Below are 144,179 nucleotides of genomic sequence, written 5' to 3'. Positions count from 1 at the left end.
CAAGCATCAGAACCTAGAAGAATAAAGAACACATACTTAAAAAATTGAAAGGCAATAAATAAAATTATTTGTTTACATCAATCACTAAATAACATGCTTATGCATTTAGTTACAATATTAAAATTAAAAACAAATAAAAAAATATTAATCTGCCTATTGATAGGGTTGGTATTTGGTAAACCAATCATTAACAATATAAACTTGCCTACCAACATAAGTAATTAAGTTTCACCGATCATCCAATACAATCTAGGAGTCAAAGATGATCAACCAAAAAAATGTCTCAACAGATTAACAAAGAAAAAAAAAAAGAAAGTAAGCTAAAATGAAAAAAACTTGATTATAATCTATCTACCAATAATCAATAAGGTGGCAAGTTACTTGCCTATATCATCAGTTTCTAAAGATTCATTAACACAACTATTAAAAAAGAAAGAAAGAAAAAGAGCCCAATTTATATTTCTTGCCTCCCTACTAATAGTGATAATAATAATAACAATAATAATAATAATAATAAGAATAATAATAATAATAATAATAATAAATAAATAAGATTTGAGGAATTTATTGCTCGAAGTCAACCATCTCTACCATCCTTCTCTTTCGTCGTTCTTTTCTAAATTGTTACATTCAAGATCAACAATAACCAAATTAATTTTAGTTTTTAAGAAATTAAACGAAAGTATCAAGTTTCATTTCCATTTAAAGTAGCTTTCCATATAAAACAAAAAAAAATATTTTGAAAAACATTTCAAAAAAATTAACTAACCTACACCAACTATGAGAGGTGAGATAGGCAGCGGTGGGGCATGACAGGCGATGCCGGTTAGAGGTGCGAGAGAGGGAGATGCAGGAAGAGTGCATTGTTTGCAGGTGACAAAGGGAGGAAGATGAGGAAATTAAGGAACGAAGGGAAGTTATGGTTATTTGAGGAAGAAGGTTAATTTAATTAAAATGACAGAGTTTTGATTTAAAGTGTCTACAATTTGTAAAAGTTAGCGACAAAAATTACATGAAATTAGTGACGGTTTGAAAAATCATCGCTAATTCATGTAGAAAATTGTACAAATTTACATATTTAACAATAAAAATAGTCGGTAAATTAATTTTTTATAAGAATTTAGTAATGGTTTGACAATTTACTGATAATTTCATATAAAATAAATTGTAAGAATTTACATATTTAGCAACAAAAATAATATAGTCGGCAAATCAATTTCTTTTCCATGAAATTAGCAACGGTTTGCATTATCATCTGTAATCTCAAGTAAAAATATTATAAGTTATATATTTAGCAAAAAAATATAATAGTTGGTAAATCATTTTTTACATGAAATTAGTGAGAGTTTGAAAAATCATCACTAATTTTATTTAAGAAATTATAAGAATTTATTTATTTAGCTACAAAACTGAAAATAGTTAGTAAATTTTAGCAATTAGTTTAGCGACGGCTGATTATAGTCGGTAAATGTTCTTTCTATATCGCTGGTAATTGATTGCTAAATTATAGCACTAAGAGATGGTGACTTAATTATGGATGGTGCTATCATTGTTAATAAATATTTGTCATAAAATAGTCGGTAAATTCATCGATACGCAAATGAAAATTTTATTTGTGAAAACCATCGGTGAATAGTGGGTACTTTTACTAGTTTACCTACTAACTTGAGTCCATCGGTAACTTTTAGTCGGTAAACTGTAACTTTCTTGTAGTGTGTGCCTCTCTTTCTAATTTCTATCTAGTATGATAGTTTAATTTTATTTGGAGAGCATAAACATAAGTGTTGAGCGAATGCGCGTGGAAGCGTCAATCATAAGCAGCGATCCAATGCATGGACAAATGCGAAGAAAGAAAAGTAGTTGATCGAGTATTGATATCATCCTCCAAATGATCGCAAATAAATCTTTTGGAGAAAAGAGTGAACGATGAGAATTGAGGTACATCCAAATTTTCTTATTCATGATTTGCACCATTGGAATCTCCCTCATTCCTTGCTCCTCTAAGGATGAGGACTCCTGATGACATATAAGGATTGGCGTAAGGAATTATGGGAATGCAAATTCATAAGATTGACCGGTGACATTAGGGATTACCTTGATGATCAAGCAGGACGAGATGTAAATCTATGCATGTAAGGAAGAACTCATGTTATTTTCAATTAATCTAAGCATAATACTAGCCGTAATTCGAGCACATATAATGAAGTAATTTGGGTCGGAGTATTTTTAGATAGGTCTATGAGAATTTACCTTTGTTTTTGTGAAGCTGGCTCATAATATTTGAGACTAAGAAAGTTGTTGCCCAGTTAAGTTATGGGAATTTCAGATTTCTACCTTGTAGGATATCAAGTTATGGGTCCTTTTAAGTAAGACGAGACGCAAATCCACGCGTGAGCTTTGACTTTTGGGACACATATAATGAAGTAATTTCTACCGAAGTATTATTAGGTAGGCCCATGCAAATTTTCCCTTGTTTTCGTTAGGCTAGCTCATAAAATTTGGAATTACGAGTGTTGTTCACCAGTCAAATCCTCTCCGGTTCTTGATTTGACTTTAGTTTATTTATCTTTCTTCTTTATTTAATCATAATTAGCTTGTTCTTCTTATGGAATGAAGGTTTTCACACAATGAAAACAAATGCAACTGAATATTTGAGGCAAGTGAGCATATTATTTTAGTCTTCTACATTGCAAAAAATCAAGTTATGTGTTGTTTCAAGAACTTTGCAGACTTATAAAGGCTCGAGCTAGGGAACCTAGACTTATCTCCCACATCCTTTCTTTCTTTTGTGTTCTTTGTATATCATTGTCTTTAAATAATTTCAATGTGATACTTATGTTGGCTATATGGAAGAGAATAAAGAACTTGTGATTTCTTTCCTTATCAGATATGAAATCCTAGCTACGTTCTCATTTTGTTTGTTTCTTTTTTGTCTCTTTCGAGATGTAAATCCACACGTGTAAGGAGTAATCATGTTATTTTCGATTAATCCAAGCATAATACAAGTTGAAATGCAAGTGTTTTGATGTTTGGGACGCATATAATTAATTAATTTGGTGTTATTAGGTAAGCCCATGCAAATTCCCCCTTATGTTCATTAAGCTAGATCTTAAAATTTAGGACTACAAGAGTTGTTGACTAGTCAACTCATATCTAATCCTTGATATGACTTTAGTTTATTCATCTTTCTTTATTTTTTTTCATATTTAACTTCTAGTTTCTTCTTCTTATGGAATGAGTGCTTTCATGCTACAAAACTACATGCAACTGAATACTTGAGGCTAGTAAGCATATTATTTCAGTTGTCTACCTTATGGAAAATCAAGTTATGAATTCTTTCAAGAACTCTGTCGACTTATCAAGACTCATGCTTGCGAACATAAACTTATTGCTCAAGTCCTTCCTTTCTTTTGTATTCTTTATCTACCTTTGTGTTTATAAAAATTCTATTTGATCCTTACCCTTAGCCATATGGAAGAGAATAAAAAACTTGTGATTTCTTTCCTTATCGAATCCGAAGTCCTACATATGTTCTCAGTTTGTTCATTTCTTTTGTATCTCTTTATCTAGTATGATGGTTTGGTTTTATTTAGGGAGCATAAGCATGATTGTTCAGTGAAAGCGCATGGAAGAGGCAATCGTGGACACTAATCCAATGCTTAGAAGAATACGAAGAAACAAAATTAGTTGATCGAGTATTGATATCATTCTCTAAATGATCATCAACAAATCTTTAGGGGAAAGAAGGAAAGAAGAGAATCAAGGCACGAACAAATATTCTAATTCAGGATTTACACCATTAGGTTCTCCATCATTCCTTATTCCTCTAGGCATGAGGACACATGATGACACAAGGATTTGCATAAGAAATAATGGAAACACAATTGATAAGCTTGACCGATGGCATTAGGACTTTGCTTTAAGATTAAGCAGGATGACACGTAAATCCACACGCGTAAGGGAGAAATCATTATGTTATCAATTAATCCAAGCATAATATAATCAGGAATGTAAGCTTTTTGGTCTTTGGGATGCATATAATTAAACAATTTTGGTTTGCAGTAATATTAGGTAGCCCACATGAACTTCCCCTTGTTTTCATTAAGGTGGTTCACAAAATTTGGGATCTCCATCATTCATTATTCCTCAAGGCACGAGGACTCTTGATGACACAAGGATTACCATAAGGACCGGTTAACTACTCTCGTAGTCCCAAATTTTATGACCCAACTTAACAAAAATAAGGAAAAATTCACTTGAGCCTACCTAATGACACTTTGATCCAAACTACTTCATTATGTGTGTCCCAAACATCAAAACACTAGCATTCTCACTTGTATTATGCTTGGATTTAGTGAAAATAATATCTTCTTTATATACGTGGATTTATGTCTTGTCCTGCTTGATCATGATATTAATCCCCAATGCCACCAGTCAAGTTCTTTAATTGCATTCCCATGATTCCTTATGTCTATCCTTGTGTCATTAGTAGCCCTTATGCCTAGAGGAATAACGAATGATGGAGATTCTAATGGTGAAAATCATCAATCGAAATATTTGGGCATGTCTCGATTTCTCGGTGTTCCCTATTTCCTCTGAAAGATTCATCCGCGATCATTCGAAAAATGATATCGATACTCAATTAATTAATTTTCTTTCATCGTATTTTTCCAAGCATTAGATCAGTTTCTATGATTGTCACTTCCATGCACTTTAACTTAACACTCTTGTTTATGCTCGCCAAATAAAACTAAACCATTATACAAGACATAGATTAGAAACAAAAGAACAAAATAAAAGAATAAATGAGAACATAGGTAGGATTTCAGATTCAATGAGGAAAGAAATCACAAGTTCTTTTGATACGAACCAAACTAGCACAACGAATCCTACTCCAAGAAGGAATCCTAATCCAGCAAGGAGTCCTGATGATATTAGGAGTTCAAACAACAAAAGGAATCCTAATTCAACTAGAGTCTTAGTTCGATTCAAATTGCAAGTCAATGAGCTTATCCAACACATTTGGGCTAAGGACACATCAATGCTTGAATAATTAGATTTAAGTTCAAGGCTCATTAATCTAATTTAGTTTATTGGGTTTGAATGAATCTAATTGGGCATAAAAAGGGCAAAGAAGCTGAATTGGAGCATATGAAGACTTTGGGCCTAACTTGTGATACGAACCAAACTAGCATAACGAATCCTACTCCAACAAGGAGTCTTGATGATGCAAATCCTACAAGCTCAAGGAATCCTAATCCAACAAGGAATCTTGACTCAACTAGGAATCCCTATTCCAGCAAGGAGTCCTGATGATATTAGTAGTTCAAGCAACAAAACGAATCCTAATTCAACTAGGAATCCTAATTCAACTAGCCGATTCAAATTACAAGTCGATGAGCTTATCTAAGACATTTGGGCTAAGGACACATCAAGACTTGAAGAATTGGATTTAAGTTCAAGGCTCATTAATCTAATTCAATTTATTAGGCTTGAATGAATCTAATTAGGCTTAAAAAGACCAAAGAAGTAGAATTGGAGCATATAAAGACTTTGGGCCTAACTTGGCTTATGTTTTGAGGCCTATCTATATGACTTATGTAAATTGAGTTTTATGGCTTATTATGGGAGGCCACAAATGTATTTTAACCTAAATAGGACTTTGTTTTACTTATCTCTTTTTATTAGGAAGGTTATTCCTATCCTAGATAAAATATAAAACGTTATTAGTTAAGATTTAGGGTTTTCTAAGGCCTATATAAGGCTAATACGAATTTTGATGTAAAATTAAGTTGAATTTGAATGATAATTGGTATTTTTAGGTAGCTCACACGAATTTACCCTTATTTTTGTTAAGCTATCTCATAAAATTTAGGACTGCGAGAGTTGTTGCGCACTCAACTCCTCTTTAGTTCTTGATTTGACTTTAGTTTATTTATCTTGCATTATTTATTTATCCATATTTAGCTTCTAGTTTCTTCTTCTTATGAAATAAGGGCTTTTGCACTATGAAAATCGCATGCAACCGAACACTTGAACCTAATGAACATATTATTCCAGTTTTCTACCTTGCGGGAAATCAAGTTATGGGTTCTTTTAAGAACTTTGTGGACTTATCAGCACTCGTGCTAGCGAGCATAGACTTATCACTTACATCCTTCCTTTCTTCTGTGTTTTGAATCTACCCTTGTGTTAAAATCAACTCGATTTGATCCTTAAGCTTAGCCATATGGAAGAGACCAAAGAACTTGTGACTTCTTTGCTTATCGGATATGAGATCCAATTTATATTCTCATTTTATTTATTTCTTTTTTGTCTCTCTTTCTAATCTCTGTCTAGTATGATGGTTTGGTTTTACTTGGACAGCATAAGCAAAAGTGTTGAGTGAAAGTGTGTGGAAGCAACAATCATAGGCACCGATCAAGGCTTGAATAATTAGATCTAAGTTGGATTCAAACGCCATAAACAATGAATTACTTGATAAGTCCAAATTAGCTCTAAACAAGAACTAAGAATAGAGTATAAACTCACAAAATATATTAATCATCAATCAATCAACTTGAAAATTCATACTAGGCTTTTATAGACTTTAGAAAACCCTAATTTTAAGCTATTAAGAAATTACAACTCAAATAGGATAGAGATAAATATCCTAACTAGAATAGATAACTAAAAACAAAGTCCTAATACTCCCGAATTACTATATAGCAGCCCATTAGGAGTAAGAAACCCTTGTTTCTTTAAACACATGCATGGGCCATCTTTGGTGGAGCTAATTAGGCCCGAACTCCCTTATATGCTCCTTTACGCTCATTGAGCCCATATTAGATTTTTTCAAGCCCAATAAACTGAATCAGATTAATAAGCTTTGAATTTGAATCTAACTCTTCAAGCCTTGATGTGTCCTTAGCCCAAACATCTTGAATAAGCTCATTTAGAGCATCTTTTATCTTCTTAGCTTTGGACTTTGTAATTGGGCCTTTATGGATGTGAAGTGGATCTTGAATTCTAGTTGAAGTAGGATCCCTTGTTGGAGTAAGACTACTAGTGCCAATAGGATTTGCATCATTCACTCCTTCTTTAGCATGATTCGTCCTCGAATCATCACCTATGTCAAAATCAAAAAGAGAAACATCAGCAACATTAAAAGTAGCACTAATTCTATACTCATTGGGCAATTCAAATTTATATGCATTATTATTAATCCTTTCAAGAACTTGAGATGGACCATCTCCTCATGGAAGTAACTTGGAACCCCTTTGTGAAGGAAACCTTTCCTTGCGCATGTGCACCCAGACCTAATCACCGGGTTCAAAAACAACCTTCACACGCCCTTTGTTGGCTTGTTAAGCATAAAATTTATTCTTTCTTTCTATATTTGCACGCACCTTCTCATGCAAACTCCTCATAAAATCTGCCTTTTGCTTTCCATCTAGATTAACATGTTCACTTAAAGGTAAAGGAATCATATATAATAGAGATAAAGGAATAAAACCATAAACAACTTCAAAGGACATAATTGAGCAAATGAATGCACACTATGATTATATGCAAACTCTATATGTGGCAAACATTCTTCCCAAGATCTTAGGTTCTTTTTAACCATACTACGCAACAAAGTACCTAAAGTCCTATTAACTACTTCAATTTGACCATCAGTTTATGGATGACATATAGTAGAAAACAATAACTTAGTTCCCAACTTTCCCCACAAAGTCTTTCAAAAGTAACTTAAGAACTTTGCATCCTTATCACTAACAATAGTTCTAGGCATACCATGCAAACACATAATTTCTTTGAAGAACAAGTCAGAAATATATGTTGCATCATCAGTTTTATGACATGGAATGAAATGAGCCACCTTAGAGAATCTATCAAGAAAAATATATATGAAATCATTACCATAACTATACCTAGGTAAACCAAGCATAATATCCATAGAAATATCAATCTAAGGTGAACTAGGCACGGGCAATGGTGTATATAAGCCATGGAGTTTAGATTTAGGCTTTGCTTGTTTACAAACAATGCATCTATCACAAAATCTAGCGACATCTCGCTTCATATTAATTAGGCCAATAGAAAACATCATGCAAGACATCTAAAGTCTTAGCAATTCCAAAGTGTCCCATTAAACCACCCTCATGAGCTTTCCTAACTAATACCTCATGCATAGAAAATATGAGAATACACAAACTATTTTCTTTAAATAAAAATCCATCATGTCTATAAAACTTATCAAAAGCACCTTTTTCACAAGCATTAAACACATTGCCAAAATTAGAGTCATGCTCATAAATTTCTTTAATATGCTCAAAACCAAAGGAATTTGACATTCAGAGTAGAAAGAAGTGCATACCTTCGAGATAACGCATCTGCAACAACATTATCTTTAACTTGCTTATATTTGATCACATATGGAAAGGGCTGAATGAACTCACTCCATTTAGCATGGTGTTTGTTATGCTTATTTTTCCCTTTCAAATGCTTCAATGACTCATGATCTGTCTGAGTCATAAACTCTTTAGGCCAAAGATAGTATTGTCATGTCTCTAAAGCTCTCACTAATGCATACATCTCCTTATCATAAGTTGGGTAGTTCAAGGCTGCCCCATGGAGCTTTTCACCAAAATAAGCTATAGTTCGTCCTTCTTGCATAAGAACAGCTCTAATACCAATTTTGGAAGCATCACATTCAATCTCAAAAGTCATGTCAAAATTAGGTAAAGCAAGTAAAGGTGCACTAACTAACTTAGATTTAAGCAAGTTAAAAGCCTTTTCTTATTCCCCACCCTTTTAAATCCCACATTCTTTTTAATTACTTCTGTTAAAGGTGCGGCTATGCTAGAGAAATCCTTAACAAAACTCCTGAAAAAACTAGCTAGGCCATGGAACGATCTTACATCCCCAACACACTTAGGTTTCAGCCAAGATTCTATTGCCTTAAACTTTTCAATATGAACTTCTATTCCTTTAAGACTCACAACAAATTCAAAAACACAAGTTTATTAGTGCAAAAAGAACATTTAGCAAAATTGATATACAACTTCTCTTTGCGCAAAATATCAAGTACCATGCACACATGTTCAACATGCTCATCTAAAGACTTGCTATAAATCAAGATATCATCAAAATAGACAACCATAAATTTTCCAATAAAGCATGCAAAACATGGTTCATTAATCTTATAAAAGTGCTAGGTGCATTAGTCAAGCCAAAAGGCATGACTAACCATTCATACAAACCATACTTTGTTTTAAATATGGTTTTCCATTCATCACCCACCTTCATCCTAATTTGATGATAACTAGATCTTAGATCAATTTTAGAACAGATATTTGACCCATAAAGTTCATCTAACATATCATCCAAATGAGGAATGGGTGGTGATACTTTATAGTAATCTTGTTGATAGCACGACAATCAACACACATGCGCCATGTTCTGTCCTTTTTTGGTACAAGTAAGACGGGCACCGCACATGGGCTCATAATTTCTCTAATCAACCCTTTGGCCATTAAATTTTCTATTTATCATTGCAACTACTTTGTCTCCTCAGGATTACTTCGATATGCTGGTCTATTTGGAATTGAAGCGTTGGCTATATTGATGCTCGATTCCCCTTATTGGTGGTAGTCCTTTAGGCATCTCTTCGGGGTACAAAAGATTGAAATACACTAGGCAAACTAGTGCTTTCTTGGTTAGTGCTGAAATAGGCGCCCTTGTACAAAAATAGAATCATAGGTTGCCTTGACAGAAAAGCTCTCTTCACCTTACCCATTTTTGCATAGAAATCGCCTTTTTTCTCAGAACTCACAATCACACTCTCTCCTTTTGCATGCGCCTCTCTCTCTTTTCTTCTTTTCACATCACCCTTTTTCTCTCCCTTTTCCTCTCTAGGTTCACATCTCTCATGGCTTTTCACACAACTCCCCTTTTCTTGCACTTTTAGCTCTTTTTCCCTCTCAAGCGCTTTCTCTCTCTCTTTTAGCATTTTCTGATCCTCATAAACTTGCTTAGGAGATAATGGTATAAGTATAATAAGTTTGTTCTTCATTATAAAAGAATATCAATTTGAATATCCATTATGCATAAGTCGCCTATCATATTGCCATGGACGTCCTAATAATATATGACTTGCATGCATAGGAATGATATCACATAAAACTTCATCATGATAACTTCCAATATAGAATGATATCAATGCTTGCCTATTAACCCTTATTTCCCCACAATCATTCAACCATAACAATTTATAGGGTTTTGGATGTTTAGTAGTAGGTAAATGCAACCTATCAACTAAACTAGCACTAGCAATATTAGTACAACTTCCCCCATCTATAATCAAACTACATACCTTATCTTGGACTTGGAATCTAGCATGAAAGATGTTCTCTCTTTGGACTTTATTCTCTTCCTTTGTTTGCATATTACGAGCACATCTTATGACAAATAACTCACCATTAGGCCTAATTTGCTCATCTATGTCACTTGCATCCTCAAGCTCGGGCATGCGTTCTTCATCATCATCACTATCACTCTCAATATCACCATTTTATATAGCCACCATTGCACGCCTATTTGGAGATTGTGATGCAATATGTCCTTACCCTAAACATTTAAAACACTTAATATCTCGACATCTAGTGTTAGAAGTTTTAGGTTCACCTTTCATTTTAGTGTTGCCCAAATCTTTCCCATTCTTGCTAATATCTACTTTGGGCATGGAAAAGCTCTTATCACTATCTTTCCAATTTGGTTTCCATGTGGAAGTTGTATTTCCTGAATTATACCTAGTCGTATTACTCTTTAATTGCTTTTCAATCTTGATGGCTTTATGTAGCATGTCCTCGATCTCAACATATTCTTGCAACTCTAACACATTAGCAATGTTCTTGTTCAATCCACTCAAGAACCGTGCCATAGTTGCCTCTCTTTCCTCCTCTATGTTGCCTCTTACCATTACAATTTTCATCTCCTGATAGTACTCCTCCACACTTTTAGATCCTTGTACCAATCTCTAATCTCTATAGTAATGTTGGGGTACAAATCTCTTCTTCATGACGGTTTTCATCTCTTGCCAACTAATAATATGTGCTTCTCCGTTTCTCCTCCTACTAAAAAAAAATTGATCCTACCAAATTATAGCATCATCTGTGAATTCAACAACTATGAGTTTTACCTTTTTCTCTTTGGAGTAGTTATGATAATCAAAGATGAAATCTACTTTCTTTCCCCATTCCAAGTATGCTTCAGGATCAGCTTTCCCTTGGAACTTAGGAATTTTCATCTTTATATTTCCAAAGTTGTTATCTTGCCTTCTACGCCCTTGTTCATTATCATCAACGGGATCATGATCATCATGCCATTTCCCTTTACGAATTTGTCTAAGCGCGTGTTGGTTTATGTGGTTGGCATTGTTGTTGGGGCCATTTTGATTTGTTTCCACCCTCTCCACTCAATCACCAAACTCCAAATGCTACATAAGTTGTGACATGGCTGGCTCCAACGGATCAGCCTTCATAATACGAACATGGCTAACTTATGCCAAACCTGCATTCAATGTTGATCTCTTCACCAAGGATTGTTCACCTAATCAAGCAAAAAAACTCTAACTCCCAACAAAACCCTTAAATAACTTATACTTAAGAACCTTAGTTATAAAGAATTAAAGGTTGTTTAACATAAACAAAAGTTTAGATTAAACTAAATTTGTGAAATATGAAGCTTTCACTTGATGAATTCACCAAGTTCATAAAGAACAAAAGAAGAGAATTAACTCCAGAATAATTAATATTCAACAACTCCCTTTATGTAGAAATTTGTACTAGCTTATATAGGCCTTAAAAAAACCCAATTCTATAATGATAAGGAAGCAAATAACAAAAAGACTAGGAATAGAACTCCTAAACTAAAAAGATAACTTAAAACAAGACTCCTAACTATTAAAAGACTTCTTTGAATTAGCCAATACTCCTAAAATTCATCCAACCCTATTCCATATAATAAACATGACATTTGGGCTTAGGTAACATGTAATAAGGGCACATTCTTAAGTATTGGACTCCAATTAGCATGACTTGTTCATGTCTCTATAGATTGAATTAAGTTGATAAGAGTATCTTGAGGCCCATTGTCTGGATTAAACCAAATCTCACTTGGACTTTGGATCTCCAACCCAAGCTTCAACTCTTGCTTTATGAACACTCCTAAAGCATCCTTGAACTTCTTTATGCGAGCTCTAGTCATTGGTCCATCATATTTGAGTGGCTCATGTACAATCCTAGCTGGATTAAGATTCCTAGTTAGAGTAAGACTCCTAGCTTGAGTAGGATTCCTAGTCAGAGTAGGACTCCTAGCTAAATCAGGATTCCAGCTTCACTTGAACTTTTAATATCATTAGGGCTCCTTGTTGGATTAGGATTTTCAATTGAATTAGAATTCCTTGTTCAAGTAGGATTCACTGTGCTACATGGATTCTCATCATTCCCTCTTTCTTTGAAAAGATTCATCCTCGAATCTTGCCCTAATATTGTGAAAGAAACAAATAAATAATCTCAAAGAACAATACAAGCTCATTATCAACGTGTAAATCAATCACAAAAGTGATTAAAGGAACTTTAGAACAAATAATATTTTCAACGCTAATAAAATCAACATGCTCAAACGACTTCATTATATCAACCAACAAAATCTCACTCATCACTAACTCAACTTTTGCCTCATCTTCGACAATGATTTCTTCAATTTTAGACTCATTTAAAGGTGCCAAATTGTTGTCTTCCTCACTATCTTTAATAATCACATCTTCAAATTCTTCATTGACATCAATAGAGCAATTTACCTTCTCTACATCATCAATATTAGTTTCTAAAGATGACTTAGACTCGGCTTTATCTTCAAGATGCTTAACATAACGATGAACCAATCCCTTTAAAACTTCCAAAATATTTTTAAGTGAATCAAGGCTGCTCCTTAAAGATTTTATATCCTTTGAAAGTTCATCATTGGGATCTTGACATGATTGTCTTTCTATCTTCTTTGACTTAGGTTTAGGATTATAAGAATTTTGCCGACACTTTTCATAATAATCATCATTCTTTCATCCCCATAATATATCATAAGATTGATAAAGAAGATCTCGATGTCCTCTAGCAAACTCCTCTTGACAAAACATCTCACACACATAATCTCACATGTTCAACACTCAAATTAAAGATATTTACACTCTTGTTTCACTCAATTAGGCTTTTATCCAATAATGAGCTCACCACTTGCATTTTACCATTCAATATCTACTCTTTGGCACTTATAAAGGCTAAAATAATCAAATACCAAACATCCAAAGTTGTAACGACTCAATAACCAACGAATCAAATTTAGAATACACAAGAACATAAACTAAGAAAATGAAACTAGACTTAATAACTAAGATTAAGTCTAAACACAATAAAACACACAAGAATAAGATGAATGAACAAAGAACAAAGTTTGATGAACGAATTAAACGAAAAGGACAAATTTGATTTATGTAGAATAAAGAACGTATTTAACACTTAAAACAAAGGAAAAAAATGAATTGGACTCTAAAAGATAGCAAAAAATACGAATTAAATAAAAAAATTACTCTAGAGAAGAAAACGAATAACAAAGAATAAGAAAATAATGGATTGATAATTGTTTTTTGTTTTTTTGACACTAAAAAAAAATGAACCAACTAACAAAATAAAGGATACGTACTTGATTGATGAGTCAAAGCTCTAATACCAAATGATACGAACGTGGCTAACTTGTACCAAACCCGTATTCAATGTTGATGTCTTCACTAAGGATCATTCACCTAATCAAGCAAAGAAACTCTAACTCCCAACAAGACCTTTAAATAACTTGTACTTAAGAACCTTAATTGTAAAGAATTAAAGGTTGTTTAACATAAATATAATTTTAGATTAAACTAAGTTTGTAAAATACCAAGCATCTACTTGATAAATTCACCAAGTTCATAAAGAACAAAAGAAGAGAATTAACTCCAAAATAATCAACATTCAACAACTCCCTTTACATAGAAATTCGTACTAGCTTATGTAGGCCTTAAAAAAAACCTAATTCTATAATGATAAGGAAGCAAATAACAATAAGACTAGGAATAGAACTCCTAAACTGAAAAGATAACTTAAAACAAGACTCTTAACTATTAAAAGACTTCTTTAAATGAGCAAATTCATCCAGCCCTAGCCCATATAATAAACATGACATTTGAGCTTAAGTGACATGTATTAAGCGGCTCATTCTTAAGTATTGGACTCTAACTAGCTTGACTTGTTTATTTTTGGGCCTATTTTAACTTGTTCATGTCTCCATATATTGAATTAAGTTGATAAGAGTATCTTGTGGCCTATTGTCTTAATTAAACCAAATCTCACTTGGACTTTGGATCTCCAACCCAAGCTTTAACTCTTACTTCAAGAACAATCCTAAAGCATCCTTGAACTTCTTCATGTGAGCTCTAGTTAATGGTCCATCATATTTGAATGACTCATGTAAAATCCTAGTGAGATTAGGATTCCTAATTAGAGTAAGACTCCTAGCTAGAGTAGGATTCCTAATCGAAGTAGGACTCCTAGCTGAATCAAGATTCCCATCTTCACTTGAACTCCTAATGTCGTTAGGGCTCCTTGTTGGATTAGGATTCCTAGTTGAATTAGAATTCCTTGTTCAAGTAGGATTTGTTATGCTACATGGGTTCTCATCACTTGACAATCTACAATAACATAAAAAGGAACAAAGAAATCTAACAAATAATAGTCTCTCGCATGTTTACACTCAAAGGATATGACTCACTGATAGGAAATTATCATCTTAGCAACCATACACCCTAATAACTAATGAGTTATGATACATATGAAATGCAAGAAAATACCCTTCAATCAAGACGATCCCAAAACCCAAGGATCTCCTTAAGTGAAGTTATAGAAAACTAGTTCCAACAATGAAACTAGCACTTGAATTCAACTTCAAACGCCACAAACCAAGTATGATTTGATAAGTTAAGAATCAAACACAAGATTTTGATTAGAGAAAGCCACAAACTAAAAAATAGTTTGATAAGTTCAAAGTTCATGTAAGAACTTAAGCAAAAACTCACAAAAAGTAAATAAAGATTATCATTCATCAATTAATTATAACAAATGAATTTGGCTTTGATATTTATAGTCGAAACAAGATAAAGAACCTTAAATGGATGTCTTTTGAGCTCTCCCATGTTTCTTCCTTTAATCCCCATTAAAACTTATTAAAAGTGGTTGTTTTTACATTGATTGCACTCATTTTATAACTCCCAAATGATAACTAATCATGTGCATTTATTGTGTAACTCCAAATGACAACTAATCGCACTCTAACTTAAGAAAACCTAATAAAAATGAACATAAAAAGGCTTCAAATGAATTGTATTGAACCTTTGAGTTCAGCCCAAACTTATTAGACTAAATTGATAATTTTGGTCCCTTTTTGCAATCCTAAGCCTTAAGCTGAGCCTTGTCGTGTTTGAACACTCTAACTGTCTTTAATTAAGCCCAACAAAGCTTCTTACATCCTTTTGGACTTGGATCTTGTCATTGGACCTCCTTGAAAGCTTAAAGGATCATTATAGTTCTTGTCTTTGTTGCATCATTCCCTGTCTCCTTGTAAGGATTCGTCCTCAAATTAGTCTCATTATCAACTTCATCAACTACATTAAATAAAGATATATCAACAACATTAAAAGAAGCACTTACATTGCCATACTGACTTGGCAAATCTAGCTTGTAGGCATTGTCATTAATTCTTTCAAGGACTTGGAATGGCCCATCCACTCTTGGCATTAACTTAGACTTCCTTTCGCTTGGAAATCTTTCCTTCCTCAAATACACCCAATACCCGGCTCAAATACAACTTCCTTTCTCCCCTTATTGTGTTGTTTTTCATATTATTGATTCTTTTCTCTATTTGAGCATGCACCATCTCATGTAAGCTTTTTGCTTGCCTAAAAAATTAGCCTTATCAATGCGTAATGGCAGTAAATCTATAGGAGTTAATGGATTGAACCTATATATAATTTAAAAAGGCGAACAATTTATTGTAGTATGAATATTCCTATTGTATGCAAACTCAACATATGGAAAACATTCTTCCTAATTATTCAAATTTTTTTGAATTATTGCCCTTAATAGTTGTGAGAGAGTCCTATTAACCACCTTTGTTTGTCCATCAATTTGTGGATGCCAAGTTGTTGAGAATAGAAGCTTTGTTCCTAACTTGCTCCAAAGTGTTTTTCAAAAGTGGCTAAGGAACTTGACATCTCTATCACTAACTTGGAACTCCATGCAATCTCACAATTTCTTTATAGAACAGACTGCAATATGAGTTGCATCATCCGTTTCGTGGCATAGAATGAAATTTACCATTTTGCTAAACCTATCAATAACAGCAAAAATAGAATCTTTTCCTCCCCTTGAGCTAGATAATCCTAAAATAAAGTCCATAGAAATGTCTACCCAAGGTTCATTAGGTATGGGAAGTGGATTATACAACCCATGAGGCATCACTTTAAATTTAGCTTATTTTACAAGTGGTGCATCTCTCACATATTTTTTCAACATCTCTTTCCATTTGTTGTCAAAAGAAATGATTACTTAAAACACCTAAAGTCTTTCTCACACCAAAATGCCCCATCAAATCCCCACCATGTGCCTCCCTCCTAAGCAACTCCCTTAAAGAAGATTGAGGCATGCATAACTTGTTTGCTTTAAAAAGAAAATTAACATGTCTATAGAACTTGTTAAAACCCCCTCTCTCAAATGTCCCATATACATTAGCAAAATCATGGTCTAAATTATATAATTCCTCAATGAACTCAAAACCCAATAATTTTGCATCAAGTGTAAAAATTAGAGCATACCTTCTAGATAGAGCATCGGCAACGACATTGTCTTTACCTTATTTGTACTTGATGATGTATGGAAAGGATTCACTAAATTCCATCCATTTAGCATCCTACGGCTTAGCTTCCCTTGTCCTTTGAGATATTTCAAAGACTTATGGTCGGTGTCTATAATGAATTCCTTATACTAAAGATAGTACTGCCATGTCTCTAAAACTCTTATGAAAGCATAAAACTCTTTGTCATAAGTTGGGTAGTTTACACTTGCTCCACTTAGCTTCTCACTAAAGAACGCAATTGGTCTTCCTTCTTGCATCAAGACTCCACTAATACCTATTCCACTTGCATCACACTAAACCTTAAAGGTTTTAGTAAAGTCAGGCAAAGCAAGTAAAGGTGCTAAACTAAGTTTATCTTTTAGCAAGTTAAAAGCATCATCTTGTTATTTTCCGCACTTGAAACCCACATTCTTTTTAATGCATTCAGTTAAAGGTGCAACAATTGTAAAGAAATCCTTAATGAATTTCCTATAAAAGCTAGCAAGACTGTGAAAACTCCTAATATCATGCACACTAGTAAGTTTCGACCACTCTCTAATTACTTTTACTTTTTCTTCATCAACATGAATTCCCTTGTCATTAACAATATACCCAAGAAAAGTAAGTTCATTAGTACAAAAAGTGCATTTCTTAAGATTAACATATAATGTCTCTGCCTTAACACATCAAAAACAAGCTTTAAGTGTATTATATGCTCATCTAAAGATTTGCTATACATAAGAATATCATCAAAATAAACCACTACAAACTTTCCAATGAAAGTGCGCAAAACATGATTCATTAATCACATAAAAGTACTTGGAGCATTAGTTAAACCAAACAGCATGACTAACCACTTATATAATTCATGTTTTGTTTTGAAAGTAGTTTCCATTCATCACTCTCACGCATTCTTATTTGATGATATCCAGATTTTAAATCCACTTTAGAAAGCACACAAGCACCGTGCAATTCATCCAACATGTCATCTAGCCTAGGTATAGGATGATGATACTTTACTATTATTTTCATGACGACACGATAGTTAACACACATCCTCCATGAACCATCTTTTTTAGGCGCTAAAATTGTAGGAAGCGCACATGGACTCATGGTTTCTCTTACGTACCCTTTCTCTTCTAGGCTCGTTTTGAATCCCTGTTAAAAGTGGTTCTACCATTAAATGTTAAAAGTTGTTTAGAACAAAATAGGCAAGACACTTAAATTTGCTAAGCCTAAATTCTAAACAACCATTAAAACTCATTAAAAGTGGTTGTTTTTACATTGATTGCACTCATTTTGTAACTCTCGAATGACAACTAATCATGCGCATCTATTTTGTAACTCCAAATTATAACTAATCATGTGCATCCATTGTATAACTCTAAATGACAACTAATCATATCTTAACTTAAGAAAACCTAATAAAAATGAAAATAAAAAGGCTTCAAATGAATTATATTGGACCTTTGAGTTCAACCCAAACTTATTGCACTACATTGATGATTTTGGTCCCTTTTTGCAATCCTAAGCTGTAACACCCCAACTCAAACTTCCCATTGAAGAGCAATATATATATATATATAACTTTATAAACATAATTTACTACTTAGTTACAATATACATTCATACAATTTAAGTGGCATGACATACTTAATATATATAAGAAATATTTATATGATGGTTTAATTCACACAAGTTCCCAAAATGCCCCAATGCTTTAGATAACTCCTCCGGCCCACCCCGATAATATTGACTGATGCAAAAGAGCAATGCACAGCCTAAGGCTATCTACAACTGCACTAACCTGAAAAAAAAATTGCTAAGGAATGAGCTAGCGACTCAATAAGCATTTAATTTACTAAACTATAGTATATTAGGCTAGAATTATCAAATCTTTATCAATACAGGAAAATTATACCAACACTTAACTAACAATCACAAAATCAACCATTTCAGTTATTCTCATAAACATATAATTTCATCTCACGTAATGCAAATAATCTCAAACTCAACCAAGTCAAATAATTCAATTCCACATTATTTCTATCAAATTAGGATCAGATGACTCATCCTTACATTTCCTCACATTTTTAAATTTCAGTAACCACTTGACAAGACTATCCGCCCGGCTCAGTCTTGCCATCTCACATACTCGGGTAGCTATCCGCCCGGCTCAACTTTCCCGATCACACAATATCCATACAAAAGTCATCAATCCTTAATCACAATCATTTCACTTCACAACACATCACAATCAATTCACTTCACAACACATCACAATCAATTCACTTTATAACAAGCCAAAAACATAACTAATATCAACTCAGTCAACCAAGAAATTATCAAGTAATCAAACAGCAGTCCCTACTCAATATACACAAAGTTTAGTCTATTAAATACTTACCAAAAGTTATAGGATAACAAAGTAATCCTATTCTTTTTCTCTTACCACTTCCTTGCCTTTGGATGAATCTATCCACATATTCAATACAAATACAATTCAATCACAAGGCATAAATATATATATATATATTTACTATCAATAAAATATCACATTTCAACAAAATAACATATATTCTAGATATTAATATGATGCATGAGATGAATGACAACAAATCAACATATTTGTTGATGAAGGCAGCTTGTAGGTACTGACTTAGAAATTACACCAAAACTTATGTAAAATTAATAAAAATCTCATATTTTCCAGAATTATACTTCCATTTTTATAGAAACCATAGCAGAAAGAATCACCTCAAAATCATTGGTATAGAAATAGTTATGGCATTTTCTATACAGCTGCTCAAATTTCCATCTAAACAGAACAGAAAAAAGTTTCCTATTAAATGACCAATCAAACGAATGAATTTTCTGATGAAACTCTCCAGATATAAATTTAATATTCTAAAGTTTCTATAGACACTAATTTTACTCAATTTGGACTTTTCTAGCTCAAGTTGTGAAACACACAATTAGCAACAAATTTCTGAATCCTAAGCCCGATTTCTGCTTAAAACAGTTTCGGGCAGGCCATATTAAGTTCAACATATCTCACGTTATACTCAACCAAAAATTATGAAATGTTTCAGACATATACTACATATATAAATGAACAACTTTCATGTTTAACTCTCTGCTTGGTTCAGCCTCTAAATGCCTCAAAATGTCAGCACAAAAACCAGGTCACCTGCTGAACCAAAAACAGAGCAGCAGCAAAATCGAACCTCATAAGTTCCTACTCACTCAACAATCTGCAAAACCATTTTACAGAGATATTCTTGGGACATATACCTACAAATTTCATGTTTGAAAATTTTCGAGATAAAGGCTCTAAGGTCACGAAATCATAAGTGAAAAATCTGCCCAGAAATTTCAGCTTCAAGATCACAAGTAAAAGCATGTTTACTCTTGATTAAACAATTCCAAAACACATAATCATCAACAATTTCATATCATTAACCCTAATTTACAGCAAAATCAAGCAATTAAAATTACTCACCTTTGTTTTCCTTGGTTAAGAAAGCCCAAATCTTTCAAGCTTAAAAGAAGAATTTGATTTTCACTTACTAAAAGTTTTGTAGAGTTTGATTTGAAAAATCAAAGTTGAAGAAAGAAAGGAGAAAAATGAGAGAGACAAAGAAGAAAAGGAAATTGGAAAGCATACGTAGATAAGAACAAATGAAAGAGGTGGTATATTGGTGTGGAAATAGGCAAGTTACAATTTAATCCTCTTTCTTTCTAACTTTTCAATTTAGTCCAAAATCATTACTTTTCAATTAAATCAATATGTAACTAAATAATTTATTTATCTACCACATAATATAATAAAATAGATCATATATAATCATGATGCAAATGACATGTTTAATGACATGCTAATGAATATTAATTATTAATAAAAAGAAATAAATAAATTTGGTTGTGACAATTCCTACCCACTTAAAAAATTTCGTCCTCGAAATTAACTAATCGCCAACAGACATGCCAAATAAGCTCGGGTATTTATCCATCATATGCTTCTCTACTTCCCAAGTTGCTTCCTTAGATGAATGTTGACTCCATTTCACCTTTACCATAGGAATTTCCTTGTTTCTTAATTTTCTAACCTGTCGGTCTAATATCTGAATCGGTTCTTCAACATATGTGAGTTTCTCAGAAACTTCAATTTCTGGTATCTTGATGACATGGCTAGGATCAGATCGATATCGTCGAAGCATAGAAACATGGAAAACATTATGTACTTGAGCTAACTCTGGGGGTAATGCAAGTCTATAGGCTAAAGGACCAACCCGCTCTAAAATCTCATACGGCCCGATATATCGAGGGACTTAGTTTACCTTGTTTACCAAATCGAAGGATACCCTCCATGGTGATACTCTCAAGAAAACCTTATCCCCAACTTCATACTCAATTTCCCTTCCGTGTTTATCTGCATAGCTTTCACATCTATCTTGTGCGGCCTTGATACACTTTAGCCGCAACTTGTATCTTGTCTACTATTTCTTGAATAATTTCGGGACCTTCCAATTGTCTCAACCCTTCTACATCCCAACATATAGGGCTTCTACATTTTCTCCCATATAATGCCTTGTATGGTGGCATACCAATACTAGAATGAAAACTATTATTATAAGCAAATTCCATAAGTGGTACCTGTTCATCCCAATTTCCGCTATACTCTAATGCACAAGCCCGTAACATGTCTTCAAAAGTTTGAATAGTTCTCTCAGATTGCCCATCTGTTTGAGGATGAAAAGCAGTACTGAAATGCAATTTAGTTCCCATTGCCACTTGTAAGCTCTTCCAGAAATGAGATGTAAACCGAGGATCCTATGCGAAACAATGGAGATAGGTACACCATGCAACCTAACAATTTCTTTCACATACAAGTTGGCTAGCTTATCCAATGAATCATTCTGTTGAATAGGTAAAAAGTGCGCTGATTTTGTTAACCTATCAACTATTACCCAAATAGCATCATTTCTCCTAAAAGTGCGAGGCAAACTAACAACAAAGTCCATAGTAATTCTTTCCCATTTCCACTCAGGTATAATTAAAGATTGTAATTTACCTGCAGGTGATTGATGTTCTGCTTTCACTTGTTGACAAGTTAGGCATTTAGCTACATATTCTGCAACTTCCCTCTTCATGCCTGACCACCAATAATGTGGCTTCAAATTGTTATACATTTTTGTACTCCCTGGGTGCATTGAATAAGAAGAATTGTGAGCCTCCCAAAGAATCTTTTGTTTCAATGCGGCTACATTAGGTACATATACTCTGGTTTTCATAACCCATATTCCATCATCTCGCTCGATTAGTTCACTTGTCTTACCATCTTGCACCTTCTTCTGTAACTTCTTTAAGTATGCATCACTACCTTATGCATGTTTGATCTCATCTAGTATCTGGGGACTAGTCTTCATTGTAGTCAATAATACCCCATTCTTTATAGAAAAATGCATATCCATAGCTCTTAGCGAAATTAAGGAACTCATCCGATATGAAATCATACCGCAACCCTTTCCAAAGTCTTCCTACTAAGTGCATCTGCCACAACATTTGCTTTTCCTGGGTGATAATCAATGGTACAATCATAATCCTTCAATAATTCCATCCATCTTCGTTGCCTGAGGTTCAACTCTTTCTGTGTAGGTATGTACTTTAAGCTTTTGTGGTCGTTGAATATCCGAAATGTCTCTCCATAAAGATAATGTCTCCAAGTTTTCAAAGCATGTATAATTGCAGCCAATTCTAAATCATGTGTAGGATAATTTTGTTCATGAGGTTTAAGTTGTCTAGAAGCATAAGCAATAACCCTTCCATTCTGCATCAATACACAACCCAAACCATTAAGTGAAGCATCTGTATAGACTACATATTCCCCTCCTTGTATAGGTAATGTAAGTATAGGTGCTTTGTAATCAATCTATTTTCAACTCCTCAAAACTAGCTTGACATTTATCATTCCTTTGAAAAGTCACTTGTTTCTTTAATGATTAGTCAATGGCTTTGCTAAAATGGAGAAGTTCTTCACGAATCTTCTATAGTACCCAGCCAATCCCAGAAAACTACGAACTTCTGAAATATTTCTTGGTGATTCCCACTCCTAAATAGCCTTCACCTTAGATGGGTCCGGTTTAACACCTTGTGCAGATATAATATGCCCCAAAATGCAATGTTATTCATCCGAACTCACATTCTTGAACTTACCATATAACTGTTTTTCTCTCAAAGTTTGTAATACTGTTCTTAAATGATGTTCATGGTCTTCGAATTTCGGAGTATATCGGAATATCATCAATGAAGACTATCACAAATTGATCAAGATACGGTTGAAAATATTATTCATCAAAGACATGAATGCTGCGGTGCATTGGTCAAACCAAATGGCATAACAACAAACTCATAATGACCATATCGTGTCCGAAATGCCGTTTTAGGTATAGAAGTCTCTCTAACCTTTAATTGCCAATACCCGGATCTCAAATCAATTTTGGAGAATATGATTGCCCTCCGAGTTGATCAAGCAAATCATCAATGCGAGGTAAAGGATATTTGTTCTTGATAGTAACTTGGTTCAACTTCCTATAATCAATGCAAAGTCTCATACTTCCATCCTTTTCTTCGCCAAACAACACTGGAGCTCCCCACGGTGATATACTAGGTCGAATATAACCTTTCTCCAATAAATCCTCAAGTTGCTTTTCAATTCTGTAATTCACGGTGCCATTCACATGAGTGCTATAGAAATAGGAGCAACTCCGGAATAGTTTCAATTTTAAAATCCACTTCTCGTTGAGGTGGCAATCCAGGTAATTCTTCTAGAAATACATCCGGAATTCTTTGACTATTGGTACCTCTGAAACCCCTGGACTAACAATTCCAGTGTCTACCACATTCACAAGATAAGCATCACACCCAAATTTCATTAAATGAAAAGCGATAGCGTGAAATCAAACATGTAGGTACAATTTTCCACATCACCCGTGAACACTATTTTTATTTCCCCATCTATAACCATTTTACTTCCTTCGTTAAACAGTCAACTATGACATGATTTCTAGATAACCAATCCATTCCCAATATCACATCAAAATCTCGCAAATTGATCACAATTAGGTCTACTGACATATTTGTACCACAAATCATCACAGAACAAGCCCGAACTATGATATTCACCATTATTACTCCTCCGTGAGGCATCAAACACAAATATCATGTCCTAAAGATTCAATGGCATAATGCATTTTCAATGCAAAATCACATGAAATGAATGAACATGTAGATCCGGGGTCAACTAACACATATGCATCATGCCTACAAATAGGAATTATACCAGTTATTATCTCTGGAGAAGTAGTTGCTTCCCGCCTCGTAATAAAGATACACTCTTGCCTGCCGGTAAGGATTGGTTCGCATCTTCAATATGGACATACTTCTACCTCCCCTACCTCTACCATGACCAGTCGTTGTAGGTACTACATTATCCCCAACACTACTTTGTCCTCCTGTGTGGTAGGTACTCGATGCTCCTCTACCTACCACACACTCATTGGCATAATGCCTAGGTTTCCCACATCTATAACAAACCTGCACTCTCGGTCCCCAACACTCTCCTGAATGGGTCCTTCCACAAGTGCCACAAACGGGTCTATATCCTCTGCCCGGTAAACCCAGAATTACCTCGCATGTTCACTGATCCACCACTTCTACCCAAAGTTATACTACTTGGCCCTCTAAACTGATAACTACCCCTTCCTCTAAAACCTCCTGATCCTCCCCTAGGTGTAAATGAGGTACCTCTAGAGAAAGATGGAGTAAATGTCCCAATTATCTTCTTTTTCTTTGCTTCTAATATATTTCTTTCTAAGAATAATTCTTCCCGCTCTTGTTGCGACTTCCGAATAAAGCAATAAAGGTAGGTGGTTGCACCGCCAACTTTTCACGAATCTCCAATCTTAAACCCCTCTCAAATCTATTTCTCTTGATTTCATCGATTTGCCACTTCCTCCGGTGCATACCTAGATAACCTTGTACATTGTAATTCATAGTCGGCAGACATCTCATTTTGTTTCAATTCAAGGAATTCAAGTTTTTTCCTCTCTTGATATATTGGTGGCATATACTTCATCTTGAACTCCTTTAAGAATTCTTCCCATGTCATTGTCAATGGTTGTGTTTGGCTACCGTCTCCCACTAGTTTCTAGCATCCTTAAGAAATAATGAGGTTGCATACCTCACTTTCATTTGGGTTGTCGGTTGGGTATTAAATTGTGTAAACACACCTTTAACAGACTTTAGCCATTCCTCTGCTACAATTGGATCAGTTGTCCCCTCAAACTCTTTCCCGCCATGCTTTCTTAACTTTCCAAAGTTTGCATCCAATGCGAATGCACGTTTAGTGGAGGTGGTGGCCGTTGTTGAGCTAATCTTCTTAACTCTTGACTATTTCTTTGAGCATACCCTTCGACTTTTCCTTGTATTTGTTCATTTTCATGCATCTGTTCTTGTTCAATATGATGTGCATGAGCGTGAATGTGAACCCTCTTGGGCGGTGGAGTGCTCATCCATGCCTATATCATTAACAAACTTCACAACAATAAATGGTTGTACATAATTACTATATGCTTGCATGTTATGCTCTTAATCCCCTCTATTCCCATCAATTCAATCACACAAGCATTTAACATATTGGAACATATTAAAAATTCCAACTCACTTTAACATAGCACAACACATACACACCTTCATATAACATAACATAAACACAAATATAAGTACTCAAACTTATGTCCCAATGGTCTAATCCCGCTCGATACCAAAAACTGTAACACCCCAACTCAAACTTCCCATTGAATAGCAATATATATATATATATAACTTTATAAACATAATTTACTACTTAGTTACAATATACATTCATACAATTTAAGTGGCATGACATACTTAATATATATAAGAAATATTTATACGGTAGTTTAATTCACACAAGTTTCCAAAATGCCCCAATGCTTTAGATAACTCCTCCTTTTGATAATATTGACTGATGCAAAAGAGCAATGCATTTAAGGCTATCTACAACTGCACTAACCTGAAAAAAAAAATTGCTAAGGAATGAGCTAGCGACTCAATAAGCATTTAATTTACTAAACTATAGTATATTAGGCTAGAATTATCAAATCTTTATCAATACGGAAAATTATACCAACACTTAACTAACAATCACAAAATCAACCATTTCAGTTATTCTCATAAACATATAATTTCATCTCACGTAATGCAAATAATCTCAAACTCAACCAAGTCAAATAATTCAATTCCACATTATTTCTATCAAATTAGGATCGGATGACTCATCCTTACATTTCCTCACATTTTTAAATTTCGGTAACCACTTGACAAGACTATCCGGCTCGGTCTTGCCATCTCACATACTCGGGTAGCTATCATGGCTCGACTTTCCGATCACACAATATCCATACAAAAGTCATCAATCCTTAATCACAATCATTTCACTTCACAACACATCACAATCAATTCACTTCACAATACATCACAATCAATTCACTTTATAACAAGCCAAAAACATAACTAATATCAACTCAGTCAACCAAGAAATTATCAAGTAATCAAACAGCAGTCCCTACTCAATATACACAAAGTTTAGTCTATTAAATACTTACCAAAAGTTATAGGATAACAAAGTAATCCTATTCTTTTTCTCTTACCACTTCCTTGCCTTTGGATGAACCTATTCACATATTCAATACAAATACAATTCAATCACAAGGCATAAATATATATATACATATTTACTATCAATAAAATATCACATTTCAACAAAATAACATATATTCTAGATATTAATATGATGCATGAGATGAATGACAACAAATCAACATATTTATTGATGAAGGCAGCTTGTAGGTACTGACTTAGAAATTACACCAAAACTTATGTACAATTAATAAAAATCTCATATTTTCCAGAATTACACTTCCATTTTTATAGAAACCATAGCAGAAAGAATCACCTCAAAATCATTGGTATAGAAATAGTTATGGCATTTTCTATACAGCTGCTCAAATTTCCATCTAAACATAATAGAAAAAAGTTTCCTATTAAATGACCAATCAAACGAATGAATTTTCTGATGAAACTCTCCAGATATAAAGTTAACATTCTAAAGTTTCTATAGACACTAATTTTACTCAATTTGGAATCTTCTAGCTCAAGTTGTGAAACACAAAATTAGCAACAAAAATTATGAAATTTTTCAGATATATACTACATATATAAATGAACAACTTTCATGTTTAACTCTCTGCTTGGTTCAGCCTCTAAATGCCTCAAAGTGTCGTACAAAACCAGTCACTGCTGAACCAAAAGCAGGCAGCAAAATCGAACCTCATAAGTTCCTACTCACTCAACAATCTGCAAAACCATTTTACAGAGATATTCTTGAGACATATACCTACAAATTTCATGTTTGAAAATTTTCGAGATAAAGCCTCTAAGGTCACGAAATCATAAGTGAAAAATCTGCCCAGAAATTTCAGCTTCAAGATCACAAGTAAAAGCATGTTTACTCTTGATTAAACAATTCCAAAACACATAATCATCAACAATTTCATATCATTAACCCTAATTTACAGCAAAATCAAGCAATTAAAATTACTCACCTTTGTTTTCCTTGATTAAGAAAGCCCAAATCTTTCAAGCTTAAAAGAAGAATTTGATTTTCACTTACTAAAAGTTTTGTAGAGTTTGATTTGGAAAATCAAAGTTGAAGAAGGAAAGGAGAAAAATGAGAGAGACAAAGAAGAAAAGGAAATTGGAAAGCATACGTAGATAAGAACAAATGAAAGAGGTGGTATATTGGTGTGGAAATAGGCAAGTTACAATTTAATCCTCTTTCTTTCTAACTTTTCAATTTCGTCCAAAATCATTACTTTTCAATTAAATCAATATGTAACTAAATAATTTATTTATCTACCACATAATATAATAAAATAGATCATATATAATCATGATACAAATGACATGTTTAATGACATGCTAATGAATATTAATTATTAATAAAAAGAAATAAATAAATTTGGTTGTGACATAAGCCTTGGGGTAACCCTTGTTATGGTTGAGCACTCCAAATATCTTTAATTAAGCCCAACAAAGCTTTTTGCATACTTTTGGACTTGGATTTTGTCATTGGACCTCCTTGAAAGCTTAAAGGACCATTTGTAGTTCTTGTCTTTGTTGCATCACTCATGCTCATGTTTTGCTTAAATAGGCTTTTACCCTCTAGTGAACTCGCCACTCGTCGTTTACCACTCAATCTCTACTCTTTGGTACTTATAAAGGCTAAAGCAATCAATTATCAAACAATCAAAATTGTAACTATTCAATAACCAACAAATTAGATTTAAAATACACACATGAAAACCAAAATAAGAAGACTAAACTAGACTTAATGAACAAGATTAAGCCTATATGCAATGAATGACACAAGAACAAAGGTAATAAAAGACTAACTAAGCTTAACAAAATGAAGAAAATAAAAGGCATAATTTTTTTTAGAACTGGTCGTAGAATCGGTCGTAGAGCCGGTTGACAACAATTTTTTTTTTCTTTTTTCGTTTGATTTTTTTCTTGGCTCTTTCTCCTTTTCTTCTTCTTTTTTTCGAAGGCACTTGACCAAAGAATTTGGAACAAGTAAAGATGTGATTAGAACAATTAATCACAAACAATCATAAAATAAATCTAAATAAGATCACAAGAATGAAACTGACTTATTTTTAATTTGAAAAGAAAATTGGACAGAGAAGAATGACAAAAGAAGATAACAAAAAGAATATGGAAAATTAAAGATACATAACCTAATTTAGAAGCCAAAGCTCTGATACCAAATGATACGAACCTAACCTATATCGAAGGATTAAACCCTAGGCAAGTTTGATTTCATTGCCCAAGATCTATCTAGAACCAGATCAATGGAAACCTTAGACCCTTCAAGTATATTAAACTATCAAATCTAAGGTATTAAAGGTAGAAGACGCCACAATTTATTATGGATTCTAAATTGATAAGTCGGATTTGAATGCCATAAACAATGAATTGCTTGATAAGTTCGAATTAGCTCTAAACAAGAAGTAAGAAGAGAGTATAATCTCACAAAATATATTAATCATCAATCAACCAACTTGAAAATTCGTACTAGGCTTTTATAGCCTTTAGCAAATCCTAATTCTAAGTTATTAAGGAATTACAACTCAAATAAGATAGAGATAAACATCCAACTAAAATAGATAGCTAAAAAAAAAGTCCCAATACTCCCAAAATACTGTTTAGCCGCCCATTAGGAGTAAGAAACCCTAGTTTCTTTAAGCCACACGTATGGGTCTTCATTAGTGGAGCTAATTAGGCCCAAACTCTCTTATGTGCTCTTTTATGCTCATTAAGCCCATATTAGATTTATTCAAACCTAATAAACTAAATTAAATTAATGAGCCTTGAATTTGAATCCAACTCTTCAAGCATTGATGTGTCCTTAGCCCAAACATCTTGAATAAGCCTATTAAGTGCTTCTTTTATGTTCTTAGCCTTGGACCTTGTAATTGGGCCTCTATGGATGTGAAGTGGAACTTGAATCTTAGTTGAAGTAGGATTCCTTATTAGAGTAGGAATCCTAGTGCCAATAGGACTCATATCATTTCATTATTTATTGAGTCATATTTAGCTTCTCGTTTCTTCTTCTTATAGAATGAGGGCTTTTGCAGTATAAAAATCGCATGCAATCGAATACTTAAGGCTAGAGAACATATTATTTCAATTTCTACCTTGTGGGAATCAAGTTTTAAGTTCTTTCAAGAACTTTGTGGACTTATCAACACTCGCACTTCCTTTCTCTTGTCTTCTTTGTCTATTCTTGTGTTTAAATCAATTTGATTTGATCCTTACGCTTAGTCATATGGAAGAGAACAAAGAACTTGTGATTTCTTTCCTGACCGGATCTAAAATCCTACTTATGCTCTCGTTTTATTTGTTTCTTTTGTGTTTCTCTTTCTAATCTCTGTCTAGTATGATGGTTTGATTTTATTTAGGTAGCATAAACATGACTCTTGAGTGAAAATGTGTGGAAGTAGCAATCATAAGCACCGATCCAATGCTTCGACGAAGTTAAGAAAGAAAATTAGTTGATCATGTATTGATATCATTCTCTAAATGATCACCGATGGTTCTTTTGGAAGAAAGAGGGAACGACAAGAATCTAGGCACGACCATTTATTATGATTCAACATTTGCACCATTGGGATCTCCATCCTATCTTATTCCTCTAAGCACGAGGACTCTTGATGACGCAGGGATTGGCATAAGAAAATGTGGGAGCGCAAATTGATAAGCGCAGGCCCTAGCTTGATGATTAAGCAGGAAAAGATGTAAATCCATGCAACATAAGGGAGAACTCATGTTGTTTTTTTTATTAACCCAAGCATAATAATAGTGAAATTTGAGGGATTTGATGTTTGAAATGCATATAATGAAGTAATTTGGGTCAAAGTATTTTTAGGTAGGCCCATACAAATTTATCCTTGTTTTTGTTAAGCTGACTCATAAAATTTGGGACTACGAGAGTTGTTGCCCAGTCAACTCCTCTATCGTTCTTGATTTGACTTTAATTTATTTATCTTTCTTTATTTATTTATTCATATTTAGCTTCTAGTTTCTTCTTCTTATGGTATGAAGGCTTCCGCACTATAAAAATTACATGTAATTGAACACTTGAGGCTAATGAGCATATTATTTCAGTTTTCTATCTTGCAGGAAATCAAGTTATCGATTCCTCCAAGAACTTTGCTGATGCGAATCCTACAAGCACAAGGAGTCCTACGTCGACTAGGAATCCTACTCTAATTAGGAATCCTACTTTCCTAGTCCCACGAGGAGTCCTACTCCAACTAGGAATCCTAATTCAACTAGGAATCCTAGTTAATCCAACTAGGATTGTGCACGAGCCACTCAAATATGATGAACCAATGACTAGAGCTTGCATGAAGAAGTTCAAGGATGTTTTAGGAGTGTTCGTGAAGCAAGAGTTGAAGCTTGGGTTAGAGATCCGAACTCCAAGTGAGATTGGGCTTAATCAAATGGGCCTCACGATATTCTTATCAACTTAATTCAATCTATGGAGGCATGAACAAGTCAAAATATGCTAAAAATAAACAAGTCAAGCTAATTGGAATTCAATACTCAAGAATGGGTCTCTTATTATATGTAACTTAAGCCCAAATGTCATGTTTAATATAGGGGCTTGGTTTGGACGAATTTTAGGAGTATTTCTTCATTTAAAGAAGTCTTTTAATAGTCAGGAGTCTTGTTTTAAGTTATCATTATAGTTTAGGAGTTCTACTCTTAGTCTTATTGTTATTTGCTTCCTTATCATTATATAATTAGATTTTTCTAAGGCATATATAAGCTAGTATGAATTTCTATATAAAGGTTGTTGAATATTGATTATTCTGGAGTTGATTCTCTTCTTTTATTCTTTATGAACTTGGTGAATTTATCAAGTGAAGGCTTGGTATTTTATAAACTTAGGTTAATTTGAACTTTTATTTATGTTAAACAACCTTTAATTCTTTATAATTAAGGTTCTTAAGTACAAGTTATTTAAGGGTCTTGTTAGGAGTTAGAGTTTTTTTGCTTGATCAAGTGAACGATCCTTAGTGAAGACATCAACATAGAATACTGTTTTGGCATAAGTTACCCACGTTCGTATCATTTCCAAATTTATGAAGACCTGCACTAGCGATCCTAGACTTATCGCTCATGGCTTTCCTTTCTCTTGTATTCTTTATCTACCCTTTTATTTAAAATCAATTCAATTTGATCCTTACACTTAGACATGGAAGAGAATAAAGAACTTGCGATTTCTTTCCTTATCAAAATCCAAACTATATTCTCATTTATTTATTTTTTTTTGTTTGCCTCTTTCTAATCTATGTCTTATTTGATTATGTGGTTTTATTAGGCGAGCATAAACACGACTATTGAGTGAAAGAGCGTGGAAGCATCAATTATAAACATCTATCCAATGCGTTGACAAATGCGAAGAAAGAAAATTAGGTGATCAATTATTGATATCAATCTCCAAATGATCGCGGATGAATCTTTTGGAGGAAAGAGGGAAAGACAAGAATCGGGGCACGCCCATATATTATTATTCATGATTTGCACCATTAGGATCCCCATCATTCCTAGCTCCTCTAAGGACAAGGACTCCTGATGACACAAGGATTGGCATAAGGAATCCTTGGTGCCCAATTGACAAGCTTGACTGGTGGCATTAGGGATTAGCTTGATCATCAAGCAGGATGAGACATAAATCCACGCGTGTAAGGGAGAACTCATGTTGTTTTGGATTAATATAAGTATAATACTAGCCAGAATTCAAGCGCCTTGATGTTTGAAATGTATATAATGAAGTAATTTGGGTCGAAGTGTTTTTAGGTAGTCCCACGTGTATTTACCCTTATTTTTGTTAAGCTGGCTCATAAAATTTGGGACTCCGAGAGTTGTTGCCTAATCAACTCCTCTCTTGTTCTTGATTTGACTTTAGTTTGTTTATCTTTCTTTATCTTTCTTTATTTTCTTGATTTGGGACTCCGAGAGTTGTTGCCTAATGAGCATATTATTTTAGTTCTCTACCTTGTGGACAATCAAGTTTTTGGTTCTTTCAAGAACTATTTGGACTTATCAACACTCGCACTAGCGAGCATAGACTTATCCCTCACGTCCTTCCTTTCTTTTATGTTCTTTGTCCACCCTTGTATTTAAATGAATTCGATTTGATCCTTACACTTAGCAGCATGGAAGAGAATAAAGAACTTATGATTTCTTTCCTTACCAGATCTATAATCCTATCTATATTCTCATTTTATTTGTTTCTTTTGTGTCTCTCTTTCTAATCTTTATCTAGTATGATGGCTTGGTTTAATTTAGGAAGCATAAACACAACTATTGAGTTGAAGTGCATGGAAGCGACAATCATAGGCACCAACCCAATGCTTCGACGAATGTGAAGAAAGAAAATTAGTTTATCGTGTATTGATATCATTCTCCGAATGATCACATATGAATCTTTTGAAGAAAGAGGGAACGATGAATTGAGGCATGTCCAAATATTTTAATTTAGGATTTGCACCATTAGGATCCCCATCATTGCTTGTTCCTTGAGGCACGAGGACTCCTTATGACTGATGATTTTGCATAAGGAATCATGGGAACACAATTGACAAGATTGATCAGTGGCATTGCGGCTTAGCTTGATGATCAAGCAGGACAAGACGTAAATCCATGCGCATAAGGGAGAAATAATATTATTTTCGATTAATCCATGCATAATAAATCGAGAATTTGAATGTTTTCATGTTTAGGACACATATAACTAAGTAATTTAGGTTAGAGTGTTATTAAGTAGCCCCACCAGAATTTTCATTATTTTTATTAAGTTTGATCGTAAAAGTTGGGGACTACGAGAGTTGTTGACCAGACGACTCCACTCTTGTTCTTAATTTGACTTCAGTTTATCCATCTTTATTTATTTATTTATTTATTCATATTTAGCTTCTAGTTTCTTCTTGTTATGGAATGAAGGCTTTCGCATTATAAAAAACTGCATGCAACAGAATACTTGTGGCTAATGAGTATATTATTTTAGCTTTTTCTACCTTGCGGGAAATCAAGTTATAGGTTCTTTCAAGAACTTTGTGGACTTATCGACACTCGCACTAGCGTGCATAGACTTATTGCTCACGTCCTTCCTTTTGTGCTCTATATATGCCCTTGTGTTAAAATCAATTCGATTTGATCCTTACTCTTAATTATATAGAAGACAAGAGAGAATTTGTGATTTCTTTCCTTATCGGATCTGAAATCCAAATTTTGACTCATTTTGTTCATTTCTTTTGTGCCTATCTTTCTAATCTATGTCTACTATGATGGTATAGTTTTATTTAAGGAGTATAAATACCAGTGTTGAGTGAAAGCACGTGGAAGCGGCAATCACAGGCACCGATCCAATGCTTCACAAATGCGAGCAAAGAAATTTAGTTGATCGAGTATTGCTATCATTCTCTGAATGATCTCAGACGAATCTTTTGGAGAAAAGAGGGAATGAAGAGAATCGAGGCACGCCTAGATATTCTTATTCATGATTGCACCATTGGGATCTCCATCATTCCTTGCTCTTCTAAGGACGAGGAGTCCTGATGGCACAAGCATTAGTATGCAGAATCATGGGAGCACAACTGACAAGCTTGACCGGTGACATTATGGATTACCTTGATGATCAAGTAAGATGAGATGTAAATCCAAGCATATAAAGGAGAAATCATATTGTCTTTCATTAATCCAAGCGTAATACTAGTGAAATTCAAGTGCTTTCATGTTTGAAATGCATATAATAAAGTAATTTGGGTCGGAGTGTTTTTAGGTAGGCCCCCGTGAATTTACCCTTATTTTTGTTAAGATGGCGCATAAAATTTGGAACTCTGAGAGTTGTTACCCAGTCAACTCCTCTCTCGTTCTTGATTTGACTTTAGTTTATTTATATTTCTTTCTTTATTTATTAATAATTAGCTTCTAGTTTCTTCTTCTTCTGGAATGAGGGCTTTCGCACTATAAAAACTACATGCCACTGAATACTTGAGGCTAATAAGCATATTATTTCAGTTTTCTACCTTGCGGAAAATCAAGTGATAAGTTCTTTAAAGAACTTTGCGGACTTATCAAGACTTGCACTAGCGAACATAAACTTATTGCTCACACCCCTCCATTGTTTTGTGTTCTTTGTCCACCCTTATGCTTAAATCAATTCGATTTGATCCTTACGCTTAGTGATATGGAAGAGAACAAAGAACTTATGACTTTTTCATTATCAGATCCGGAATCCTACATATTTTCTCATTTTATTCATTTATTTTGTGCTTCTCTTTTTAATCTCTATCTAGTATTGATGGTTTGGTTTTATTTGGTGGGTATGAACACGAGTGTTAAGTGAAAGCGCATGGAAGCAAAAATTATAAGCACTGATCTAATGCTTACACAAATGCGAAGAAAGACAATTAGTTGATCAAGTATTAGTATCATTCTCCTAATGATCACAGACGAATCTTTTGGAGAAAAGAAGGAAAAACGAGAATTAGCGTACGGAATCATCGAAACGTAATTGACAAGCTTGATCGGTGGCATTAGGGCTTAGCTTGATTATCAAGCAGGACGAGACGTAAATCCACACATGTATATTCCACAAGAAGATGATCAATCTACTTGAATATTTTTTAAGAATGCATTCTACACAAGATCAAAAAGACAAATGCAAAGTAACTATTAGGTTTAATAACCAATTGCCATTCAAATTCAAGTTAATTCTATACATCAAAGTTCGTACTAGCCTTATATAGGCCTTAGAGAACCCTAAATCTTAACTAATAAGGATTTACATCCCATCAAGGATATGCTAAATAATGAGGAATCATAGGAACGCAATTGACAAGCTTGACCGATGGCATTAGGGTTTAGCTTAATAATCAAGCAGGACGAGATGGTTTAGCATAATGATCAAGCAGGACGAGACGTAAATCCATGCGTGTAAGGGAGAAATCATGTTGTTTTCAATTAATCAAAGCGTAGGTAGGCCCATGCGAATTTTTCCTTATTTTTATTAAACTGGCTCATGGAATTTGGAATTACGAGAGTTGTTGACTAGTTAACTTCTCTCTGGTTCTTGATTTGGCTATAGTTTATTCAAGTTGCTTTATTTATTTATTCAAATTTATGTTCTAGTTTCCTTTTCTTATGGAATGAGGGCTTTCGAACTATAAAAACTGCATGTAACTGAATACTTGAGGCAAGTTAGCATATTATTTCAGTTTTCTACCTTGCAGAAAATCAAGTTATGGGTTCTTTCAAGAACTTTGCAAACTTATTAACACTCGTGCTAGTGAATATAGACTTATCACTAAAGTTCTTTCATTCTTTTGTGTTCTTTGTCTGTCCTTGTGTTTAAATGAATTCAATTTGATCCTTATGCTTAGCTGTATATAAGAGAATAAAAAACTTATGATTTCTTTCCTTATCGAATCTAAAATCTCACCTATGTTCTCAGTTTGTTTGTTTGTTTTGTGCCTGTCTTTCTAATCTCTATCTAATATGATGGTTTGATTTTATTTGGGGAGCATAAATATGAGTGCTGAGTGAAAGAGCGTGGAAGCGGCAATCATAGCCACTGATCCAATGCTTGCACAAATGCGAATTATGTTCTCATTTTGTTTGTTTGTTTTGCGCCTCTCTTTCTAATCTTTGTCTAATTTGATGGTTTATGTCACGACCCTATCTGTGGGCCCGTGACCGGCATTAGGGAATGGGTAGGCGTAAGACCACCGAATCCCGTAGTAAGCCTGACACTCACTGACTTAAATAAATCTCATCTAATTTAATATTATTGATGCCACAATTTATCGTAGCTATTAAGTTTTACACAATTAATTCGGTCTGCCAGAAGAATTAGGCGAGACCCGAAACTACAAAGAATTACAACAGATAAGTTTATTAATTCTACTGTGGAGAATCTAAGATCTTACAAGTTAACATACCAAATAAATTACATCACCCGATGATGAAGGAGTCGGGCTACTATATAAGAGTCGCGGGAAGAGTAACAGTCACGGATTTGAAAAGCAGTAAAATTAAGACTGTCAGTCTCGAGAGTGAGTTAAAATCATATATCTAAAAATAATTGCAAACACTTCAATAACACATTTATTTAATTTAAAATAAACATTAAGTCATGCAACAATATTCGTGTCATGCCATGCTTGAATAAAAGTAAAAGTATAACCTTCACATACAACGGGACCGGAGTACCATAGCAGAACCCTACTCTCAACACTAACATCTTGACTAATCTCAACTCTAACATCTCGACTTTCTCATTCTAACAGAACTGGCGCCCAGAGAGCGAAGCTCGACCAGGGTCCTTAAATCTAGTTCAGCCACTTAAATATCACTAACACTCTTAGCCTTTCGGCTCTCTTACTCTAATAAGACTGGCACCCAGAGAGCGATGCTCGACCAGGGACCTTACCTCCAGTTTGGTCACTTAGGTTTCCAAATAAGCCGGCGCCTAGAGAGCAATGCTCGACCATGGACCTTTACTCCGGCAAACACACTCTACTAAGCCCAGAGAGCGATGCTCGACCAGGGCAAGCTCTAAACTTTCCTTTTAAAATTTACCCATTTACGCTTTTTCCATCACTCTCGGATTTACACCGGTACACTCAAACTAATATGTTATACTGTCATCCTATCCCGTGTCATCATGCAATGATAAAATTAATGATAAAGGAAGAATATACATGAATAGTAATTAAAAAAAGTATAATACATATAAATAATAATTAAATGAATAATTAAACTTGCAATAAAATAATCACAACAACTATTCAATAATTTATGCATGACACGAGCATAACCGATATATGACTTTAACTCACAGCTTTGGTGACCTCCTAGCTCTGCTCTGGTGCCTCGGTTAGAGCGAGCTGAACAGACAGATTATCTAATAACGGAAATAGTTTATCAATAACGCTGAAACAATTGACCATTAACTCTAGGTCTAGATTCCTAGGATTGACTGTCTAAGAATCTCGACTCGGGTAAATTCTACCGAAAATTCGGCAGAACCTCCCCTAAAACACGGATGTTTACCCCCCGTAAAACGGGTCCAGGACCTGCCAGAAAAACACTTCAAATATTCAACAATTTAATACAACGGGAGTTAGGTCCCCAAGACTTTTTTCTCGACTCCCCCAAACAGCACAATTCAATAAACACATAATTATACCAAAGAATTTCCAAAATCAACGGGCCAGAGAAAAATTACCGAGACGCTTGATCGCTGGGTCGACTCGCCTTTAGCCGCCGAAGTCTGATCGTCGATTCGAACATACCATCGGACTCGAAACGACGCGATGATGACGATCCCAGCTTCTGATTTTTTGATCCGCCCCCCGATCATCCGGAGAGATTTACGGACGATTTCAGCCGTCGATTTGCAAATGGAGTCCGATCGCCACGAAACTGATGCCATTGCGAAGCTTGAGCTGAGGAGAGTCGAGGTACGTCCTCCGATCATCCATCCCCCGCTGAAGCTCGCCGAAAAATGCCGGCTGCCTTACTTTCTTTCTCTACCGGATCTTTCGTCTCCGGCCACCATTGGCGTCGCCTTCTTTGCCAAAGAGGCTGTCGGGGAGCCGATCGCCACCGAAGCAGTAGGCAAGGCCGTCGGAAGCAATTTCGGAAAAGTGCTCGGGCTGCCTTCTTTGCGCTTCCATTGCGTGGCGCCACCGCTCGTTCTTCGGTCTTTGTCGCCCGTCCGCCCGGTAAAGCCGTTCGGCCGGCCCCCGCATACGGTGGTCGGCCATCGATGATGCAACGCCCCGGCCTTCTTCTTCTTCCATCTCTCTTTCTCTCCCCGATTCTTTTCTTATTTTCTGCTTCTCCATATCGTCATTTAGTCCCTGAAGTTTTCTTTCTTACCTTTTGGTCCCTCAACTTTTTTAATTACAACAATTTCGCCTTGTAAAATTTCCAATTAACCCCTAAACTTTTTTTTAGCTTTTCAATTAAGCCCCTAACTATTTAATTTGGGCCAAATTAGAATTATTGAAAATACACAATTACATATATACCCTTGCTTTTAAATATAAAATTATCAAAAAGCCCTTGCCGATATATCTATTTACAAAAATACCAAACATACAAATTTTCATTAAAATCCCATAATAATAAAATTATACTTTTAATCCTCATCCCAAAATAAATTTCCAATTTAGTCCTGACATACAATTAATTTAATTAATCAATTTGCTAACTATTTTCCAACTTAAAATTTAATACCACTAGCTAATTAAAATACCAATTTCCTCAAAAATTCTTTTATAAAAACATCCTTTACAAATTCTTTCATAATTTTCTAATATATAATTATATATATATAATTTATTTGGAGAAAATTTGAATAACCAAAATATAATTTATTTCTCAAATAATTTACTTAATTAATTTCTTAAAGATCCAACTAATTGGGTATAGAAAAATAACTCCTTTAATTGTCTAACATTAAAATTTTCGTTAAATCATTTCAAATTAAACCAAATAAAAAAATAAAGTAAAATTATTTTAAATAAAAACTCATTTATTAATTATTATTAATATAATCATTATTAAAGGAAAATTTCGGGTATTACAGTTTGATTTTATTTGGGGAGCATAAACATGAGTGTTGAGTGAAAGAGTGTGGAAGCGGCAATCATAGCCACTGATCCAATGCTTGGACAAATGCGAAGAAAGAAAATTAGTTGATCGTGTATTGATATCATTCTCCAAATGAACACGGACCAATCTTTTAGAGGAAAGAGGAAACAACGAGAATCGAGGCACACCCAATATTCCAATTCAGGATTTGCACCATTGGAATCTCTATTATTCCTTGTTCCTGATGTAATTCTTATTGTGAAATTATTGCCAAGAACGTCTAAAGTCATATTCACGAACAAGGACCTTGACCCAACACTTTACTAAAAGTGTGAACCTTGGTATATAAAAGGTTTGGGATGCCATATTCAAGTAAAAGGAAGAAGGTGGGTGATAACTCACAAAGGAACGCCATAAGACAAGTCTTGATAAGTTCATAAGTTTTTAGAAGAACTAAGAATTGAATTCTCAAAATGGAATGAAAATAAAGATATTCATTAACCTTGAGACATGCGTAACAATGAGTTTATATAGAGGAAACAAAACCTAATTTGCATATGCAATAAGGAATTAATCAAAGATAGGAATTAAAAAATAAAGCCTATATTAAAATCTTCCTATATAATAAAATAAGCAACATAATTGATTTAGGAAATCAAGGAGATTTTCCTAATCAATTAAAATGGCGCCTCCCCCTGAGTTTCTCCTAAAACATGCCTAAGTAGTATATTAGGCATTATTAGAATGAATCCTAAATGACAAAACAAGAAACAAAGTTGTCATCCTTTGGTATAGGAAGGAATGACGAAACCAAGCACTAATACTCCTAAATAACCATGAGGGGCGGCTGACCTTGTTCCTAATTAATTTTGTCTACTTGGCTTGAACTTGATGATTAATGATCTTTAGGCTTAGAACTTGATCTCTTTGACTTGATTGGCAACTTGGCTCATTGGGCTTTGGGTTTGCATCAGTTCCTTTAGGCATGATGACTTCTGATGACACAAGAATTGGTGCAAGTAATCATGGGAACTCAATTGACAAGCTTGACCAGTGCCATTGGAGCTTAGCTTGATGATCAAGCAAGACGAGGCGCAAATCCATACATGTAATGGATAAATCATGGTGCTTTTTATTAAAGTGTAATACAAGCAGCAATGCAAGCATTATGATGTTTAGGGCGCATGTAATGAAGTGATTTATGTTAGAGTATTATTAGGTAGGCCCATGCAAATTTTTCCGATTTTTTGTTAAGCTAGCTCATAAAAATTGGGACTACAAGAGTTGTTGACCAATCAACTACTATCTCATACTATAAAAGTCACATGCAATTGAATACTTGAGGGTAGTGAGCATATTATTTGAGTTTTCTACCTTGTAAAATCAAGATATGGGTTCTTTTAAGTCAATTCTTTTGTGTTCTAGTGCTTGCAAATAGAACACAAAAGAATTGCTTTTAAGCAGGCTAGCAACAAGGTCCCTAATTGGGTTAACTCATCTTATTATCTTTTTCAAACTTTCATTCTCTTTTTTAAAATTTAGTTTTCATTTGCCTTCTTAGTCATTTTTAGTTAGTAATCTTTACCACCTTTTGATCAGTTAGATAATAGGAATAGCATAGTAATAGTAGCTTCTCAATTCCCGTGGGATACGAAATTGATACTTGCCATAGTTAGACTACATTTGATAGGTGCACTTGCTTGTAGATTGCTAGTCGTGTTTAGTGAAGCATCAAGTTTTTGGTCTTGTTGTCAAGGACTGTTTTGAGAAATATTGTGAATTGTGTGTTCTTGTTAATTTAGCCATTTATTCTTTGTTCTTTATTCACTTTTGTTTGATTTATTTCTTTTATTCATTTGTGTTGTTGGTTATTCATTGTTTCAAGTAGTGTATCACCAGGAGATCCAATCCTGATCTAGTAGACCCTCTGCCAGAACCAGAGCAATCCCTCAAGAAGTTAAGGAAGTGGTTGAACGTAGAGAAGGAAGAGATTCAGGTTGGGATAGCCGTAGACGAGAGTGAATCGAAAGAAACTACAGTGGAGATGGCAGACGCTAATGACAACAATGAGAATAACTAAACAATGTATGGTTTTACGAAACCATCGCTAGAGGGGACCCGAGCATGCATTATGAGACCAGTTGTCACTACCAATAATTTTGAAATAAAGCCTAATGTGATTTAGATGCTGCAGCAAATAATTCAATTTGGAGGCTTGCTAGATGAGGATCCTAATGTGCATATAGCGAATTTCTTGGAGATTCGTGATACCTTCAAGATTAATGGGACAACAGAAGATGCAATTCGTCTCCGCTTGTTTCCATTTTCTTTAAGGGATAGAGCAACGCGATGGCTATAGTCGCTACCTCCAAACACTATCACTACTTGTGACTCTTTCGCAGAGGAATTTCTGTTTAAGTATTTTTCTCCCTCTAAAACTGCTAAACTTAAAAATGACATCTTCTTTTTTGTAGTTTGACGATGAGTCGATGTATGACACCTGGGAGTGCTAGAAGGACCTATTGCAATGCTACCCACACCATGGACTACCAATCTGGTTATAGGTACAAACTTTTTATAATGTTTTGAATTTGGCTACTAAGTCGATGGTAGACGCAGCTGCAGGTGGTTCTTTGAGCACCAAGACACCAAAGTAAGCCCAAAGCTTGATAGAGGAGATGGCTATAAATAATTACTAGTGGCACACTACAGGAGTAGGATGGGACGTCAAGGGAGTGTACACCGTTTGGATGCTACTACAGCCTTGGCGAATTAAGTGAAGTTATTATCCAAGAAAATTAATCAACTCCAAATGCCTGGCCAAGCAGCTGAAGCTAGTTATGAGTTTTATGGTGGCCCGCATTTCAGTAGTAATTGTATGTCGGGAGGTATTCTTTGCTTCTTCTTCATCTAACCATGAACAAGGGGACTATATGGGGAGTCAGCCTAGGCAGCAGAAGAACTCATACAGCAACACTTACAATCTGGGATGGAGAAATCATCTAAACTTTGGATGGAGGAACAACAACAACTAAGGGCCATTAGTTGTGCGACTACATCAATAGCCACAATAATTTATTTTCCTACCTCAGTCTCTTTAGACTTAATAGAGAAAGCCTAGCTTAGAGAAGCTAATGATCAAGTTTATGTCCACTTGAGAGACCAAATTCCAGCAGACGGACGCAGCTCTTAGAAATCAACAAGCCTCCATTTAGAACATGGAGAATCAGATAGGCCAGATTTCTAAGATATTGGCTGAGAGGCAGCCTAGGACTTTGTCTAGCAATACAGAGTCCAATCCGAGAGAGCATGTGAATGCAATCACTTTGTGGTAAGGTAAGTATATTCTTGGTTCTTCTCCTGTTTCTAATAATGATGTTGATGCATAGGTAGATTCAAGCAAAAAGGTTGAAGATAACAAGGCGAAGGAACTAGAGAAGGAAGAGGCAAATAAGATTTCACTGAGGGAATACCAGCCCAAAATTTCATACCCTGCTAGGTTAAAACAGGCGCAAGTCGAGCAGCAGTTTGGTAAATTTCTTGATGTATTTAAACAACTGCATATAAACTTACTTTTTATTGAAGCTATTTCGCAGATGCCTAGGTATGTGAAGTTCTTAAAGGAGATCCTTAGCAACAAAAGGATGTTTGAGGACTTGGCATTCATGATGCTAAATGAGGAATGTTCAGAGATTTACCAGAACAAGTTACCGAAAAAGAAACATGATCTAAGGAGTTTTACTATCCCTTGTCTTAGTTCGTCAGCCAGTAGAGCTGTGGTCTTTAAGGTAGGCATATGGGAGGCCGATCTGGGAGCAGAGTTCAGAGTCAGGCTTCAGGCTCTCAGCAGTCAGGCCGTAGGCAGGCGAGAGTGTTCACCCTCACTCATTAGGATGCGTGAGCCTCTAATGCTATGCTGTCAAGTATTATTCCTGTCTGCTATTCTGAAGCTAGAGTTTTGTTAGACCCTAGGGCTACCCATTCCTTTGTGTCGCCTAATTTTGTTTTAAGATTGGATGTCCAACCGGTTAGACTTCAGGTTCTGATGTCGGTCACTACCCGTTAAGTGACGCTTTAGAGACCGATGTTGTGTTTCCATCGTGTTTAGTGTCAGTTGAGGGTCGGGATTTAGTTGCCAATTTAATTCTGTTGGACATAATGGATTTCAATGTAATTTTGGGAATGGATTGGTTGGCCTTACATTATGCCATGTTGGACTGCCGGGAAAAGCGAGTAACTTTTTGAATCCCGGGGGACTCAGAGTTTCATTTTAAAGGCGCGCAGGTACCTACTCCATCGAATCTCGTGTCAGCCATTACAGCTAGGTGGATGCTTTGCCGTAGTTGTCAAGGATACCTCGGCAGAAAGAGGTAGTGTTAAGGATGTTCCGGTGGTCTACGAGTTTCCTGATGTATTTCTAGAAGAGCTCCAGGATTACCGCCTAATAGACAGATAGAGTTTTGCATCGACGTGGTACCGAGTACAGCACGTATTTCTCTGCCGCCTTACCGAATGGCACCAGCCGAGTTAAAGGAGTTGAAGGAGCAGTTGCAGGACCTCTTGGATAAGGGTGTTATCAAACCAAGTACATCTCCATGGGGTGCTCCAGTTCTTGGATCGTTTTATCATTGTATTCATTGATGATATCTTGGTGTACTCCATAAGTGAAGAGGAGCACGTGTGTCATCTAAGGATGGTACTACAGATGTTGAGGGAGAATAAGTTGTATGCTAAGTTCTCTAAGTGCGAGTTTTGTTTAGAAAGCATTGCTTTTCTTGGACACGTTGTATGTAGAGAGGGTATTTAAGTGAACCCCAAGAAAGTAAAGGCGGTGACTGACTAACAGAGACTGACCACAGTAACTGAGGTGCGTAGCTTCCTAGGATTGGCAGGCTACTGTTGTCGATTTGTGCAAGACTTTTCGGGGATAGCAGCGCCTTTGACTAAGCTGACTTAGAAGAACATCATCTTCTAATGGATTGACGCGTGTGAAAGAAGTTTTCAGAAGCTGAAAGAGTGTTTGAGTTCAGCTCCGGTGTTGACCTTACCCTTCGAGACTAGTGGATTCACGGTGTATTGTGATATTTCTAGAGTGGGTTTGGGTTGCGTCCTGATGTATCATGGTAAAGTAGTGGCTTATGCATCCAAGAAATTGAAAAGGCATGAACAGAACTACCCTACTCATGATTTGGAGATGGCAGCAGTAATCTTTGCTCTAAAGATCTGGAGGCACTATCTCTATGGTGAGACGTGCGAGATTTATATGGACCATAAAAGTTTGAATTTTCAACAGAAGGAATTGAATCTGAGACAGAGGAGATGGTTGGGACTTTTCAAAGATTATGATCGTAATATTCTCTACCATCCAAGTAAAGCAAATTTCATGGTAGATGCCTTGAGTAGGAAGTCAGTAGGTAGTTTTACTCATATCAGTGCATAGAAGAGATCCCTGACTAGAGAGTTGCACGAATTATGTGACCAAGGCTTGCAGATGGAGGTATTAGAATCGGGAGCATTGTTAGCACATTTCAGGGTTAGGTCTGTGCTTACAAAATTAGGTTAGCTTAGAGTCAGGACCCACAATTACAGAAAATCTTGGAAGAAGTGCAGCAAGGTTGAGCTAATGATTTTATTATAGATGATGATGGTACTCTCAGGATGGGTACTAGGCTGTGTGTTCCCGATGTAGATAATCTTAGAAAAGAGATTTTAGAAGAGGGTCACTATACAGCTTACAGTGTGCATCTGGGCTCCACTAAGATGTATCATGATTTGAAAGAATATTATTGGTGGAATGGAATGAAAAGGGATGTGGCAGAGTTTATTTCCAAGTGTCTGACATGTCAGCAGGTTAAATTGGAGCATCAGAAGCTGTCAGGGTTATTGCAACCGTATACCATACTAGAGTGGAAATGGGAAAGGATTACCATGGATTATTTTTCGGGTTTACCTAAGACTTCGGTTGGTTATGATTCTATTTGGGCAATTGTGGATCGATTGACTAAGTAAGTGCACTTCCTTCTAGTTAAGACTAGTTATTTTATGGCTAAGTATGCACGAGTGTATCTAGAGAGAATTTTCTATTTTCACGGTGTTCCTATTTCTATAGTGTCTGACAGAGGACCGCATTTCACTTTGAGGTTTTGGAGAAAGCTACAAGAAGAGCATGGGACCATACTGGACTTTAGCATAGCCTTTCACCCGTAGTTTGACGGACAGTCGGAGAAGACAATTCAAACCTTAGAGGATATGCTTCGGATGTGCGTGATAGATTTTGGTGGTTAGTGGGATTGGTACCTACCGTTGATTGAATTCACGTATAAGAATAGCTACCATGCAAGCATCGAGATGGCCCCTTTTGAGACATTGTACGACTGGAAGTGCAGATCTCTTGTGTGTTAGGAAGAGGTTGGCGAACAGAAGTTAGCAGGACCAGAGTTAGTTCAGATTACTTTAGAAAAGATTCCTATTATCCACAAGTGTCTGAAGACAGCTTTTAATAGGCAGAAGAGTTATGCGGACCCGGAGCGGAAGCACCTGGAGTTCAGTATTGGGAGTATATGTTCTTGAAGGTGTCGCCTATGCATGGTGTGATGTGATCTGGCAAGAAAGGTAAATTGGCCCCTCGTTATGTGGGACCCTTTGAGATTATAGATAGGATTGGAGAGGTGGCATACAAGTTGGGCTTGCCGCCAAATTTCTTACATGTGCATCTGGTATTTCATATATCAATGTTAAGGAGTATATTTTGGACTCTTCGCACGAGTTGCAGCCTCAATATGTGGAAGTAAGTGAAGATTTAACTTACAAGGAGCAGCTGGTTATGATCATGGATACTCAAGTTCGCCAACTACGCTCTAAGGTTATACCGATGGTTAAGGTGTTGTGGCGGAACCATTAGTCAAAAGAGTGTACCTAGGAAACAGAGTAGGAAATGAGGAGTCTTTACCCTCATTTGTTCTAATCTTGATGTAAACCTTATTTCTTTTAAAACTCGAGGATGAAGTTTTTCTTAAAGGGGGTAGAATGTAATACTCTATAATAAATAATTAGTATTATTATGGGTAGAATTTGAATTATTCTTAAAGGTGGCCTTATACATACCCACTCCCTAGTGCCGGCCACGGTCGCACGATTGGGTCGTGACAAAGTTGGTATCAGAGCCTAGGTTTTAGATTTCCTTCGACCTAGGTTAGCATTCTTGGTACTGCGAAGCTATGATCAAGTCTGTCTGTTTTTGTTTTCATTGACTCTAGTTTTAGCATTTATTGTTAGAGAGTATTATTTCTTTTTCTTGTCAGCTTATCTTTGATACTGTATTAAGAATAAATGTAGTAATGATAGCAAGGTCAGAGATTTGTGGTGAGTTCCCTACTCAGTGGTGGTGCACTTTCTTTTACGAGATGTTAAGAAGCACGGTAGACTCATTGCCGTTTCTATAAGTGATTAGTGCATACCAGCCTTAGATACTTCGATTGTTGTTTCGATGGTGGGCAATACAGTTTATGGTCGGTGTAAAGTGTAGTTGCAGTCATGCCATAAATTGCCTTATCATCACATCAGGTATTGTCTTAATGAGTAAAGCTGGCCTCAATACTTAAAATGTCAAGCAGAGGTAAGAGCATTTAAGGTTGAGTTTTATGGTTGTAAGAAGAATAAGAATAGTGGTTGGTGTGTATCTTTCGGGTGCTGGGAATCTAAAGAAGCTTCAGTGAATACCACTTATTTTTCTAATAGAACAAAAGTTTTTTAAAATACAATATTGCACCTAGTCCCGTAAGAACTCATTATGGCATTTCATTATTAGGCATGCACATAAAATACCGAGTCTAGTATACCATAAGCACCATAACTCATTTTCAGGACATGCATATCATGCATTGCAACCCTTTGGTGATAAGGGGTATCGTCACCCTAGTGTGTGATATTTTAGAATTTTATAAAAAGAAAATGACTAGAGATTTTACGATTTTATAAAGGTGTTTTTCAAGATAAATAATTTTTATTAATAATGATTATAAATAAATAAATAAGTAAACCTTTCAAAGTAAACTATGTTAGCTTAGGGTTCTTTGGAAGACAAGCTTAGTTGCTATGAGAATGGATCTATGGCTCAACATGCTCCATTTTGGACTGTAGAGGAATAGAGGAGACTTTCTAGATTCCAGTCGAGGTAGAGTTCTGTTTCGAGACGACATGATTTCAATACTGAAATGGTCTTGTATCATTTATCACAACCAGATGGATGATATGATGTGTATATTAAGGATATTCAGTACGTGTAAGGGACACATCATAAGGAAAGAAGTTGGCGAATGGAATTTGGCAGGACCAGAGTTGGTTCAGATCATTTCAGAGAAGATTCCTATTATTTGCGAGTGGCTGCAGACAGCTTTCTTTAGGCAAAAGAGTTATGTGGATCCGAAGCGGGAGCATGTGGAGATTAGTATTAGAGATTATGTATTCCTAAGGCATCTCCTATGCAAGCTGTGATGCGGGTTGGTAGGAAAGGCAAGTTAGCCCCGCATTATACGGAATCCTTGAGATTATCGACAGGATTGGTGAGGTGGCATATAAGTTGGACTTGCCGCCAAATTTCTCGCATGTCCATCCGCTATTTCATATATCCGTGTTGAGGAAGTATATTTTTTATCCTTCGCACGTGTTGCAACATCAGTATGTGGATCTGAGCGAGATTTGACTTATAAGGAGCAGCCAGTCATGATCGTGGATACTCTAGTTTGCCAACTTTACTCTAGGAATATACCGATGGTTAAGGTGTTGTGGCTGAATCACTCTATCAAGGAATATACTTGGGAAGCCGAGCAGGAGATGAGAGATTCCTACTCTCATTTGTTGCAGTCTTGTGGTAAGCCTTATTCTTTTAAAATTTGAGGACGAAATTTTTTAAGGGAGAAAGAATGTAATACTCGAAACTTCTTTTAATAATAATAATAGTTAATAAAGATTGTGATGATGATAATAATAAAATTAGAAGTTTTAAAATTTAATACATGTGGTTAGAGTAAAGAATTTTATTTTTAAATTGGAGGAATTATGACAGATTTTTTATGAGTTCCTATTCCAAAAAGGATTTTAAATGTTAGATAAAATTTAAGGAATTATTAACCTATATTGAATAATTTTAATTAAATAAGAATTTGCGAAGCAAATTATATAAAATGTGATTTACTTCTTGTAAGTATCACCCTTGTATTTACTTAGCATGTATAAGAAAAATTAAATTTGCCTAATTCGGGCCTATAAAAGTAATTATTTTAAAGAAATTATTTGGGGGAAAGGTAAGTTTTAATTAGCAAGATGGTATTGGATTTAATTGAAAGTAGTAAACAAATTGATTAATTAAGTTAATTGTATTTTAGGATTAAATTGAAATTTATAGTTGAGGAGGAGGCTAAAAGTAGAGTTGAATTAATATGGGGCTTTAGTGGAAAATATATTGGTTGGTATTTTTGTAAATAAATAGTGTCAGTAGGGCATTATGGTAATATCAAATATAAAAGCAAGGGTAAATAAGTAACTCTCTAATAATTTTAATTTAGCCCAAAGGTAACAACTAAGGGCTTAAGTGAAAGAGTGACATTAAGCTTAAGGGTTGAGGAAAAAAATGAATAGGAGTTAATGGGTCAACACCATAAACAATTAGAGAATAATGTGTAGTGCTATGAATAACCCTATTGTATGCAAACTCCACATATGGTAAAAGATCCTCCCAAGATTTAAAATTCCTAGAAATTAGAGAACGAAGTAATTGAACCCTAGTTCTATTAACAACTTCGATTTGTTCATCCGTTTGTGGATGGCAAGTTGATATGCATACTTTTATACATATTTGTTGACATATTATTGCAAATTTTCTTAGCATTTATTGTGTTTTTATTCCAAGATCACCCGTGTTTTGTGTCCTTTCGTGTTTTAGGATATTTTATAGGTCCATCATCAATACTTTAGCAACTTTAGATCAATTTCGGGTGAAAACAGATGGAATTAGAAGCTGTTTGACGTTGGGTTAACTTTTGGGAAGTCAACACGGCCCGTGTTGGAGCCCTTGTAGAAATTCCAGGCCATGTAGAGCACGTTTTTCTAGGGCACCACTCCCTAGAGCACGGCCCGTGTTAGTTAATAGGGCCAGAACACGACCCATGTTTGCTAACACGGGCAAGAACATGGTCATGCTCGATTCAATTCATTTTGTCAATTGGAGTCCAACACGGCCCGTGTTGGGGGACACGGGCTGGAACACGCCCGTATTTATGCAATGAATAAAAGAAACGAGCCAAAAAGAGAAAAGAGAGTTCCGGATCGGCGATTTTGATTTCTGATCTTCTGTTGAAATTTTGCTTGACGTGTCCTCAGGCATTTCAGGGGCTTCTAGGAACTAATTCCACCTTGGAATGTCAGATTCGTGATCTGGTTTTTGGATTGAAGATTGAGGAGGAGTTTTGAAGCAATTCTAGAGATCAACTGTACTGTAGATCAAGACTTTGAGCTGTTCATCCAATTCTAGGAAAAGGGTGTATATGTTTCGATTTCTTTGTTCTTTCATTGTAATTGAATTCCTATTTGCTTTAGACATGAACATGTGTAGCTAGATTGGTTGAACCCATTAGGGTTCCTTACTATGTTGGCTCTATACTGCATTCTTGAGATTGTTTGAGTTTCGTTTCTTGTATTCTTTTTGCAATTAATAATATAAATCTAGTATTTGTTAAATTGATTGGATGTAATGATTACTATTCATAGAATTCTTTTAGCACTTGAGAAATTGTAATTGAGTTCAAAAATTAATTGCAAGAACAGGTTAATTTTCACTTAGAGTTAAGTTTAATTAATTTGCCGGATTAAGAATTAACAAAGCTTAATAGAGGTGGATTAAAACTTAAGGCTTATTTAATAATCAATTGTTAGGAAGAGATTCCAACTTTAGGTTCTTAGGTTTAGGAATTCGGTTGTCTCGAGAGGGAAATCGAATTCAGTTTAGAATTCATCCACGGGTAGCATAATTCGGACTCAATAATCTATTATCTTTTGTTTGATAGCCAACTAGTCTAAGTCCTATTTGGGTTTGCTTTCTTGTCCTGATTATTCTCTTTGCTCATTCATTCTCACATTACACTTAGAATTTAGTTTTTTAGTACATCTAGAAACCTCCGTTATTAATTTTAGGCTAGATAACAAGGAATGAAGTAGTAACTCTAGGATTTCACTTTCATGAGGGATAAGATATTTTTAATACTTGCCATTGTGCTAGGCTACATCGATAGGTTCACTGCCTTAGTTGTAGTTGCATAAGCATATGCGCATCAAGTTTTTAGCATCATTGCCGGGGAAGCTTTGTCTGAAAACTAGAGTGAAATTTGCTACTTGTTACTTTAGCCATATTTCTTTTCTATTTTTGTCATTTACTTTTTGTTCATTTATTTATTTGCTTGGTTTGTTGCTGCCTTGTTCATTTCAGGTAGTTTATAACTAGGAGTTCTAATTCTGCACCAGTAGACCCTCTACCCGAACCAGAGCGATTCCTCAGGCAGCTGAGGAAGCGATTAGACGTGAAGGAGGAGGAGCAGATTGAGATTCCTGTCCATACACTAGTGGACATGGGACAGGGCAACAAAAACTTCATTGAAGCAAACATGATGATGTATGAGTTTGCTAGACCTTCCTTGGAGGAGAGGGACATTAGTATATTGAGGCCACCTGTTGCAGTAAACAATTTTGAAATTAAGCTAAATGTCATTCAGATGGTGCAATAGAGTGTACAGTTTGGGGGCTTGCCTAGTGAAGATCCTAATGCGCACATCACAAATTTCTTGGAGATTTGTGATACCTTCAAGATAAATGGGACTATCGATGATGCCATTCAGCTTAGGCTTTTCCCACTTTCCTTGAGGGATAGAGCAAAGAGATGGCTACAGTCCATACCACCTAACACTATCACCACCTGAAGTTTTTTGGCTGAGAAATTTCTTTATAAGTACTTTCCACCTGCTAAAACTGCAAAGATGTGTAATGATATTTCTTCTTTTGTGCGGTTTGATGATGAGAGTATGTATGATGCATAAGAGAGGTACAAGGACCTGTTGAGATGTTGCCCACACCATGGTTTGCCATTATGTATGCAGTGCGGACTTTTATGATGGCTTGGACTCGTACGAGGTAGATGGTAGATCACGGTGCGGTGGGGCCATCAGCGATGGGCAGCTAGAAGCAGGCCTAGAATTTAATTGAGGAGATGGCCATGAATACATATCAGTTGCAGTCTTCTAGGAGTAGGCTAGGATGACAAGGAGTGGTGAACTAGGTAGATTCTACATCAGCCTTGGCAGCTCAGGTGGAGTTTCTAGCCAAGAAGATGGACCAGCTCCAGATGCTAGTCTAAGTAGCATAGCTTGACTGCGAGTTTTGTGGTGGCCGACACTACAGTGCAAACTGTCATGCGGGAGGTATATTTACTTCTTCTTCATCTTCTTCTTCTGCTGACCATGGTTGATTATATGGGAAATGCACCCAGGCAGCAAAATAACCTGTACAGTAACACATACAATCCAGGGTGGAGAAACCATCCCAACTTTGGGTGGAGAAATAACAATACCCAGGGTCCACCGGAATTTCAGCGGTTGCACCAGCAGCAACCCCAACAACAGACTGTTCTCCCTCAACTACCTCAAAACTAGGAGAAGAAGCTCCATTTAGAGGAGTTGATGATGAAGTTTGTGTCCACTTTAGAGAACAGGTTTCAGCAGATGGACACAGCTCTTAGAAATTAATAGGCCTCCATACAGAATTTGGCGAATCAGATAGGCCAGGTTTCTAAGATGTTGGCTGAGAGACAGCCAGGGATACTCCCCAGCACCATAGATTCAAACCCAAGGGAGCATGTCAAGGCTGTCACCCTGAAATTAGGTAAGCAGTTAGCTAGCTCTTTACCTATGGCTGATGATGATGTTATTATGCAGGATGAGCCAACGAGGAAGGAGTTAGAGCCTAACGTGATAGAGCCTACGCGAACCAAAGACAAGAAGAAGAGTCTTGTGAGAGAATACCAGCCGCCAATTCCATATCCTGCCGGGTTGAAGCAGAAAAAGGTCAATCAACAGTTTGGCAAGTTTTTGGATTTATTTAAGAAGTTGAGGATTAACCTACCTTTTGTTTAGGCTATATTGTAGATGTCCAGGTATGCGAGATTCCTGAAAGAGATTCTAAGAAACAAAAGAAAGCTGGAGGACTTGGGATTAGTGACACTAAATGAGGAGTGCTCAGCCATTCTTCAAAATAAGCTACTAGTAAAGAGGCGTGATCCAGGGAGTTTTACTGTTCCTTGTATTATTCGTGATTTGCATATTAGTGATGCTTTAGCTGATTTTGGAGCTAGCATTAACTGAATGCCTACCAATTTGTTTGAAAAGTTAGGTTTGAGTGAGCCAAAACCTATTAGGATGAGCGTACAGTTAGCAGATAGGAGTGTGAAATTTCTTAAGGGAATAGTTGAGGATGTATTCGTTAAGGTAGACAAGTTTACATTTTCCTGTTAATTCTATTGTTATGGATATGGAGGGTGAGAGTAGTGTCCTTCTAGTCCTAGGTAGATGATGGGCTCTTTATGCAACCTACACCTAAGGCAGTGAACCTACCGATGCAGCCTAGCACTAGTGAGTATCAAGGTCGTATCCCTGGAGATCGGGTGAACCTAGAGTTACTACTGTTTGCTATGTTATCTAGTCTAAAATAGGGTGTGAAAGTTCTAATGTACCAGCTAATGGTTATGAGTGCAAATAAGTAAATGAAGAACAACGGACAATCAAAAGACAATTGCAAAGAGAGAAACAAACCCAAAAGGGAGCCTAAGTGATGGAATTCTAAAAATGGATTGTATGGATTGCCGATCTTGCTTACCCGTGCCTAAATCCTGAATTGAATCCCGGTTCCTCTCTCGAGCTTACCGGATTCCTAAACCTGCACTAACCTAATGGAATCTCTTCCTATCGGATTACTACAGATTAGCATTAAGTATGATTTAAAACTATTAAGAGTTATTAGTTCTTAATCCGGCGAGTAAATCAACCTTATCTCTAAGTTTAACTACTAGTCCTTACTATTCAATGTCCAGTTGTAACAAGCATTTCTCAATGTCAAGAAACAACCTAATAAACAATTAATCCAACGTCTCAAATTAACTGAATCAAACTTTAATTATTGAATAGCAAGAAGATTGCAATAATGACAATAATAAAAACTAACAATTAAGCATAATCCATCAACAAAGGTGAACCCTAATGGATTCAAAACATCTAGCAATTAGGGAACAAAATAAGGAAAAACAAATTAAAGGCATGTACACCCTTCTCTTTCAAGCTGAATGAGAATCCCTAAAATTGCAAATTCGAAATCTCAAACCCTAGTTGCCTCTTGAATGCTCCCAAAGTTTGTCTTGATCTTCAATTCGATGTTGGAACAAGTGAAATCCCTCCTTCAATTGATGAATTTTTTATCTCTCAAGGTCTACAATTGAGGTATAGGAAAACAATTGATTAAGTGTGTCTTGGAATTGAGTCCAAAAATCGTCTCTCTCCAAAAGAACTCAAAATTGCCTATATAGTTGATTCAGCATGGCCGGAGTCCAGTGTGATACGGAGTCAGTGTGATGATTCAGTCAGTAGGAGTCCGGTGGCCGATGATTCTACCGAGTCGAGCGGTCTTGGAATCTGTGAGTCTGTTGTCTTGACTCCTTCAAGCGATGCCCAAGCCGGTCTTTGAGCTACCTGGCCGTCTTTGGAGGCCGTGGTGGCTACCAAGTCGTGTTTGAAATGGCACAATTGGGGATAGCCTCTTGGTAATTCAGCACGGCCGGAGTCCAGGCCGTGCTCAACCCTCGGGGTGGTAGTTCTCACCCAATTTGATGGATTTTGGTCCGTAATCACATGTATTTCCCTCGATTATTGATGGTGTCCTTCGAAAATGACCTGAAACGAGAAAGGAAACAAAAGACAGGTGATTCTAGCATAAAACGGGATAATCATGCATAAAAATGTAAACAATCGGGCATGAAAACATGTGTAGTATGATGCTTATCAAATTACCCCACACTTAAACTTTTGCTTGTCCTCAAGCAATCAACAACTCACTCCTCAAACAGATACCAAATAACTCAATCCAATGCATTGCAGGAGGTTAGCTCAAAACAAACTTAATAAAGTTGCTAAAGTTAAGATGATAAACCATCTAAATTGAGAACCATGCCTCACAAGATGTCACTCAAAACACACAAGTGTATATAGGTGAAAGAAGATCGCCAAGCTCTCAACGCAAAAATACAGAAAAAGTGCTTACCATAGGGTCGACATAGATCCAATCTCCACTACTACGAAATAATCAATAATCATGATCAAAGGGTCTTGAGCCAGGTTGTAATGGGGTTAAGGTAGGGTACGTATAAATATGGAATGTAGGCTACAAGTTACTGGAAGTTAAGCAAGTAATGCAAAAAAGTAACGAAGGATCAAGTGTTGTACCAAAATGAACACTAAGTTGCTCTAAAAATAAGATGATGCTCAAAATGAACTAAATTAATACTCTTTTTTTTTTAATATATATATACTATGTATATATATTACAACAGCTTATGTAGGGGTTGTTGGTTATTGACACATACAATAAGACTGAATATCAAATTTTTTATTTTTTTTTAATTGAAGGCAGCATCTATGAAAAATCTAGCAACTTAGTGAAATATATGATTGCAGATTGATCCAAAATAAAATGCAGTATAAACTTACATAATTTCCAGCAACAATGGTAGAAAGAATGGTCAAATGAAAAGAAGTGATAAAATGAGTGTCACTGTTATTATTATCACGAAAGGAAAGGCTAAGGCTCAAAATTGGTTCACTAAGGGAAAAACAGGGTTAGGCTTTTTGGCCAAATTATGTAAATCCTAAGTGCCCAAATCATCTGACGATTATTGACAATTCATGTAATCTCAAAAGATATCGTAAAGCAAGTTCTAGAAACAGAGATTCTGTACAATGCTCACTAATGAAAGAAAAGGGAGCATAATAGTGATGCACCAATTGGCTAAAAATCTCACCATTTGAGTGGGTTAAAATTGCATGAATTCTCAAACCAAAGTTTAAACAGTCAATCACAATAATAAGCAACAATATTAACAGTGTTCTATATCTAAGATAAAGTAAAATGGAAGAATTTAAGGAAAAATACCAGTTTTACCTGGCTGGATTGTAATTAAGAGATTCGTTCATTGCCTTCTTCCAACAAGGTTCGATAAAAGCTATAAGGGAATCCATTCAAAGGAGAAAATCATTAACTGCACAGATCTATGGTACCTACCCCACACTTGTGAAAAACATTATCCTCAGTGTAAACAAGGTAGGCACTCCAAAATAAAAGGAATAAAATACGTAAAATGAAGCTAATTATGGGAGTCCATAAAAGAAATTAGAAAACTAAGAGAAAAACAAGACGACAAAAAGAGATAAAAACTAGAAAGTCTACTAGATCACGCCCTTGATGTGTACTTTAACACTTCAAAATATGTTAGTCCTCAAAATTACGTGACGAGCATCAAGTAGGCTAACTCCGCAAAATTCAAGAATAAACACATTCCAAGCAACATCTAGTAAAAGGTTCAATAAGATAGCATCTCCTCAAAATCAAACTTACTAAAAACATACTGAAATATCTAACTGCAAATGACTACATAAAATATAAAAAAATGTCCAAAAATTCAGAAGCAAAATAGATTCGGAATGCCTCCGAAGGCGCTTCTTTTGTTCGAGTCGTTTAAATTTGGACTCGGATCGGCATTCCCGCATCAGCGGGCAAATTAAGAAGGTAGGCTCAATGTAAGTTGGGGCTCGAGGCATAAAAGCGCAATGAGAAGGTCCGATGTGTGCAGTAGATGACCAAGGAGGTGCTCTCTGGACCGATTTGGGATGTCCATTCATCCACTCCGAATTCCGGCCTAAGTGACTGTCAAAACAAACTTGCAACTACCCTTCTCGGGTCTATCACAGCACAAAGTCTCATATTGATACAAGTTATTTTTTTTTCAGATGAATAACACATACTAGTAGGGGAAGAAACATGTATAGCATCATCCATTTGTACATCTTATGGTTGTGTATTACATGCAAGATCAATTCCATCAATACAACAAATGGCATGAACATGGTCGGTGGAAGAACTATCAAATGAGGGTAAACTAAAAGTGACACAGTCGTCCCCTACATTAAGTTCTAACTTCCCCTCAAATACATCTATTTTAGCTCTAGCTGTGGCAAGGAAAGGTCTCCCCAAAATTAATGGTACAGCATGCTCATTGTCCATATCCAAAACCACAAAGTCCATAGGAAATATGAACTTATCTACCTTAACTAGCACATTTTCCATAATTCCCCTAGGAAGCTTAACAAAACGGTCAGCTAATTGAATGCACATCCTAGTGGATTTTGCCTCCCCCAAACTTAGCTTATTGAACAAACTAGTGGGCATGACATTTATGCTAGCCCCCAAATCAGCTAATGCATCATCAACACATAAATTACCTAAAGTACAGGGAATAGTGAAACTCCCTGGATCGTGACATTTCTCTAGCAACTTGCTCTGAAACACTGCTGAGCACTCCTCATTAAGCTGAACATAGGCGACCTCCTCCAACTTCCTTTTTCTGCTAAGTATGTCCTTTAAGAACTTAGCATACTTCAGCATCTGCTCCAATGCATCAATAAAAGGCAAGTTAATATGCAGTTGTCTAAAAATATCTAAAAACTTACTGAACTGCTCTTTCGCCTCTGCTTGTTTAGCTCTAGCAGGATAAGGAATCTTAGGTTGATATTCCCTGACTGGAATTGATTTCACCTTTTGTCCCTCAGGTTCCCTAACCTTACTGCTTGCCTTAACCTGCACATCAATAGTGGCGTCATCAAAAACAGGCTTAGAAGGAGCTGAAACTAACTTACCTGAACGCAAAGTGATGGCGTTCACGTGCTCCCTCGGGTTAGACTCAGTGGTGCTCGGGAGCGCTCCTTGCTGCCTTTCAGAAAACATCTTAGAGATTTGGCCAATCTAGGTCTCCAAGTTCTGAATTGAGGCCTGCTGGTTCCTAAGTGCACTATCAGTTTGCTGGAACCTCATCTCCGTAGACGTCACAAACTTCATCATAAGCTCCTCTAAATTTGACTTCTTTTCCGGTAGAGGCGACATGCGAGCCAGTGAATGCTTCTTGTTGATGAAGTCTCTGAAAACCAGGTGGACCCTGAGCGTTATTGTCCCTCCAACTGAAGTTGGGATGATTGCGCCACCCAGGGTTGTATGTATTGCTGTAAGGATCATTCTACTGCCTTGGGGCATTCCCCATATAATCAACCTGTTCAACATCAGAAGACATAGTAGAATTAGATGGAAAAGTAGTAGAGGATGAAACAAACATACCTCCCACGGTACAGTTCGCACTGTAATGCAGGCCACCACAAAACTCGCAGCCAACGTTCGTTGCATGAACCGGCATCTGGAGTTGGTCGATCTTCTTGGCTAGAAGCTCCACTTGAGCTGCCAAGGCTGCTGTAGAGTCCACTTGGTTGACCACTCCCTGTCTTCCTGGTCGGCTCCTAGAGGATTGCCACTGATAGTTGTTCATGGCCATTTCCTCTATCAAGTTCGAGCCCGCTCGGGCGTCTTACTTGTTTAGCGCCCCACTGCTGCGGCATCCACCATCGCCTCGTTACAAGGTTCAACCCACGAAGGTCCGAACCTGCATCAACACTGGCAATCCGTGATGTGGGCAGTATCTCAAAAGATCTTTAAATCTCTCCCATGCATCGTACATGCTTTCATCATCAAACTGCACAAAAGAAGATATGTCATTTCTAAGTTTAGCAGTTTTAGCGGGAGGAAAATACTTATATAAAATTTTTTCGACCAACGCCTTCCAGGTAGTGATCGTCTGTTGTGGAAGAGATTGCAGCCATCTCTTTGCTCTGTCCCTAAAGGTAAATGGAAACAATCTCAGCCTAATGGCATCATCGGTTGTTCCATTTATCTTGAATGTGTCACAAATCTCCAAAAAGTTGGAGATATGTGCATTGGGATCCTCGCTGGGCAATCCTCCAAATTGCACGCTTTGCTGGATCATCTGGATAACATTGGCCTTTATCTCGATATTATTGGCCGCTACAGCAGGTCTAACTATACTCGTTTTCGTCCCATCTAAAGATGGTCGAGCAAACTCGTACATCGTCCTCTGATCATCGTTGGGCTAGGGGTCATGGTTTTCCATCGTGTCTAGTCTATCCACAGGTACCTCAACCTCAATCTCAACCTCTTCTAATTGCAACCTCTTCCTTAAGAGTCTAAGGGATCGTTCTGGATCAGATAGAGGCTCTATAAGATTCGAGTTTGAGCTCCTGGTCATAAACTACTTGAAACCGAAAGTCCACACAACCACACAACCACCAATCAACAAAAACAATATAATAATAAAAAAAATAAAAAAAATAAAAAATAAAAAAAAACAAATAAAGAATAAATGAATAAATAAATAATGACTAAATTAACACAAAAACAATTCACTCTAGTTCACCGTTATTGTGTTCCCCGGCAACGGCGCCAAAAACTTGATGGGCTCTTTATGCAACCTACACCTAAGGCAGTGAACCTACCGATGCAGCCTAGCACTATTGAGTATCAAGGTCGTATCCCTGGAGATCGGGTGAACCTAGAGTTACTACTGTTTGCTATGTTATCTAGTCTGAAATAGGGTGTGAAAGTTCTAACGTACCAGCTAATGGTTATGAGTGCAAATAAGTAAATGAAGAACAACGGACAATCAAAAGACAATTGCAAAGAGAGAAACAAACCCAAAAGGGAGCCTAAGTGATGGAATTCTAAAAATGGATTGTATGGATTGCCGATCTTGCTTACCCGTGCCTAAATCCTGAATTGAATCCCGGTTCCTCTCTCAAGCTTACCGGATTCCTAAACCTGCACTAACCTAATGGAATCTCTTCCTATCGGATTACTACAGATTAGCATTAAGTATGATTTAAAACTATTAAGAGTTATTAGTTCTTAATCCGGCGAGTAAATCAACCTTATCTCTAAATTTAACTACTAGTCCTTACTATTCAATGTCCAGTTGTAACAAGCATTTCTCAATGTTAAGAAACAACCTAATAAACAATTAATCCAACGTCTCAAATTAACTGAATCAAACTTTTATTACTGAATAGCAAGAAGATTGCAAGAATGACAATTATAAAAACTAACAATTAAGCATAATCCATCAACAAAGGTGAACCCTAATGGATTCAAAAGATCTAGCAATTAGGGAACAAAATAAGGAAAAACAAATTAAAGGCATGTACACCCTTCTCTTTCAAGCTGAATGAGAATCCCTAAAATTGCAAATTCGAAATCTCAAACCCTAGTTGCCTCTTGAATGCTCCCAAAGTTTGTCTTGATCTTCAATTTGATGTTGGAACAAGTGAAATCCCTCCTTCAATTGATGAATTTTTTATCTCTCAAGGTCTACAATTGAGGTATAGGAAAACAATTGATTAAGTGTGTGTCTTGGAATTGAGTCCAAAAGTCGTCTTTCTCCAAAAGAACTCAAAATTGCCTATATAGTTGATTCAAGTAGGAGTCCGGGCGGTCTTTGAATCTGTAAATCTGTTGTCTTGACTCCTTCCAAGCCGTGCCAAGCCGGTCTTTGAGCTACCACAGTCTTTGGAGGCCGTGGTGGTAGTCATCTTTGAAATGGCATAATTGGGGATAGCCTCTTGGTAATTCAGCACGGCCGGAGTCCAGGCCGTGCTCAACCCTCGAGGTGCTAGTTCTCACCCAATTTGATGGATTTTGGTCCATAATCACACGTATTTCCCTCGATTATTGATGGTGTCCTTCGAAAATGACCTGAAACGAGAAAGGAAACAAAAGAGAGGTGATTCTAGCATAAAATGGGATAATCATGCATAAAAATGTAAACAATCGGGCATGAAAACATGTGTAGTATGATGCTTATCAGTAGACCTTTCCTTGCAACATCTAGGGCTGTTATAAATGTATATGATGAGAAGTTACAGCTTAGAGTAGATGATGAGACTATTACCTTTGACCTTAGCATTTTTATGAGACATTCACTTGATGATGATGATACTGTATACTCTGTGGATGTTTTGGATGATATTATAGGGTCTCAATTGCAAGAGATATTACTTGATCATCCTTTGCAGGTGGCATTACAGGCTGAGGATGAGTAGGAGTTGTCCAACGAGGATGTGTTGGAACAACTTGCTTGTTTGCTGGCTAGTGAGCCCAGTAGGCCTGTTGACCATTTTGTTGATATTGACAGGTCAGGGGTGTAGAAATTGAGACCTTCACTTGAGGAGCCACCAGCCCTAGAGTTGGAGGAGTTGCCTAAGCACTTGACCTATGCCTATTTGCATGAGGCAGAGAAGCTGCCGATGATCATTGCAGCTGATTTGACTCTTAAGGAGAGGGAGATGACTTTGGCCTCTCTGAAGAACTACCCCGAGGCCTTTGCATACAAGATTGCAGACAATCCTGGAATCAACCCCAGCTATTATTTGCATAAGATCCTGATGGAGAATAGTTACAAGCTAGTGGTACAGCCACAGTGACGGTTGAACCCGAATATGAAGAAAGTAGTCAAGAAAGAGGTAATTAAAGTTCTAGATGCAGGTTTGATTTACCCTATTTCTGACAGCTCTTGGGTTAGTCCTGTGCAAGTTGTGCTCAAGAAGGAAGGTATGACGGTGGTCAAGAATAAGAAGGATGAGCTGATACTGACTAGGACAGTAACTCGTGTCGAGTTTGCATCGATTATAGGAGGCTCAATGATGCAACTTGGAAGGACCATTTTCCCCTCCCTTTTATTGGCCAGATGTTAAAGCGTTTATTAGGCCATATATTTTATTGCTTTCTTGACAGTTTTTCAGGTTATTTTTAGATTCCTATTGCACCTAAGGACTAAGAGAAAACTACATTCACTTGCCCCTATAGAGGTAGATAGAGCTAAGGTAGAGACTATAGCTAAGTTGCCATCCCCTAGCTCGGTTAAGGCTGTTAGGAGTTTCCTTGGTCATGCAGGTTTTTATAGAAGGTTCATTAATGACTTTTCTAAGCTTGCTAGATCTTTGACTCAATTGCTTATAAAAGATGTTCCATTTATATTTTCTAATGACTGTTTGCAGGCCTTTGAGTTACTTAAATAGAAACTAACTACAACCCTTATTATGGTTTAACCTAAATGGGGCTGCCTTTTGAGCTAACGTGTGATGCTAGTGATTTTGCAGTTGGAGCTGTTTTAGGACAGAGGATTGACAATTAGTTCCAACCTATTTATTATGCTAACAAGACATTGACATATGCCCGGGAGCAGTATACCACTACTGAGAAGGAGTTGCTTACTGTGGTATATGCGCTCGACAACCTAGACCACGAGCAGCACTGCATCGCAAACTGAGGTACTGTCATCGAGAACTGTCTGCCCCCTAACTTGAAAGAAATGGCATCCGGCTAATGCCAATCAGTGATCTGCTACTGTAGAAAGAAGGTGTTGTAGAACCCTATAGTGAGCTCCCGGTAGGTAGGCTCGATGATGTCAAAGAATTGAGCATATGGGAGGGTCTAAAAGAGCTCTCTAACCTCCGTGGCTAGTCCGACCCTCTCTAGTGCGGTGAAGTTAATACACAGTCTAGTCCCAACTTGCTTCCATCAAAGGGCTTGGCACCTGGAGCTATGGACTTAGTAGGAGATCACTAGAGAGGCCTACCAGGGGTACTTATATACTCACCCCATCCCTTATGAGAGGATGTGGGACGAGAATATGACCAGACCATAGCATTACTACCCGAGTTGTCAAATTTTAACTTAGAAGGTTGATTATGTTATATGCATGTGTTTCCTAAGTGATGATTTAATTAATGATGTTGAGAACCAATTGCAATTAATACCACACTTCGAAGGTGAGATTTTGAGCCATTTTGAGCATTCATTATACATATGCTCTTTATGTTTCTTGTTTGACTGTGCATTATGAGCATTCGTCTGTAATGCTTGTTGAGGTTACATGAATTTGTGAATACCATGAGATGATTTGGGCAACTTAGGATTCACCACAGTAGGCCAAAAGCATACCCTTTATGTTTCCATTAATTAGCCATGGTTGAGCTTTTACCATTTTCTTCATTTTACACCATTTCACACTTTACATCTTAGCCTTTTCATTTTATCTTTCTTTTATTTTTATACTGGAATTTTTATGATTTGCATACTTGAGGCTAATGAGCATATTATTTTAATTTTCTACCTTGCAGGAAATCAAGTTATGGGTTCTTTCAAGAATTTTGTGGCGCGAGCATAGACTTATCTCTCACATCCTTCCTTTCTATTGTGCTCTTTGTCTATGCTTATTTAAATCAATTCGATTTGATCCTTATGCTCAGCCTTATGGAAGAGAATAAAGAACATGTGATTTCTTTCCTTATTGGATCAGAAATCCTACATATATTCTCATTTTTTCATTTCTTTTGTGTCTCTCTTTCTATTCTCTATCTAGTATATTGGTTTGGTTTTATATGAGAAGCATAAACACGAGTGTTGAATAAAAGCGCGTGGAAGTGACAATCATAGGCATTGATGTAATACTTCAACGATTGCGAAGAAAAAAGATCAGTTGATCGTGTATTAATATCATTCTCTGAATGATCGTAGAGGAATATTTTAGAGGAAAGAGGGAACACCGGGAATCGAGGCATGCCCAAATATTCTAACTCAGTATTTGCACCATTAGGATCTCCATACTTCCTTCTTCCTCTAGGCACGGGGATTCCTAATGATGCAAGGTTGGGCGTAAGGAGTCATGGGAACGTAATTAACAAGCTTGGCGAATGGCATTGGGGCTTAACTTGATGATCAAGCAGGAGAGATGTAAATCCACGTGCCTGAGGGAGAAATCATGTTGTTTTCGATTAATCTAAGCATAATACAAGCCAGAATTCGAGCACTTTGATGTTTGAAATGCATATAATAAAGTAATTTGGGTCAGAGTGTTTTTAGGTATGCCCACCTGAATTTATCCTTATTTTTGTTAAGCTAGCTTATAAAATTTGGGACTATAAGAGTTGTTGCCCAGTAAACTCCTCTCTAGTTCTTCATTTGACTTAGTTTATTAATCTTTATTTATTCATATTTAGCTTCTAGTCTCTTCTTCTTATAGAATGAGGGTTTTCCCATTATAAAAAATGCATGCAATCGAATACTTGAGGCTAATGAGCATATTATTTCAGTTTTCTACTTTGTACGAAATCAAGTTATGTGTTCTCTCAAGAAATTTGTGGACTTATCAACACTTGCATTAGCGAGCATAGACTTATCCCTCACGTCCTTCCTTTCTCTTATGTTCTTTTTCTATGCTTGTGTTTAAATCAATTCAATTTGATCCTTACGCTTAGTTGTATAGAAGAGAATAAAGAATTTATGATTTCTATCCCTATCAAATCAGAAATCTTACCTATATTCTCATTTTGTTTGTCTTTTTTGTGTCTCTCTTTCTAATCTCTATCTAGTACGTTGGTTTGAATTTATATGGGAAGCATAAACACGAGTGTTGTGTGAATGCATGTGGAAGTAGTAATTATAGGCACCGATCCAATGCTTCAACGAATGCAAAGAAAGAATATTAGTTGATCGTGTATTGCTATCATTCTTCGAATGATCCCGAAGGAGTCTTTTAGATGAAAGAAGGAATGTCGAGGCGTGCCCAAATATTCTAACTCAGGATTTGCACCATTAGGATCTCCATCCTTCCATGTTCCTCTAGGCACAAGGACTTCTGATGATGCATGGTTGGGTGTAAGGAATAATGGGAACACAATTAACAAGCTTGACCGATAGCATTGGGGCTTAGCTTGATGATCAAGCATGAGAGATGTAAATCCACGCGCGTAAGGGAGAAATTGGTTGTTTTCGATTAATCCAAGTGCAACACAAGCTGGAATCGAGCACTTTGATGTTTGAAATGAAAATAATGAAGTAATTTGGGTAGGATATTTTTAGGTAGGCCCACCCGAATTTACCCTTATTTTTATTATACTGGCTCATAAAGTTTAGGAGTACGAGACTTGTTGCCCAGTCAACTCCTTTATGGTTCTTAATTTGACTTTAGTTTATTAGTCTTGTTTTATTTATTTATTTGTTCATATTTAGCTTCTACTCTCTTCTTCTTATGGAATGAGGGCTTTCACACTATAAAAACCGCATGCAAACGAATACTTAAGGCTAATGAGCATAACTTCAGGAAATCAAGTTATGTGTTCTTTCAAAAAATTTGTGGACTTATCAACACTCGTGCTAGCAAGCATTGACTTATCCCTCACATCCTTCCTTTCGCTTGTGTTCTTTGTCTACGCTTGTGTTTAAATCAATTTGATTTGATCGTTATGCTTAGTCGTACGATAGAGAATAAATAACTTTTGATTTACTTCTTTATTAGATCAAAAAGCCTACCTATATTCTCATTTTGTTTGTTTTCTTTTGTCTTCTTTCTAATCTCCATGTAGTATATTGGTTTGGTCTTATATAGGGAGCATAAACACGACTGTTGGGTGAAAGCGCATGGAAGCAGCAATCATAGACACCAACCCAATGCTTAGAGGAATGCAAAGAAATAAAATTAGTTGATCGAGTTTTGATATCATTCTCTAAATGATCGTAGACGAATCTTTTGGATGAAAGAGAGAATGATGAGAATCGAGTCACAAACAAATATTTTGATTTAGGATTTGCACCATTAGGATCTCCATCATTCTTTATTCCTCTAGGCACGACGACACATGATGATACAGGGATTGGAATAAGAAATCATGAAAATCCAATTGATAAGCCTTAGTGGTGGCATTAGGGCTTAGCTTTAAGATAAAGCAAGACAAGATGAAAATCACCCGTGTAAGGGAGAAATCATAATCTTATCAATGAATCTAAGCATAACATATTCAGGATTGCAAGCTTTTCTATCTTTGGGATACATATAATTAAGTAATTTGGTTTAGAGTGTCATTAGGTAGGCCCACATGAATTTTCCCTTGTTTTTATTAAACTGGTTCATAAAATTTGGGATCTCCATCATTCTTTGTTTCTCAAGGCATGAGGACTCCTAATGACACAAGGATTGCTTTAAAGATTGGTTAACTACTCTCAAAGTCCCAAATGGTATGAGCCAGCTTAATAAAAATAAGGAGAAATTCGTGTGGGCCTATGTAATAACACTCTGACTCATACTACTTCATTATATATGTCCCAAACATGAAAATGCTCACATTTCCACTTGTATTATGCTTGGATTTATTGAAAATAATATGATTTCTCTTTTACGCATATGGATTTACATCTTGTCCTGCTTAATCATCACGCCAATCCCCAACGCCACTAATTAGGTTTTAGAATTCATTTGCATGATTCCTTTTGCCAATCCTTGTATTATTAGGATGCCTCGTGCCTAGAGTAATAAGGAATAATGGAGATTCCATTTGTGTAAATCATGAATCAGAACACGTAAGCATTTTTTGATTCTCAGCGTTTCCTCTTTCCCCCAAAAGATTCATTCGCAGTCATTTGAAGAATGATATCAACACTCGATCAACTAATTTTCTTTCATTGTATTTCTCCAACCATTGGATCGGTGCCTATGATTATTGATAGGCTATTTATGGTAGCTACAATCTAAGGCAGTGAACCTGTCAATGTAGTCTAGCACTAATGACGAGTATCAAGGTTGTATCCCTCGGGAAAGTGAAAGCCCGGAGTTACTACTTTATTCTCGGATATATTAGCTTGAAATAAATGATGAATAATTCCTAAATTTATTAATAACTACAAGCTGAGTTAGAAGTGAGATGCAGGAATGAATGGATAAATGAAACAACCAAGATAAGAAAGCAAGCCCAAAGGGAATCTAGACTAGTTGGCAACAAAAGATAACAGATTGATGAGTCCAATTATGCTACCCGTGGACGAATTCTTAATTGAATTCGGTTTCCCTCTCGAGATAAAAGAATTCCTAAACTCAAGAACCCAAAGTTTGAATCTCTTCCTAATGATTGATTCTTAAATTAGCGTTAAGCTTTAATTCGCCTCTATTAAGCTTTGTTAATTCTTAATCCGGCTAGTTAATTATCCTTATCTCTGAGTGACTATTAACCAGTTCTTGCTATTCAAAAATCCAATTGCCAAATGGACTTCTCAATCACATAAAGTAATCTAAAAACCATAATTCACAACGTCTCATGACTAATGCATTATCTTGTTAATACTTAAAGCAAGAAGGATACAAAACTAAACTCAAGGATTCCAACAATTTAATACTAAGCCAACATAGTAAAGAAATCCCAATGGATTTAACCGATCTAGCTACACATGTTCATATTTAAAACAACTAGGAAATCAATTACAATGAAAGAATAATGAGAGTGAAACATGTATACCCTTTTCTCTTAAATTGGATGAACAGCTCTAAATCTGAATCTGCATTACGATTGATCTCCCCAATTGCCTCTCGATTTGCTCCACTACTGATTTGCACTCGGAACCTTGTGATTCCGGGGTTCTCACTCTCTGCAACTCTCTCCCAAACTCAGTACTCCGCAAAGGCCGAACCAGCCGCCAAAACTCCCCTCCTCCTTGCTTGCCCTAGCTCAAGAAATCGCTTTCCTTATATACTTGTCTCAGCACGGCCGTGGTCATGGTCGTCCTGGTCAGCACGGTTGGAGTCCAGGCCGTGCTGAACCTTCGGATCTCGCAAGTTAGGTTTTCTTCCTGGCCGTGCCCCCGCCGATGCTGAGCCACCACGGGCCGTGCTGGAGGCCATGATAGCCTCGGAAATCATGCCCAAAATGCCATATTTTTAAGATCAAAGGCTAGTGGTTTGTCACGGCTAGAGTCCAAGCCGTGCTGATCAGCACGACCTTGACCTAGGCCGTGCTTAATGTTTCACATGCGAGCCCTTGTCCAATTTTGATGAATTCCCGTCCGTTTTCGCATGTATTGATCTATAATTGCTCAAACACTGATGATGGTCCTATAAATTCTCCTGAAATGCAAAATAACACAAAACATGGGTGATCTTGGAATAAAAGCACAATAATTGCTAAGAAAATACACAATGATATGCAAGCAAATATGTGTAAAACTATGCACATCAAATCACCCCACACTTAAGCTATTTCTTGTCCTCAAGCAATTAACAACTCACCTCACAAAATTGTAGTCAGTAATTCCTTACAGTTTATGCCCCTAGTCCACAATAGATAGTATTCAACACATCTCAAAAGATACTCAATCATAAGTCAAATTGCAAATCATTAACAGAGAACGGAAATAATATTAATGCATGAATAACCTAAATGACAATTCAATATAAACATCACAAACCAATGCCTCACAAGGATCACTCAAGTCACTCAAAGTGTATATAAGGTGAAAAATAAATCCCTCAAAGCAAATGCACAAAAAATTATTAGATCGAAAAAGTACATTAGATCTAATAGCATTGTTTTGTTGTATCCAGACTAATATCAATCCAACCCATTTCACGAATAAAATGTGACCAATTAACCAACCAACAAAACTACTTGTTAGGGGGTTGACTCTATTTTATATGAGCGAATGCCACAGTCTTTGATAGCACCAAATAAGATCTTTGTCAAATGCAAAAACAACAGTCAAAAGCTCCATTTCAGTGGTGGTGTAGTGCTCCTGGTCATCGGTCAATGTCTTGCTAGCATAGTAAATTGGTTGGAACTTCTTATCTCTCCTCTATCCTTGATAAGCTAATTATGCAGCTACAATCTAAGGTAGCGAGCCTATCGATGCAGACTAGCACTAACGGCGAGTATTAAGGTCGTATTCTTAGGAAAGGGTGATCCTAGAACTACTACAACATCTTATGATATCTAAGCTTAACAAAATGGATGAAGTTACTATTCTATGATTAAATATAAGCAAGTGATTAACTAAGTGTCAGACAGTCTGAAAGGATTTTGTGAAACAATCAAAGGAAAAAGCAAACCCAAGGGGACCTAAGCTAGTTGGATTTTAGTGAAGGTAGAGATTATATTGATTAGCAACTGCGATTACCCGTGGATGAATTCTTAATTGAATTGGGTCTCCTTCTCGAGATAACCGAATTCCCAAACCTAAGAACCTAAAGTTGGAATCTCTTCCTAATGACCGATTATTAAATTAGCATTAATCTTTAATTCACCTGTATTAAGCTTTGTTAATTCTTAATCCGGCTAGTCAATTGCCCTTATCTCTAAGTGATCATTAACTAGTTCTTGCTATTCAAATTTCTAATTCCTAAATGAACTTCTCAATTACATAAAGCAATCTAAACACCACAACTCACATCGTCTCATGAATGATGTGATTTCTTATTAATAATGAAAGTAAGAAGAAACAAGCATTGATAATCAAAGTTCATAAACATTAAAAGCAATCCAATAACATAGGAACCCCAATGGGTTCAACAATTCTAACTACTCATGCTAATAAGCAACACAAAGTAAAGAACAAATACAAAAAAGTAATTTGAAAGTATGTGCACCCTTCTTCTTCAAGTCAGATGAAAAGCCCTAAATTCCCAAATCTGAATGATGAACCCTAAATTGCCTCTTGAACACCTCCAAATCCACTCTTGATCTTCAATTTGAAGTTTAAATCAATGTAATCCTTCAATAGGCAAAATAGTCTCCTAAAGTCGAATACTGAAGTCTAGAAAATGATGCTTATGCAGCCTGTGACACCTGTAAAGGATGTCAGGCATATATTGTATGCAAATGACTGATACATAACATGTTCCTTAACTACTAACTTTTAACTCACAAATTATTATATATAACAAAAACTATTTATATGAGTCATACATATCACACACCAAAAAGCTCACAACATCAAATAGTATACTCTTTTTTATTTAATATACACATAAAATGCACCAGTTTTATACATGATAATAAAATCCCCTAGACATGTCACGTTCAAGAAAAACTAAGGGCGACTTCCTGCTGACTTACCTGACACAATGCTAGTGCGACAGATGCAAATGTTTCGACAAGACCAATTATAATTTTTCTATTCCTGAAAAGAAATAATGTAGAGGAGTGAGCCTGCAACTCAGCAAAAGAATAACATAATTTCCTATGAAAATAACACAATCAAACATGTAGTATTATCAAGCATCAAATCATTCGATTTTAATTATGACTTTATAGTGTGTATATAAACATTGCCATAGTATTTTCTTTAGGACATGAATGAACTTATGAATTATATTTAATTCCATAATAATAATTATTTTTATTTTCATGAATCCCCATACGCACACAGCCAACCATAATCTTATGGGGAATTCCATATCGTACATAGCCTTGCCTCATTCACAAGTAGCATTGCGTCCTTACAATTACCCAACCATAATTCTTATATTTATATATATCATATACCACTCCATTTAAATAATTAACATCTCCACAATATATAAAAAACCATAATATACCTATGATATATAAAAGACATACTATATTTCAACATGGCAGATTTAATAGTGTACATTCAAAAATACACCAAAAATTCCACATTAGGAATTCCAAAACCATATTCTCCATATCAGTAATATTATAAGTCTAGATTAATCTAAAACTGATTTTACATCAATTGGTTGTGTATAGAAAGAGAAACATAAAAAACAATCCACCATGGTCAAGCTGTCAACAAAATTAAGCAACTGAACGTATGATCCAAATCGGCCATCAAAACAGCAAAATCAAGCTTCCTCTATTTCTATAACGTTTGTGAATTACATCCCAAATTTTCTATAGCAATAAGTAGCACTCCATTTTGGAGTTATAAAACTCTAGATATAGCTAAATCAAATATATTGTTTACATTATAACAGGACACCTGAATTCACCAATCAACTTTCATATGTACAATCTCATTTCGAAAACAATCACTCATCAATACTATAATTAAAAATAACCATAAACAAAAATTAACATCTATTAATATATTATATACATTTCCCTTAATCAATCAATTTAACAAATAAATTATAATTATTTATTTTGTGTTATATTCACATAGAACATTAAGTTATTCACTTACCTTTGTTGCTCCCTTTCCTTTGCTTGAATTTACTTGGGTATCACCCTTATTCCAAATTGGTTTAGCTGAAATAGATCATAATTCACTTATTTTTAAAAACCCAAAAATAATAGAATTTCATCTAGCATAATAACATCAGTAAACTATCTAAATATGTGTGACTGCCAACTATGACAGAATTAATAGGGTAAATTTAAAAATCCACCAAAACTTCTATACAACAAATTTCATGATGAAACTTTTCAGATCACTAACCTTATGTGTTTAATATAATTTAAAACTAATTTTATTTCAATTGGAGGTGTATAGAGAAATATCCCTACAAAACAATCCACCTTACTCAGACCAAAGATGCAAACTGAACAATAAAATGTATTCTCTTATTATTACTAACATAGAGCTTGATTCAGATCGAGCCAAAAGAAGAAAAGTTTTAGATAACTCTTCAAAGTTTCTATATCATCAAAGAACACTCGATTTAAAGCTTCCTAGATAAAGATATGATAAAAAAAATAAGACTAAAAAACTGGATCTTTAGAGCTCGAATTCTATGTCTTCTAACCCTAACTCAATTCAACAAAATATTAAAATTACTTACTAAATAAACCTCTAAAGCCTTTGTAGATGAAGATTAAGATCTAAAGTGGATAGAACCTTCAAATTCCACTTGAAAATTCAGTTTTTTTTTAAGAAGAAGAAGAAGAAAGAAGAAGAAGAAGGAAGAAGAACTACCACCTTTTCTTTCTTCTTCCTCTTTTCTCTCATATTAAAATTTTTTAGGTTTAATTAACCCCTTTATTTTAACTATTAATCAATTTAATCTCTTAACTTTCTAATTCTTCTTACGGACTTAATTGTAACTGATGGCTACTACTCGTGTTAGCTACAATCTAAGGCAGTGTACCTATCGATGCAGTCTAGCACTAATGGCGAGTATCAAGGTCGTATTCCTCGGGAAAGTGAAAGCCCAGAGTTACTCCTTTGTTCTTTGTTATATTAACCTAAAATGGATAATGAATAAATTCTAAACTAACTATTAACTACAAGCTAAGTTCTGAGGGAGATGCAGGAGTAATTGATAAATGAAATAATCAAGACAAGAAGACAAACCCAAAGGGAATCTAAACTAGTTGGCAACCGAACAAAAGATAAAGGATCGGTGAGTCTAATTATGCTACCCGTGGATGAATTCTTAACCGAATTCGGTTTCTCTCTCGAGATAACCGAATTCCTAAACCTAATAACCTAAAGTTGGAATCTCTTCTTAAGGATTGATTCTTAAATTAGCATTAAGCTTTAATCCGCCTCTATTAAGCTTTGTTAATTCTTAATCCGGCTAGTTAATTATCCTTTTCTCTAAGCGATTATTAACCAGTTCTTGTTATTCAAAATTCCAATTGCCAAACGGATTTCTCAATCTCATAAAGCAATCTAAACATCACAATTCACAACGTCTCATGAATAATGCATAATCTTATTAATACTGAAAACAAGAAGAATACAAAACCAACTCAAACAATCCAACAATATAATATCAAGCCAACATAGTAAAGAAATCCCAATGGATTAAATCAGTCTAGCTAAACATGTTCATGTTTAAAACAATCTAGGAAATCAATTACAATGAAAGAATGATGAAATTGAAACATGTACACCCTTTTCTCTCGAATTGGATGAACAGCTCCAAATCTGGATCTACACTTTGATTAATCTCCCAAACTGCCTCTTGAATTGCTTCCACTACGGTTTTACACTCGGAACCTTGCGATTCCGGGATTCTTACTCCTTGCGACTCTCTCTCGCACTCAATACTGTGCAGAAATCGAACCAGCCGCCAGGGCTTTATATCACTCTTTTTTTTCTCCCTCTCTCTCTTCTAAGAAAAATTCATTTCTCTTATATATTTAACTCAGCACGGCCGAAGTCCAGGCCGTGCTGAAACTGTGGATCTACCAAGTAGGGTTTCACCACGGCCGTGTTTCTCCCCGTGTTGGCCACCAAGGGCCGTGTTGAAGGCTGTGGTGGCTACGGAAACCGTACTGAAATGGCACAATTGGGGATAGCCTCTTGGTAATTCAGCACGGCCGGAGTCCAGGCCGTGCTCAACCCTCTGGGTGCTACTCCTCGCCCAATCTGATGGATTTTGGTCCGTAATCACACGTATGTCCCTCGATTACGGATGATGTCCTTCAAAAATGACCTGAAATGAGAAAGGAAACAAAAGACAGGTGATTCTAGCATAAAACGAGATAATCATGCATAAAAAATGTAAACAATCAGGCATGAAAACATGTGTATTATGATGCTTATCAAATTACCCCACACTTAAGCTATTGCTTGTCCTCAAGCAATTAATAACTCACTCCATAAAACTACAGTTAGCAATTCCTTTCAGTTTATGCCCCTAGTCCACAACAGAGAGTATTCAACACATCTCAAAGGATACTCAATCATAAATCAAATTACAAATCATTAACAAAGAATGGAAATAATATTAATGCATGCGTAACTTAAATGACAACTCAACACAAACATCATGAACCAATGCCTCATAGGGATCACTCAAGTCGCTCAAAGTGTATATTAAGTGAATAACAAATCCCTCAAAGCAAATGCACAAGACCCGCTCACCATAAGCTTGCTCATACATCATATCTTCGCTACTGTGAATAAGTAAATACCAAAATCAAAGGGTCTTTACCAAGGTTGAAATGGGGCTAAGGTAAAGGTACGGAGATTTGGATAGACGTGTGAAAATGCTGGAATTCGTGCGATAAACAATAGTATATGCTCAAAGGATTAAATGCCTAAGATCACAAAAAGAATCATTCACTAAAATCCCTACTTCATAGAATAACGCTCGCAAATGCTCTAAATCCAATAAAAAGATAAATAATTAAAGAGATTTGTTTATAAATTCTTTTTTTTTCTTCTTCTTCTTTTTTCTCTTTTTTTTTGTTTTTTTTTTATAATAATGAACTAGCAGCTTATTAGCGACCGCTGCATACAACTCGAATAAACATAAAGAATAACAAATACAAATTGGATCAAAGGGAGCATTTAAAATATCAAAAACATTTAGTGAATTTACCAACATAGCAACTAGCATTTTAATCCCACATAAAGTTGAATAAATCACAGAAAGAAATTCCAGCATAAGGGTAAAGGAAAGATAAATGTAAAGAATGGTATAATTGAAGTGTATAGGTGTAGATTATGAAGAAAAGGTTAAGGCTCAAAAACTGGCTAACTAATGGAAACATAAGGTGATAGGCTTTTGGTCAAATGTGGTGAATCCTAAATTGCCCAAATCATCTCATGGTATTCACAATATTCATGTAACTTTAACACGCATTACAAAGCAAGTTCTAGAAGCAAATTTAAGTACAATGCACACTCAAACAAGAAATATAAAGAGCATAAGTCTAATGAATGCTCAACTGGCTCCAAATCTCACTTTCAGGTGTGGTATTAGGTGCAGTTGGTTCGCAACATCATTAATTGAATCATTATTTAAGAAACACATGCATATGATATTATCAACGTTCTAAGTTAAAATTCGACAATTCGAAAAAATAATTAAATAACACCGGTTTAACCCGGCAGGGTTGATGTGTAAAACACCATAAATTGTTTTCTAAGGATAATGAACAGCAAAGAAAAGTAACTACAATTCTATAAATCAAGTCATCAATCAGCTTAAAAATAGCATACTCAAGTGCATAAAAACACAGTGTCCTAACATCCCCTAAAAATACACAACACCTAGCCATGGCAATTTCAGATATATTAAAAATCCATATGAGAGATTAAGGTTTACCCATAAGCACCCCACACTTGAAGAACACACTGTCCTCAATGTAAAATGTTATGGATACCCCGCATGGAATGCTCAATTAAGAGAACAAAGGCAATACAATCAAAGTGCATGACATGTATGAAAAATAAAGTAAATAAATGCAGAAAAATAAAAAGATCTAGGGATCACTGATCATCCATCGAGGCTGATGTTGTGGAAATTCAGTGCCTCATCGGTAGAATCTGAAAATAATAAAATAAAGAAATAAAATCGAAACTGAAAATTTGAAAACTAAAACTAATAAAATGTTTCAAAACAAAAGGTTAAAATATTAAAGATTAAAGATAAAGTTTGGGGTGCCTCCCAAAAGCGCTTCTTTTTTATGTGATGAGTCTTCTTAGCTGGACTCATGGTGAAAGGCAAATGGGCGTGATCGACGACCATCTATCCTTCTTCCAAGCAAATGTCTTCAAGTATCCGCTTAGAGGGATAATCGTCAATTTCCTCTTCCCGACTATCAAGCAAGCTCCTAATATGATGGGCAAGACTCGCCCCTCGTATAATTGAACGTAGTCATAATGCTCTAGGTGCTCTTCCAATTTGAAAGCTAGAGTTTCAACAATTGGAAGGATCGATGGTTGGGCAATCTCTTCAGGAGTGTCGATGGTTTTCTTCAGTCCCTGGCTTGGTTCACTTGCTAGAAGAAACTCGAGCTCCTCCAAGACTTCATCATTGGATAACTCGTGCTTATCGTCCATCATCAAAGGGACTTATGGAAAATCTACCAACAATTCCTCTAACTGCAACTCAGCATCATCAACTGTACATTCCTGTTGATAGTCTTTTAGAGGAATTATGCTCGCCTCTTCCTTTTTTGGTTCCATCTCCATGTTCAAGAAATCGTCCTGCACAGAAGCATCATCGTCAAACATAGTAGATAAACCAGAAAAATTCTCACCTGAACGCAAAGTGATGGCGCTCAAATGCTCCTCGGATTCAGTAGCCTTTGATGGAGTTCCCAATTGCTCTTCAGCTAGTAGCTTGAAGATTAAGCCTACTTAATGCTCTATGTTCTTAATTGAGGCTTGTTGACCTTCAAGTACCCTCTCTATTTGTTGGAATCTTTCCTCAATACTTGTTATGAACCTCATCATCGCCTCCTCCCGACACTAACTCTTGACTTCGGTTGAAGGTGCAAGATTAAATTTCTTGATGTAGTTCTTGAATTCCTAGTGGTTCTTGGCCATCTAAGCTCCATCCAAAGGGTGAATGAGTGCTCCACTCTTGATTGTAGGTGCTTCCATACGAGTCATTTGGCCAACTTCCCGTATAATTCACCTGTTCACAGATATAAGACAATGAGCAACATCACTATACAATGGACAATCATTACACACATGTAAACCATAACAAAATTCACAAAAGACTTGAGATGAAAGGATAGGAGAAGAGAGTTGATCGGTAGCCCTGCAAAACGATTCCACTCGAGCATCTAAAGATGCACGGGCATCCCAATTTTTAGCACTCTCTTGGTTCCTGATCCCATTTTCCAATGTGTCATACAAAGAGTTTGAATTTAGCATTGAACCTCCTTATCATTCACTATCTGAATCATAAACTTAAACTAAATAAATATGTACAAATAAAATAAAATAATAAGAAAGAAAGAAAAAAATGGCTAAATTAACAAATAGCAAATTTCACTCTAGTTTTCAAACAATTCCCGGCAACGGCGCCAAAAACTTGATGGCTGCTACTCGTGTTAGCTACAATCTAAGGCAGTGAACCTACCGATGCAGTCTAGCACTAATGGCGAGTATCAAGGTCGTATTCCTTAGGAAAGCGAAAGCCCAAAGTTACTTCTTTGTTCTTTATTATATTAACCTAAAATGGATGATGATAATTTCTAAACTAACTATTAACTACAATCTAAGTTCTGAGGGAGATGCAGGAGTAATTGATAAATGGAATAATCAAGACAAGAAGACAAACCCAAAGGGAATCTAAACTAGTTGGCAATCGAACAAAAGATAAAGGATCAGTGAGTCTAATTATGCTACCCGTGGACGAATTCTTAACCGAATTCGGCTCGCTCCACCTGAGTCATTAAAGCAGAGCTAGTAGGTCGTCAAAGGTGTGAGTTAAAGTCATATGCCTGTTTACATGTGTCATGCTGAGATTTTACGAAATAATTCTGATTACATGATTTAATATTTTAATCATTTATTTCATCGTTGTATATATAAGTTTCATTTTCTGCATTATGATTTTATTGATTGCGAGTTGACTCGGGATGGGATGGCAGTAGAACATACCACCTGATGGGTTGCATCAGGATCACGTGTGCACCGGTATGAATCCGAGACTGATAACAAAAGGGTAAAATGGTAAATTAAAAAAAAGGGTAAATTTAGGACTTGCCCTGGTTGAGCTTTGATCTTTAGGATGAGTAGAGTGTGTTTGCCGAAGTAAAGGTCCCTGGTCGAGCTTTGCTCTCTAGGCACCGGCTTATTTGGAAACTTAAGTGACCGGATTGGATTTAAGGACCTTGGTCGAGCTTCGCTGTCTAGGTGCCCGTCTTATTGGAGTAAGAGAGCCGAAAGGCTAAGAGTGTTAGTGATAATTAAGAGTCTGAACTGGATTTAAGGACCCTAATCGAGCTTCGCTCTCTAGAGAGCCGAAAAGCTAAGAGTATTGGTGATAATTAAGAGTTTGAACTGAATTTAAGGACCCTGGTCGAGCTTCGCTCTCTAGGTGCCAGTGCTGTTAGAATTAGATAGTCGAGATGTTAGTGTTGGGATTAGGGTTCTGCTGACGTACTTCATCCCGTGTTATGAAATAAGAAAATTTATTTTACGTTTGGAGAAGCATAGCTTGACATGTATTTATATCTTAAATTAAACAAATATTTTATTGAAGTGTTTATATTCGTTTTTAGGATATATGATTTTAACTCACTCTCAAAACTGACAGTTTCATTTTCATTGTTTTTCAGGTGATTATTAGTCTTTTCGCAGTTCTTATCTAGCAACCGGACTCCTTCATCATCGAGTTGATGTATTTGATTTTGGTATATTTGACTTGTAAAAAAATTTTAGATTCACCGTAGTAGAAATTTTAGACTTATCAGTTGTAATCTGGCAGACCAAATTAAATATGTAGAATTTGAAGGTTAAGAATAATTGTGGAAAAAGTGCTTCGAATTGAGTTTGGATTTTAATTTGACTGAGTTAGTGAATAGTCAGGCTTACTACGGGATTTGGTGGCCTTAAGCCTACCCATTCCCTAGTGCCGGTCGCGGGCTCACAGATTGGGTCGTGACAATTCATATCGAGCCAAAAGAAAAGTTTTAGATAACTCTTCAAAGTTTCTATATCATCAAAGAATACTCAATCTAAAGCTTCCTAGCTCAAGATATGATCAAAACAATAAGACTGAAAAACTAGGTCTTTAGAGCTCGAATTCTATGTCTTTTAACTCTAACTCAATTCAACAAAATATTAAAATTACTTACCAAATAAACCTCTAAAGCCTTTGTAGATGAAGATTAAGATCTAAAATGGATTCTAAACCTTCAAATTCCACTTGAAAATTCAGTTTTTCTTTTAAAAGAAGAAGAAGAAGAAAGAAGAAGAAGAAGGAAGAAAGAAGAAGAAGAAGGAAGAAGAACTACCACCTTTTCTTTCTTCTTCCTCTTTTCTATCATATTAATTTTTTTAGGTTTAATTAACCCTTTTATTTTTACCATTAATCAATTTAATTCCTTAACTTTCTAATTCTTATTATGGACTTAATTATAACATTTATAATCTTCTTCTATTTAACATTAGCATTAATACCATACATATCTAATGCAGTTCTCATATCTATATGATATGCATTTTATAAAAATAAATGCAAATGCATTAGGTGGGCATTACAGAGCCCATGCATAAGCTGCTAGAGCATATTGTTTAACCCCTGAAACAGTGCCCTACTCTCATCTTAAAACTGCCCAAACTCCTTTCTGTGCTGCACAAACTCAGTATAGTGCTGCTGCTATAAATCACAAACTCGATCTAGTCGGTCAGACAAAGCACTAATCTGAGCACTCGATGGCCCTGCAGAATAAGAAGAGGAAGCTACAGATGTAGGCATAAACACTCTGGCTGGGTTAGGAATCCTAACATCTGGAATCTCAGCCTTAGGGTCTTAGGCTCCTCGAGCTGCTGCCTCTCTAGCCTCCCAGACTATTGCACTGAGGAGCCTGTATTCAATGCCATGTAGGTGACGAGTGTTCGTGATCATCTGCATGTTGATCATCTGTTTGATCCCTAATGGTGTCATTTCACCAATCTAAGAAAGCTCAGACAGACAGTCGCCCAGTACATCAAGTCTCTTGGCCAACCTAGTCATATATGGGCCAAAACAGCAGTGCATCTTCTTCTAGGCATCGACTATGAAGGTATGGACTTGACGAGCCAATAGATATCATATGTCAAGCTTCTTATGATGTTGCATAGCCTAGAGAATGAATACATCGGTCTGTGCGACTACTCCAAAACTATCTTCTCAGCCTGTAATCGTGTAAGCTAACAGTGTATGGAGATAGCGGAGATGATCCGGAAGGCTAGACACCTTAGACCTGCTGGGGTAGTATGATTATGGCCTGGGTACTAATGAATCCCACATGGTGTCATACAAGATTGGGTTGATGTAGATGCAACCCTTATACTCCTCGCTTGAGGTCTCCTACTCAGTCCATAAACCCAAATGCATCCCGAATTGTGGAGCTGACATTGAGAACTTCTTTCCTCCAAGTCTGAAGTAAACTGCATTAGGCTGATGCTAGTTTGTGATCTGTTGCTGCACGAAGAAGGTGCTGAGGAATTCAATTGTGAGCTCGTGGTAGGTGGGCTCAATGATATCGAAGACCCGTGCGTAAGGCAGTGTGTCGAATAGTGCATGAACATCCTGAGCCAATCCTACTCTCTCTAGGGATACAAAGTTGATGCAACATCCAGCCATTACTTGCTTCCATCTCATGACTTGGAAGCGGCTCTCGTTATCAGCATTCTGAAATGTCCATAAGGGATGTCGACCATATGCAAGTGGATTTGCAGCTGGTATTCTTCATGCTCGGATTAGTTGCTGTTGTGGTGGGGGTGCTGGTGCTGGTGCTGGTGAAATGGAGGAAGAGGTTCCTTCGCCACACGAGCGCTTGCTGGTAGCGGCGCGTTGCGGTTGCTTTCGACGGAATTGATTTCGGTCCCTCATATTGCCTAATATAATCAATCATTAGTATTCGAAGAACAAATCAAGTTAACATAAATTATACCGAAAATTTAGCAGCATAACGGCTATAATTTGACTAATAAAAAACTTTAGACTTAAAGCTAAGACTAAAGCCTTAATTCCTGCAGAAAACCAATTCACAATGGCATTCTAGCCCACATTATTGTGCACCAAATAAAGAGAATTTATGCTATTAATTTTTTAGAATAGAATGCCATAAATTAACTTTACTACTACTGAACCCCACACACAACATTTCATTATTCGAAATCACACAAACATGGAAACTAATCTAAACTAAATCTAATCCAAATCAAACTTAAGCAGTGTAACAAAAACAAAACAATAAACCAACCAAAGTAATAAATATTGACAACTACTAGAGCATATCAAAATGTCCTAAATAATAATAATTACATAAAAGAAACATCAAATTTAACCAAATAAAAGCAAAAGGCGAAGAAACTTACTTAAATTGCCTTGACAGGTAAGAAAAACCGAGAAGAAGAAGAACAAGCACCTTAGAGTTTAGAGGGGGAAAATTTGGAAAATGTTTGGAATGGCCTACTTATATAGTCACGGGGGTCAGCACGGGCGAGGGCAAGGCTGTGCTGGTCAGCATGGCCTGGACTTGGCCCGTGCTGAACCCTGAAGCTTCATCCATATGCTAGTTCAGCACGGGCGAGGGCAAAGGCATGTACAACCCATTAGGTTGTGATTTAGACTTAGCTTGCTTGCATACGATACAGTTAGCACATAATCTATTCACATCAGATTTCATCTTAGGCCAATAAAAATGGTCATGCAAAGCATCTAAAGTCTTTTGAACACCAAAGTGTCCCATCAAACCACCGTCATGTGACTCTCTCACAAGCAATTCACGCATAGAACACATTGGAATGCATAGACGTTTTCCTTTGAACAAAAATCCATCATGTCTATAAAATTTATCAATAGCACCATGTTCACAAGCATGAGAAATAGAGCCAAAATCATTGTCATCAACATACAAGTCTTTGATATACTCAAAACCAAGCAATTTTGTTTCTAAAGAAGCAAGTAAACCATACCTTCTAGATAGTGCATCGGCAACTACATTTTCTTTACCTTGCTTGTACTTAATGACATAGGGAAACGCTTCAATGAATTCACTCCATTTAGCATGGCGCTTATTCAACTTGTTTTTCCCTTTAAGTGCTTTAATGCTTCATGATCCGTGTGAATCACAAACTCCTTAGGTAGCAAATAATGCTGCCAAACATTGAGTGCACGCACCAGAGCATACAATTCCTTATCATAAGTTGGATACTTCAAGCTAGCTCCATTCAACTTTCCACTAAAATAGGCTATTGGCTTCCCATCTTGCATTAAAACAGCTCCAATACCTACACTAGAAGTATCACAATCATTTTCAAAAGTTTTGGAAAAATCTAGAAATGAAAGAATGGGGGATGAAGTAAGTTTGTCCTTTAGCATATTAAATGCTTTTTCTTGTTGTTCTCCCCAATGAAACTTCACGTTCTTCTTTACAAGCTCGTTGAGTGGTGCGGCAAGGGTACTGAAGTCCTTGACAAACCTCCTATAGAAGCTTGCAAGCCCATGAAAGCTCCTTACGTCACTAACATTCTTTGGCGTTGGCCACTCCTTAATTGCTTTCACCTTGTCATCATCAACCTGAATTCCATTGGCACTAACAACAAAACCAAGAAACATAAGTTTGTTTGTGCAAAAGTCACACTTAGCAAGGTTAGCATATAAAGAATTCTCACACAAGACCATCAACACCATCCAAACATGTTCAACATGCTCACTCAAGCTCTTACTATAAATCAAAATATCATCAAAGTATACTACCATAAATTTTCCAATATATGCACGCAAAACATGGTTCATTAGCCTCATAAAAGTACTTGGTGAGTTAGTTAAGCCAAAAGGCATGACCAACCACTCATACAAACCAAATTTAGTTTTGAATGCTGTTTTCCACTCATCACCTATGTTCATTCTAATTTGGTGATAGCCACTTCTCAAATCAATTTTAGTAAAGATAACACTTCCATGCAATTCATCTAACATATAATCTAACCTAGGAATAGGATGACGATATTTAATGATAATCTTGTTAATTGCACGACAATCAACACATATACGCCAAGACCCATCTTTCTTAGGGACTAACAAAACAGGAACAGCACATGGGCTAAGACTTTCCCTAACATAACCTTTACTTAATAGTTCCTCAACTTGGCGTTGCAGCTCTTTGGTCTCCTCGGGATTGACTCCATAGGCTGGTCTATTTGGAATGGATGACCCCGGCACAAAGTCAATTTGGTGCTCTATCCCCCTTAGTGGTGGCAACCCACTAGGTAACTCCTCGGGAAATACATCATCATATTCCTGCAAAACACTTACAAACACACTAGGAAGAGGAGAGTTAAGATTATTTGTGTTAAATAAAGTTTCCTTGTACATAAGTACAAGTACTTGCCTATTTTCACTCAAAGCCTTTCTCATGTCTTCCTCTCTAACTAAAAATCTCACTTTTCTCTCACTTGCCTCCCCTTTTTCTTGCGCCTTACTCGTTCTTTTGCTCTCATTCTTGCGCAAACCCTCACTAAACTCTCCTTTTACCACTCTTTCTCTCACCCCTCATTATTTTCCACACAACTCCCCTTTTGCTTGTGCACCTTTTCTTTTTCATGTGCACTCTCACACTTCCTTTTTTCTTTCTCATATGCTTCCATTCGGTCCTTTATAACTTTTAGTAATTCACAAACTTCTTTAGGACTTAATGGTGCCAAAACATACAGTTTTCCATCCATTACAAGAGAATAAGCATTGGTTCGACCATTATGAATTATAGATCTATCATATAACCATGGTCTACCTAGCAACATATGACATGCATGCATGGGAACAACATCACATAGTACCTCATCACAATACTTCTTTATATTAAATGTAACCCGTACTTGCTTAGTAACTCTAATTCCACTTTGATCATTGAGCCATTACCAGGTGTATGGCTTAGGGTGCTTAATAGTTGGAATCTTAAGTTTATCAACCATCATAGCACTTGCTACATTAGTACAACTACCCCCATCAATGAGTAAACTACAATTAGCATCATGGTTTTGTACTTTACATGTAGTATGGAATATGTTTTCCCTTTGAGCATCATCATCAATAGGTTGTAAATTAAGAGCTCTAAAGGTTACAGGTACATTACTAACCTCACCCAATTGCACATCATCACAATTGTCCAACTCAGGCATGTCTAGGTAATCCTCCTCACCAGGGTCGGATTCTTCATCACTCTCAACGACCACTTCACCACCTCGAATTGCCATGGTTCGCTTATTTGGACATTGGAAAGATATATACCCAAACCCAAAACACTTGAAGCATTGCACTTTCTTTGATTTGAGGTCACTTTACATTGTTGGCTTAGTGTAAACATCAAATTTAGGGGCTACCTTGATGTCCTTTGATGCCTCGGGACCCTTGTTAGGGGGCTGGTTGCTCCCTTTCCATGTGTTACACCATTTTGAGCTAGGGGCAGCACTTCTGCTCTTGGTCTTTAATTGCTTTTCCACTTTTGCGGCCATGTGCAACATGTCCTCCATCTCTACATAATGCTGCAATTTAATTATGTTAGCAATATCACGATTCAAACCATGCAGAAATCTTACCATTGTGGGTTCCCTATTCTCATCTATATTGGCTCTAATCATAGCTATCTCCATAGACTGCCAATACTCCTCAACGCTCTTACTACCTTGTACTAAATTATGTAACTTGTTGTATAAATCCCTTTGGTATTGTGATGGCACAAACCTTTTACGCATAATGCGCTTAACCTCATCCCATGAACCAACTTCGGGTTCCCCATAACGCCTATGACCACTCACCAATTGATCCCACCAAATGGCAGCATAATCACAAAATTCAACAATAGCAAGTTTAACCCTTTTAGACTCACTATAGTTATGACATTAAAAAACCCTTTCAACCTTCTTTTCCCACTCCAAATAAACTTCAGGGTCACTCTTACCATGAAAAGATGGTATTTTCATCTTAATGCTACCCAAATTAGTGTCAATTTTGGGTTGGAGATTATGTCTAGACCCTTTAGACTCACTTTCTTAGTCATTATTAGAACCATCCCCTTTAGACATTTTAGGCATATCATTCAATAACCTAGTTAATTTGTCATCTTATTTTTTAAATTGTTTTTGCATATGTTCTACTACATCTCTCAATGTATAAGCTAAATTTCTCAAAGTCAGTGGTTGTTCAGATGACATGGTTAAACCAAAAGACTAGAAAAGAAAAGAAAAGAAAAAGACGTGATCAAGTGTTATATTCTGGAGGCTTCTTATAGTCAAAGGCAAAACAAGAAAAGATCACTCCCTCACGTGTTTCACTCACAAAGAATTGAATTCCTTATAGAAATTAAATCAAATTGTTCTAGTAATCACAAGAGCAAGTTTTTCACAACCTCTTAACGTATATTAATTATGAAGTTCAATAAAACACTCGTGAATCAATAAAACGAATTATATGCGTGTGAACAAAACAAGCTTACAACTAATCGAACAAGACTCAATTAACCCAAAAGAAAAGCTTTTTAAGAGAAAACAGATAAAATTATCCAGATTAGAATTTTAAGAATCAAGAACAGCTCCGATCAATTAAAAAGAATTGCGGAATGAATCAATCAAGAATCAATTCTTCAAGCACTACTAATGTGTGCTACTCGTGTTAGCTACAATCTAAGGCAGTGTACCTATCGATGCAGTCTAGCACTAATGGCGAGTATCAAGGTCGTATTCCTCGGGAAAGCGAAAGCCCAGAGTTACTTTTTTGTTCTTTGTTATATTAACCTAAAATGGATGATGAATAAATTCTAAACTAACTATTAACTACGAGCTAAGTTCTAAGGGAGATGCAAGAGTAATTGATAAGTGAAATAATCAAGACAAGAAGACAAACCCAAAGGGAATCTAAACTAGTTGGCATCCGAACAAAAGATAAAGGATCGGTGAGTCTAATTATGCTACCCGTGGACGAATTCTTAACCGAATTCGGTTTCTCTCTCGAGATAACCGAATTCCTAAACCTAATAACCTAAAGTTGGAATCTCTTCCTAACGATTGATTCTTAAATTAGCATTAAGCTTTAATCCGCCTCTATTAAGCTTTGTTATTTCTTAATCTGGCTAGTTAATTATCCTTATCTCTAAGTGATTATTAACCAGTTCTTGTTATTCAAAGTTCCAATTGCCAAACGGATTTCTCAATCTCATAAAGCAATCTAAACATCACAATTCACAACGTCTCATGAATAATGCATTATTTTATTAATACTGAAAACAAGAAGAATACAAAACCAACTCAAACAATCCAACAATATAATATCAAGCCAACATAGTAAAGAAATCCCAATGGATTAAATCAGTCTAGCTAAACATGTTCATGTTTAAAACAATCTAGCCATAGCAATTAAAAAATCCATATGAGAGATTAGGGTTTACCCATAAGCACCCCACACTTGAAGAACACACTGTCCTCAGTGTAAAATGTTATGGATACCCCGCATGGAATGCTCAACTAAGAGAACAAAGGCAATACAATCCAAGTGCATGACATGTATGAAAAATAAAGTAAATAAATGCAGAAAAATAAAAAGATCTAGGGATCGCCCGATCATCCATCGAGGCCGATGTTGTGGAAATTCGGTGCCTCCTGGTAGAATCAAAATAATAAAATAAAGAAATAAAATCAAAACTGAAAATATGAAAACTAAAACTAATAAAATGTTTCAAAACAAAAGGTTAAAATATTAAAGATTAAAGATAAAGTTTGGGGTGCCTCCCAAAAGTGCTTCTTTTTTATGTGATGAGTCTTCTTAGCTGGACTCATGGTGAAAGGCAAATGGTGGGGATTGGCGACCATCCATCCTTCTTCCAAGCAAATGCCTTTAAATATCCGCTTAGAGGGATAATCGTCAACTTCCTCTTCCCGACAAGCAAGTCGCCAAGATGATGGGCAAATCTCGCTCCTCATATATTTGCACGTAGTCATGATGTTTGGGGGCTCTTCCAATTTGAAAGCTAGAGTTTCAACAATTGGAAGGATCGATGGTTGGGCAATCTCTTCAGGAGTGTCGATGGTTTTCTTCAGTCCCTGGCTTGGTTCACTTGCTAGGAGAAACTCAAGCTCCTCCAAGACTTCTTCATTGGACAACACGTGCTCATCTTCCATCATCGAGGGGACTTGTGGAAAATCTACCAATAATTCCTCTAATCGCAACTCAAAGATCATCAATCAGACATTCCCGCTGATAGTCTTTCAGAGGGATCATGTTTGCCTCTTTCTTTTCTGGTTTTATCACCATGTTCAAAGAGTCGTCCTGCACATAACCATCATCGTCAAACATAATAGATAAACCAGAAAAATTCTCACCTGAACGCAAAGTGATGGCGCTCAAATGCTCCTCGGATTCAGTAGCGTTTGATGGAGTTTCCAATTGCTTTGCCGCTAGTAACTGAAAGATCAAGCCTACTTGATGCTCCATGTTCTTAATCGAGGCTTGTTGATCTTCAAGTATCCTCTCTGTTTGTTGGAATCTGTCATCAAGACTTGTAATGAACCTCATCATCATCTCCTCCGACACTAACTCTTCATCTTGAGTTGAAGGTGCAACATTAGGCTGCTGATGTAGTTGTTGAATTCCTAGTGGTTCTTGGCCATCTAAGCTCCATCCAAAGGGTGAATGAGTGCTCCACTCTTGATTGTAGGTGCTTCCATATGAGTCATTTGGCCAACTTCCCGTATAATTCACCTGTTCACAATTATAAGAACAATGAGCAACATCACTATACAATGGAAAATCATTACACACATGTAAACCACAACAAAATTCACAAAAGACTTGAGATGAAAGGATAGGGGAAGAGAGTTGATCGGTAGCCCTGCAAAACGATTCCACTCGAGCATCTAAATATGCACGGGCATCCCAATTTTTAGCACTCTCTTGGTTCCTGATCCCATTTTCCAATGTATCATACAAAGAGTTTAAATTTAGCATTGAACCTCCTTATCATTCACTATATGAATCATAAACTTAAACTAAATAAATATGTACAAAAATAAAATAATTAAACAAATAAAAATAAAAATCATAAAATAATAAAAAAGAAAAAAAAATGGCTAAATTAACAAATAGCAAATTTCACTATAGTTTCCAAGCATTCCCCGGCAACGGCGCCAAAAACTTGATGTGTGCTACTCGTGTTAGCTACAATCTAAGGCAGTGTACCTATCGATGCAGTCTAGCACTAATGGCGAGTATCAAGGTCGTATTCCTCGGGAAAGCGAAAGCCCAGAGTTACTTCTTTGTTCTTTGTTATATTAACCTAAAATGGATGATGAATAAATTCTAAACTAACTATTAACTACGAGCTAAGTTCTAAGGGAGATGCAGGAGTAATTGATAAGTGAAATAATCAAGACAAGAAGACAAACCCAAAGGGAATCTAAACTAGTTGGCATCCGAACAAAAGATAAAGAATCGGTGAGTCTAATTATGCTACCCGTGGACGAATTCTTAACCGAATTCGGTTTCTCTCTCGAGATAACCGAATTCCTAAACCTAAAAACCTAAAGTTGGAAACTCTTCCTAACGATTGATTCTTAAATTAGCATTAAGCTTTAATCCACCTCTATTAAGCTTTGTTAATTCTTAATCTGGCTAGTTAATTATCCTTATCTCTAAGTGATTATTAACCAGTTCTTGTTATTCAAAGTTCCAAATGCCAAACGGATTTCTCAATCTCATAAAGCAATCTAAACATCACAATTCACAACGTCTCATGAATAATGCATTATTTTATTAATACTGAAAACAAGAAGAATACAAAACCAACTCAAACAATCCAACAATATAATATCAAGCCAACATAGTAAAGAAATCCCAATGGATTAAATCAGTCTAGCTAAACATGTTCATGTTTAAAACAATCTAGGAAATCAATTACAATGAAAGAATAATGAAAATAAAACATGTACACCCTTTTCTCTCGAATTGGATGAACAGCTCCAAATCTGGATCTACACTTTGATTAATCTCCCAAACTGCCTCTTGAATTGCTCCACCATCTTGTTTGCACTCGGAATCTTACGATTCAGGATTCTTACTCACTGCAACTCTCTCTCGAACTCAGTATTGTGCAGAAACCGAACTAGCCACTAGGGCTCAATGTCACTCTTTTTCCCCCTTCTCCTTTCTAAGGAAAATTCATTTTTCTTATATATTTAACTCAGCACGGCCGTGTTCAAGGTCAGGCCGTCAAGACGCAAGTCCGGCCGGAAACCGGATCTCACCAAGTAGGTTTCACCACGCTGTTCCTCCCCGTGTTGGCCACCACGGGCCGTGTTACTCCGTGTTGGCCACCACGGGCCGTCTTGAAGGCCGTGGTGGCTACTGGAAACCGTGCCCAAAGTGCCAATTTCAAGAATCAGTTATTGGTTGAGCACGGCCGAGTCCAGGCCGTGCTCAATGTATGCATTGCGGGCTCTTGTCCGATCTTGATGAATTCTCGTCCGTTTCTGCACGTATTAATCTATAATTGCTTAAACAACGATGATGGTCCTATAAATGTTCCTGAAATACAAAAGAACACAAAACACGGGTGATCTGGGAATAAAAGCACAATAATTGCTAAGAACATACACAATAATATGCAAGCAAATATGTGTAAAACTATGCTTATCAACTACCCAACACAAATAGTTAGGGTTAGTTTTCCGTTCCTTTCTTCTTCTTTTTTTTTGAAATCTGCCTTGGTATGCGGGCAGTAATGAAACTAGTATACCTTTTCTTTAATAATGATGCGAACAGAAATTGAAATGAAATAGAAGACAGACTCTTAATTGAAAAGAAAGTAAACCAACATACAAGTTTGGCTCTAATACCAAATCATACGAACTCGAACCGGATACGTTCAAACACCAAGATAAGTAATGGTTAGAAAATCAAACTGATAAACTCTCTCCCTATTTAAGAGGAAGCACCCTTACCAATAAGTTCGAATTTGTCGCCACAAAATCTAACTTGAAATTTGCAATTCATTATGGAACTAACAAACTTAGCAATAGAACTACTAAGCCCTTTAGTTATAAATAGATGAAGAATGTTCAAACAACCCAAGAAACTAATAAAAAGTTAATTGATTGATCAAACATGTAGATGTGAAACTAAATCAAACAAGTTAATTTAATCTCAAGAAATTCAATAAGGAGCACCTTAAGGAATAAGAACAACTCAAATAAAACTTCATTCAGAAATATATATTGTTCTTCTTGTTTTAGCCGAAAAACATAGCTCTATTTATAGAGCTTTGAAATGATTCTAAACCCTAAATGGACTAAGAGATAAGGAATCAAAATCAAACCCTAAAAGACTCTTAATATGTGGCTAATCTTATCCCTATAAGGAAGGATAAGATAAGGAGTAATCTAACCCTAATTAAAATCCTAAATTCATGGGAGGAAGTTCTCTTTATCCAATACTTCCAAAAATAGAGGAAATTAACTAAGAACGGGCCTATTACGAATGTTTTCTTGAAAAATTTGAAGCTCCTTTTATAGGGAGCTTATATACTGTAAGGCATGGTCACGCCTTATGGAAGTTGAACTTCTGCCCACTTTCTGTGCAGCTCACAGGTTGTAAGGCATGGTCACGCCTTATGGAAGTTGAGCTTCTGCCCCCTTTGCTCATTAATAGCAATTGATGTCACCATCTTCAAGGCATTGTTATCATCATCAAAAGCACCATCATTAGCTATCTTCAAAACATGCTCTAAGTAAGAATTTAAGGCTTGCTTGAACTTCTTACTCCTTGCTCGTGTCATTGGTCATCCATAGGCTAGTGGATCCATGCTAGTTGACTTAGATGCATCCTTGGTAGCATCTTGAAGTCCTTGACAAACCTCCTATAGAAGCTTGCAAGCCCATGAAAGCTCCTCACCTCACTAACATTCGTTGGTGTTGGCCACTCCTTAATTGCTTTCAGCTACTCTTCATCAACTTGAATTCCATTTGCACTAACAACAAAACCAAGAAACGCAAGTTTGTTTGTGCAAAAATCACATTTAGCAAGGTTAGAATATAAAGAATTCTCACGCAAAACCATCAACACCATCCGAGCATGTTCAACATGCTCACTAAAGCTCTTACTATAAATCAGAATATCATCAAAGTATACTACCACAAATTTACCAATATAGGCACGCAAAACATGTTTCATTAGTCTCCTAAAAGTACTTGGTGCGTTAGTTAAGCCAAAAGGCATGACCAACCACTCATACAAACCAAATTTAGTTTTGAATGCTGTTTTCCACTCATCACCTATGTTCATTCTAATTTGGTGATAGCCACTTCTCAAATGAATTTTAGTAAAGATAACACTTCCATGCAATTCATCTAACATATCATCTAACCTAGGAATAGGATGACGATATTTAATGGTAATCTTATTAATTGCACGACAATCAACACACATACGCCAAGACCCATCTTTCTTAGGGACTAACAAAATAGGAACAGCACATAGGCTAAGACTTTCCCTAACATAACCTTTACTTAATAGTTCCTCAACTTGGCGTTGCAGCTCTTTGGTCCCCTCGGGATTGACTCTATAGGCTAGTCTATTTGGAATGGATGACCCCGGCACAAAGTCAATTTGGTGTTCTATCCCCCTTAGTGGTGGTAACCCACTAGGTAACTCCTCAGGAAACACATCGTCATACTCCTGCAAAACACTTACAAACACACTAGGAAGAGAAGAGTGAAGATTATTAATGTTAAATAAAGTTTCCTTGTACATAAGTACAAGTACTTGCCTATTTTCACTCAAAGCCTTTCTCATGTCTTGCTCTCTAACTAAGAAACTTACTTTTTTCTCACTTGCCTCCCCTTTTTCTTACGCCTTACTTGTTCTTTTGCTCACATTCTTGCGCAAACCCTCACTAAACTCTCCTTTTACCACTCTTTGCTCTCGCCCATCATTATTTTCCACACAACTCTCCTTTTGCTTGTGCACCTTTTCTTTTTCATATGCACTCTCACACTTTTTTTTTTCTTTCTCATATGCTTCCATTCGGTCCTATACAACTCTTTGTAATTCACAAATTTCTTTAGGACTCAATGGTGCCAAAATATACGGGTTTCTATCCATTACAAGAGAATATGCATTGGTTCGACCATTATGAATTACAGATCTATCATATAACTATGGTCTACCTAGCAACATATGACATGCTTGCTTGGGAACAACATCACATAGTACCTTATCATGATACTTCTTTACAATAAAGGCAATTCGTACTTGCTTAGTAACTCTAATCCCAATTTGATCATTAAGCCATTGCAAGGTGTATGGCTTAAGGTGCTTAATAGTTGGAACTCTAAGTTTATCAACCATCATAGCGCTTGCTACATTAGTACAACTACCCCCATCAATGATTAAACTACATTTAGCATCATGGTTTTGTACTTTACATGTAGTATGGAATATGTTATCCCTTCAAGCATCATCATCAATAGGTTGTAAATTAAGCGCTCTAAAGGTTACAAGTACATTACTAACCTCACCCAATTGCACATCATCACAATCGTCTAACTCAGGCATGTCTAGGTAATCCACCTTACTAGGTTAGGATTCTTCGTCAGTCTCAAAGACCACTTCGAATTGCCATGGTTCGCTTGTTTGGACATTGGGAAGATATATGCCCATACCCCAAACACTTAAAATATTGCACTTTCTTTGATTTGAGGTCACTTTGCGTCGTTGGCTTAGTGTTAACATCAAATTTAGAGGCTGCCTTGATGTCCTTTGATGCCTCCCGACCCTTTTTAAGGGGCTGTTTGCTCCCTTTCCATTTGTTACTCCATTTTGAGCTAGGGGCAGCACTTCTGCTCTTGGTTTTTAATTGCTTTTCTATCTTTACGGCCATGTGCAACATGTCTTCCATCTCTACATAATGTTGCAATTCAATTATGTTAGCAATATCATGATTCAAATCATGCAGAAATCTTGCCATTGTGGATTCCCTATCCTCATCTATATTGGCTCTAATCATAGCTATCTCCACAGATTGCCAATACTCCTCAACACTCTTACTACCTTGTACTAAATTTTGTAACTTGTTGTATAAATCCCTTTGGTAGTGTGATGGCATAAACCTTTTACGTATAATGCGTTTAACCTCATCCCATGAACCAACTTCGGGTTCCCCATAATGCCTACGACCACTCACCAATTGATTCCACCAAATGGCAGCATAATCACAAAATTCAACAACAACAAGTTTAACCTTTTTAGACTCACTATAGTTATGACATTCAAAAACCCTTTCAACCTTCTTTTCCCACTCCAAATAAACTTTAGGGTCACTCTTACCATGAAAAGATGGTATTTTCATCTTAATGCTACCCAAATTGGTGTCAATTTTGGGTTGGAGATTATGTCTAGACCCTTTAGACTCACTTTCTTAGTCATTATCAGAACCATCCCCTTTAGACGTTTTAGGCATATCATTCAATAACCTAGTTAATTTGTCATCTTGTTTTTGAAATTGTTTTTGCATATGTTCTACTACATCTCTCAATATATAAGCTAAATTTCCCAAAGTCAATGGCTGTTCAGATGACATGGTTAAACCAAAAGACTAGAAAAGAAAACAAAAGAAGAAGACGTGATCCAGTGTTATACTCTGGAGGCTTCTTATGGTCAAAGGCAAAACAAGAAAAGATCACTCCCTCACGTATTTCACTCATAAATAATTGAATTCCTTATAGAAATTAAATCAAATTGTTCTAGTAATCATAAGAACAAGTTTTTCACAACCTCTTAATGTTTATTAATTCTGAAGTTCAATAGAACACTCGTGAATCAATAAAACGAATTATAAGTGTGTGAACAAAACAAGCTTACAACTAATCGAACAATACTCAATTAACCCAAAAGAAAAGCTTTTTAAGAGAAAACAAACAAAATTACCCAAATCAGAATTTTAAGAATGAAGAACAACTCCAATCAATTAAGAAGAATTGCAGAATCAATCAATCAAGAATCAATTCTTCAAGCACTACCTAACACAAATGGTTAGGGTTAGCTTTCTGTTCCTTTCTTTTTTTTTTTTTTGAAATCTGCCTTGGTATGCGGGAAGCAATGAAAATAGTATACCTTTTTTTTTATAATGATGCGAACAGAAATTGAAATGAAATAGAAGATAGACTCTTAATTGAAAAGAAAGTAAACCAACTTAGAAGTTTGGCTCTGATACCAAATGATACGAACTCGAACCGAATACGTTCAAACACCAAGATAAGTAATGGTGAGAAAATCAAACTGATAAACGCTCTCCCTATTTAAGAGGAAGCACCCTTACCAATAAGTTCGAATTTGTCAGCCCAAAATCTAACTTGAAAGTTTGCAATTGATTATGGAACTAACAAACTTAGCAATAGAACTACTAAGCCCTTTAGTTATAAATAGATGAAGAATGTTCGAACAACCCAAGAAACTAATAAAAAGTTAATTGATTGATCAAACATGTAGATATGAAACTAAATCAAACAAGTTAATTTAATCTCAAGAAATTCAATAAGGAGCACCTTAACGAATAAGAGTTAACAACTCAAATAAAACTTCATTCAGAAATATATATTGATCTTCTTGTTGTAGCTGAGAAACATAGCTATATTTATAGAGCTTTGAAATGATTCTAAACCCTAAAAGGACTAAGAGATAAGGAATCAAAATCAAACCCTAAAAGACTCCTAATATATGGCTAATCTTATCCCTATAAGGAAGGATAAGATAAAGAGTAATCTAACCCTAATCAAAATCCTAAATTCATGGGAGGAAGTTCTCTTTATCCAATACTTCCAAAAGTAGAGGAAATTAACTAAAAACGGGTCCATTACGAATGTTTTCTTGAAAAATTCGAAGCTCTTTTTGTAGGCAGCTTATATACTATAAGGCATGGTCACGCCTTATGGAAGTTGAACTTCTGCCCCCTTTCTGTGCAGCTCATAGGTTGTAAGGCATGGTCACACCTTGTGGAAGTTGAGCTTCTGCCCCCTTTGCTCATTAATAGCAATTAATGTCACTATCTTTAAGGCATTGTTATCATCATCAAAACCATCAAAAGCACTGGTGGGTGCTACTCGTGTTAGCTACAATCTAAGGCAGTGTACCTATCGATGCAGTCTAGCACTAATGGCGAGTATCAAGGTCGTATTCCTCGGGAAAGTGAAAGCCCAGAGTTACTCCTTTGTTCTTTGTTATATTAACCTAAAATGGATAATGAATAAATTCTAAACTAACTATTAACTACAAGCTAAGTTCTGAGGGAGATGCAGGAGTAATTGATAAATGAAATAATCAAGACAAGAAGACAAACCCAAAGGGAATCTAAACTAGTTGGCAACCGAAGAAAAGATAAAGGATCGGTGAGTCTAATTATGCTACCCGTGGACGAATTCTTAACCGAATTCGGTTTCTCTATCGAGATAACCGAATTCCTAAACCTAATAACCTAATGTTGGAATCTCTTCCTAACGATTGATTCTTAAATTAGCATTAAGCTTTAATCCGCCTCTATTAAGCTTTGTTAATTCTTAATCCGGCTAGTTAATTATCCTTATCTCTAAGCGATTATTAACCAGTTCTTGTATTCAAAATTCCAATTGCCAAACGGATTTCTCAATCTCATAAAGCAATCTAAACATCACAATTCACAACGTCTCATGAATAATGCATAATCTTATTAATACTGAAAACAAGAAGAATACAAAACCAACTCAAACAATCCAACAATATAATATCAAGCCAACACAATAAAGAAATCCCAATGGATTAAATCAGTCTAGCTAAACATGTTCATGTTTAACACAATCTACGAAATCAATTACAATGAAAGAATAATGAAAATACAACATGTACACCGTTTTCTCTCGAATTGGATAAACAGCTCCAAATCTGGATCTACACTTTGATTAATCTCCCAAACGCCTCTTGAATTGCTTCCACTACGGTTTGCACTTGGGACCTTGCGATTCGGATTCTTACTCCCCACAACTCTCTCTCAGACTCAATACCTGCGTAGAACCGAACCACCGCTGTGGCTCTATGTCACTTCTTCCCCTCTCTTCTTTCTAAGAAAATTCATTTTTCTTATATATTTAACTCAAAGACGGCCGTGTTCAAGGTCGGTCAGGTCAAGACGGCCAAGTCCGAGCCATCTGAAACTGTGGATCTCACCTGCGTGGTTTCACCACGGCCGTGTTTCTCCTCGTGTTGGCCACCACGAATGGGGGTGGTGGCTACGGAAACCGTGCCCAAAGTGCAAATTTCAAGATTCAATGCCAGTGGTTGAGCACGGCCAGAGTCCAGGCCGTGATCAATGTATGCATTGCGGGCTCTTGTCCAATATTGATGAATTCTCATCCGTTTCCGCACGTATTGATCTATAATTGCTTAAACACCGATGACGGTCCTATAAATATTCCTGAAATGCAAAAGAACACAAAACACGGGTGATCTGGGAATAAAAGCACAATAATTGCTAAGAACATACGCAATAATATGCAAGCAAATATGTGTAAAACTATGCTCATCAAATTACCCCACACTTAAGCTATTGCTTGTCCTCAAGCAATTAACAACTCACCCCATAAAACTACAGTTAGCAATTCCTTACAGTTTAGGCGCCTAGTCCACAACAGATAATATTCAACACATCTCAAAGGATACTCAATCATGAATCGAATTGCAAATCATTAACAAAGAATGAAAATAATATTAATGCATGAGTAACTTAAATGACAACTCAACACAAACATCATGAACCAATGCCTCACAGGGATCACTCAAGTCGCTCAACATGTATATTAGGTAAATAACAAATCCCTCAAAGCAAATGCACAAGACCTGCTCACCATAAGCTTGCTCATAAATCATATCTTCGCTACTGTGAATAAGTAAATACCAAAATTAAAGGGTCTTTACCAAGGTTGTAATGGGGCTAGGATAAAGGTATGGAGATTTGGATAGAAGTATGAAAATGCTGGAATTCGTGCGATAAACAATAGTATATGCTCAAAGGATTAAATGCCTAAGATCACAAAAAGAATCATTCACTAAAATCCCTACTTCATAGAATAACGCTCGCAAATGCTCTAAATCCAATAAAAAGATAAATAATTAAAGAGATTTGTTTATTATGTTTTTTTTTTCTCTTCTTCTTCTTTTTTTTTTTTCAAAAGAAATGAACTAGCAGCTTATTAGCGACCGCTACATACAACTCGAATAAACATAAAGAATAATAAATACAAATTGGATCAAAGGGAGCATTTAAAATATCAAAAAGATTTAGTAAATTTACCAACATAGCAACTAGAATTTTAATCCCATATAAAGTTGAACAAATCATAGAAAGAAATTCCAGCATAAGGGTAAAGGAAAGATAAATGTAAAGAATGGTATAATTGAAGTGTATAGGTGTAGATTATGAAGAAAAGGTTAAGGCTCAAAAACTGGCTAACTAATGGAAACATAAGGTGATAGGCTTTTGGTCAAATGTGGTGAATCCTAAATCGCCCAAATCATCTCATGGTATTCACAATATTCATGTAACTTCAACACGCATTACAAAGCAAGTTCTAGAAGCAAAGTTAAGTACAATGCACACTCAAACAAGAAATATAAAGAGCATAAGTATAATGAATGCTCAACTGGCTCAAAATCTCACTTTTAGATGTGGTATTAGGTGTAGTTGGTTCGCAACATCATTAATTGAATCATTACTTAAGAAACACATGCATATGATATTATCAACGTTCTAAGTTAAAATTCGACAATTCGAAAAAATAATTAAATAACACCGGTTTAACCCTGGTAGGTTGATGTAAAATACCATAAATTGTTTTCTAAGGATAATGAACAAAGAAAGAAAAGTAACTACAATTCTATAAATCAAGTCATCAATCAGCTCAAAAATAGCATACTCAAGTGCATAAAAACACAGTGTCCTAACATCCCCTAAAAATACACAACACCTAGCCATGGCAATTTCAGATATATTAAAAATCCATATGAGAGATTAGGGTTTACCCATAAGCACCCCACACTTGAAGAACACACTGTCCTCAGTGTAAAATGTTATGGATACCCCGCATGGAATGCTCAATTAAGAGAACAAAGGCAATACAATCAAAGTGCATGACATGTATGAAAAATAAAGTAAATAAATGCAGAAAAATAAAAAGATCTAGGGGACTGCCCTGATCATCCATCGAGGCTGATGTTGTGGAAATTCAAAGGCTCTACCTGTAGAATCAAAATAATAAAATAAAGAAATAAAATCGAAACTGAAAATATGAAAACTAAAACTAATAAAATGTTTCAAAACAAAAGGTTAAAATATTAAAGATTAAAGATAAAGTTTGGGGTGCCTCCCAAAAGCGCTTCTTTTTTATGTGATGAGTCTTCTTAGCTGGACTCATGGTGAAAAGAAAACGTTGGGGATTGGCGACCATCCATCCTTCTTCCAAGCAAATGGCTTCAAATATACGCTTAGAGGGATAATCATCAACTTCCTCTTCCCGACAGTCAAGCAAGCTGCCAGTATGATGGGCAAAACTCGCTCCTCATATATTTGCACGTAGTCATGATGTTTCAGGGCTCTTCCAATTTGAAAGCTAGAGTTTTAACAATTGGAAGGATCGACGGGGCAATTTCTTCAGGAGTGTTGATGGTTTTCTTCAGTCCTTGGCTTGGTTCACTTGCTAGGAGAAACTCGAGCTCCTCCAAGACTTCTTCATTGGATAACTCGTGCTCATCTTCCATCATCGAAGGGACTTGTGGAAAATCTACCAACAATTCCTCTAACTGCAACTCAACATCATCAACTGTACATTCCAATTGGTAGTCTTTCAGAGGGATTATGTTTGCCTCTTCCTTTTCTACTTCCATCTCCATGTTCAAGAAATCGTCTGCACGTACATTATCGTCAAACATAGTAGATAAACCAGAAAATTCTCACCGAACGCCAAGTGATGGCGCTCAAATGCTCCCTCGGATTCAGAGTTTAATGGAGTTCCCCATTGTTCGCCGCTAGTAACTGAAAGATCAAGCCTACTTGATGCTCTATGTTCTTAATTGAGGCTTGTTGACCTTTAAGTACCCTCTCTGTTTGTTGGAATCTTTCTTCAATACTTGTTATGAACCTCATCATCAGCTCCTCTGACACTAACTCTTCATCTTGAGTTGAAGGTGCAAGATTAGGCTGCTGATGTAGTTGCTGAATTCCTAGTGGTTCTTGGCCATCTAAGCTCCATCCAAAGGGTGAATGAGTGCTCCACTCTTGATTGTAGGTGCTTCCATACGAGTCATTTGCCCAACTTCCCATATAATTCACCTGTTCATAGTTATAAGAACAATGAGCAACATCACTATACAATGGACAATCATTACACACATGTAAACCACAACAAAATTCACAAAAGACTTGAGATGAAAGGATAAGAGAAGAGAGTTGATCGGTAGCCCTGCAAAATGATTCCACTCGATTATCTAAAGATGCTCGGGCATCCTAATTTTTAGCACTCTCTTGGTCCCTGATCCCATTTTCCAATGTGTCATACAAAGAGTTTGAATTTAGCATTGAACCTCCTTATCATTCACTATCTGAATCATAAACTTAAACTAAATAAATATGAACAAATAAAAAAAAATATTTAAAGAAATAAAAATAAAAATTATAAAATAATAAGAAAGAGAGAAAAAAAATGGCTAAATTAATAAATAGCAAATTTCACTCTAGTTTTCAAACAGTTCCCCGGCAACGGCGCCAAAATCTTGGTGGGTGCTACTCGTGTTAGCTACAATCTAAGGCAGTGTACCTATCGATGCAGTCTAGCACTAATGGCGAGTATCAAGGCCGTATTCCTCGGGAAAGTGAAAGCCTAGAGTTACTCCTTTGTTCTTTATTATATTAACCTAAAATGGATAATGAATAAATTCTAAACTAACTATTAACTACAAGCTAAGTTCTGAGGGAGATATAGGAGTAATTGATAAATGAAATAATCAAGACAAGAAGACAAACCCAAAGGGAATCTAAACTAGTTGGCAACCGAACAAAAGATAAAGGATCGGTGAGTCTAATTATGCTACCCGTGGATGAATTCTTAACCGAATTCGGTTTCTCTCCCGAGATAACCGAATTCCTAAACCTAATAACCTAAAGTTGGAATCTCTTCCTAACGATTGATTCTTAAATTAGCATTAAGCTTTAATCCGCCTCTATTAAGCTTTGTTAATTCTTAATCCGGCTAGTTAATTATCCTTATCTCTAAGCGATTATTAACCAGTTCTTGTTATTCAAAATTCCAATTGCCAAACGGATTTCTCAATCTCATAAAGCAATCTAAACATCACAATTCACAACGTCTCATGAATAATGCATAATCTTATTAATACTGAAAACAAGAAGAATACAAAACCAACTCAAACAATCCAACAATATAATATCAAGCCAACACAGTAAAGAAATCCCAATGGATTAAATCAGTCTAGCTAAACATGTTCATGTTTAAAACAATCTAGGAAATCAATTACAATGAAAGAATAATGAAAATAAAACATGTACACCATTTTCTCTCGAATTGGATGAACAGCTCCAAATCTGGATCTACACTTTGATTAATCTCCCAAACTGCCTCTTGAATTGCTTCCACTACGGTTTTGCACTCGGGACCTTGCGATTCCGGGATTCTTACTCCCCACAACTCTCTCTCGCACTCAATACTGTGCAGAAACCGAACCAGCCGCCAGGGCTCTATGTCACTTCTTCCCCCTCTCTTCTTTCTAAGAAAAATTCATTTTTCTTATATGATTAACTCAGCACGGCCGTGTTCAAGGCCGTGCTGAAACTGTGGATCTCACCAAGTAGGGTTTCACCACGGCCGTGTTTCTCCCCGTGTTGGCCACCACGGAGCCGCGGTCAGGCTGTGGTGGCTCTAAACCGTGCCCAAAGTGCAAATTTCAAGAATCAATGCCAATGGTTGAGCACGGCCAGAGTCCAGGCCGTGCTCAATGTATGCATTGTGGGCTCTTGTCCAATATTGATGAATTCTCGTCCGTTTCCGCACGTATTGATCTATAATTGCTTAAACACCGATGACGGTCCTATAAATGTTCCTGAAATGCAAAAGAACACAAAACACGGGTGATCTGGGAATAAAAGTACAATAATTGCTAAGAACACACGCAATAATATGCAAGCAAATATGTGTAAAACTATGCTCATCAAGCACCATCATTAGCTATCTTCAAAACATGCTCCAAGTAAGAATTTAAGGCTTACTTGAACTTCTTAGCCCTTACTCATGTCATTAGTCCTCCACAGGCTAGTGGATTCATGCTAGTTGACTTAGATGCATCCTTGCTTGCATCACCTTTCCATCACACACTATTACAACTTGGAAATCATTGGCTGAAAAATTTCTTTACAAGTATTTTCCTCCAGCTAAAACTGCTAAATTGAGAGGTGACATTTCTTCTTTTGTGTAGATGGACGACGAGAGCATGTACGACGCCTGGGAGAGGTATAAAGACTTATTGAGATGCTGTCCACACCACGGTCTATCAGTATGGATGCAGGTTTAGACCTTTTACAGCGATTTGAGCCTTGCTACAAAGCAAATGGTGGATGCTAGAGCAGGTGGAGCTTTAAACAGCAAGATGCCGGATCAGGCGCAGAACCTGATAGAGGAGTTGGCAATGAACAACTACCAGTGGCAATCCTCTAGGAGTCAGCCGGTCAAACAAGGAACGGTCAACCATTAGACTCCTCACCAACCTTAGCAGCTCAAGTGGAGCTTCTGACTAAGAAGTTAGACCAGCTTGAGATGCCGGTTCATGCAGCCCAAATAAGCTGTAAATTTTGTAGTGGTCCGCACTACAGTGCAAACTGTAATGCGGCAGGTATGTTTGCTTCTAGTAATAATTTTTCCTCTATTGTTTCTGCTGACATGAAATAGGTAGACTACATGGGTAATGCTCCTAGACAGCTTAACAATCCATACAACAGCACATACAACCCCAACTGGCGTAACCATCCAAATTTCAGGTGGAGAAATAACAACGCCCAGGGTCCACCGGGCTTTCAAAGACTACATCACCAGCCACCGTAACCATAGCAGCAGGCTATATCATCACAGCCCCCTCCACCAGCCGAAAAGAAATCTAACTTGGAGGAGCTGATGATGAAGTTTATCACGTCGACGTAGATGAGATTCCAGCAAACAGACAATGCCCTTAGAAATCAGCAGGCATCCATCTAGAATTTAGAGAGTCAGATTGGGCAGATTTCTAAGATGCTGCTTGAGAGGCCATAAGGATCGCTCCCTAGCACAACAGAGAAGGTTGATAAGTAGTTTGGTAAGTTTCTTAACTTGTTTAAACAACTGCGGATTAACCTGCCTTTTATTGAAGCTATTTCGCAGATGCTGAAGTATGCAAAGTTCTTGAAGGAAATTTTGAGCAACAAAAGTAAGTTGGAGGATTTGGGACTCGTGACTCTAAACGAGGAGTGTTTGGCTATTCTTCAGAACAAGCTGCCACTCAAAAGAAGAGATCCAGGGAGTTTTACTGTTCCTTGTGTCATTGGTGATTTGCCTATTAGTGGTGCATTAGCTGATTTAAGAGGTAGTATAAATTTAATGCCCATTAGTCTGTTTAATAAATTAGGTTTGAATGAACCTAAGCCCACTAGGATGAGCATTCAATTAGCTGATAGAACTGTAAAGATTCCTAGGGGTATAGTTGAAGATGTACTTGTTAAGGTAGACAAGTTTATTTTTCTTGTAGATTTTGTAGTTATGGATATGGAAGGTGAGAGTACTGTACCTTTTATCCTAGGTAGACCCTTTCTTGCAACATCTAGGGCTGTAATAGATGTTTGTGATGGAAAGCTTAAACTTAGGGTAGACGATGAGACCATCACCTTCGACCTAACGACTACTGTGAAACACTCTTTAGACCATGATGATGTTGTATTTTCTATTGATATTGTGGATAATTTGGTTGAGTCTCACTTACAGGAAATGTTACTTGATAATCCTTTGCAGGTAGCCTTGCAAGGAGAGGAAGAGAAGCTGTCTAACGAGCATGTGTTGGAGCAACTCGCTAGTTTATTGGCTACTGAGCCTAGCTGTTCTACTGATCCTTTTCTTTCTCTTGACATGTCAGAAGTGCGGAAAGGGAAGTCTTCTTTTGAGGACCCCCCGACCTTAGAATTGAAGGAGCTGCCTAAGCAATTAATCTATGGATTCTTGGATGGGAAAGAAAAGTTACCGATGATTATTGCAGCAGATTTAACACTTGAGGAGCGAGAAAAAACTCTAGATGCGCTCAAGAGGTATAAGAAGGCCTTCGCCTACAAAATCGCTAATATTCCCGGGATCAACCCAAGTTTCTGTTCTCATAAGATTCTTATGGAGGATACCTATAAAGCAGTAGTTTAGCCATAGAGGCGGCTTAATCCGAACTTGAAGGCAGTAGTGAAAAAGGAGGTAATTAAGCGCCTAGATGCAGGATTAATTTACCCTATTTCTGACAGTTCTTGGGTGAGCCCTGTGCAGGTTGTGCTGAGGAAAGGAGGCATGACAGTAATTCGAAATGAGCAGGATGAGCTAATACCTACACGGATGGTAACAGAATTCCGAGTTTGCATCGATTACAGGAGGCTTAATGATGCAACTCAGAAGGATCACTTCCCTATTCCTTTCATTGATTAGATGTTAGAAAGATTGGCAGGACACATGTTTTACTGTTTCCTTGATGGTTTTTCAGGATATTTTCAGATCCCAATTGCACCTGAAGACTAAGAGAAGACAACTTCCACCTGCCCCTATGGGACATTCATTTATAGACGAATGCCTTTCGGCTTATGCAATTCGCCGGCTACGTTTCAGCGGTGTATGATGGCCATTTTTATGATATGATTGAGGAGTCGATGGAGGTATTTATGGATGACTTCTCTGTTTTTGGTAACTCATTCTCTCACTATTTGGCAAATCTATAATGCATTTTAGCTAGGTGCATTGAGGCTAACTTGGTGCTAAATTGGGAAAAGATTTCATTAAATGTAAAGCAGTAGCAGTAGAAATCAAACATGTAGGCACAATTTTCCTGTCACCCGTGAACACAGTTTTTATTTCCCCATCTATAACCATTTTTACTTCCTTCATTAAATAGTCAACTATGACATGGTTTCTAGACAACCAATCTATTCCCAATATCACATCAAAATCTCACAAATTGATCACAATTAGGTCTACAGCATATTTGTACCACAAATCATCACGGAACAAGCCCGAACTACAGTATTCACCATTGTTACTCCTCCACCAGGCATCGAAACACAAATATCATATCCTACAGATTCAATGCCACAATGCATTTTCAATGCAAAATCCCATGAAATGAATGAACATGTAGATCCAGGGTCAACTAACACATATGCATCATGCCTACAAATAGGAATTATACCAGTTACTATCTCTGGAGAAGTAGTTGCTTCCTACCTCGTAACAGCATACACTCTTGCCTGCAGTAAGGACTGGTTCGCATCTTCAATATGGACATATGCTGTTGTAGCTCCACTTTTACCTCCCCTACCTCTTCCACGACCAGTCACTGCAGGTACTACATTATCCCCAACACTACTTTGTCCTCCTGAATGGTAGGTACTATATGCTCCTCTACCTACTACACACTCATTGCCATAATGCCTAGGTTTCTCACATCTATAACAAGCCTGCACTCTCGGTCCCCAACACTCTCCTAAATTGGTCCTTCCACAAGTGCCACAAACAGGTCTATATCCTCTACTAGTAAACCTAGAATTACCTAGCATGTTCGCTGATCCACTACTTCTACCCAAAGTTATACTACTTGGCCCTCTAAACTGATAACTACCTCTTCCTCTAAAACCTCCTCGCTGACTTCTTGATCCTCCTCTAGGTGTAAATGATGCACCTCTAGAGAAATATGGAGTAAATGTCCCAATTATCTTCTTTTCCTTTGCTTCTAATATATTTCTTTCTAAGAATAATTCTTTTGCTCTTGTTGCAGCTTTGCAATAAAGCAATAAAGGTAGGTGGTTGCACTGTTAACTTTTCACATATCTCCAATCTCAAACCCCTCTCAAATCTATTCCTCTTCAGTTCATCAGTTGCCACTTCCTCTGGTGCATACCTGGATAACTTTGTAAATTGTAATTCATAGTCAGTAACAGACATCTCATTTTGTTTCAATTCAAGGAATTCAAGTTTCTTCCTCTCTTGATATATTGGTGGCATATTCTTCCCATGTCATGGTCAATGGTTGTGATTGGCTACCCGGGACTGTCTCCCACCAGTTTTTAGCATCCTTAAGAAATAATGAGGTTGCATACCTCACTTGCATTTGGGTCGTCGGTTGGGTATTAAAAATTATGTAAACACACCTTTAACAGACTTCAGCCATTCCTCTGCTACAATTGGATCATTTGTCCCCTCAAACTCTTTCCCCCCATGCATTCTTAACTTACCAACGTTTGCATCAAATGCAAGTATGTTTAGTGGAGGTGGTGGTTGTTGTTGTTGAGCTAATCTTCTTAACTCTTCAGCTATTGGCTGAGCATACCCTTCAGCTCTTCCTTGTGATCGTTCAATTTCATACATCTGTTCTTGTTCAATATGATGTGCATGAACTGACTCATGTGAACCTACTGGGCCAGTAGAGTGCTCATCCATGCCTATATCATTAACAGACTTTACAACAATAAATGCTTTATGCATAATTACTATATGCTTCCATGTTATGCTCTTAATCCCCTCTATTCCCATTAATTCAATCAAATAAACATTTAACACATTGGAATATATTAAAAATCCCAACACACTTTAACATATCACAACACATACACACCTTCATATAACATAACATAAACACAAATATAAGTACTCATACTTATGTCCCAACGGTCTAATCCCCACTCTGATACCAAAAACTGTAGCACCCAAACTCAACATCCAATTGTATAGCAATATATATATAATTAACTTTATAAACATAATTTATTACTTAGTTACAATATACATTCATACAATTTAAGTGGTATAACATACTTAATATACATAAGGAATATTTATACATTAGTTTAATTTACACAAGTACTCAAAATGCCCCAATGCTTGAGATAACTCCTCTGATCCACCTGATAATGTTTACTGATGCAAAGAGAGCAATGCACAACTAAGGCTATCTACAACTGCACTAACCTGGAAAAAATTGCTAAGGAATGAGCTAGGGACTCAATAAGCATTTAATTTACTAAAATATAGTATATTAGGCTAGAATTATCAAGTCATTATCAAATACGAAAAATTATACCAATACTTAACTGACAATCACAAAATCAACCATTTCAATTATTCTCATAAATAAATAATTTCATCTCACATAATGCAAATAATCTCAAACTCAACCAAGTCAAATAATTCAATTCCACATTATTTCTATCAAATTAGGATCAGATGACTCATCCTCACATTTTCACATTTCAGTGACCACTTGACAAGACTATCTGCCCGACTCAGCTTTCCCGATCATAAAATATCAATTCAAGAGTCATCAATCCTTAATCACAATCAATTCACTTTACAACAGGCCAATAACATAACCAATATCAACTCAATCAACCAAGAGATTATCAAGATCAAATGTAGCAGTTCCTACTCAATATACACAAAGTTTAGTCTATTAAATACTTACCAAAATTTATAGGATAACAAAGTAATCCTATTCTTTTTCTCTTACCACTTCCTTGCCTTTGGACGAACCTATTCACATATTCAATACAAATACAATTCAATCACAAGGCATAAATATACATATCTTTAATATCCATAGAACATGACATTTCAACAAAATAACATATATTCTTGATGTTAATATGATGCATGAGATGAATGACATTAAATCAACATATTTGTTGATGTAGGCAGCTTGTAGGTACTGACTTAGAAATTACACCCAAACTTATGTACAACTAATAAAAATCTCATCTTTTCCAAAATTACACTTCCATTTTTATAGAAACCGTAGCAAAAAGAATCACTTCAAAATCATTTGTATAAAAATAGTTATGGCATTCTCAATACAGTTGCTCTAATTTCCATTTAAACAGAACAGTAAAAAGTTTCCTATTAAATTACTAGCCAAATGAATAAATTTTCTGATGAAACTCTACAGATATAAATTTAACATCCTAAAGTTTCTATAGACACTAATTTTACTCAATTTGGATTTCTCTAGCTCAAGTTGTGAAACACACAATTAGTAACAAATTTCTGAATCCTAAGTCCGATTTCTCCTTAAAACAGTTTCGAGCAGGCCATATTAAGTTCAATATATCTCATGTTATACTCAACCAAAAATTATGAAATGTCACAAATATATAAATGAACAACTTTTATGTTTAACTCTTTGTTTGGTTCAGCCTCTAAATGCCTCAAAATATCAGCAAAAAAATCAGGTCACCTGCTGAACCACAAATAGAGCAGCAGCAATTCGTCACCTTATAAGTTCATACTCACTCAATGTTATGCAAAACCATTTTACACAAATACTCCTGAAACATATATCTACAACTTTCATGTTGGAAATTTTCGAGATTAAGCCTCTAAAGTCACGAAATCAGAGGTGAAAAATTCTGCCCATAAATTTCAGCTTCAAGATCACAAGTAATAGCATGTTCACTCTTGATTAAAACAATTCCAAAACACATAATCATCAATAATTTCATATCATTAATCCTAATTTACAGCAAAACAAAGAAATTAATATTACTCACCTTTATTTCCCTTGATTATGAAAGCCCAAATCCTTCAAACTTATAAGAAGAAATAGATTCCCACTTACTAAAAGTTTGTAGAGTTTGATTAGGAAATCAAAATTTAAATGAAAGGTTTGAAGAAGAAAAGGAGAAGAATGAGAGAGACAAAGAAGAAGAGGCAATAGGAAGTATATGTAGAAATGAAGAAATGAAGATGTGGTAAATTGGTGTAAAAATAGGAAATTTTATAATTTAATCCTCTTTCTTTCTAACTTTCCAATTTAGTCCAAAGTCATTACTTTTCAATTAAATCAATATGTAACTAAAAAATTGATTTATCTACCACATAATATAATAAAATAGGTCATACATAATTATGATACAGATGACATGTTTAATAACATGCTAATGAATATTAATTATTAATTAAAAAAATTCGGTTGTGACATGATACCTCATTCTATACCATATAGATTGCTATGCCTTAGCAATTGTGGTGAGATTAAGGTGAATAAGCAGGTTATTGTACCCTTCACAATAGGTAGATACACAAATGAGGTGCTATGTGATATAGTGCCAATGCATGCAGGCCATATCTTGTTAAATACACCAGGATCAATTTGATAGAAAAGCTCATCATGTCTTTTCTCTTTCCTTTTCGGTGTCCATGGTCAGGTCTTGTGTATTATGTATATAGGCAACTCTTTCTATTATTAAAGGGTTAATTACTATTTCCCTCCTATGTTTAGGTCCAAATGAATGAGGGCTTTCGCACTATAAAAAGCACATGCAACTGACTACTTGACGCTAATGAGCATATTATTTCAGTTTTCTACCTTGCGGGAAATCAAGTTATGCGTTCTTTGAAGAACTTCTTGGACTTAATGAACACTCGCGCTAGTGAGTATAGACTTATCTTCACGTCCATCCTTTCTCTGAACAAATACTTCTAAAATTTATCCAACCCTAGTCCATATAATAAACATTACAATTGGGCTTAAGTAACATGTGATATGCAGCCTATTCTTGAGTATTAGACTTCAAATAGCTTGACTTGATTATCTTGGGATTATCTTGTTTTGATCATGCCTCCATATGTTGGACTGAGCTGATAAGAGTATCTTGAGGCCCATTATCTTGATTAAGCCTACTCTCATTTAGAGTTTGAATCGCACTAGGATTTCTAGTGGAAATAAGATTCTTTTTGTCACTTGAACTCCTCATCTCATCAGAACTCGTTGCCGGATTGGGATTCCTAGTGGAATTAGGACTCCTTATTAAAGTAGGATTCCTTGAGCAAGTAGGATTTGCATTATTAGGTTTTCTTATTAGAGTAGAATTTCTTATATATTCTTATTCATGATTTGCACCATTGGGATCTTCATCATTCCTTGCTCCTTTAAGGACGAGGCATAACTCATGTTGTTTTCAATTAATCCAAGCATAATACTAGCCGGAATTCAAGCGCTCTGATGTTTAAAATGCATATACCAAAAGAATTTGGGTCGGAGTGTTTTAAGTAGGCCTATGTGAATTTACCCTTATTTTTGTTAAGCTGGCTCATAAACTTTAGGACTACAAGAGTTGTTGCCCAATCAACTCTTCTCTTGTTCTTGATTTGACTTTAGTTTATCTATCTTTCTGTATTTATTTATTCATATTTAGCATCTAGTTTCTTCTAACTATTCTTGTTTAGCTTGTTTTCAGATTCGGATAAAAAAAAGAAAAGAAAGAAAAGGAAAGATAAAACAAAGATAGAAAAAACAAATCTTGAAAAAATTTGATCTCTACTTATGATTCTTAAAGAATCTTAATTTTGATAAGGTTATTGACTTTGTCTTGAATATAGTTGGTGTTTTAATGAAACCTTAATGCTAATTTCATGTTTCATGATGATATTAGGATTGTTATGAGTCATAATATTGTTGGAATTTATATATTTCCTAATCCTTAAAGGATTCTTAAGCTTGATACACTATATCTTGAAAGGAATCCCTATTTACAAGGGATTAGGTGGCTGACTTATAGAGAACTATGTAATACTCTTTCCTATTGTTTTGATACTTAAACACATGTTTTTAGGGTGATCTGCCTTCATTCTTTTTCTTTGCAAATTCTTATTTTTGTTTTCTCTTCAAGATTGGGCAGATTTGGCATTCTTGGTGATCATAGAGGTAACTCCTAATCTTGAACGAATTTCCTTGAATTTTTACATCTTAGATTGTTCCTTTTCATGTTCTTTAAATCTTTTTGAGTTTTCTAACATTCTTGAACACTAAACTCTTGTTCTTATTGCTGTTTGGTTTGGAATTCAAGATTCTTGGCCAGAAATACTTTCTTGATTCTTGACGATTTTCCTTAAATCTTTGCATCTTAGATTTATTCTTTCAAATGTCTTTTGAATCTTTTTGAGTTTTATTTTATTCTTAACTACTACTTTTCTTGATTTCATTGTTGTTTTGCTTAAATTCTTGAGTTTACCCACTTACTCAACTAGTCTTTTAAAGCTTGATTCTTTGTGTGTTACTTGTATAGTTTGAAACTTTGTGTATGAGTTCTTGATTCGCATAAGAACACTTGAGAACAAGTCGCGTAGTGTGGGTTTCAGTCTTGGGTGTTAACGTTATTGTGTATAAACATGAGAGCAAACACCCATTTTTGGAGAGTAAACACATAAGGGTGCAATTGGTGAGGTCCTATTGTTTTTTATTCTTATTTTGGCATACTAACTTTTTCTTATAGCAATGTCAAATACCTCTAGTGAAGGTGAAAGAGAGGAGAATGTGCCTCAACTTAATCATGGCATATTCGTGGCACAAATACATGAAAGTGAAAGAGTGCAATGGAGTATAATGAACATCAATAAGGCTATAGAGAGGATGTGGTTAGACATGGCAGCCAACCAAAGAGCCATATTAGAGCAAATCAATTCTAATGCTCATTTAGGAAATAATAGGTAGAACTTGGTAGGTAATGAGGAAGATTTAGATCTAGGCTATGATGATGATGATAATGCCATAATTGTGGGTGTTGGGCATGGCATGGGTAGAGGATCTAGGGGATGCCGAGATAATGCAATGGGTAGAGGGAATCGTGGAGGTGAGTTTGGTGGTTACTATGGGTATAAAAAATGATGTGGATAGAAATTTGGGTAGCATCAAACTTAGGATTCCTACCCTTTTAGGCAAATAAGATCTGGAGGCATATTTGGAGTGGGAAAAGCTAGTAGACCTTATCTTTGATGTTATAACTTTTATAAGGAAAAGAAGGTAAAGTTAGTGGTTACTCAATTTTCTGAATAAGCAATAGTATGGTGGGATCAATTGGTGGTGAGTAGGAGAAGAAACATGAAAGAACCTATTGATACTTGGCATGCTCCCAAAACCATCATGAAAAGACGTTTTGTACCTAGACATTACCATAGGGAGTTACATCAGAGACTCCAAGTTTTGAAGCAAGGTACTAAAATTTACAGGATTATTATAAGGAAATGGAAATGCTCATGACAAGGACTGATTTGGATTAAGATAGAGAAGCTACCATGGCATATTTTATTGGTAGGCTTGATAAGGAGATTACGGATAGGATCGAATTGTAACATTATATAGAACTTGAGGGGTTAGTTCATCTTGCAATTAAGGTTGAAAAGCAATTAAAACCAATGGGTGCAACAAGGTCTGAACAGAAAAGCACTTCAAGCAATAGGCCTAATTGGCCTAATCAATAGATAGGAAACAAAAGAGGAGATGACAAGGTTATTTTTTATGGGAACAAAAGTAAGAATGTTTTGGGCAACAAGGAGATCAACACAACCAAAGCTAATAAAGGGAAAAATAGGGACATTAAATGCTTCAAGTGTTTGAGGCATGGGCACATTGCTTCACAATGTCCTAATAAGAGGATAATGGTTGCTAGAGAGTAATGAAGATGAGACGCCAGTAGTGATGATGGTATTGAGGGTCCTATGAGAGGTGATCTTTTGGCTGCTAGGTGCACACTTAATGCGCAAATGAAGGAGGAAGATAATATAAAGCAGCAAAGGGATAACATGTTCCACACTAGGTGCCATGTGCAAGGTAAGACATGCACTATCATTATTGATAGTGGTAGTTGTACAAATATTGCTAGCACTTTGATGGTAGAGAAATTGGTAGACATTATGATTAATTAAAGTTTTTACTTTATTTCAAGCAAAAATTTCATGTATCTTGTGTTCTTATTTGAATGCAAAACTTACTTATCAAAGAGTTTATCTATCCTTATGGCGTACTTGGAATTAGGGTTTAAGGGACTTAGTTTTCCTTAGGTTCTAATTCTTGATCATCTTACAATCTGATTAGACGATCCTAGTGTTTGATTTCAAGTTGGTCTTTGGGTTTTCAAGTTAGTGATTCATCGGTTCATAAGGACTAGCCCTCATGGATTCTATTCTTAGAGGTTCTTTAACACCTAATATAACACAACCCAAATTACATCACTATATGCATCATAAACATCGAAACATGTGCATTCCCGCTTTGATTAATCAAAAGCAACATGATTTCTAATTTACGCATGTGGATTGCATCTCGTCTTGCTAGATAATCAAGTCACGCCCCAATGCTACTAGTCAAGCTTTTCAATTGCTTTTCCATGATTCCTTATGCTAATCCTTGTGTCGTTAGAATATTGGGGTGTGCCTCGATTCTCTTCTTTCCCTTTTTCCTCCAGAAGATTTGTCTATGATAATTTGGAGAATCAAATCAATACTTGATCAACTAATTTTCTTTCTTCGCATTCATCCAAGCATTGGATCGGGCTTATAATTACCACTTCCATGCTCTTTCTCTCAACAACGGTGTTTATGCTCCCCAAATAAAACCAAACCATCATATTAGACAAAGAAGAATTGACTGGTCAACAACTCTCACAGTCCCAAATTCTCTAATCTAGAATAATAAAAACAAGGGAGAATTTGCATGGGCATACCTAACAATACCGCAAGCCAAATTACATAATTATATGCGTCCCGAACATCAAAACACACACATTCTTGCTTATATTAATTGAAAGCAACATGATTTCTCTCTTACGCGTGTGGATTTACGTCTCATCATGCTAGATAATCAAGTCACAGCCTAATGCTACTAGTCCAGCTTGTTAATTACATTCCCATGATTCCTTATGGCAATCTTTATGTTATCGCAAGTCCTCGTGCCTAGAAAAACATGGAATGATGGAGATCCCAATGGTGCAAATTCTGAATCAGAATATTGTGGCGTGCCTAGATTCTCATCGTTCCCTCTTTCCTCTAGAAGATTCGTCTGTGATAATTTGGAGAATGAAATCAATACTCGATTAACTAATTTTCTTTCTTCGCATTCGTCCAAACATTGGATTGGTGCCTATAATTGCCGCTTCCATGTGCTTTCTCTCAATAGTGGTATTTATGCTCCCCAAATAAAATCAAACCATCATACTAGATAAAGAGGAGTTTAGTATCAACAACACTTACAGTCCCAAATCTTCTGAGCTAGAATAACAAAAATAAGGGAGAATTCACATGGGCATGCCTAATAACACCTAAGCCAATTTACATAATTATATGCGTCCCAAACATCAAAACACGCACATTCCCACTTGGATTAATTGAAAGCAGCATGATTTCTCCCTTACGAGTGTGAATTTGTGTCTCATCCTGCTAGATCATCAAGTCACGCCCTAAGGCACCAGTCAAGCTTGTCAATTTCATTCCTATGATTCCCAAATCTTGTCTCATTAGGAGTCTTTGTGCCTAGAGGAACATGGAATGATGGAGATCCCAATGGTGCAATTCCTGAACTAGAATATTGGGGCATGCTTCGATTCTCGACGTTCCCTCTTTCGTCTAAAAGATTCGTTTGCGGTCATTCTAAAAATGATGTCGATACTCGATCAATTAATTTTCTTTATTCATATTTGTCCAAGCATTTCATCGGTGCCTATGATTGCCACTTCCATGCGCTTTCAATCAATACTCATATTTATGCTCACCAAATAAAAGCAAACCACCAAATAGATACAGATTAGATAGAGTGGAACAAAGGAAACAAAATATGAAAACTTAGGTGGGATTTCATATTTGAGAAGGAAAAAAATCATAAGTTCTTTATTATCTTCCATACGGCTAAGTGAAATATCAAATCAAATTTACTTAAACACAAGGGTTGACGAAGAACACAAAAGAAATAAAGGACATAATTGATAAGTCTTTGTTCGCTAGAGCGAGTCTCGGTAAGTCCACAAAGTTCTTAAAAGAACTTATATCCAAATTTTTTGCAAGATAGAAAACTCAAATTATATGCTCACTACCCTTAAGTATTTAGTTGCATTCAATTTTTATAGTACGAGAGAGTAGTTGACTGGTCAACAACTCTTGTAGTTTAAAATTTTATGAGCTAGCCTAACAAAAATAAGATTTCAGATCCAATAAGGAAAGAAATCACAAGTTCTTTATTCTCTTCTATATAGCTAAGTGTAAAGATCAAATCAAATTCATTTAAACACAAGGGTAGATAAAGAACACAAAAGAATGAAAGGACATGAGCGATAAGTCTATGTTCACTAGCATAAGTGTTGATAAGTTCCCAAAGTTCTTGAGAGAACCTATAACTTGATTTCTTGCAAGGTAGAACACTGAAATAATATGCTAACTTGCCTCAAGTATTCAATTGCATGTGATTTTTATAGTTTGAAGCCCTCATTTCATAAGAAAAAAGAAACTACAAGATAAATTGAATAAATGAATAAAGAAAAATGACTAAACTAAAGTCAAATCAACAACTAGAGAGTAGTTGACTGGTCAACAACTCTCAAAACCCCAACCTTCATGAGCTAGCTTAACGAAAATAAGAGAATATTCGCATGGGCCTACCTATACTTGGATTAATTGAAAACAACATGATTTCTCCCTTACATGAATGGATTTATGACTCGTCCTGCTTGATTATTAAGCTAGGCCCTAATGCCACCGGTTAAGCTTATCAATTGTGTTCCTATGATTTCTTATGCCAATCCTTGATGTCATCAAGAGTCCTCGTGCATAGAGGATCAAGAAATGATGGAGATCCTAATAGTGCAAATCTTGAATCAAAATATTTAGGCATGCCTTAATTCTCGTTGTTCCCTTTTTCCTCTAGAAGATTCGTAAATAACTATAAGGGGTGGCTACCCTTGTTTCCTAAATAAAATTACGCATCTAGGTCAAGCTCACAAGCATGTGCTTCCTTGTTTCCTCTTTAAGCTTATTTCCTTGCTTCCTCTTTAAGAATCCGGCCTTCCCTTGTTCCCTTGGGTAAAATTTCATCCAAAACTTAAGGATTCATAGCCTAACATGTTGAATTAGGTTAATAACAAGATTAGGCTTGATTAACTCTAACTCTTCATGTGACATAGAAGGCTTGGCCCAAATGTCTTGAATAAGACCATTTAAGGCCTCCTTCATTCTCTTGGCTCTAGCTCTTGTAATTGGGCCTCCCTTGATGAATAATGGATCACCTAGGCTTGGAACTTGATCTCTTTGACTTAGTTGGCTAATTGGCTACTTGGCTCTTTCGGATAAGGGGTTGGATCATTCCCCCTCTCTTCAAAAGGATGTGTCCTCAAATCATAACCTACATCAAAGAGAATTAAATCAGCAACATTAACAGTAGCACTAACATTATACTCACGAGTTAAATCAAGTTTATAAGCATTGTCATTGATTCTTTCAACAACTTGAGAAAGACCATGTCCCCTTGGGAGTAGTTTGGGACGCCTTTGAGCTGGAAACCTTTTTTTTCGCATATGTACCAAAACCTAATTTATAGGCTAAAAAATCACTTTCTTTCGCCTTGTGTTAGCTTGAGTAATATATTGCTCCATCCTCTTTTCAATGTCTAATAGCACCTTATCATGCAATTGCTTCACATATTCGCCCTTCTTTGCACCATCTAAATTAATACGCTCATGCATGGGCAAACGAGATAAATCTAATGGAGCTGAAGGATTGAAACCATAAATAATATCAAAAGGTGAATATTTAGTAGTAGAATGCACACTCCTATTATAAGCAAATTCAACATGCGGTCAACATTCTTCCCAAGTTTTCAAGTTCTTTTTAATGATAGAATGCAAGGCACTATACAAAGTCCTATTAACCACTTCCGTTGACCATCGTTTTGTGGATGATGGGTAGTAGAAAACAATAGCTTAGTACCTAACTTGCACCAAAAAGTCTTTCAAAAGTAACTCAAGAACTTAGAATCTCTATCACTCACAATGGTGCAAGGCATGCTATGTACATGCACAATCTCCTTAAAAAACAAATCAGCTATATGTGATGCATCATTGGTTTTATAATATGGAACAAAGTGAGCCATCTTAGAAAACCTATCAACAACCACATATATTGAATCTTTTCCACTCCTAGACCTAGGTAAATCAAGCACAAAGTCCATGGAAATATCAATCCAAGGTGTACTAGGAACAGGTAATGGTGTATACAACCGATGAGATTTAAGCTTGGATTTGCCTGTTTGCAAGGAATACAATTATCACATATTCGCACAACATCACGCTTCATATTAGGCTAAAAGAAATGTTCATGCAACACATCCAAAGTCTTGGCAATACAAGATACCCCATTAACCCACCCCCATGAGCTTTCCTCACAAGCAATTCACATAGAGAACATAGGCACACATAAGCATTTTTCCTTAAACAAGTATCCATCATGCTTGTAGAATTTTCAAAAGACAACTTTCCCACAAGCACTAAACATATTGCGAAAATCAGAATCATTCATATAGAATTCCTTAATATGCTCAAGTCCTAATAATTTTGCATCTAAAATGGAAAGAAGCGCATACCTCTGAGATAATGCATCTGCTACAACATTATCTTTACTTTGCTTATACTTGATAACATAAGAAAAGGATTCAATGAATTCGCTGCATTTAGCATCTCACCTATTCAACTTGTTTTGTCCCTTCAAACGCTTTAAGGATTGATGATCGGTATAGATCACAACATCTTTAGTCCAAAGGTAATGTTGCATGTCTAAAGTGCACAAACCAATGCATACATCTCTTTGTCATATGTTGGATAATTCAAGTATGGCCCATTCGACTTTTCACTTTGGGCATCCTTCTTGCATCAACACAGATCTTTCTTTTAATTTGGTTCTTATTATTGTTCTGTATTACTTGTTTAGTCTTTTTGTTTTGAATCTGTTTGATATCAAATCAGATTCAGCCTTGTTAGTTATCATTAAGACAAAAAGGAGGAAGGTTTGGGCCATTGATTAGTTTACATATTTTTTCTAAAAAAGCTACAACAAAGAAGGAATTCGGCTAGTATTGGAAAATCCTAATCATAGTTGGATTTGGAGATCTTGTTTAAAGAGGAATTTTAATATATCTCACATTAGGATGTGGTCTAACATACCTATTTGGATTGAAATTACTGAAATACAAATCCTAGTTCTATTGGGATAGGGAATTCGGCTACTAGAGGGTCTTTACCTAAGATCCTAATTTTTAGGAATGTGCTTCTTTTGCATGTTTGAACAATTCTTATTTTGAAATTTTGGCTATTTTTATTTCTCTTCTTTCAATATTATTTCTTTGATACATCTTTTGCATTTTTTTGAAGTTCTCTTTTTATTGCTTCTTGTTTATTATATTTTCTTATTTCTGTCTGTTTTGGTTCAAACTTGTTTGTACAATTTCAGTTTTAGAACTTACACATAACAAGCTAGTTGAATTATTTTAAAGTGTGATTCACTTAAGACCATAAAAGAATTAGCTAGAGTGTTATGACGAAAATCGAGAGAACATTGGTTTTGAGTACACACGAGTGACCAACCCCATCAATTGAGTGGGAACATAAAAGGGAGTGCTTGTGAGGGTCTCAATTTACATTTTATTTTATTTTTTTCCTTATTACTAACTTTTCTTTGAAGATTAGTACAAGGAGATGGAGATGATAAAGATGAGAACCAACATATATGAGGACATGGAGGCTATCATGGCACATTTCTTGGCTAGTTTGATCAAGGAGATAGCTGACCGAGTGGATTTACAACCTTATATGGAGTTAGAGGAGATGGTACAATTGCATATAAGGCAGTTTGGGCCTAATTAGCTCCATCAAAGATGACCCATGCATGTGGCTTAAAGAAACTAGGGTTTTTACTTCTAATGGGCGGCTACATAGTATTTTGGGAGTATTAGGACTTTCTTTTAGTTATCTATTTTAGTTAGAATGTTTATCTCTATCCTATTTGAGTTTTCATTCCTTAATATCTTAGACTTAGGGTTTTCTAAAGGCTATAATATTTATACTCAAGAATAGGCCGCTTATTACATATTACTTAAGCCTAAATGTCATGTTTATTATATGGTCTAGGGTTGGACGAATTGTAGGAGTATTTGCTCATTTAAAGAAGTCTTTTAATAGTTAGGAGTCTTGTTTTAAGTTATCTTTTAGTTTAGGAGTTCTATTCCTAGTCATATTGTTATTTGCTTCATTATCATTATAGAATTAGGTTTTCTTTAAGGCCTATATAAGTTAGTACGAATTTCTATATAAAGGGAGTTGTTGAATATTGATTATTTTAGAGTTAATTCTATTCTTTTGTTCTTTATGAACTTGGTGAATTTATCAAGTGAAGGCTTGGTATTTTACAAATTTAGTTTAATTTAAACTTATGTTTATGTTAAACCACCTTTAATTCTTTATAATTAAGGTTCTTAAGTATAAGTTATTTAAGGGACTTGTTGAGAGTTAGAATTTGTTTGCTTGATTAGGTGAGTGATCCTTGGTGAAGACATCAATATTGAATACGGGTTTGGCACAAGTTAGCCACATTCATAACATTCATATCATCAAGGCTAATCTGTCGGAGCCAACCATGGCACAAGTTATAAAGCATTTGGAGCGTATAAGGGCACAACTTTGAGATTTTGGTGATCCAGTGGAGAGGGTGGAAACAAATAAAATATGGCCCTAACAACAACGCCAACCACATAAACCAACATGCACTTAGACAAGTTTGTAGAGGGAGATGGCATGATGATGATGATGATGAGCCTATTAATGATAATGAACAAGGGCGTAGAAGGTAAGATAACAACTTTGGAAATATAAAGATGAAGATTCTTAAGTTCCAAGACCAAGTCGATCCTGAAGCATACTTGGAATGGGAAAGAAAGTAGATTTCATCTTTGATTATCATAACTACACTCAAGAGAAAAAGGTAAAACTCGCAACTGTTGAATTCACAGATTATGCTATAATTTGGTAGGATCAATTTTTATTAAGTAGGAAGAGAAACGGAGAAGTGCCTATTACTAGTTGACAATAGATGAAAGCCGTCATGAAGAAGAGATTTGTACCCCAACATTACTATAGAGATGTATGCAATTAACTACAAAGATTGGTACAAGGATCTAAAAGTGTGGAGGAATACTACCAAAAGATGGAAATTGCAATGATAAGAGGCAAAATAGAGGAGGAAAGAGAGGGAACTATGGCACGATTCTTGAGTGGATTGAACAAGAACATTGTTGATGTGTTTGAGTTGCAAGACTATATTGAGATGGAGGACATGCTACATAAAGCCATCAAGATTGAAAAGCAATTAAGGAGTAAAACGACTAGGTACAACTTGGGAAATACAACTTCCACATGGAAACCGAATTGGAAAGATAATGACAAGAGCTTTTCTAAGCCCAAAGTAGATGTTAACAAGAATGGGAAAGATTTGGGCAACACTAAAACGTAAGGTAAACCCGAAACTTCTAACACTAGATCTCGAGATATTAAGTGTTTTAAATATTTAGGGCAGGGACATATTGTATCACAACGTCCAAATAAGCATGTAATGGTGACTACACAAAATGGTGATATTGAGAGTGATAGTGATGATGATGAAGAACGCATGCCCAAGCTTAAGGATGCAAGTGACATAGATGAGCAAATTGGGCTTAATGGTAAGTTGTTTGTCACAAGATGTGCTGTTAATATACAAGCAAAGGAAGAGAATGAAGTCCAAAGAGAGAACATCTTTCATGCTAAATGCCAAGTCCAAGACAAGGTGTGTAGTTTGATTATAGATAGGGGCAGTTGTACTAATGTTGTTAGTGCTAGTTTAGTTGATAGGTTGCGTTTACCTACTACTAAACATCCAAAAACCATATAGATTGTTATGGTTGAATGATTGTGAGAAAATAAGGGTAAATAGGCAAGCATTAATATCAAAGAAATTGGGTGTTTGCATGGTATGCCTAGAACTATTGTTGGTGATAGGGATGTAAAGTTCTTAAGCTACTTTGGGAAGACTTTATAGGGAAAGTTGGGAACTAAGTGATTGTTTTCTACTACCTGTCATCCACAAACTGATGGTCAAACTGAAGTAATTAATAGGACTTTAGGTACTTTGTTGCGTACTATGGTTAAAAAGAACCTAAAACCTTGGGAAGAATGTTTGCCGCATATAGAGTTTGCATATAATCGTAATGTGCACTCATCTACTCAATTATATCCTTTTGAAGTTGTTTATACTTTTATTCCTTTATCTCCATTAGATATGATTCCTTTACCTTTTAGTGAACGTGTTAATCTAGATAGAAAGAAAAAGGGAGATTTTATGAGGAGTTTGCATGAGAAGGTGCATGCAAATATTGAAAGAAAGAATACAGTTTATGCTCAACAAGCCAATAGAGGGCGTGTGAAGTTTGTTATTGAACTTGGTGATTGGATTTAGGTGCACATGCGCAAGGAAAGGCTTCTTTCACAAAGGGGTTCCAAGTTACTTCCATGAGGAGATTGTCCTTTTTAAGTTCTTGAAAGGATTAATGATAATGCATATAAATTGGAATTGCCCAATGAGTATGGAATTAGTGCTACTTTTAATACTGCTGATCTTTCTCTTTTTGATTTTGATATAGGTGACGATTCGAGGATGAATAATGCTGAAGAAGGAGGGAATAATGCAAATCCTAAAGAATGATGGGATGATGCGATTCCTATTTGCACTAGGATTCCTACTCTAATAAGGAATCCTACTTTAACTAGGATTCAAGATCCAGTTCACATCTATGGAGGCCCAATTACAAGGTCCAAGGCTAAAAAGATAAAAGAAGCTCTTAATGGGCTTATTCAAGATGTTTGGGCTAAGGACACATCAAGGCTTGAAGAGTTAGATTCAAATTCAAGGCTCATTAATCTAATTCAGTTTATTGGGCTTGAATAAATCTAATATGGGCTTAATGAGCATAAAGGAGCACAGAATGGAGTTTGGGCCTAATTAGCTCCACCAAAGATGGCCTATGCATATGGCTTAAAGAAACTAGGGTTTCTTACTCCTAATGGGTAGCTACATAGTATTTTGGGAGTATTAGGAATTTGTTTTTAATTAACTATTTTAGTTAGGATATTTATCTTTATCCTATTTGAGTTGTAATTCTTCAATAGCTTTCAATTCGGGTTTTCTAAAGGCTACAAAAGCCTAGTACGAATTTTCAAATTGATTGATTGATGATTAATATATTTTGTGAGTTTATACTCTATTTTTAGTTCTTGTTTATAGCTAATTCAAACTTATCAAGGAATTTATTGTTTGTGGCGTTCAAATCTGACTTATCAATTTAGAATCCATACTAAATTGTGGCGTCTTCTACCTCTAATACCTTAGTTTTGATAGTTTAATATACTTGAAGGGTCTAAGGTTTTCATTGATCTGGTTCTAGATAGATCTTGGGCAATGAATTCAAACTTGCATATGGATTGATATAGGTTAGGTTCGTATCAGCCTACCTAATGACACTCCAATTATATGCATCCTAAAGATAAAAAAAAAAAAAGAAAACCTTGCATTCCTGATTATATTATGCTTGGATTCATTGATAACATTATGATTTCTCCATTACGCGCATGGATTTACGTCTCATCTTGCTTAATCTTAAAGCAAAACCCTAATGCCATTGGTCAAGTTTATCAATTGTATTTCCATAATTTCTTACGCAAATCCTTGTGTCATAGTGTTGTCGTGCCTAGAGGAATAAGGAATGATCGAGAACCCAATGGTGTAAATCTTGAACTAGAATATTTGTTCGTGCCTCAATTCTCATCATTCCCTCTTTTCTCTAAAGATTCATCTACAATCATTCAGAGAATGATATCAATACTCGATCAACTAATTTACTTTCTTCACATTCGTCTAAGCATTGGATCGGTGTCCACAATTACCCCTTCCATGCCATTTCACTGACAATTGTGTTTATGCTCCCTAAATAAAACCAAACCATCATACTAGACAACGCGATACATAGGTAGGATTTCATATACGATAAGAAAAGAAATCACAAGTTTTATTATTCTCTTCCGTACGGCTAAGCATAAGGATCAAATAGAATTTTTATAAATACAAAGATAGACAAAGAACACAAGTGTGAGTCTTGATAAGTCGGCAAAGTTCTTGAAAGAATTTATAACTTAATCTCTCATAAGGTAGAAACTAAAATAATATGCTCACTAGCCTCAAGTATTCGATTGCATGCAGTTTTTATAGCGTGAAAGCCCTCATTCCATAAGAAGAAGAAACTAGAAGTTAAATATGAAAAAAATAAAGAAAGAAAGATGAATAAACAAAATTCATATTAAGGACCAGATATGAGTTATGATACGAACCTAACCTATATCAAAGGATGCAAGTTTGATTTCATTACCCAAGATCTATCTAGAACCATATCAATGGAGACCTTAGACCCTTCAAGTATAATAAACCATCAAACCTAATGTATTAAAGGTAGAAGACACCATAATTTAGTGTTGATTATAAATTGATTTGAATGGCACAAATAATTAATTACTTAATAAGTTCAAATTAGCTATAAATAAGAACTAAGAATAGATAAACTCACAAAATATATTAATCATCAATCAATCAACTTGGAAATTCATACTAGGCTTTTATTGCCTTTAGAAAATCCTAATTCTAAGCTATTAAGGAATTACAACTCAAATAGAATAGAGATAAACATCCTAACTAAAATAGATAACTAAAAACAAAGTCCTAATACTCCTAAAATACTATGTAGCCACCCATTAGGAGTAAGAGACCCTAGTTTCTTTAAGCCACATGCATGGGCCATCTTTGGTGGAGCTAATTGGGCCTGAACTCCCTTTTGTTCTCCTTTATGCTCATTAAGCCCATATTAGATTTATTCAAGCCCAATAAACCAAATTAGATTAATGAGCCTTGAATTTGAATCCAACTCTTCAAGCTTTAATATGTCCTTAGCCCAAATATCTTGAATAAGCCCACTGATAGCTTCTTTTATCTTCTTAGCCTTGGACCTTGTAATTGGGTCTCCATGGATGTGAAGTGGATCTTGAATCCTAGTTGGATTAGGATTCTCAATGTCACTTGAATTCTTGATGTCATTTAGACTCCCAAAATCATTAGGACACCTTGTTGGAGTAGAACTCCTAGTTAGAGTAGGACTCTTTGTTAGAATAGAATTATTCCAGCTAGTAGGATTTGCCTAATTAAGATTCCTTGTTGGAGTAGGATTTCTTATGCAAGATGGGTTCTTATCAAGTTGACTGGTCGTAGTCCTAAAGTTTAAGAGCCAGCTTAATGAAAATAAGGGAAAATTTATATGGGCTTACCTAATAACACTCTGACCCAAATTACTTAATTATATGCATCCCATGGATTAATAAAAAACAACATGATTACTCCCTTACGCGCATGGATTTACGTCTCAAAAGAGACAAAAAAGAAATGAATAAAATGAGAATATAGCTAGGATTTTAGATTTGATAAGGAAAGAAATCAGAAGTTCTTTATTCTCTTCCATATTGCAAACATAAGGATCACATTGAAATGATTTAAAGACAATGGTATACAAAGAACATAAAAGAAAGAAAGAACGTGGGATAAGTCTAGGTTCAGTAGCTCGAGCCTTCATAAGTCTGCAAAGTTCTTGAAAGAACCCATAACTTGATTTCCCGTAATGTAGAAAGCTGAAATAATATATTCACTAGCCTCAAATATTCAATTTCATGCGCTTTCATAATGAAGAAACCTTTATTCCATAAAAAGAAGAAACTACAAGCTAAATATGAATAAATAAGCTAAAGTTAAATTAAGAACTAGAGAGGAGTTGACTAGTGAACAACATTCATAGTTCTAAATTTTATGATCTAGCTTAACAAACACAAGGGAGAATTTATGTGAGCCTACCTAATAACACTTTAGTAGAAATTACTTCATTATAATACAAGCGGGAATGCGAGCATTTTGATGTTTGGTACGCATAAAATGAAGTAATTTGTGTGGGAGTGTTATTAGGTAGCCCAACGAGAATTTTCCCTTATCTTTGTTAAGTTGGCTCATAAAATTTGGGACTACGAGAGTTGTTGACCAGTCAACTCCTCTCTAGTTCTTAATTTGATATAGGTTTTTTTATCTTTCTTATTTATTTACTCATATTTAGCTTCTACTTCTTCTTATAGAATGAAGGCTTTCGCACTATGAAAACCACATGCAGCCGAATATTTGAGGCTAGTGAGCATATAATTTCAATTTTCTACCTTGCGGAGAATTAAGTTATAGGTTTTTCAAGAACATTGTGAACTTATGAAGACTTCACTACAAACCTAGACTTATTGCTCACTTCCTTCCTTTTATTGTGTTCTTTGTCTACAAAACCCCATTTTTGGCCCCTGTACAGTCGATTTAGACTGTTAGAGCCCATCGACTATGTTCATAGATGAATTAGCTTTGCACAGAGTCGATCATCTCTATGGGTTAAGGCATTTAATCAATTTGATTTCATACTTATGCTTAGCCATGGAAGAGGATAAAGAACTTGTGATTTCTTTTCTTATAGTATCTGAAAGCCTACCTATGTTCTCATTTGTTATTTTCTTTTGTTCCTCTCTTTCTAATCTATCTATTTTATGATGGTTTGGTTTATTGGGCGAGCATAAACAGGAGTGTTGAGTTAAAGTGCGTGGAAACAAAAATCATAAGCACCGATCTAATGCTTGGACAAATGCTATGAAAGAAATTTAGTTGATTAAATATTAATATCATTTTTCGAATTGTTATGCTCTCTAGGTGCATTACCCATATAGTGTACCTATTCAAGGTCAGCAAGAGGATGGAGAAGGAGAAGAAGTGGTAGGTGAAGCAAACATACCTCCCGCATTATAGTTTGCACCGTAGTGCGTGCCACCATAGAAGTCGCAGCCAATTTGTGTTGCATGAACTGGCATCTGGAGCTGGTCTATTTTCTTGGCCAAGAGCTCCACCTGAGCTACCAAGGCTACTATAGAATCTAATTGGTTAACCACTCCTTGCTTAACTGGCCGACTCCTAGAGGATTACCACTGATAGTTGTTCATGGCCATCTCCTCTATCAGATTTTGCGCCTGTTCTAGCGTCTTACTGTTCAGGGCCCCACCTGCTGCACCATCTACCATGTGCCTAGTAGCAAGGTTCAAACCACTATAGAAAGTTTGAACCTGCATCCATACTAGTAATTTGTGGTGCGGGCAACATCGAAGCAAGTCCTTGTACCTCTTCTAGGCATCATACATGTTCTCGTCATTGAACTGCATAAAAGAAGATATGTCATTTCTCAATCTAGCGGTTTTAGCAAGAGGAAAGTACTTATATAAGAACTTCTCGAGTGACTGCAACCATCTCTTCGCTCGGTCCCTAAAAAAGGATGGAAACAGCCTCAACCGAATGGCATCATTAGTCGTTCCATTTATCTTGAAGTATCACAGATCTCCAAGAAATTGGTTATGTGAGCATTTGGGTCCTTGCTTGGCAGTCCCCTAAATTGTACACTATTCTGGACCATTTGTATCACGTTCGGCTTTATCTCAAAGTTATTGGCTGCCACAGGTGGTCGTAATATACTCGTCTATGTCCCTACAAGAGAAGGTCTAGCAAACTCGTACATTGTCCAGTTTTCATTTGCAGCTTGGTTGTTCTTATTGTATCCCATCTCTGTTGGTCTATTCATAAGGGCTTCAATCTTTATCCGCAGCTCGTCTTCTTCTTGCATACTCTTCCTCAAAAGATGGAGGGATCACTCTAATTCAACAAGAGGGTCTACAGGAGTAGGATTAGAGCTCCTGGTCATAAACTACCTAAAATTAAGAGGCAGCAACTAAAGAACACATAAATGAATAAAAGAATAAAGAATCAAAAGACAGAAAACAAAAATGGCTAGAGTAACACAAACACAAATTCACTCTAGTTCACACAAAGGGTTCTCCGGCAACGGCACCAAAAACTTGATGAGCTATTGATGTGGCTACAATCTAACATAGTGAACTTATCGATGCAGACTAGCACTAATGGCGAGTATCAAGGTCGTATTCTCGGGAAAGGGTGAGCCTAGAACTACTCCAGTGTGTTATGTTATCTAACCTTAACTAATAGTGAAGAAGTTACTAATCTATGACTAGGTGCAAGCTAAATGATTAACTAAATGCTAGGCAATCTGCAAAGGTTTAATGAAACAATCGAGGAAAGAAAGCAAACCCAAGGGGGACCTAAACTAGTTGGATTTTAATAGAGGTGGAAATTAAATTGATTACCAATTATGATTACCCATAAGCGAATTCTAAATTGAATTCGAGTTCCCTCTCGAGAACACCGAATTCCTAAGCCTAAGAACCTAAAAAATGGAATCTCTTCCTAACGATTGATTTTAGGTTAGCCTTAAGACCAATCTATTACTATTAAGAGTTATTAATTCTTAATCCGGCTAATTAACTACCTTTATCTCTAGGTGATAATTAACCAATACTTGCTATTCAAAATTCCAATTACTAAATGAATTTCTCAATTACATAAAGCAATCTAAAGAACACAATTCACAATGTCTCATGAATAATACGATATCTTATTAATACTGAAAGCAAGAAGAATATAAGAATTGATAATCAAAATCTCATAAACATGAAGTACAATCCAACAAACAAAGGAACCCCAATAGGTTCAGCAGCTCTAGCTACTCATGCTAATGAATAAAACAGAATAAAGAATAAATGCAAAAGAGAAAATTGGAAAGATGTACACCTTTCTTCTTCAAATCAGATAAATAATCTTTAATCTTCAAATCTGAATAATGAACCTCGAATTGCCTCTTGAATACCTTAAAATCCACTTTTAATCTTTAATGCGATGCTTAAACCATTGAAATACGTCCTTCAATGCGTGAAAATAGTCTCCCAAAGTCAAACGTTGAAGGTCAGAAATGTCGAACCCCTTCAAATAAAGCAAAATAGCCTATATAATTATTTCAGCACGGGCTTGCATAGGCTGAGTCCAGGCTGTACTCAACTTTTGAGTCCAAAATCAACCCCTTGCTCCCTGACCGTGCGCTTGCCAGTGCTGAGCCACCACGGGCCGTGCTGGAGACCGTGGTGACCTTGGAAACCATGCTAAAAAGCCTTACTTGAAGATCAAAGGCCAATGGTTCAGCAGGGTTAGAGTCTAGGCCATGCTCAACCTTGAAGTGCAAGCCTTTGTCCAGTTTTAATGAATTCCAATCCGTTTTCATACGTATCGCACTCAACACTGATAATGTGCATAAAAATGCAAGTAATTGGGCATATAAACATGTGTAACACAATGCATATCACTATGCTTGTGTTTAAATTTATTCGATTTGATCCTTAGACTTAGCTGTACGGAAGAGAATAAAGAACTTGTGATTTCTTTCCTTATTGGATCGGAAGTTCTATCTATATTCTGATTTTCTTTGTTTCTTTTGTGTGTCTCTCTAATCTCTATCTAGTATGTTGGTTTGGTTTTATATAGGGAGCATAAACATGAGTGTTGTCATGTAAAAGTGCATGGAAGCGACAATCATAGGCACCGATCCAATGCTTCAGCGAATGCGAAGAAAGAAAATTAGTTGATCATGCATTGATATCATTCTCCGAATGGTCGCCAGAAATATTTTAGAGGAAAGAAGGAACGCCAAGAGTCGAGGGACGCCCAAATATTCTGACTCGGGATTTGCACCATTAGGATCTCCATCCTTCATTATTCCTCTAGGCACGAGGACTCATGATGACACAAGGTTGGGCGTAAGGAGTCATGGGAATGCAATTAACAAGCTTGACCTGTGGCGTTAGGGCTTAGCTTGATGATCAAGTAGGAGAGACGTAAATCCACGGGCGTAAAGGAGAAATTAGGTTATTTTCGATTAATCCAATCATAATACAAGTTGAAATCCGAGCTCTTTGATGTTTGAAATGCATATAATGGAGTAATTGGGGTCAGAGTATTTTTACATAGGCCCACCCGAATTTACCCTTATTTTTGTTAAGTTGGCTCATAAAATTTGGGACTTTGAGAGTTATTGCCCAGTCAACCCCTCTCTAGTTCTTGATTTTACTATAGTTAATTAATCTTTATCTTTTTTTGTTCATATTTAGCTTATGGTCTCTTCTTCTTATGGAATAAAGGCTTTCACACTATAAAAATTGCACACAGCTAAATACTTGAGGCTAATGAGCATATTATTTCAGTTTTCTACCTTGCAAGAAATCAAGTTATATGCTCTTTCAAGAAATTTGTGGACTTATTCATAAGAACCCATATAGCATAAGGAACTCTACTCCAACAAGAAAACCTAATGATACAAATCCTAATTGCTCAAGGAATCCTGCTTCAACAAGGAGTCCTAATTCCGCTAGGAATCCTAATCCAGTAAGCAGTTTTGATGATATTAAGAGTTCAAGTGATAAAATGAATCCTATTTCGACTAGGAATCCTAATCCATCTGGGAGTCCTAGTTCGATTTAAAGTCCAAGTGAGATTGGGCTTAATTAAGACAATGGGCCTCAAGATACTCTTATCAACTCAATCCAACATATGGAGGCATGACCAAAACAAGATAAGCCCAAGATAATCATGTCAAGCTATTCAGAGTCCAATACTAAAGAATGGGCCACATATTACATGTTAGTTGAGTCCAATTGTCAAGTTTATTATGTGGACTAGGGTTGGACAAATGTTAGAAGTATTTGTTCATTTAAAGAAGTCTTTTAATTGTTAGGAGTTTTGCTTTAAGTTATTCTTTTAGTTTAGGAGTTCTATTACTAGTCTTATTATTATTTGCTTCCTTATCATTATAGAATTAGGTTTCTTTAAGGCCTATATAAGCTAGTACATAATTTGTATCTAAACAGAGTTGTTGGAAATTAATTATTTTGGAGTTAATCTCTTTTTTTGTTTTTATGAACTTGGTGAATTTATCAAGTGAAGGTTTGGTATTTTACAAACTTAGTTTCATCTAAACTTTTGTTTATGTTAAACAGCCTTTAATTCTTTATAATTAAGGTTCTTAAGTACAAGTTACTTAAGGGTCTTATTGGGAGTTATAGATTCTTTGCTTGATTAGATGAACGATCCTTGGCGAAGACATCAACATTGAATACGGGTTTGGCACAAGATAGCCATGTTCATATGACTTCTCAACACTCGCGCTAAGCGAGCATAGACTTATCCCTCACGTCCTTTCTTTCTCTTTTGTTCTTTATTTATACTTGTATCTAAGTCAATTTGATTTGATCCTTATGCTTAGCCTTACGGAAGAGAATAAAGAGCTTTTGATTTCTTTCCTTATCGGATCTAAAATCCTACCTATATTCTCATTTTGTTTGGTTCTTTTGTGTCTCTCTTTCTAACCTCTATCTAGTATATTGATTTGGTTTTATATAGGAAGCTTAAACAAAAGTGTTGACTGAAAAGCGCGTGGAAGCAGCAATCATAGGCACCAATCAAATGCTTCAACGAATGCAGAAAAAGAAAATTAGTTGACTGTGTATTGCTATCATTCTCTAAATGATCGCGGATAAATATTTTAGAGGAAAGAAGGAATGCCGAGAATCTAGGAACGCCCAAATATTTTGACTAATGATTTGCACCATTAGGATCTTCATCCTTTTTTGTTCCTCTAGGCACGAGGACTCCTGATGATGCAAGGTTAGGTAAGGAAATAAGGGGACATAATTAACAAGCTTGACCGATGGCATTAGGGCTTAACTTGATGGTCAAGCGGGAAAGACGTAAATCCAAGCATGTAAGAGAGAAATCATTTTGTTTTCAATTAATCCAAGCGTAATACAAGCCAAAATTTTGAGCACTTTGATGTTTGAAATACATATAATGAAGTGATTTTGGTTGAGTGTTTTTAAGTAGGCCTACCAAACTAGCACAACGAATCATACTCCACCAAGGAGTCTTGATGATGCAAATCCTACTAGCTCAAGGAATCCTAATCCAATAAGGAGTCCTTACTCCACTAGGAATCCTAATCCTGCTAGGAGTCCTGATAATATTAGGAGTTTAAGCAATAAAAGGAATCCTAATTTAAATAGGAGTCCTAGTTTGATTCAAATTATAAGCGAATGAGCTTATCCAAGATATTTGGGCTAAGAATACATCAAAGCTTGAAGAACTGGATTTAAGTTCAAGGCTCAATAGTCTAATTCAGTTTATTGAGCTTAAATGAATCTAATTGGGCGTAAGAACACCAAAGAAGTTGAATTGGAGCATATGAAGACTTTGGGCCTAACTTGGCTTATATTTTGAGGCCCGTCTATATGACTTATATAAATTAGGATTTTATGGCTTATTTTGGGTGGCCACACATGTATTTTAACCTAATTAGTTATCTCTTTTAGTTATGAAGGTTATCTTTATCCTAAATGAGATTTAAATCCTTACTAGTTAAGATTTAGGGTTTTCTAAGGCCTATATAAGGCTAGTATGAACTTTTATGTAATGAAAATTATGTAGAAGTTAAATTTGAATGATAATTGGTTATTAAACCTTGAAGCTGTTTGCTTTATCTGTGTTCTTGTGTAGAATGCATGCTTAAGAAATATTCAAGTAGATTGATCATCTTATTGTGGAGTATTTCGATATTGGGATTTATGAATAAGTTTTTGAAATTCTAATTCTTGATCATCCTTCTAAGAAATCTATTTTCTAACCTTTCTTAGAGGTTGAACTGAATTGTTTCTTGGGTTTTCATATTAATGTATTGGGTGTACATAATTTAAAAAGAGTTCCCAAGCTTATTCATGGAGGTTCCATAATATTTGGTATCAGAACTTTGGCTCTAAATCAGGTTTAATCCTTTTATATTTTCATTAGTTAATTCTGATTTTTTGGGTTTCTCTTTTCTTTCTTTTAATTAGGTTCTTATTATTATTCTTTGTTTGTCTTTTATTTTGAATATGTTTTCTATCAAATCTTATTCATCTTTGTTAGTTATCATAAAAACATTTTAAACAAATATTTATTTTGGTGATTTAATTATGTCCTTTTTCATTTATCCATTCATTAAGATAGTAATTCTTTATTACATCTTGTTCTTATATCTCTTATTGTGTTTAGGCTTAATCTTGTCCATTAAGTCTAGTTTTGTCTTCTACTTGTCGTGTCGTTTAATTCTGATTTGTTTTGAGTATTACACACGTGAGTTGTATGTGAGAGATGTATTATCAAAAAGATTGCCATGAGCAACAAAGGAACAACTTATTTCACACAAGATGTCATGTACAAGGCAAGGTGTGTAATGTGATTATTGATAGTGGGAGTTGCACTAATGTTGTAAGTACTCTCTTGATTAGTAGATTGGGGTTGCCTGCCATACCACACCCATGTCCATATAAGCTTTAATGGATTAACGATTGTGGTGAGATTAAGGTAAACCAGCAAGCAATTATTTCGTTTTCTATTGGTAAATATCATGAAGAGGTGTTGTGCGATGTAGTACTTATGCATGCTAGTTATATTTTGCTTGGGAGACCATGGCAATTTGATAGGAGGGCGATGCATGATGGGTACCTCAATAGGTATTCATTCATCAAAGATGGAAGAAAGACTGTACTTGCACCACTTTTAGTAAAAGAAGTGTATGAAGACCAATGCAAAATGGAAAGAATGAGAGTAGAGGCCGAAAAGAAAGAGATAGAAAATAAAAAGAGTGCTTTATAGAGTGAAAATAAAAAGAGTGTTTTAGAGAGCAAAAACAAAAATATTGATGCCATAGAGGAATTATAATGCTCTATTGAACGAATCGATTCACATTGTTCCCTCTTTCCTCTAGAAGATTCGTCCGCGATCATTTGGAGAATGATATCAATACTCAATCAACTAATATTTTCCTTTGCATTTGTTCAAGCATTGATCAATTCCTATGATTGCCGCTTTCACGGGCTTTAACTTAGCAGTCATGTTTATGCACCCCAAATAAATCACACCATCATACTAGATAGAGATTGGAAAGAGAGGCACAAAAGAAATCAACAATACGAGTGTCACAACCCCATTACATGTTAACCAACAGACATTTGCCCAGTAGCAAACAAGCGTCGTAGACTATATACTACATGTACATAGGTCAATATGCAGATTGTTAAGAATCAAGATACAAGGTTATTAACATATAAACATATGATTATACTTAAACATCATTTAACAAGTACTCAAAACATCTTTTTATGCCTTACAAGGCATACTTCCATATACATTACATAACTGCATACAAAATGCATCAGGAGGAGACTCCGCAAAACCGGCTCAACCTGACAGAACTGCTAAATACTAGACTTTGGATACAACCAACTGATGCACTACTATTTACAAACCTGAAAAAAAAATTGGAGAGGGGTGAGCCTCCAGCTCAGTAAATAAATAATCAACATAATCTATATCACATATACTTAGTACAATTTCCACTCAATCACATAACTTACCATGATTAATAATTTATGCATAAGTTCATACCATTCTACTCAATTTGTTACAACCATCATAAAAAAAAAAATACAATTCAGCAATTATGGTTAGTTCTCATGGCTTGTGGATCCTCTTTAATGTGCTACTCCGCCTCATCCTCACCTATCGCACACGTAAGCTGCTCTGCCTCATCCTCATATTACACACTTTTATAGCTTCTCTAAGCTTTAGCCTCCCAAGGCATTATATGTATATATTTTTTTTTCATAGGGGAATCCACCATTCACATGCACATACGCACTTAATATCATAATTCAAGCAAAAACAATTATTCCACTCAACACCAATTATTTCCATCTGATTCATTCAAACATAACACAATATTAAGTAAACACAATCATTCAAGGAATATTTGATTAAATATATGAATATAGCAAATATTAACTATTTACTTACCCAAAATACACTTATTCCTTTAACATAGAAGAACCTCCTTTCTCCACAACTTCCTTTCCAGGCCTTTGAGTTCCTGTTAACACATTCATCAATTCACATTTCATGCATATTCCAAATATTCATGTAAATGCTAGTTCTAATGCATTGTAGCCATTACTTTGCTCTATGCCTCAAGGAAAATGGGAACAAGCGGAGACAAATTGCATCATCTGTTGTCCCATTAATCTTGAAGGTATCACAAATCCCCAAGAAGCTTGCTATATGTGCATTAGGATCCTCATCTCACAAGCCTCCAAAATGAACCGTTTACTACACCATCTAAATAACATTAGGCTTTATTTTAAAATTATTGGCGGTAATAGCCAGTCTCGTAATGCAAGTTCATATCCCCTCCAATGATGGTTTTGCAAAATCATACATCGTCGGTTATTGTCATTGTTGTCGTTGGCGTCTGCCATCTCTACTGTAATATTTTCGGATTCACTCTCGTGTACGGATTTCCTAGCTACTCTGGCAGAGGGTCTACTAGATCAAGATTAGACCTCCTGGTCATACACTAGCTGAAACAAGAAATAACCAACAACACAAATGAATAAAAGAAGAAAATTGAAAAAAAAAAAATAATAAAGAATAAATAGTAGATGGCTAAATTAACAAGAACACACAGTTCACAATGTTTCTCAAAACAAACTCTCCGGCAACAGCACCAAGTGCATCTATCGAATGTAATCTAGCTATGGCAAGTATCAATATTGTATCCCATGGAAACTGAGAAACTACTGCTACTACGCTATTCCTATTATCTAACCGATCAAAAGGTGGTGAAGATTATTAACTAAAAATTATTAAGAATGCAATTGAAAGCTAAATTCTAACAAAAGATAATGAAAGTTGAAAAAGGATAATAAGGATAAATTATAAATTGATTTATTAAGAATTGCGATCTGTGGATAATTTCTTGAATGAATTGGCTTCTCTCTCGAGTTAACCAATTCCTAACCATAAAGATATAAAGTTGGAATCTCTTCCTAACAATCGATTTTAAAATAGCATTAATCTCTAAATTACCGCTAATAAGAATGTTTAGTTCTTATTTCAGTAACACTTATCTCTAGGATGCAAATCACCTAATCACATAAGCAGTTGTCGATACTCAATTGATTTTCTTAATTACAAAGCCATTCTCAAATTGATTCAACAATGAAGAGGAAACTATAAATTTTATTATACTTGATTGAAAACTACAATCTTAAATCAATAATCCGATCATTTAAGCACAAAACAAGCCTAACATGGCTAACGATCGCCCCTAAATGGTTTTGATAGAATTAGTTAGACATGTTCATGATTAAAGTAAAATAGGAATGGAATACAAAGTAGATAAGAATTGATAAGAACATGAACACTCTTTTCTTAAATGGTAAGATGCTATCCCCTCTATAATAACTTTGTATCCATACTCTACAGCTTAAAATCTCTTTCTTCCTCTCTTGGTTCTTGGGTCCGATCCTCAAGAGTAGCTATCTTGATGATTTTGAAGTAGAATTCGTCTCTGTTTTCCTCTTCTTGATTGTTTGGAAGTTAGCTCTCAAGGTCTATCTTAAATAGTCCAAAGTTCTCTTCTTCTCCTTTTCTTTTCCTTTTCATCCTTTTTCTTCTTTTGTTTTAACTTAGGTTTCGGGATCCAACACGGCCTGGATTTGGGCCGTGCTGGTCAGCACAACCTGAATCCATGTCGTGCTGATCTAAAAGTGTACATTTGGCCATCTTCAGCACGACTTGGATTTAGCCGTGCTCCTCAGTATGGACATACTCCTAGGCCGTGTTGCTCTTGGAAACCGTGTTGCAACTCGCTTCAAATCGCCATAGGTGGAGCTAATTAGGCCCGAACTCCCTTATGTGCTCCTCTATGCTCATTAAGCTCATGTTATTCAAGCCCAATAAACTGAATTAGATTAACGAGCCTTGAATTTGTATCCAACTCTTCAAGCTTTGATGTGTGCAATGCTAAAAGGATGAATACATATTTAGAATACGGGTGTGGCAATTCTCCCCACCTTATGAAATTTCATCCTCAAAATTAAAGAGATTATGTTATTGGTTTCTGATATCCTCCTCCCACTCCCAAGTTGCTTCCTTATTTCCATGATGTTTCCATAATACTTTCACTAAAGGAATAGTCTTCTTTCTTAACTCTTCAACTTCTTTAGCTAAAATGGCAACTAGTCTTTCCTTGTAAGACAAATTATCCTTTATTTTTAAAGGTTGAGCTTGTAAAATATGACTAGGATCACTCCTATACTATCTTAACATAGAAACGTGGAAAACATCATGAATTTGAGATAATTCTAGAGGTAAAGCCAATCTATAAGCTACTAGACCAATCCTTTCAATAATCTCAAATAGACCAATGTACCTGGGGCTTAATTTCCCTCTTTTACTAAATCATAGTACTCCTTTCCATGGTGAAATCTTAAGGAAAACCTTATCACCCATAATATATTCAATCGGTATATTTTTTTAAGTCTGCATAACTCTTTTCTCTATCTTAAGCTTCCTTTAGTCGATCCCGAATTAACTGAATCTTCTTAGTTGTCATTTGTAAAATTTATGGACCAATTAACTGCTTTTCTCCAACTTCATCCCAACAAATTGGAGTCCTTCACTTCCTACCATATAATGCTTTGTAAGCTGCCAACCTTAAGCTCGAATGAAAGTTGTTGTTGTAGGAAAACTCCATTAATCGTCAGCTACCCTGAAATTCCATCATGCAAGTTTAAACATATCTTCTAGTGTTTGAATTATTCTCTCTGACTGACCATCTGTCTGAGGATGAAAGGCTGTACTAAATCTCAACTTAGTTTCCAAAGCATGCTGCAAACTCTGCCAAAACCTAGATGTAAACCTTCAATCCCTATCTGATACAATAGAAAAAAGAACACCATGCAATCTCACTACCTCCCGAATGTAGGTTTCAGCAACTTTATCCAATGATTAATTCACCTTTATAGGCAAAATGTAAGCTGACTTGGTTAATCTATGCACAATCACCCAAACAACATCATGTCTCTGTTGGGTCCTAGGCAATCCTATCATAAAATCCATAGTAATATGCTCTCACTTCCATTTAGGAATAGGAAGAGGTTACAACGTTCCTACGGATGTTGGTGTTCTGCTTTAACTTGTTAGCACACCAAACATTTGTTCACAAACTCTATAATATTCTTCTTCATCCCCAGCCACTAATAATTATCCTTCAAGGTCTGGTACATTTAGTGCCTCTCGGATGCATGGCATATGCTAAATTGTGTACTTCCTCCATTATCTCCCTTTTAAGAACTTGAACATTGGGTACACACAATCTACCCTCATAAAGAGAAAGATCATTCTCTAAGATTATAAAAATCTACCAGGTTACCTTGTTGAACTTGTTCCTTGATTTTCACCAATTTCTCATGTTGACCTTGTGCCTCTTTGATTCTATCAATTAGCACTCGTCGAACCTTCAAAGTGGCTAGCAATGCTCGATTCTTGCCTCGAGCTAACTCTATATTTATTGCTCTCAACTTAAGTAACAATGGAATTCTCATTGTACGAATATAAGATAAGTTATATGAGGACTTCCTGCTAAGTGCATCTGCTACTACATTAGCTTTCTCTAGGTGATACTTAATGGTGCAATCATAATCCTTTAATAACTCGACTCATCTCCTTTGCCTCAAATTCAACTCCTTTTGGCTTAATAGGTATTTCAAACTCTTATGGTCTGTGAAAATCTAGCACTTCTCACCATACAAATAATTCCTCCAAATCTTTAAAGCAAAAACAACTATTGCTAACTCAAGGTCATGTGTAGGATAATTCAACTCATGTGGTCTTAATTGCTACCTTAACTTGTTGCATCAATATGCAACCCAAACCATTTATGGACACATCACTGTACACAACATATTCCTGCCTTGTCATTAATAGTGTCAACACTGGTCCTAAAGTTAAGCATTCCTTCAACTGCCTGAGTATTTATTCTAGACAAACTTCACATTCTTCCTCAATAAATTTGTCAAAGGTGAAGCAATGATAGAGAAGTTTTGCACAAACCTCCTATAATTGCCTGCTAACCCTAAAAAACTATGTATCTCATGCACATTGGTAGGTTGTTTCCAACTAACGACCGCTTCAATTTTCTTTAAATCAACATATACTCCCTTGGATTAAATGTTATGCCCTAAAAATGCCACTTTTTCCAGCCAAAACTCACACTTGCTCAACTTGGCATACAATTGCCTATCTCTCAATGTTTGTAATACAATCCTCAAATGCTTTGCATGTTGCTCCTTTGTTCGTAAGTACATCAGAATGTCATCTATAAACACAATTCTGCCTAAATAAGGCTTGAATATCCCATTCATCAAGTCCATAAATGCAGTTGGAGCATTAGTTAACCCAAATGATATCACTAAAAATTTGTAATGGCCGTATCGAGTTTTAAATGTTGTTTTAGGAACATCTGCTTCCTTAATCTTCAATTGGTGATACCTGGATCTTAAATCAATCTCAGAAAATACATGACCTCCTTGTAGTTGATCAAATAAATTGTCAATCTATGGTAATGAATATTTGTTGCAAGCTGTCACCTTATTCAATTGTCTATAATCAATACACAATCTCATAGTGTCATCTTTCTTTTTAACAAACAAAATCGATGCTCCCAAGGTGATACTCTAGGCCTAATGTAGCATTTATCAAGTAATTCTTGGAATTGTACCTTCAACTCTTTCAAATCAGTTGGAGCCATTCTATATGGAGCTTGAGAAAGAGGACTAGTCTCCCATGAATAAGCTTGAGAACCCCTTTTGAATTGCAGACCCCTAACATATTAACATGAAAACCCCTTGGAATCGATTACTTGAGGCTAATGAGCATATCATTTCAGAAATTAAGTTATGTGTTCTTTCAAGAACTTTGCGAGAAATCAACGTCCTTCCTTTCTTTTATGTTTTCTGTCTACCCTTATGTCTAAATTAATTCGACTTGATCCTTACACTTAGCTGTATGGAAGAGCATAAATAATTCATAATTTGTTTGCTTATTGGATCCAAAATCTTACCTATATTCTCAATTTTTTTGTCTTTTTTTATGTGTATCTTTATAATTTCTATCTAATATGACGGTTTAGTTTTATTTGGCTAGCATAAATAGGATTATTGAGTTAAAGTGCATGGAAGGAATAATCCAAATTGGCTATTTTTTAATTTTGGTATTATAACAGACTTGAATTAATTAAGAATGATGAAAAATAACAAGAAAACAATAGAAAACACTAAAGAAACAGAATTATAAGAAAATAATTGAAGAAAAACCTCCAAGAAAGTAAGATTGCAATTCAGATTCTTGTATCCTTTCTCTAACCAAACAGCAACTAAAATCAATTTTTAAGCCTCAAGATCAATCTAAAACCTTCAATAATATTTTTATAATCAGTAAGGGATTAGATAAAAAACAAAACTCTCAAAAAAAAATCAACCAAAATTACTTGAACAGCCCTTGCGCACCAATTCTCTCTTCTCAAGTTTGATTGTTGTCAATGTAATCAGATCTACCGTCCAAATTCTCTCATCTCCCTAAACTGAATGGACTAGCTACTTTGCAGCTACACCTCTTTGTAAAATATAGGAATCTTGTCTTTTCCTAGATTAGGACTCTTTTATAACCCTAAACACTAAGAATAAAACGTGATTAACAAGATCAGCCCCTACAAATACTCAAAAACCAAATCAAGAATCAAGATTTTCAAATAGTTCAAGAAAATTAGGATATTCAAGTAACCTTTCAAGATTGCAGATTCTTTTTCAAGATTCAATTTTTTTAATACTTATCTTCTTTCTTTTTTCTTATTTTCTTTTTTTTACTAGATCCGAATATGAAATTATACAAAATAAGAACAATAATGTAAATCAAGAACACAACTGTACCTCCACTCTAAGATCTAAGAAGCTAAAATACCTTCACAAAGACTTAAAGAAACAACTAAATAACTTAAAGGGACAAGGATGCGCAATTTGATTTCCAAGAGCCAAAGCTCTAATACCAAATGTTAAGAACCTTTAAGAATAGAATATACGAACTCTAATAGTTATGAACCCGTATATCATTAAGCTAGACCCACTAACAAATTAAATCAAATCGTAGAATCACTCAAGATTAGATTGTACATTGATAGATAGAATTAGAATCTAAAGAAAACTAAGTCCTTTAAACCCTAATCCTTGCACGCCATAAAGATAGATCAAATCTTTGATAAGTGTGAAATGCATTCAACAAGGATACAAGAATTCAAGCAAAGGTTGCTAGAACAATGAAATATCATTGATAATCAGAACTTAAAAGTAACATATGGCTTTGTTCATGTTAAATAGACTTGAAACAAGCCTTAAAAGAAAACTAATAGCAAAAAGACTATTATGCCCTAAATAAACTTAATATTACTAAACCAAGGCCTACAAGCATATTTCAGCCTTAATTGGTTCTTCATAGGCTTGAACCTTCAATAGATTGAATAAAGCCCTATACTGAACTATGATTGGCCATCATATTAGCAAATAAACGTACCACAGCTCTCTATAGTTCTTCACTACTCGTACAGGCTTGACGGGGCTACCCCGTCCCCGATCAATATTGGATCAAACGATGTAATTCCCCATTCATCCGAAGTAGTATTTTAGTATAGAACATCTTGATGCTCCTTAATAGTTATGGATCTTAGGCCTTCAAATCGACTCTCCTTGCTAGCCCAATCTTGTATATAACCATTTGAGGCTTGTTACAACTTCTTGGCTCTAGACCTTGTTATTGGGTCTTGTGGCAAGCTTAGCCCATCTTTAGCATTCTTAGCTTTTCTTGCGTGCTCCTCATCAAGCCCATCATCTTCAAGCTTCTCTTGTGCTATCCTATCCGTATCACGAACCTAGACTTGTCATTCACGTCCTTTCTTTCTTTTGTATTCTTTCTCTACCCTTTCATTTAAATCAATTCGATCCAAAATCCAAACTATGTTCTCATTTGTTTATTTCTTTTGTTCGTCTCTTTCTAATCTATGTCTTATTTTATAGTTTAGTTTTATTTGGCGAGCATAAATAAGAGTGTTGAGTTAAAATGTGTGGAAGCGACAATCATAGGCACTAATCCAATGCTTGGACAAATGCGAAGAACAAAATTAGTTGACCGAGTATTGATATCATTATTTGAATGATCGTGGAAGAATCTTTTGGAGGATAGAAGGAACGCCGAGAATTGAGGCGCGCCCAAATATTCTTATTCAAGATTTGCACCATTGGGATCTCTATCATTCCTCGTTCCTCTAGGCACGAGGACTCCCGATGACATAAGGATTGACATAAGGAATCATGGGAATGCAATTGACAAGCTTGATTAGTGGCACTAGGGCTTAGCTTTATTATCAAGAAAGATAAGATGTAAATCCACACGCATTAGAAAGATATCATATTGGTTTTGATTAATCCAAGTGTAATACAAGTGGAAATGTGAGCATTTGATATTTGGGATGCAAATAACGAAGTAATTCGAGTCGGGGTGTTATTAGGTAGGCCCTTGCAGATTTTCCCTTATTTTCGTTGAGCTGTGATATGGAACTTCCATAAATAAGCTTTAGAACCCCTTTGATTAATTGAAAACAACATGAGTTCTGCCTAACATGCGTGGATTTATGTCTCATCCTAGTTGATCGCTAATGTAATCCCCAATGCCACCGGTCAAGCTTGTTAATTGCACTCCCATGTTTCCTTATGCAAATTCTTGTGTCATAAGGTGTCCTCATCCTTCAAGGAGTAAGGAATGATGGAGATCGTAGTGGTGCAAATCATGAATAATAATAACTATGATGAGAACCCATATAGCACAAGAAATTGTACCCCAACAAGAAAATATAATGATGCAAATCCTACTTGCTCAAGGAATCCTACTTCAATAAGGAGTCCTAATTCCACTAGGAATCCTAATCCAACAAAGAGTTCTGATGATATTAAGAGTTCAAGTGACAAAAGGAATCCTATTTCCACTAGGAATCCTAGTCTGATTCAAACTCCAAGTGAGATTAGGCTTGATCAAGGTAATGGGTCTCAAGATACTCTTATAACCTCAATCCAACATATGGAGGCATGATCAAGACAAGATAAACCCAAGATAATCAAGTCAAGCTATTTGGAGTCCAATACTCAAGAATGGATTGCATATCACATGTTGCTTAAGCTAAATTGTCATGGTTATTATATGGACTACGATTGGATGAATTTTAGAAGCATTTGTTCATTTAAATAAGTCTTTTTCTAAGTTATCCTTTTGGTTTAGGAGTTCTATTCCTAGTCTTATTATTATTTACTTTCTTATCATTATAGAAATAGGTTTCTTTAAGGCCTATATAAGCTAGTACGAATTTCTATGTAAAAGGAGTTGTTGAATATTGATTATTTTGGAGTCAATTCTCGTCTTTTGTTCTTAATGAACTTGGTGAATTTGTCAAGTGAAGGCTTTGTATTTTACAAACATAGTTTAACTTAAACAGCCTTTAATTCTTTATAATTATGGTTCTTAAGTATAAGTTATTTAAAGGTCCTGTTGGGAGTTAGAGTTTCTTTGCTTGATCAGATGAATGATCCTTAATGAAGACATCAACATTGAATACAGGTTTGGCACAAGTTAGCCACGTTCGTATCAATTTGGGTCGACCTTGATTCTCGTCGTTCTCTCTTTCCTCTAAAAGATTCCTCCACGATCATCCGGAAAATGATATCAATACACGATCAACTAGTTTTCTTTCTTCACATTCGTCGAAGCATTAGATCGATGCCTATGATTGACGCTTCCACGCGCTTTCATTCAATACTCGTGTTTATGCTCCCAAATAGAACCAAACCACCATAATAGATAGAGATTAGAAAGAGAGACACAAAATAAACAAAAAGAAATGAGAATATCGGTAGGATTTCAAATCTGATAAGGAAAGCAATCACAACTTCTTTATTCTCTTCCATATGGCTAATTGGGAGGATCAAATGGAATTGATTTAAACACAAGGATAGACAAAGAACACAAGAGAAAGGATGGACATGAGGATAAGTCTGTGCTCTCTAGCGTGAGTGTTAATTAAGTCTAAAAGTTTCTTCAAAAAACCCATAACTTGATTTTTTGCAAGGTAGAAAACTGAAATAATATGCTCATTAGCCTCAAGTATTCAGTTGCATTATGGATTTTATAGTGCATAAGCCCTAATTCCATAAGAAGAAGAAACTAGATGCTAAATATAAATAAATAAATATAGATAAACTAAAGTCAAATCAAGAATAAGAGAAGAATTCACTGGTAACAATTCTCGTAGTCCTAAATTTTATCTGCCAGCTTAATAAAAACAAGGGTAAATTCACGTGGGCCTACCTAAAAACACTTCGACATAAATTACTTCGTTATATGCATTTCAGACATCAGATTGATCAAATTTTGGTAGTATGAGGCTTGGATTAGTTGAAAATAAGATGAGTTTTGCCTTTGATCCGTGGATTTATGTTTCATCCTGCTTGATGATCAAGGCCAATCCTTATGTCATCTGGAGTCCTCGTCCTTAGAGGAGCAAGGAATGATAGAGATCCTAATAGTGCAAATCATGAATAAGAATATCTGTGATGAGAACCTATTTCCACTAGGAATCCTAGTTCTATACAAAGTCTAAGTGAGATGGGGCTTAATCTAGATAATGGGCCTTAAGATGCTCTTATCAACTCAATCCAACATATGGAGGCATGATCAAGTCAATCTATTTCGAGTCCAATACTCAAGAATGGGCCTCATATCACATGTTACATAAGCTGAATTGTCATGTTTATTATCTGGACTATGGTTTGGACGAATTTTAGAAGTATTTCTTCATTTAAAGAAGTATTTTAATTTTTAGGAGTCTTGTTTTAAGTTATCATTTTAGTTTAGGAGTTCTATTCCTAGTCCTATTGTTATTTGCTTCCTTATCATTATAGAATTAGGTTTCTTTAAAGCCTATATAAGCTAGTACGTATTTCTATGTAAAGGGAGTTGTTGAATATTGATTATTTTAGAGTTAATTCTCTTCTTTTGTTATTAATGAACTTGTTGAATTTGTCAAGTAAAGGCTTGGTATTTTACAAACTTAGTTTAACTTAAACTTATGTTTATGTTAAACAACCTTTAATTCTTTATAATTAAGGTTCTTAAGTACAAGTAATTTAAGGGCCCTGTTGGGAGTTAAAGTTTCTTTGCTTCATCAAGTGAATGATCCTTGGTGAAGACATCAACAATGAATACGGGTTTGGCACAAGTTAGCCACGTTCGTATTAATTTGGGTGGACCTTGATTGTCGTTGTTCTCTCTTTCCTATAAAAGATTCCTCTGCGATCATCGAGAAAATTATATCAATACATGATAAACTAATTTTCTTTCTTCGCATTCGTCGAAGCATTAGATTGATGCCTATGATTAATACTTCCATGCGCTTTCATTCAACACTCATGTTTATGCTCCCAAATAGAACCAAACCATCATAATAGATAAAGATTAGAAAGAGAGACATAAAATAAACAAAAAGAAATGAGAATATTTGTAGGATTTCAAATTTGATAAGGAAAGCAATCACAACTTCTTTGTTCTCTTCCATATGGCTAATTAGAACGATTAAATGGAATTGATTTAAACACAAGGGTAGACAAAGAACAAAAGAGAAAGGATGGACGTGAGGATAAGTCTATGCTCTCTAGCGTGAGTGTTGATTAAGTCTAAAAATTTCTTCAAAAACCCCATAACTTGATTTCGCAGTGCAAAAGCCCTTATTCCATAAGAAGAAGAAACTATATGCTAAATGTGAATAAATAAATACAAAAAGATAGATAAACTAAAGTCAAATCAAGAACAAGAGAGGAGTTGACTGGTAACAATTCTCGTAGTCCTAAATTTAATCAGCTAGCTTAATAAAAACAAGGGTAAATCATGAATAAGAATATTTAATCAGGAATCCTCATCCTTAGAGAAGCAAGGAATGATGGAGATCCTAATGGTGCAAATCATGAATAACAATATTTGTGATGAGAACCCATGTAGCACAAGGAATTCTACTCCAATAAGAAAAGCTAATGATGCAAATCCTACTTGCTCATTGAATCCTACTTCAACAAAGAGTCCTAATTCCACTAGGAATCCTAATCCAGCAAGGTGTTCTGATGATATTAGGACTTTAAGCGATGAAAGGAATCCTAGTCCCATACAAATTCCAAGTGAGATGGGGCTTAATCTAGATAATGGGCCTTAAGATGCTCTTATCAACTCAATCTAACTTATGGAGGCATGATCAAGTCGAGCTATTTGGAGTCCAATACTCAAGAATGGGCCATATATCACATGTTACTTAAGCTAAATTGTCATGTTTATTATATGGACTACGGTTTTGACGAATTTTAGAAGTATTTGTTCATTTAAAGAAGTCTTTTAATTGTTAGGAGTCTTGTTTTAAGTTATCAGTTTAGTTTAGGAGTTCTATTCCTAGTCTTTTAATTGTTATTCTTAATGAACCTAGTGAATTTATCAAGTGAAGGCTTGGTATTTTACAAACTTAGTTTAACTTAAACTTATGTTTATGTTAAACAACCTTTATTCTTTATAATTAAGGTTCTTAAGTATAAGTTATTTAAGTGTCCCGTTGGGAGTTAGAGTATCTTTGCTTGATTAGGTGAATGATCCTTGGTGAAGACATCAACATTGAATGCGAATTTGGCACAAGTTACCCACGTTCATATGAATCTATCAAAAACAACATGATTTCTCATCTTGCTTTATCATTAAGGTAATCTATAATGCCACCTATTAAGCTTGTCAATTGCACTCCCATAATTCTTTGTCAATCCTTGTGGCATTAGGAGTCCTCATCCTTAGAGGAGCAAGGAATGATGGAGATCCTAATGGTGCAAATCATGAATAAAAAATATCTGGGTGTGCCTCAGTTCTCGTCATTCCCACTTTCCTCCAAAAGATTCGTCCACGATCATTCAGAGAATGATATCAGTACTCGATCTACTAATTTTCTTTCTTCGCATTCATTGAAGCATTGGATCAGTGCCTATGATTGTCGCTTCCATGAGCTTTCACTCAACAATCATATTTATGCTCCCCAAGTAAAACCAAACCATCATAGAGATTAAAAAGACATAGGCAAAATAAACAAACAAAATGAGAATATAGGTAGGATTTCAAATCCGATAGGGAAACAAATCACAATTTCTTTATTCTCTTACATACAACTAAGTGTAAGGATGAAATGTAATTGATTTAAACACAATGGTAGATAAAGAACACAAGAGAAAGGAATGGCGTGA

The 144,179-nt window shown here is 35.9% G+C and overlaps 2 protein-coding genes and 4 non-coding genes across 6 annotated transcripts; 3 read left to right on the top strand and 3 right to left on the bottom strand.

Annotated features, from left to right (window-relative positions):
• Nucleotides 1–51,299: 51,299 nt before the first annotated feature.
• Nucleotides 51,300–51,406, bottom strand: LOC112536246. The gene has a single exon (XR_003080291.2). It is a non-coding gene; the product is annotated as a small nucleolar RNA R71 (small nucleolar RNA).
• Nucleotides 51,407–52,115: 709 nt separating this feature from the next.
• On the top strand, nucleotides 52,116–52,682 carry LOC125368720. Its single transcript, XM_048370312.1, has 2 exons — nucleotides 52,116–52,385; nucleotides 52,467–52,682. Exons 1-2 carry the CDS (start codon nucleotides 52,116–52,118, stop codon nucleotides 52,680–52,682), a joined length of 486 nt encoding a protein of 161 aa, XP_048226269.1.
• A 5,400-nt stretch (nucleotides 52,683–58,082) lies between these two features.
• On the top strand, nucleotides 58,083–58,189 carry LOC112535592. The gene has a single exon (XR_003079687.1). It is a non-coding gene; the product is annotated as a small nucleolar RNA R71 (small nucleolar RNA).
• A 41,991-nt stretch (nucleotides 58,190–100,180) lies between these two features.
• LOC112535594 lies at nucleotides 100,181–100,287 on the bottom strand. The gene has a single exon (XR_003079689.1). It is a non-coding gene; the product is annotated as a small nucleolar RNA R71 (small nucleolar RNA).
• Nucleotides 100,288–102,980: 2,693 nt separating this feature from the next.
• On the bottom strand, nucleotides 102,981–104,007 carry LOC125368719. Its single transcript, XM_048370311.1, has 3 exons — nucleotides 103,823–104,007; nucleotides 103,231–103,686; nucleotides 102,981–103,176 (listed from the first exon to the last, which is right to left on the bottom strand). The coding sequence occupies exons 1-3, from the start codon at nucleotides 104,005–104,007 to the stop codon at nucleotides 102,981–102,983; spliced, it is 837 nt and encodes a 278-aa protein (XP_048226268.1).
• Nucleotides 104,008–124,080: 20,073 nt separating this feature from the next.
• On the top strand, nucleotides 124,081–124,187 carry LOC112535597. Its single transcript, XR_003079692.1, has one exon. It is a non-coding gene; the product is annotated as a small nucleolar RNA R71 (small nucleolar RNA).
• The last annotated feature ends 19,992 nt before the right edge of the window (nucleotides 124,188–144,179 follow it).

The sequence above is a fragment of the Ricinus communis genome, unplaced genomic scaffold (assembly GCF_019578655.1).
Source record: "Ricinus communis isolate WT05 ecotype wild-type unplaced genomic scaffold, ASM1957865v1 Ctg11, whole genome shotgun sequence".
Classification (NCBI taxonomy): Eukaryota; Viridiplantae; Streptophyta; class Magnoliopsida; order Malpighiales; family Euphorbiaceae; genus Ricinus; species Ricinus communis.
Note: the sequence above shows the minus strand (reverse complement) of the source record. Positions and strands in the feature narration are given on the sequence as shown.

Excerpts from the sequence above, each read along its gene's own strand:
- LOC125368720 (XM_048370312.1), top strand. The coding sequence starts at position 52,116 with ATGTTGGCTGAGAGACAGCCAGGGATACTCCCCAGCACCATAGATTCA. Across the intron at positions 52,386-52,466 it reads CCGGGTTGAAGCAGAAAAAG|ATGTCCAGGTATGCGAGATT; the intron begins GTCAATCAACAG and ends GCTATATTGTAG.
- LOC125368719 (XM_048370311.1), bottom strand. The coding sequence starts at position 104,007 with ATGCCACCAATATATCAAGAGAGGAAGAAACTTGAATTCCTTGAATTG. Across the intron at positions 103,687-103,822 it reads AGATTGGAGATATGTGAAAA|AGGTGCATCATTTACACCTA; the intron begins GTTAACAGTGCA and ends ATATTTCTCTAG. Across the intron at positions 103,177-103,230 it reads AGAGTGTATGCTGTTACGAG|GCATGATGCATATGTGTTAG; the intron begins GTAGGAAGCAAC and ends TCCTATTTGTAG.